At 41.4% G+C, this 144,179-nt stretch overlaps 2 protein-coding genes across 3 annotated transcripts; one reads left to right on the top strand and one right to left on the bottom strand.

Annotated features, from left to right (window-relative positions):
* Positions 1 to 6,162: 6,162 nt before the first annotated feature.
* limk2 (LIM domain kinase 2) lies at positions 6,163 to 41,194 on the bottom strand. 2 transcript variants are annotated; one of them, XM_024001908.2, is made up of 16 exons: positions 40,862 to 41,194; positions 31,776 to 31,872; positions 25,639 to 25,774; positions 19,891 to 20,000; positions 19,248 to 19,436; positions 18,716 to 18,821; positions 18,013 to 18,227; positions 17,684 to 17,870; positions 15,203 to 15,289; positions 14,265 to 14,396; positions 13,435 to 13,491; positions 10,369 to 10,434; positions 9,426 to 9,603; positions 9,252 to 9,307; positions 8,886 to 9,043; positions 6,163 to 8,654 (listed from the first exon to the last, which is right to left on the bottom strand). In XM_024001908.2, the coding sequence occupies exons 1-16, from the start codon at positions 40,875 to 40,877 to the stop codon at positions 8,450 to 8,452; spliced, it is 1,995 nt and encodes a 664-aa protein (XP_023857676.1). In that variant the 5' UTR covers positions 40,878 to 41,194; the 3' UTR covers positions 6,163 to 8,449. The 2 variants fall into 2 exon arrangements, with proteins under 2 accessions (XP_023857676.1, XP_023857677.1); XM_024001909.2 differs by lacking the exon at positions 40,862 to 41,194 and adding an exon at positions 30,561 to 30,641 and having other exon boundaries at positions 31,776 to 31,851.
* Positions 41,195 to 45,971: 4,777 nt separating this feature from the next.
* LOC111973652 (sodium- and chloride-dependent GABA transporter ine-like) lies at positions 45,972 to 104,130 on the top strand. Its single transcript, XM_024001015.3, has 13 exons — positions 45,972 to 46,741; positions 50,748 to 50,882; positions 74,482 to 74,692; positions 80,091 to 80,223; positions 84,153 to 84,287; positions 84,738 to 84,841; positions 86,873 to 86,997; positions 92,212 to 92,324; positions 92,716 to 92,856; positions 96,033 to 96,132; positions 97,432 to 97,532; positions 97,734 to 97,904; positions 103,176 to 104,130. Exons 1-13 carry the CDS (start codon positions 46,501 to 46,503, stop codon positions 103,290 to 103,292), a joined length of 1,827 nt encoding a protein of 608 aa, XP_023856783.1. The 5' UTR covers positions 45,972 to 46,500; the 3' UTR covers positions 103,293 to 104,130.
* Positions 104,131 to 144,179: the final 40,049 nt, after the last annotated feature.

The following is a 144,179-nucleotide window of genomic DNA, read 5'->3' on the forward strand; positions in this document are numbered from 1 at the left end:
GCTTAAGTTGTGTACTGACATAAGTAGGACACGTGGCATCCCGGCAACTTTGAGAAAAAACACTTTATATCAGAGTTGTCTGATGCATATTCATGCATTGAGGCTTGTAGATAGCAGATAGAACAATGAGACAGAACAATGAGACAGATATTTCAATCGGATGTATATATATGAAGCATCCGTTTGGCGTTTCCACCCACTACCAAATATGGTGGTGAGAAGAAGCGCAGTGGCCGGCAGCGGGAGGATATTAATTTTGGCTGACATTCTGCACATTTTCTCATCGATGAAACATTTGATTTTAATACAGTTTTTTGTTTCCAAAACTAGAATCTKTTAAGAACAGAGTGGACAAAATATTATTGTTAAGGAGTGCAATAGCGAATTAAGCTATTGCACACGCGCACATCAGAGGAGTGGCGCAGCGGTCTAAGGCACTGCAGCTCTGTGCTAGAGGTGTCATTACAGACACCCTGGTTCGAATCCAGGCTGTATCACAACCAGCCGTGATTGGGAGTACCATAAGGCGGCACACAATTGGCACAGCGTCGTCCGGGTTTGGCCTGTGTAGGCCGTCATTGTAAATAAGAATTTGTTCTTAACTGACTTGCCTGGTTAAATAAAAAAACGAATGTCTGTTTTGGGTTAGTTATACAAATCTTTGGCATCTCTCTCCATTGAATACAGGCGGTTGACGTCAACAACCTTCATCGAATATTTAAAAAAGGATTACAATAATGAGATGTATCCACTAATGCAAAGAAAAGATAGGCGAGAGCTAAAGCAGCAGGTTAGGTGAATTAACACAGCAGGTTAGGTGAATTAACGCAGCAGGTTAAGAGAATTAGGTTAAAGGTAGTAAAAGGGTTAGCGACAATGTTACAGTTGTCAACAACTGTTGTCCCCGACGCGACCACTAGATGGAGCGGTAGGCCTACTCTATATCGCCACAGCGGTAGAAATATAAACAAACCATCTGTGGAGACAAATCATTAGTATTGTAGCGACCCAGATGGTTGTGTTGTACCTACCAGTACCCAGTGTTCGCGGGGTCCGACATGTCAATCAACCTGCTATCTGCCAATCACGGGAATGCCTGGAATGTTCTGATGCCGGGCATCCTGGCGGTTGGCGGAGTGGCGTGGAGGGGGGTTGGGCAGGGGGATGGAGCATTGGAAGTTAAGACCAGGTTTAGCCTTTGTTCTCTCTCTTTACGTCTGGGCTTCACAAGAGAAGGTCACGATTGGCTTGTGGGTTATCTTTCATTTATTTGGCGTGGGCTACGGCCAAACTGTAGCCTGTGTAAAGTTGGTTTAATAAACCGTCCATTCATAACTCAATCCTCTGGACAGTTGTTCTTTTATGATCTAGTCAGGTCATTACAGTATCATAACACCGGTTTTACACAATGGGTAACTGCATACGTGAAGTGTCTGAAAGTGGGCGTTGCGGAACAAGTGGGGTTATTGAAACATAACAGCTGAGCTAATTGGGCAGATTTTGTTTGGCTGCTTCCTTGTAGCGTTTTAGCTAAACCGGTTAGGATAACTAATGTATCAGGTTAGGAGAATGAACGTGGCAGGTTAGGAGAATGAACGTGGCAGGTTAGGATAATTAACGTGGCAGGTTAGGATAATTAACGTGGCAGGTTAGGATAACTAATGTATCAGGTTAGGAGAACTAAACTAGCAGGTTATGAGGTCGAGGTTAAGGTTAGGAAAAGGGTTAGGCTTAGCTAAAACGCTACATGAAAGCAGCAAGCAGCCACGCAAAATGGTCTTGAGTGGCAACCAATCTGCCCAATTAGCTTTTAGGTTTCCATATACCCACTTATGTTGATCCTCCCACTTATTTTGCAACCGCCACTTTCAGACGCACTCCACATAAGCAATTACCCATGACTCGCTTGACACGTTACAGCATCAGATCAGCAGAGTATACTATGAAGCAGAGGCGATTTCAGCATTTAAATCTTGGTGGGGCAAAAAATACAAAACACATTCATTGCACTATAACGGTGACAAACGGTGCCCACAAACTGTTAGGGCCTACATAAAGCTATCCTAACAGCAGTCCCAACATCTTACCACTGCTACACCTGGCTATCAGCGGAGCCTTGTCTGGCAGCGAAACAGTTTATTCAGCCTCATTTACTGTCTTTAAAAAAAACATAGCTGATATGGCTGACTTGCTTAAACAAATGTGGTTTCTAATGACAATTGAGATGTACAAACTATGGAATAAAGGGACGACAAGCAGATAAGAGGCAATCCGTAATTTCGATTAAGACATTAATGAGCGAGCTAGGACGGACATAGGTCACTATAACTATTTGTTTAGCACTTTTGAAATGTACAACGACAGAATTCAGAACATGGGCCGTTCTTACAGTGTTCTCCCTGTACACCAAGTCAGAACCGTAGGATAAATAAAGTGGGCATATAAGCAGACAATGAAAGCTCTTACAATATTCRATGATTACATTTCTCTAAAACAGGTTAAAGGCTACATGTGCACCACCAAGTCAGAACAGTAGGTGAAATTAAGAGGGGTAAATTGACCAAATTATTAGGGTGAGGCACATGGGCTACTAACATTGTTCTACACAATATACACTTAGTATTACTTTCTTAGCTACAGTATACATATCTCCCTACATAATTTATGCAGCAGCAATAGCATACAATACATTTTTGGACTCACCTTGTTGTGCTGTGCCCACTTGAATAAGAAGGTGGCGCGGCGATCCTTCGTGGGCAAATTTTGTCATCAAAGTCTGGCATTCTCTGGATTTATGGTGCTTCAAAACAACTGGGAACTCTGAAAAAAACAAGGTCGAATCATGATGACGTCATTGATCTTCAGGTCGTAGCTTTAGAAAGAGGCCGGATTTACAATTCCGATTTGGATGACCGTTGAAAACATATTTTCTCAGTTGGAGCTCGTTTATTCCCGACTGCTCAGGTGTCTTGAACTCATTGAAGTCAAGTTTTCGCAATTCCGGGTTAACAGTTGTTTTGAGCGTGGCACAAATCATGCTTCATTGACAGCATGGCCAATGTTGAATGTTTATCATTTTAAACTTGGAAAAGAGCCAAATAATCCCAGATTTGAGACTACACAGCCACTCCACTGAATAGCAGGCTAGTGATTGCTTTGCAATGCTTGCAGTTAGCCACTGTCAGTGATTCCTTCCAAACCACTCATTGTTGAATTTGCGATTTCAAACTTGTTGTGTAATGTTTTAGTCCAATGGCCGATGCGCACCGATACGTTTTATCTATAATTTCTCTTCATTATTTCTCTTCATATGACAAGGATTAAAAATGATTTGCCAGTAGATTGTCGACTTGATTCATGATGATGATGACTGCTAGCTAAGATTTTGAAAGTATGATATTGACATGATCTGTCCAATCAAAGCTACTGTACATATAACGTGATTTGACATCATTTTATCTGTGGTCTTCTTGTATGGGCACTTCTAATGTAACTCTATGGCAGCACCCAAGGGGTTAGAATTTTCTAGCTCTACCCTTAGACTTGGCGGTGACGTAGTGTCCCCATGAGTGACAGAACACTGAGCCAATCATGGTGCAACGCTCTGTATTTTCTGCTGGCTTGCCCCACCACCACAGAAAGCACTGAGCTAGGCTGAAACACCTGCATTTTGGAGCTGCCTTACTCAAGAAAACAAAAAAGAGACCATGTTTGTATGCGGCTTAATTAACTCAATAATATATATTTTTTTTTACATTGTTTGCAAACTGATGTGTGACACGTATTAATGCCAAAATAACATACAAAACAGGCAAGCCCCCCCAATTTTTTCCCCTTTTTTAATATTTTTGGGCGGTTGCAAAAAATGTGATGCTCGTCTGCCCTGAATGACGGGTCAGACATGCAACACATGATACATTTCTGAAATCCTCAAGATGTTTCCTGATCACAAACAAATGATGTCGATATCGTATTCACAGGAGTCATAAAAATACGTCAACCAAGTCAAGGATCAGTAGGATAGTCAGTTTTATGAGGGAATGTTTGGCAGCATGAGTGGAGGAGGCTTTGTTTGCGAAATAGGAAGCCGATTCTAGATTTAATTTTGGATTGGAGATGCTTAATGCGAGTCTGGAAGGAGAGTTTACAGTCTAACCAGATACCTAGGTATTTGTAGTTGTCCACATATTCTAAATCAGAACCGTCCAGAGTAGTGATGCTAGATGGGCGGGCGGGTAGCGATCGTTTGAAGAGCATACATTTAGTTTTACTTGCATTTAAGAGCAGTTGGAGGCCACGGAAGAAGTGTTGTATGGCATTGAAGCTTGTCTAGAGGTTTGTTAACACAGAGTCCAAAGGGCCAGAAGTATACAGAATGGTGTTGTCTGCGTAGAGGTGGATCAGAGAATCACCAGCAGCAAGAGCGACATCATTGATGTTTACAGAGAAAATAGTCGGCCCGAGAATTGAACCTTGTGGCACCCCCATAGAGACTGCCAGAGGTCCGGACAACAGGCCCTCCGATTTGACACGCTGAACTCTGAGAAGTAGTTGGTGAACCAGGAGAGGCAGTCATTTGAGAAACCAAGGCTGTTGAGTCTGCCGGTAAGAATGCTGTGATTGACAGAGTCGAAAGCCTTGGCCAGGTCGATGAAGACGGCTGCACAGTATTGTCTTTTGTCAATGGCGGTTATATTGTTTAGGACTTTGAGCGTGGCTGAGGTGCAACCATGACCAGCTCGGAAACCAGATTGCATAGCAGAGAAGGTACGGTGGGATTTCAAATGGTCGGTGATCTGTTTGTTAACTTGGCTTTCGAAGACTTATGTCTGCCCATAACAAACCCCACCACCACCATTGGGCACTCTGTTCACAACGGTGACATCAGCAAACCACTCGACCACATGATGCCACTGACTGGAATAGTTGAAACCAGGAATCATCCGTGAAGAGCACATTTCTCCACTGTGCCAGTGACYATCGAAGGTGAGTACTTTCCCACTGATGTCGGTTACAACGCCAAACTGCAGTCTGGGCAATACACTGGTGAGGACGACGACAGTTTGGGTTTGCACAACTAAAGAATTTCTGCACAGTTTCATCCGCTGTACGGGTGGCTGGTCTCAGACCATCCTACAAGTGAAGAAGCCRGAGGTCCTGGGCTGGTGTGGTCACATGTGATATGCGGTTGTGAAGCCGGTTGGACGTAATGCCAAATTCTCCTGAAACGTTAATTTCTCTTATAGTAGAGAAATTAACATTCAATTCTCTGGCAACAGTGGACATTTCTGCAGTCAGCATGCCAATTGCACACTCCCTCAACTTGAGACATCTGTGGTATTGTTTTGTGTGACAAAACTGCACATTTTAGAGTGGCCTTTTGTCCCCAGCACAAGGTGCACCTGTGTAATGATCATGCTGTTTCATCAGCTTCTTGATATGCCACACCTGTCAGGTGGATGGATTATCTTGGCAAAGGACATATTTTCACTAACAGGGATGTCAACAAATTTGTGCAAAAACATTTCAAGAAATAAGCTTTTGTGCATATGAAACATTTCTATGATCTTTTATTTCAGCTCATGAAACATGGGATCAACACTTTACATGTTGCTTTTATATTTTTGTTCGGTATATAATGAAAGGCTTATTCAACTTTAAGGAAATGTCATTAAAAGAAATTGCCGTTCCTTCACCTAAAACAAAATTGCACTACACCACCTTGTACCACAGAAAATGTTAAACTTGTAAAAACTGTAGGTACAGATCTTTTGTTTTGTCTCATGGGTTTCATAACTACGTCTTTAAAAACAATTCAATAATGATGAGACGGAAGACAGAAATTCAGTTCAAACATTTATATAGAACGTGATCATCTCAACACATACATCCCCCATGATGCTCTGCTGCACAATCCCAATTCACCACAACTCTCTCAATTTAAAACGTAATTTAGTTGAAACCTGCTATTCCTGTTAAGAGAATGAGTCATGCTCACTGGGAATTAAATTAGACCATCGGAGACGCAAAGTTACACACTACCACCCTCTAGTGGTCATCTACCTCCATTTACAAGGGGAGGGTAGGATTCCAATGTGTGCCACTGAAGTAAATAATGTTGTTTGTAAAGTTAGCACTTTAGGCAAAAAAAGAAGAAACTGCTTTCAAAATAGTATTGTTTAATTCATTCAACACTATGGTGATATAAATGATAGTGGTTACAATTTGTACAAGTCAGTACCATAGAAAGATTATGCTATCAAACAAACCTCCCAAAGTTTTTATTAAATCTTCATATTGTACAAAATGTCTAAACAAAATATATAAACCCTTGATTCTCAGATAGATATATACATTTCTTACAGCAAACATCACAAAAACAAATAAATCCAGTTTTTTTATTTATACAAGTCACTTTTTAGTAAGTTGTACAATGCCTTTGAGAGCAGAGCTCCATTTACTACACATGTTCAGTGTCTAATCAGCAGCTGAGATTCTGAAGCACATACAGAGCTGTGTTGAGTAGTTATTAAAACCAAGTGCAGTCCAAATTCTGTTTTTCCTGTGTTTTAAATAATTGTCCTACAGCTGCTGAAATGAACACAGGAAGTGTGAAAAAATKTGATCAATATTATTTCCTGATAGTTGCTGGTTGAAAATACAATCTACACAGAACCTTCTAATCAGCAGGTTTGCATGGGTGAGAGTTTCAGCTTTCCATGTTGACGTCATGCAGTAAATTGGTTAAATGAGTTCCAAACCTCTGCCAATAACAGCTAGTTTCTCTCCCCACTCAGACCACTCCCAGACAGTTCTAGTAAAATTCTTGCTTGAGAAATAGTTTAGCTAAAAAGCAATCTTTGCCCATTTTAATGGAATTATATTACAGTAAGGTATTTAATTGTTACCCAGAAATGATTTGATATAGAAACGGCTGCATTGGACCCTTAACAACAAGCACCAGGTACCGGTCTGATTCTGAAAGTGTGCTGGCTTAGCTACATGTGAAAACACTATTCATTTCATTCTATAAACGCCAAATCAGTCAATAGCTCTAAAAATCCCCAAATCACAATTCAATTAAAATCTGTCCATGACTGCACATGAACAGATAAACAAAGTCATATGTAGTTAATAAAGTGGAATGAAAACATTTAGTTAATGGTAAGAAAATCTATACACTACCATTACTACCCTCTACAGTAACTTGAAGTCAGTAGATGCCCCATAAACCCTCCACTGACAAAGGCATCAGCATGCTTTAGCTTGGCTGGTGGCTAGTCGAAGTCGGCTAGGCGAACCGAATAAGTGTGCTCGCATACTCCCTTAAAAAGACCTTCGCTTGAAAAACAAGAAAAAAGCGGCAATAGTACCGCTTCTCCATTTTGAGATGCCGTAGCCAGTACGCACTTCATCAAAATAGTTAGAATGAATCTAAGGTAACTCAAGAAATCTGTCATTAATTTTGATGTTTTTGCTTAGGAGATCTTAGTTGCACAATTTTACATCTAACTAAGATGTTTGGAGCTGTATTTCTTAATGACAAAATTTGCATGAAAACGCGTCGTCTCTCATTGAATGACAACAAAGACTTTGACTACATTTGACCAATCACATCCGAACACCTGAAAAAACCCTCACCAAAGTGCAAAACAAAAACGTCACAAAATGTCATAATATATATGCACAAACTCTTCCGAAATGTTTTGGCTGGAAAGCATGCGGACGCCTTAAGACTAAAGGATGAGTGCACATGATTACACTTAACGGTTGTAGAGTGGATCTGAGCCCATCAGTGAAGCTTGAAAGTTCCCTCTAAAATCAAGGACCTCAGAGTCCCACCTCAAGGTGAAGCACTGTTCGACAACTATTTTTCTGGTCGGTGAGCTCATAACATTCATTTGACACAGCTCCACATATTTCTCTGACTGATGTGACTTGGCCTCCTCAGAGAGAGTGTTCGTTTCGTCCTTAGACGTGTCCTCCTGATGGTTAACAAACTTCACTCCAAACGCCCTGCCTTGCGTTAACGCTGAGCCAGTCATCAATCAAGCCAGTCTGTCACACATCTCTGTTTTCTCTGCTGCTGCCTGCCTGCTGAAGGAGTCTTCTCATGGGCTGGGTCTCATCTCTACATTCCACACTCAGCAAACTTCAACTTCAGACCAAACCAAAAAAAACAACCCAGTGAAAAACACAACAGCTTACACGTGGGGATTGATATTAAATGCTGTGGAGAGATTACTCTCAATATGATTCCTCCTTTTACAGAGACAGTGAACCACATAACATGTTCTGGTAGTATGGTAAAAATAGATGTGTACCCTGCATGTTTGGGTTTTTTGTCCAGCTAGCTCAGGGTATCCAGTTCCCAGATGGCACGAGTTAGGTCCGTCTTCCCCACTCCTCATCCAGTGCAGCAGTCCAGACGGTGGTCCTGGAAGGTGGGCTAGGTGCTGTTGTCAGCCAGGCTGGGATTCTCAGCAGGGGCTGGCGTTGGGGGTGTGGACTGGGACGGAGAGGAGCTGTCTTTGGGGGGGTGGAGTCGACACAGTCTCTGGTGCAGCTCTTCCAGTTCGGCTGGCAGAGGGATGCCCATCTCCTGGTTGAGGTACAGGGCTTCGAAACAGTCCTCCAGCTTCTGGGAGGCAGGCCTGGGGAGGGAGTGGGGGGAGACACAGGGGGGGTTAGAGGTTACAACCAGGAATGTAGCTAGGCAGGCAGGTCAGGATGAGGGAGTGTCCCTGGGAAGGCAGCCTGAGCCTTCAATTATAGAATGTTTTGTAAACATGCCTACTATAGCTGTTGTCACTAGCATACAAATAAAATCTAGATAATACAACAGACTCAGCGTCAAAAGCCATAAGATACTGTATAAAACTCACCGGTTTTCGGGGATGAGGTCACAACAAGCCACAGCCAATGCAAAGAAAGCTTGTGGGCAGTCAGCAGGGAGGAACTTCTCCATGAACTTGTCTACATTGAGGCCAAAGTCATAGGTCCTTGGAAGGCACTCTGGGTCGGCATTCACCTGCCCAATAATCTACAACAGAGAGAGTTAAGAATGGATCCACACTCCAGATTACATTATCTGACTAACACTGTGGACAAATCAAACTGATGAAAATGATACTGAAACTATATTAGCTTAACTTTGAAGCACAAAATGTATCCTTCAATTCAACATACAGCTACCTCAAAGCCTAATACTGTCAATATAAAAAGCAAAACTTTAAAAATGGCATTCTTACCTCACAAAGCACAATTCCAAAGGAGAAAATGTCCACCTTTTCATCATAGCGTTTACCTGAGGATGACAAAATGGAAAGTTGATTAACAGACCAGCATAGAGTGAATAAAGACGTGTTGAAGTGACTGATCTGTGTGATCCACAGCTCCAAGCTGGGTCGTCCTGCTCTGCTCACCGTTCAGCATCTCTGGAGCCATCCAGTAGGGGTTCCCCACCACTGTGTAGCGCTTCTTACGGTCAATGCGCCTGAACACTCTCTTCTTATTGGCCAGCTTCTCAGGGGGAGGGTGCTTGACCTTCTCCTCCACCATGAGCCGGGATAGGCCGAAGTCTGCCACCACCACTGTGTTGTCCTAAGGGAGGACAGGGGTTAGAAGTCAGAGGTTAAGAGCATATGAAGTGGCAATGTAACAGTGGTGGGTGTTTTGTTCATACCTCAATCAATATGGGTCAACAACAAAATATAATATTGTTCAATGGATTTTGCTTGTTGTGTGTAAAGTCATTGACAAATCCCCCCCCCAAAAAACACAATGCAATATGACCAGAAATGTGTATCAAATTTAAACAATGAGTTGTCTTCCTGTATATAACGACACTGAACTGAGACAATTATACAGATGCCACCTCATTGGAAATAACAGACAAGACTCATTACACCTCATTGAGTGTTGCCATACAGTGAAAGATCTGTGAAGATCTATATAAGCCTGTACTTTACTACTTACACAACATGTTGTTGTAAATTGTGTTCGGCTGCTACAATAGAACCTAGCTCTACCGGACCCTGGCCTGTATCGACAAGACCGCCCTGGCTCAGTAACAGACTCCTGTCACAACAACAAAACATGCTCCAGAACACCCTGCCCCCAGGCTCATCGGAAAAAGAACCTACAGTACGCCCAAGGTACATCTAGCTTTAACTGTTTAGGAGCCAAACACTTTGGTATAAGAGAGAAACAATGACTTCATGATTCATTTGAGATAATGAGGCTGGATTAGTATCTTTATGGTGTTTCTGTAAATGAAAATCAGGAAAAATTTAAAGGGATCTCTGCTCCTCTATATATCTATCTCTGAGTCTGCATGCAATGTACAATTCAGGACAGGTCACCTACCAGTTTCACCAGGCAGTTGTGAGAGTTAAGATCTCTATGGATGATGCTCATTGAATGCAAGTAGGCCTGAAATAAAGAAGAAATATGAGTCAAACAAACCAATCATCCACAAGGGGAAGCAAACACGCCATATTAGAGACCGAAACATCATCATTTGACAATTCCTTAAGTGGGAAAATATAAACATGTTTTTGTTGCCCCACATAGTTGTGTTTCTGTGGAAAAGGAAAGGGAATTAGGATTACTATCAGCATTGAGCTGGTCTCCAGGGAAACATGCAGGCCAGGCCTGCCACTGTTGGCTAAGACAGTAAGGTCTCTGGAGCATATGGTTGGTCACTGCCCAGCCCCAACCACTCCAGTATGACCCATGAGCAAGGGCAATCCCTGCCTCAAGTAGGCAGATTTAAAAATATTGATGTCACAAATGTATCATTTGCACAGTTCTTTATTAAAATATGTAATTATTTATCACCTTGACTGTGTAAAGGTGGGATATACACTACCGTTCAAAAGTTTGGGGTCACTTAGAAATGTCCTTGTTTTTGAGGGACAAGCTATTTTTTTGTGTCCATTAAAATAACATAAAATTGATCAGAAATACAGTGTAGACATTGTCAATGTTGTAAATGACTATTGTAGCTGGAAACAGCTGGTTTTTAATGGAATATCTACATAGGCGTACAGAGGCCCATTATCAGCAACCATCACTCCTGTGTTCCAATGGCATGTTGTGTAAACTAATCCAGGTTTATAATTTTAAAAGGCTAATTGATCATTAGAAAACCATTTTGCAATTATGTTAGCACAAATGGACAAAATGTTTAGCTTTTCTTTCAAAAACAATGACATTTCTAATTGACCCCAAACCTTTGAACGGATATGTATAGTATTTTACAACAAAACATGATTATTTGTCTCCGAAATTAAAACGTCAAGGGCTAGATTTCAAACAACTACAGTGCCTTCAGAAAGTATTCACACCTCTTGACTTTTTTCACATTTTGTTGTGCTGCAGCCTGAATTTAAAATGTATTAAATTGAAATGTTGCGTCACTGGCCTACACTGGCCTACTGGCCTAAGTCATATGGAATTATGTTAAGACATTCTTTTATAAAAAATAAATAAAAAGCTAAAAGTATTCAACCCATTTGTTATGGCAAGCCTAAATAAGTTCAGGAGTAAACATTTGCTTAACAAGTCACATAATAAGTTGCATGGACTCACTCTGTGCAACAATAGTGTTTAAAATTATTTTCTAATGACTACCTCATCTCTGTACCCCACACAATTATCTGTAAGGTCCCTCAGTCGAGCAGTGAATTTCAAACACAAGATTCAACCACAAAGACCAGGGAGGTTTTCCAATGCCTCACAAAGAAGGGTGCCTATTGGTAGATGGGTAACAATAAAAAGCAAACATTAAATATCCCTTTGAGCATGGTGACGTTATTAATTACACGTTGGGTGGTGTATAAATACACCCAGTCACAACAAATATACAGGCGTCCTTCCTAACTCAGTTGCTTGAGAGGAAGGAAAACGCTCATGGATTCACCATTAGGCCAATGGTGACTTTAAAACAGTTACAGAGTTTAAAGACTGTGATCAGAGAAAACTGAGGCTGGATCAACAACATTGTAGTTATTCCACAATACTAACCTAAATGACAGAGTGAAAAGAAGGAAGCCTGTAGAACAGGGATTATCAACTAGATTCAACCACGGGACAATTTTTGTTCTTGAGCGGATGGTCAGGGGCGTGTGAATAACGTAAACTCACTCACTTTTGTACATCGCCTTGGTCTGTACAATTTACCTTATTTTAGCGCCCCAAAAACGTAATACTTCCAGATCAACTGTAATGTCAATACCATTGTACAGCACAATTTCTCCTCTTTCCAACAGAATCAATTACATGCCCCCACGCTGCCCATTTCTGCATGATTCAAGAAGGCAATGAGCCCCGTCGGGTCTTTTTTTAAAATGGCGGGTGGGGAAGCGAAACTAATGCGTGATAGTGAGAAGGAGAGATGTTGTGTGGGAAAATTGCTTTTTTTCACTCGATCTATCCAACTTATCACCTCTAAAATGTAAATAAAACACCATAAAGAGTTTATATAATGTGTCATTACATTATTATTTGAAGGTTTGTGTCGAATTTGAATCGGGTTTTTAGGGCGGTGCTAAAGTGATCTTAGAAGTAAACAGCGGCTTTGAGAATGATGAGCGCATGCAATGATGACGCAAAAAATGACTAGGTATCCCCCCTTACCCCCGTCACTGTCCATTTCTTGTTTTTAAAGGATGAGAGAAGTGCTACACCTGGTGGAGAGAGATTGTAAGACAGAGATAGTTGCTTTATGCGTGCTGTACGTTACGGCATGACACGTCACGATGTAACGGAGGGTCAGTTTTTTCAACTTTTCTCCAATACTATAGAACCATTACCATGTCAATCAAAGCTTGAATAGAAACGTAGTTCACACCCCCGATTTTGAAGTCAACACAGTCGCTACAGTCCCATTACTTTTCTTTGTAGCCTCGTTTGAATGTTGCGGTTACGCATATTTGTACGGAATGGGGTGAGTTTACGTTACTTATGTAAATGAGATATTTCTGCATTTCATTTACAATAAATTTGCCAAAATTTCTAAAACATGTTTTCACTGTCATTATGGGGTGTTGTGGGTAGATGGGGGAGGAAAGAAAATCAATTTAATACATTTTGAATTTAGGCTCTAACAACAAAATGTGGAATAGGTCAAGGGGTATGAAAACTTTCTGAAGGCACTGTACATGTCTGTTATTTAACAACCTCATTCCATGATTAGATGGGGGGGGGGGGGGRAACTACACTTTCATAACTTCTTTAAACAAACATTTCTGTAAATGGATACATAGCATTTTGGAATGAAACACTTCAGGTACTGTACCTTTAAATGCATTGTGTTAAACTACCACCATACATATTGGAGGCTAGTCCAGCTGAACAAAAAGCAGCCAGTGTCTATATGGACAGTGTTTTACCGCTAATGGTAAATATCCCTGGAAGGCGCCAACTCACCATTCCAGAAGCAATACCTTTAGCGAAGCTGACCCTCTGCTCCCATGGAAACTGGTCCTATAACAACCCAGAGAAGAAAGAACTAAATGAATAGGTCTGCTGGTTGACATGCCAGCCAGCCCACCACTGAGCCAACAGCCTTTATATGAGGTCAAGCGAGTCCCAGTCCCAAACAGCACAGGCCCTTAAAGGATATATATATTTTTTTTAACAACCAAATCTAAATTTTTATGTAAATGGAATTTTAGGGTCCAAACACCTTTTCTTTGCAATATCACTTGTTTTTGAGAAACTTACCCCAAACAGTGACTCACTTCCTCACCCTCGTTGTGCAGTATGGGGGCYCTGAAATACGTCCTACTAGAAACAGCAAAACTCTCGTTATAGTGATGCAGGTCTTAAGATGTTGTATGGAATATATGTTGCGGATAAAGTTAGGAATGACACCATTTCATGTGTATAACATCTAAAAGACCCGCATCAATATACTGAGAGCTTAGCTGTTTCCAAAAGGACRTATTTGGGTGTTTTTGGAGCCCATGTTAATATTTTTACAGGCCCCTATACTGCACAACAAGAATGAGGAAGTGATTCGCTGTTTGGGGTAAGTAAATAAAAATAAAAAATATAAAAAAAAGTGAAATCACCAAAAAGGTGTCTTGACCCTTCTATAACATACCATTTATATAAAATATTTAGATTTGGTTGTAAAAAATAACTTTTCCTTTAAGGAAAACACTAACAGCAGACCCAAGGCCAACATTAATGCTATTTTGGAGCAGTGGGAGAGCATAGAGAGAGTGAAGTGAATTTAACTAGTTGAAACACACCATGTCTCTAATGAAATCCTTCAGTGTGCCTCCCTCGATAAACTCGGTTATTAAATTCAGCCTCTTGTCCTTATATAGCACGCCGATGAACTTCAACACGTGGGGATGTTCCAGACTCCTCATCACTTTGACCTGGAGAGAGAGAGGTATGTTTGCAAAATGCATCATACAGGGAGGATTTCTGTATTTTGAAAGTTACATATCTTGAAAACTTGATTGCTGACAAGCAAAACATTTTGGGACCATGTCAACAATGCACTAATGAAACAAATACCAACATATAGTTTTTGGGTGGAGTTTTCCTTTAAAGCCCCCACCATGCAGTCTTTGTAATTTTATTTTCAAATCATCACTGTATGTCTATTAAAATCACTGTGTGTTTATTTAATGAATATAACTCCGAAATATATTTTTTTCATTTATTTCCCTGAGCCTCCTTTGGCCCTTGAAATGCTCAGTCTGATCGTGTGGGCAACAGGAAAGAAATGTGAAGATATTTACATACACATCCCTGATTGGTTGATAGGATGGTCTAGAGCCCACCCCCTTACCCATATGTACAGGCATTGGTCTATTATAAGCAGATCAAATTGTGACGACATGATGTGGGTCAAAAGTTCCAACCCACCAGAACATAATGAAACTGCAATTTTTTTCTTCTTCCAAACAGCTCTTACACAAGGGCATTATCATAAACACAATGTAATTGTGAAAATGATCACCACAGAAATCAGTTTCCACATTGGAGATATTTTATCTTTGCAAAAAAAATCAGAAGCTTATTTTTTCCCTCTGAGGACTAGAGCAAATGCATACAAAAATAATAAGGTTGGCCTAAAGGAATCCATCTATGAAGCAAATACAGGGACATTTGGCAAGCTCTCATTTGTGGGTATAATAAATCACGGCCCAATGTATAACCAGATTAGTCTACTGACCTCCTTTAGAAAGGTCTTCTGGGTCTCCTCATCACAGCGAATCAGCTCCTTCATCACCATCACCTCACCAGTGGCTTTGTGGGTCACCTGTCAAAATGGAGAAAAACATTCAAATTTAAAATACAAACAATGCAACAAAAAATACAACAAAAAATGTGTGTGTTAGAGTGTGTGTGTAGAATAAGGCTGTAATGYAACAAAATGTGGAAAAAGTCAAGGGATCTGAATACTTTCTGAATGCACTGTATCTGCTGTTAGAGAAGCTTCCGATGGAGAACACTCTCTGGGTTCTATTAGAGAACTCTCCAACCACGGGATGGCAGGTAAAGCCATAGCAAGTGAGTTTCTTCAATAACAATTTATGATCATTTACATCAAAGGCTGCACTGAAATCTAACATAGCTCCAACTATCAATTTCTTTTAACTAGGGCTGACCCCATATAGTCGACTGGTCGATTGTTTGGTCGATAGGCTGTTGATTGAGATTTATTTTGTCGAGCAGTCACAAAAAAACAAAATCATGGCACACCTGTCTCAGTGGAAGAATCCATTGCGGAAGCCACGGGAATGGAATGGTCCATCACTAAGACAGGCATCGGTAACATAAGGCATGCGTGCCGCGAGGCTATTTATTTGCCTTGGCACACCAAGCAAATTTAGAAAATAAGTGAAATTGCATTGGTTTTCCATAATTGGCTACTCCTTTGAACCTGACACCGTTTGTGAGAGTATTCCTTAGGCCTAGAGTATTGTGTCTTGGGTAGGCCTATAATTTAAAATGTTGAGTCAAGAAGGGGAGTGTGGCTTAGATGCACAAGGCGCGTCTCTCTCCAGATTGAACTATCCCACCAATTCATGTACATTCAATGTTTCATAACTTGTTTGTGTCTATCAATTCACCATTACATATAACACCAGTAGTACATTCACCGTTAATTCCCATAATTTCTAATCTACAATGTTTGTTTGGTTACGGTAATTTCTGTTAATGCATTCAATACATTATTATTACAGTCGTTTACCGTTCTCATTGTCGGAGTGGACACCTTGTTTGCAGAGCTCACAACCTATGCTACACTTGCAAGACAGAACTTTTGGTTTATTTCATTCTATTTACGAGTTTTGTCAATTTTATTCATTGTATTTTGTTTGGAGCACTCCTGTCAATGTTGAGTAAGGACACACACCTGATTATGCAGAAGGCCTAGCCTGCGCGTAAAATGTATAAATGTACCCATTTGGGGATCTCTGATTCTCAACTCACTACCATTAATGAGCTGTGTAGCTTCTTAAAGTATGTTTTTCTACACCTCAAACAGCAAGTAAACAAAGTTTATTTTACATCAAATTAGAATGACAATAGTTCGTCAATTTATTTGAAAAATCTTTCCAGCGCTCTCCCTTTCAATCACGACAAGCCTCAGCGTGAAAGGGAGAAATGTCAAGCTCTGACCCAGTGGAAACTTCATAAAATACCTGATTACTTCTTATACGTTGTGCAAATACTGCTCTCTGTCCAGAGGTCACTGGCATGGGAAACTGAGTGCCCAGAATAGTTTATACAATGTTGCAAGTTTGCTAGCGCGAGCTGCCGGGCCATACCCAGGTGATAGTTGATACCAAGTTTCACTTTCATTGCAGACAGGCAGGCAGAGTAGAGAGATTTATGCGATTGAAGAACATGAACAAACCTGCATGCGTAGCCAATTTGATTTAGTGGCTATTTATWTATATCAGGATATTTTCTACCTGCAATATTTGTATTGTTTAAAAAAAATTGTATTGGTGTTACCTAGTTAGCAGAATAACAAAAACACATTATTATAACTGAAATTAAACGGTTCCACGAAAATTAGCATATGAAAATCATAACTGGCACGCAGATCAGAAAAAATTGTGAGGGGGGGCTCTTGATCTCTGGCTCCCTCAAGTCATTTGTGTCTTAATCATTTCATCAAACAGTGTGCTTAAAGCATCAGACAAGCGCAGTGCATAGTTGAATTTATTAAAACACACAGGGTGTGAATGTATGGAAAAATGCACATTTAAAAATGTAGACCAATCGATTGAGTCGAAAGAACAGACGACTCTCAATTGACCAATACTTTTTTTAGGTCGGGACAGCTTTACTTTTAACCAATCAGCTGTTATCAGAGTCAGTGCAGTACACGTTGAGTGCCCTTCTCTATAAGCATGCTGAAATTCAGTAGTTAACTTGTTCTCTGAAAAATAGCATTGTATTTGGTCAAACAATTCTCTCCATCAGTTTACTAAGAACAGGCRGCCAACTGATTGGGCGGTTGTTAGATCCAGCAAAGGGTGCTTTACTATTTTTAGGCAGTGGAATTACTTTAGCTTCCTTCTACGCCTGTGGACACATGCACTCCTTTAGGCTTTGGTTAAAGTTATAGCAAATAGGTATGGAAATACAGATTGAGATGTGTGTGGAAAAGATGTTGATTTTTGAGTGAAAAGCTGACCTTGATAGCCTGGCCAAAGAAGCCCTTGCCCAGCACCTCTCCATGGATGAGGTCACAGGGGCGGAATATGCGATGAGAGCAGCTGCTGGAGGAGCGCAGGGATTCAGAGCGCCCGATGTCCCGGGTCAAGATAGGGTGTTCCTTAGGGGAGGYTGGCCCAGGGGACTTACAGATGCTGTTGCTACGCCTTCCATTAACAGAGAGGAACAAAGGTCAGTAAGACATTGATCAGGTTCTACTGGAACAAATTATAAATAATTTTGTATCTCTCAATTTTTCCCCCAATGCTTAGACTCTCTCTCTCCCAAGGTTGGCTGGTTAAGCTGTACCTTAGAGACCTCCTCTTTAGGGTGGCATCATCCACCAGATCTGTCCTCTCCAGGACACTGTCAGAGGGCGAAGACAGGCGCATGCGGGAGGTGGCGGGGACCCCCAAGCGGTTGTGCGAGGACCCAAGTCTGAGCCTTTCCAACCGCTGCCTGACTGGATCATACTCTATGAGCAGATGCAGCGTCTGACTGGTCCGATGAATGAGGTCCTCCACCTGAAACACAAATCAATCAGAATACATAATCTGCTAGGCCAAAGTCCTCTCTGACATAGTAACATGAGCAAGCAACACTAATGAGAGAGGTATTGGTGTAAGGCCTATACAGAACACGGGATGGAATTAGAACTAGGCAGGGTTCCAATGAGAAAATKATCTTGATTCCTGACAACGCGAAGAGCTATCAAACTGACATGACTTGAATGAAGCCAAATCATTTTAATTGGAATGCACCTTCTTGCAAACAGGAAAGGTGGGAACTAAAATGTAATTAGTGAATGCACCATTGGAATGAACATGGTTGAGTGAGGTGTGTGGTGAGATTGTGTGTTCGAGTCCTTTCAGATGCCATCCTCTCCCAGCTAAAGAATGTTTAAATGAAGGCAGAATGAATGGAATGCAAAGATCACATGTTCCGAAATCTATTTTAGAGTAACAGTAACAAATACTTATGTAATAGGTCACATTTTATACATGCAACTCACCTCTTCCTCCATCAGTGTCCCCACTGGAAGACCATTGATCTCCAGGATCCGGTCACCAACATGGATGGCATTCCGAACCTCCGGGCTGATATGCATTCCTCTGACCCTAAGAGAAATACAGCACATAGACATGTCAGTTTGGAGCACCAGTATCAGAATGAACTATGACTCCATATAGGTCTGTCAAAGGAGAGCTGGTTCTGTTGACCAATCAGCAGTGAGCACCTGGACAATACAGAGGTGGGTGTGTCCGTCTGTCCACGACATCTATCAGCTAATGAGAGACTCCTTTGGCTGACCTGGATCAAGACTATAATAAACTCCATCGTAAAGAGATGTGGGATTTAACTATTCAATCCAAATGACATAATCTTATTGGTAATGTACACATATCTGTACAAGGGACTAATGCCCTGTTATTTCAGCAAACCTATAATCAGTTACAGAACACGACTCACCCTGTCCCACTCAGGCCTAGATAGTCAAGGGTGTACAGATTCACTAGTTGTGAGTCACAGTTAAATCCACTCACTCTTTGACTTGAACGCTAGCGGAGCCGCTGGCAACGTCTCTTAGGACAGAGACAGAGAAGCCCCTCTTGCTGTTGGTGGCAGAGGGCATGGAGATGAGGGTGACCGTGTGGGGCAGAGAGTCCAGGGCCGAGTCGGCCGAACGCTTCTCCAACACGGGCGCCARGACTACCTGCTTATAGCACTTCCCACTACACCGAGAGGAGGAGAGAGGAAACAAGGAATAAGGGGTATTGTTGTGGATAATTACATTTTTTAAAGTATTCAAAAGTGTTCATCAGTGTTTAAACATCAAATTATTCTACTTTCTTCCAACTTCCAACTTCCTTTACCTACATCTGAGTACTTTTCTGCAAAATAATTTCCCTTTGGGGAACAACAACGTTTTATTGGAGAAARATATGAAGAGAAGGAGAGAGCAGGAAGGAGGGGTATGGAGAGAGTCAGACTGTAGAGGGGACTCAGGTGTGACAGACGCACCAGATTCCTAAAAGATCAAGCCGAAAGAGTGATGTTGACTGTTTGCAATAACATCACATTCCCTAGTTGCCTCTATCAACATCTGACTTAACACCATACTTACAAACAGAATCTAAACAAATAAAACCAACAACTCTGAGCAGTAGATAGTAAAACAACCCTCACCAGTACAGCTTGGATCGCTCCACCAAGGCGTAGGTGTCTCTGTCCTCGATGACCACCTTGCAGCTCAGACATACAAAGCATTCTGGGTGATACTTGTATTCTCCAGCCACCTGGAAGAACAGATAAAGGTGAGTTTGTCTCCTGGCTTTGATCTTTCCCATGGTGTTCCAGGTCCAAGCAGAGAATTCTTCAGGGTGATCCTGCTGTGCTGAGCTGTACACTGTGTGGTGTTCTGTGTTGTCCCGTGTTGTGTGCTAGATGGTGTTGTGTGTACTCTCCTCTCTTTGTCACAGTAACAGCTGCTCCACTCTCAGCCTGTCTGGAATCTGCTATGATGTCATCTACCTCCCAGCTCCCAAGCCCTGCCTTTTCCAATCACAGCACACCTCTTGCTGACACTCACCTCACACCCTCACACACTCATTCCCTTTTGATCTACAACTTACACACTCCCAATCTGTTGGTCCTGCGCTCATGCTAAATTAAACAACTTATCCACTATGGCTGTGAATTGCCACGGACTTCACGATACGATATGTATTGTGCTTCTATACGTTTCACAATTTATCATGAATCTATATGTATTGCGATTCGATACAGCGATTGAATTGCGATTCAATGTTCCAAACATAGTGCTCACTATACTGTATGTCTCCTCTGCAGAGGGACAAACGAAAGTCATAATAAAAATGAGTTTTGATAAGTCATGGGGATTTTTATTTTTTTAAGTGCTGAAAACATGTTAGCTCAGCATTTAAGAAGAAGATATAGGAGGAGAAATACTGAAGTTTTAGCGCAGGTACAGCCGACTTGCTAACGTCAACGACCTAGCAAAAACGACCCTTTTTTGAGGGGAGAATCAATATAATATCGTCAAAAATAAAAAAATGTTTTTGCTAAACTCTACTGTATTGATTTTTTACCCGATCCCCAGTATCCACCCCCTAAAGCAAGGGACAAGTACAAACAGGGCCTGTGCCATAGCAGAGGTTCCTGCGGTTATACGGAAAGTATTCAGACTTTACTTTTTCCACATTTTGCTACGTTACAGCCTTATTTCTAAAATTGATTAAATTAATCAAACATCCTCATCAATCTACACACAACACCCCATAATGACAAAGCACAAACAGGTTTTTAGAAATCTTTGCAAATGTATTACAAATAACTTATATACATAAGTATTCAGACCCTTTGCTATGAGACTCGAAATTGAGCTCAGGTGCACCCTGTTTCCATTGATCATCCTTGAGTTGTTTCTACAACTTGTTTGGAGTCCATCTGTAGTAAATTCAATTGATTGGACATGATTTGGAAAGGCACACACCTGTCTATATAAGGTCCCACAGTTGACAGTGCATGTCAGAGCAAAAACCAAACTATGAGGTCAAAGGAATTGTCCATGGTGCTCCGAGACAGGAATGTGTCACGGCACAGATCTGGGAAGGGTACCAAAAAATGTCTGCAGCATTGAAGGTCCAAGAACACAGTGGCCTCCATCATTCTTAAAATGGAAGACGTTTGGAACCACCAAGACTCTTCCTAGATCTGGCTGCCGGCCAAACTGAGCAATCGGGGGAGAAGGGCCTTGGTCAGGGAGGTGACCAAGAACCCGATGGTCACTCTGACAGAGCTCCTCTGTGGAGATGGGAGAACCTTCCAGAAGGACAACCATCTTTGCAGCACTCTACCAATCAGGCCTTTATGGTAGAGTTTCCAGACWGAAGCCACTCCTCAGTAAAAGGCACATGACGGCCCGCTTGGAGTTTKCCAAAAGGCACCTAAGGACTCAGACCATGAGAAAGAAGATGATCTGGTCTGATGAAACCAAGATGGAACTATTTCACCTGAATGGTGGTGGCAGCATCCTGCTGTGGGGATGTTTTTCGGAGGCAGGGACTGGGAGACTAGTCAGGATCGAGGGAAGGATGAACGGTACAAAATACAGAGAGCTCCTTGATGAAAACSTGCTCCGGAGTGCTCAGGACCTCAGACTGGGGCGAAGGTTCACCTTCCAACTGGACAATGACCCAAAACACACAGCCAAAACAATGCASGAGTTGCTTCGGGACAAGTCTCTGAATGCCCATGAGTGGCCAGCCAGAGCGCGGACTTGAACCCCATCGAACATCTCTGGAGAGACCTTAAAATAGCTGTGCAGCGACACTCCCCATCCAACCTGAGCGCTTGAGAGGATCTGCAGAAGAATGGGAGAAATTCCCCAAATACAGGTGTGCCAAGCATGTAGGGTCATACTCAAGAAGACTTGGGGCTGTAAATGCTGCCAAAGGTGCATCAATGGGCCTCCCGGGTGGCACAGTATTCTAGGGCACTGCATCGCAGCGCTAGCTGTGCCACCAGAGACTCTGGGTTCGCGCCCAGGCTCTGTCGAAGCCGGCCACGACCGGGAGGTCCATTGGGCAACGCACAATTGGCCTAGTGTCGCCCGGGTTAGGGAGGGTTTGGCCGGTAGGGATATCCTTGTCTCATCGCGCACCAGCGACTCCTGTGGCGGGGCTGGGCGCAGTGCGCGCTAACCAAGGTCGCCAGGTGCACGGTGTTTCCTCCGACACATTGGTGCGGCTGGCTTCCGGGTTGGATGCGCGCTGTGTTAAGAAGCAGTGCGGCTAGGTTGGGTTGTGTTTCGGAGGACGCATGGCTTTCGACCTTCGTCTCTCCCGAGCCCGTATGGGAGTTGTAGTGATGAGACAAGATAGTAACTACTAACAATTGGATACCACGAAATTGGGGAGAAAAAGGGGGGTAAATWAAAAAATAAAATAAAAAATWAATAAAAGGTGCTTCAATGAAGTACTGAGTAAGGGGTCTGAATACTTATGTAAATGTGATCAGTTTTTTTTATTTTTAATACATTTACAAACATGTCTAAAAACCTGTTTTTGCTTTGTCATTATAGGGTATTTTGTGTAGATTGAGGGGGGGGAAACAATTGAATCCATATAAGCCTGTAACATAACAAAAAACGTGGGAAAAGTCAAGGGGTCTGAATATTTCCCAAATGCACTGTAGCGTTTGGCCAGTAACTGAAAGATCGCTCGTTGGAATACCCAAGTCGACAAGGTGAAAAATCTGTTGATGTGCCCTTATGCAAGGCACTTATCCCTAATTTGCTCCAGGGGCACTGTGCTACTTTGGCTGACCCTGTAAAACAACACATTTCACTGCACTTTTCTGGTGTATGTGACAATAAAACCTCAACCTCTCCCTCAATTCTTTCTTTTTAAGGCTGGGCAGGCAGCTGGAAAACCTAAATATGAGGCCTGGAGAGTGTGGGAAGATAATCTACAGTATTTAAACTAGTCAGTGTTAACAGACTGCAGTTTCATGGGAGTATTAAGAGTTCCAGGGGAGTCTTAAGACTGTTGTGCCAAGACACAAGCTCTTCCCCAGATGAATTCAAACAGGGATAACTTATAAGGAATGTGAAGATATTCATGAAAACCTGTAGTCTTTGAAGTAGGATAACCTTTTCCATTACCCCCCTGCTGTTCATTGTATGCTGCTATGAGTAAGAGTGTTGGGAAAGGATATTGTTGCTGTTGCAGGCTGCAGTGAGATTAGGCTGGGTGACGTAAGCCATGTGTGCATCTGTGGCTGTGCCTCCCACCCTCCAGGCTGGAGCATTACCACACTGACCCCAGTCAGAAACAGCCTGAAGGAGCCACAGCTAGACACACATGGCTGCGTCATAGTCCATAGGTGGCTGTGTGTGTGCAGGCTCTCTCAGAGGGGAGGCTAGGCTAGTGTGCGTTTGTGTGTGTATGACCTACATGACTCCAGAGGAAATGTCTCTTACACAACACACRAGTTCATTTTCCCATCTCATCAAAATAAAAGGGAACAAAAGAAGGATCTTCAAAAGTGATCTAATTTGAGAGGATTTACAACGTGTCAGAACTGTAAAACCGAGAAGRAAAAAAATGGCATGACACAATCTCCTAATTAGGAGAACAAAATGCAGTTGTGTGCCGTAGCCTGCCCATCAAACACACAACGGTCATAAGTAGCTGCCTGCTCCACACTGCTCTCCTCTCCTGAGAGACCCAACATCCATCCGATTTTACGCCGTGTTGGTTCGGCTGCTATCTAAGAGAAGCCTGCCAATTCAACTCTGCCAGAAATACTTGGCATCTCGCTTTCAGAGCCAATATGGCCAAGAACAAATAGAAAGGCCCATTGTGTGTTTTGCTTACTGGCAAACTTCTTGCTCTAAAAAAAGAATCATTTTGGGACCCCCCCTTTAATCCAGTTGAAGAGAAAGCATCCTTTTGTGACCAGCAATTGTTTGTGCCAGCAGCAGTTTAATTTAGACCTGAATTAAATTGGGCCAATAACACTGTTAAAATGAAGTTCCCCAGCACTCCAACCCCATGCATGAGGCATGGGCATTCCATAGCACTGATGAAACAACAAGAAAGCTAACCGATATCCAGCCTTCAGTAACTCTTCCATAGCATAACCATGAGCTCATGGTCTAATCCTGGAAGATAAACATAGATTTGACAAACGCAGTCGAGCTTAMCCATTCGAACCTTCCCTTAATAACAGATAGTCGATCTTTCARAAACCATCCCCAGTAAACAGTGTGGTGGTCTGGTGGTGCAGTGTGCATAGTATCCATTGCCTTTCCACCGCAGTGGACCGAATCAGGTGATGGACTAGCTCCAAAATCACTCCATGTTCTCTGCTTTCACCCCAAAAGTTGTGCTGGGGGAAGTGAACTGTGGAGACTGTACAAAGAACAGAGCAGGGCCATGATGGGGGACCTAACTAATACACACAATGTGATGGGGAACCTAACTTCCACAGATACAGAGAGAAGGTTCAGGTCCAGTCGGCTATCTTCCAAAGCAACCAGGATGCAAAGTATGGCTGCTCTGTGTGGGTGATTACTTGTTGAGCCATAGCCCAGCCCCCATGACCTCTTCTGTACATAAGTATTGACCTCAATCACCAAGGAGATGTTTGTTACAACACAGATGAGGGGCAGGGGACAGGGGTAAAGCTGACAGTTCCCTAAATTTGTGTACATTAGAGGAAAAACAGATCCTATTAGTCCACAACCCCCTGAACTCACATCAGAAGAACAGTGATTCACTGTGAACTGGTGTTATTTGAGTATGGCACTACACATCTAACCTCTGAATACAATGGTAACCCTGACAGTGAATTATTATTCAAATATTATATAATGTACAGCTTTGTCATTGCCTGGACACAACCCTTAGCCGTGGTATATTGGCCATATACCACAAACCCCCGAGGTGCCTTATTGCTATTATAAACTGGTTASCAATGTAATTAGAGCAGTAAAAATAAATGTTGTCATRCCGGTGGTATACGGTCTGATATACCACGGCTGCCAGCCAATCAGCATTCAGGGCTGGAACCACACAGTTAAACACTGTCCTCTTCATGTTCCATGAGATTTAAGTGACCCAAGCTAGAAGCCTACTGCATCATAATACCTGATACTCTGGATCCTGGGCAAACCAGGGTTCATCTTGATTTCACACAGAGATAGCGCGGATCAGCACTCACTAGACTACACATCTACTGCATCATAATACCTGATACTCTGGATCCTGGGCAAACCAGGGTTCATCTTGATTTCACACAGAGATAGCGCGGATCAGACTGAGATTATATGTGTGTGAGGAAATGACAAACCTTAGTCTCAGCGTTTACTGACAAGTGAGGTGAGGAGGATGGAGCGGGGCAACTTACCATGGCAGGTCCAATCATGAGCAGAGAACAGCCGTGACACAGCTCCCCAAACTTCTCCCAGTAGTGTTTACGGCAGTACAGTTTGCCGTTCTTCTCATAGTACCAGTTGGTCAGGTGGTCACAGCACTCCGAGCACCTGTGGATGGGAAAACACTTCATGACCTCTGCAGGAAATGAAGGGAGTAGAGTGGACAAACAAATCCTTTCAGCGGAGACCATATCAAGCGCAAAGCAATCTGTTTCAAGGCGAATCAAAGGAGACTCACTACAAAGCCTGGGTGCATCATTTCAAAGACAAGTTGACAATCTCAAAGGCTTGTGTTAGATTCCTGAAAGATTCCAATTGAGCAGAGAGTCCACTCTCAAACAATGGAGGAGTCTGTGAGCGTTCACGTATTGACTGAGCTGAGAGATTTGACATACACCTATAGAAACAAATAAACAAGACACAAAGCTAGAGCAGAAATACCTAGCAAAAGACCCTGAAAGAAAACAGCATCTGACAAAGACAAATATGCTTAGTGTGCGATCGAAGTCAGGTAACATTGGAAATAGTTTAACCAACGCCCAAACAGTTAACCAGACTTGTCTGTACACTTTCCCTCAACCAAACCTCAACCAACAAAGTGAGTGTGGAGGTGAAAGTATCCTTTAATGAGAGGAACTGGCACATTAGACACAGTGCAGCAGAAGCCATTCATCGTGTGAGAAATTACACTGGTGAACATAATACTTTCCACTCCCATGTTGCACTGGAGTGCAGCGGTTGCTTCAGGCCTTTCTTTAGAATGACGGTATGTACTCGTCTCTGATCGTCAGGTACGATGAAGAAGTAGGCTACCTTGTTCCTGAGACATGTCACGTCTCATTGGTGTGCTCCAGCACAAGGTGGGCAACAGAGAACAGTGTCTACCTGAAGGATGTGGTTTCAGAGAAGAATGAAGCAATAAGCAGGAGACGTTGGGAAACAATGGTCATTAACCTGGTACTAAATACCAGCAACCAACACCAAACACTGCCCTCAGCCCTCCCCCTCCACAACCACATTCCAGCATCTTAATGTGTTCCAGATGTTTCTTGAGAGGCTGGAGCACCTTTCTGACAGAAACCCTGACAACCATCTACAGCCCGGTGAAGGGGTATCAACTTCAATTGTGGTTAATACAATGATTAGACCAATTATCCTGCCATGCCACTACTCAAGAGCGGATTGATCCACATCCTTGACTGGAGTGAAACTTGGCAAAATCAGGCAGAAAAGTATGGCTCGGACTTAGTCGCGATACGTTCAGAGTTAGGAATGCTGAAGTTGCAGAGAGAGCACCTTCAGGCTATGAGCGCACCTTCCGAAAGTTTCACAGGTTATGCAAAATGGTGGCACCAGGTTAAGCTGTGTCAGGCACACAATCAATTCTACACCTCTGTCAAAGAGATGAAGCCACTAAACTGGCAACCCACTTACACAGACAGCTCCCTGTGAAGAAGAGGTTGCCAGTTCTGCATACTGACTGATATTTATATGGAGAACAGGCGGTACACTGGCAACAGACAAACACTGAGGTAACAGTCTTAACAAATATGCTAACCACCTGCCGGTCTGGGGATTTGCTGTAGTTTTGCCCACTGCTGGCCTGGGTCTGTGGATCACAGTGATCTCTGAACCCTGCAATAGCGCTAATCCCAATTGATCAGCTTTTGGAGAGACAATCCACTCCTGGAGATTAGGAAAGTCAATTCCCTTTTACAATGGTTCATTCTTTAACACAATGTTTATTACTGGGTAAACCTTACAGAGGCGGTTAATAGCTTCTGGTACATTGTGTGAGGAAATGCAGCCGACACACATAAAGGAAAGCAAGAATAGGTAAGCAGGAAAAGAGTGAAAAAGAGGTTTCCGGRCCTTCCTGTGCACAGAGGGATGATGTGGAAAAGAGGTTTCCGGGCCTTCCTGTGCACAGAGGGATGATGTGGAAAAGCAGAGGTGGTCTGAAAGGCTGTCCAGATAAAGATCAACATTCTGACAGAATGTTGACGAGACCATACACCCCGGTTACAAAACCAGACTAAACAAGTGACAAAAAAGGAACTGCATTTTAAAAACACTAGTCTTTTTCCTCCTCTGTACGCTCCTCTGTGAGCAACAGTTTAGTCTGCTAGCCAATCTGTGGTCAGTAGTAGTGTCCTACTGTATGTGATAGTAAACCTGAATATTGCCTGTGTACGCATGGCTGTCTGTTTGCTAGGCGTGCACTGTATGTGAGTATTTGTGAACAGCCCCTCTGCAATCATTGTGAGTGTTTTTATAACAGTCACGGAAACAAACAGAAACAGGAGGCAATGCCAAACTACACTGACAAACACACACGCGACAAGTGTGAAGAATGTCTTGCCTCAGACAGACGAGTCTCACAGGGGCTCCAGGTATGCTGCAGGGAAACCAACTTTCACTGTAAAACTGAACAAAGTAACCTTGGCTGGTCCCTGTTGAGTCACTGCGTCCTCCCTCCCTGTCATTCCAAAACAACCCAATACCTCATGAGAAACATTGGTTTGTCAATCCCAGTGTAGGGGATGACAGATGACTGTGTAATCTTCAGTTATGTCCCTGAAGAAATAATCTTTGTTTTGGTCTTTAGACTATCTGACCTTACAAACATCTCAATCGGCAGAGTAAACAACACTGGTGCCATTTCTTATCCAAGAAGGGGAAAAAAAGAGAGAAAAATCTGTCTCAGGTGAGAGGAAGGACTGGTCCTCCAACAATGCTATGAACAAACACCAATTGGCAAACATTACTTATTCCATTTCCTCAATTCCACTATACCTGTGGAAGGCCAACTTTAATACCTTTTGTTGGAGTGTACTAGAATCCATACTTTAGTTTCTATGATGAAAACTGACACTAAGCACTAGGACTATGGGGAAGCAGTGTCGTAGTAATGCAAACAAGAAACACTAGTTCAAGATGCCATAACACGGAACTTAACCTGAAACCTCTCAAACTTGATCATATCTATTAATGGACTGCATGTACAACTTCAATGTTAGCCAACTAAGATCCGATTTAATAAGAGCATATCAAGAACACAATAGCACACATTGCACTCATGGTTGGTATTGGTCAATGCAGGTCTGGCTGTTATCAAGGGACTCATGAGTAACCAAACCAAAGCAAACCAGCCAGAGCAGTGGCCACCAGATCATTGGCTAAGTGAAAGCACATTTTCATTTCAGAAGGCAACCAATGTGAACAGAGTGTAACAGTTCAAGTCAAACACATCAACGTTACATTATTGGACCCCACAGACAATTAACAAGGAGAAAGTACTATCATTATGACTTGAGCCAGAAGGCTTCACCTCTTTTAGAGGACTAACATCGACTCATAAAGGACAGTCCTTTGGGACAACCCAAAATCCAGTTTTCCCTGGGAAAAACAAAGGACTTTGTGCAGTGTCGGGAGCAGCGGGCCCACGACTCTGAATCGCTGTCTAGGAATGCGGCAGCGGGGCACATACTGTCTAGTCTTTACCTATACATTTGTCTGAATGTCAGCTTTACTGGAACAGGGATAACGTCAGCCTTTCACAATGCTGCACAACTTGGGGGAGGTGCAGGACTGTGTGTGCACAATAGAACGGAGCAGGGGGTAACATGGAAAAGGAAACTACTGTAGTTGCTTTAAAGTTTCACAATGTCCCACACGGAGAGTGAAAGGAATTCTGTACTCCATGGACAAAATCTGAGTACAACATTTTACAAAAACAGGAAATTTTTTGTCTCAAATTACCAGAAAACGGGCAGATTTGGGGCCAGGGGGTCTGACTGCTGAGGGCTAAACTCCAGCACACTTGGCTGAGCGTCAGTACAGTAGTCTGGCTCGATGGAGGTTTATCCCAAAGCAGATGCTCCATCTAAAGAGTTAATTTCACAGAAAATGACTGAGGTGGTCTTGGGCAGAAACAGAGAAGGAGGAGAGAGAGAGACAAAGGGGCAATTCCACGGTAACAGAATGACTCAGACTGATTTTTCTATTTAAAAGGTTTGGACATCACAGTACAGCAGAGCACAGTACAGCAGAGTACATAACAGTAGAGTAAAGTATCGTTCAGTACAGTAAAATATACTGTACTCGTGTGCTCTACTGTACTAAACTCTACAGTATTGTACTGACCGATACTCTACTCTTCACTGTAATCTACTTTTCTTTACTGTACTGTCCAAACTTGTGAAACAGACGTCTATGACTGGTTAAAATTTGGACTGACCAAATTGCAACTTTTCAACGTCCATGGACGTCCGGTGTCGGTCAGTGCTCAGCGGGTGAGAGGGCTGGTTACAGTAAATGGAAAGAGAGGGGGCTCATGGGTAGGTGTCAGTGATATTAATGAGAGAGAGGAGATGAGAGGGAGAGAGAGTTACCGATTTAGTAACAGAATGACTAATTTTAAATCATAAACCAAATTTTATCAGTAAAATCAATAACAAATTAGTAGGTCTACCTTGTTACTTCTGTGAACTTCCATTATCCTCCCTTTTCATGAGGGAGAGAAATGTGAAATTTGACTTTGTGCTAGATGTTCTCTCAGACCCCTTTTCCATATGTTAGACCAGAAATCAAAGCCTTTACATAATCAAGATTTTTAGGATGGAAAATGGTATGGATGTTCTCCTATGAACTTCGCATGTTAAGTTCATGGGGCTTTTTACATGGAAATTCCCAGACACAGACTGACAGCCAGAGAGCGAGAATTGCACAGCTGTATCAAGGACTTGGCTTTTGAACTGACACAAGGTTCCGTGGTTCTATAAAAGAGCCATTATAGAAACATAGAAAGAGACCCAAATCCTGGGTTATATAAGGACACTGTTGCTGAAAAGCTTTGTTTGAAATTTGAGTGCTTGGGCTAAGGAACACTCACAGATTTCAAGCCCCTTCTACCCAAGGGAGACGTACTCGGAAATGATATGACGTGAATTTGGCGTTCTCTTAGGATTTATTCCTTAAAAAAAAAGAAAAAAAGAAGACTAAATGAATTTATTATATTCAGGGGGAATTCAGCTCTAGAAAAACAGCTCTACTTTATTCAGTTCCATTCATCAGTTCTATTCTTTAATTTGTGTTACGTCACATTGTGTGCTGGATGGGCACAGTGAGTGTCAGAAATACACTCCCTCTCCTCATTATATGAACAGAGCTGCTGTGACTCTGCCCTCAATCCCAACTTCCCATTCCACAAAAACGCTGTGGGGCGCATCATCATCTAGACCATGACTCTTGGACTGCTTATCTAACTGAAGCTCCATCATATCTATACATTCTCTTCTGGGAAAAGAAAACCTGAGTGATCGTATTTCACAAAGAGAGCTTTGGGAGCTAAATGTTTTTGTTTGTTTGAGCGTCTGTACATAGGTCCTATCGTATTGACCTCTGTTCAGCCCAAGTCTAGAGGGTTATCACTGGAGGCCAGGGACTGGAGAATGCCAGACACTCTCAATCCTGACAATGACTAAGCCACAGGACGAAGAGAAACTGCCAGGGCCAAGGTCCACAAGGCCGGAGAGAGAGGTGGTGGGATCCTCTGTGTCCCTGTGACCCATGCAAATTAATGTGCGAGTAATGCCTCATGTCTATTATTTTCCACCTTTAAAAAGGCAAAAGGATAACAAATATCTACCACCTCAAAGTTGTTAACTTGTTGTACTAACTTCTAACTACAATGGTTTGAAGAAAAAAAAGTAGAATGGTGGTATCAGCAAATGGGATTTGAGTGACTAGATTTTCAATAAGTACTGTAATGGAGTTCTGCGTTACTGTAGAATAGTTTGAACACTGAACAGAGACATTCCTGCCGAAAATGATGATAAAACATTCCACAGGACAGGTAGAATTCTGTAGGGCTACCCACAAGTCCATTTCTAAACATGTGCATACAGTTTTTCACCCCAAAGAGTCCCTGAAATTGTCAAAAGCTGTATGTTGACCAGCAAAACAGTCCATTGTTGACTTCAATGCTGCTTATTTAATGTCAAAACAGTTCTAATGCGTAGTGCAGACAGCATGTGATTTCTACAATAAATTGTCAATTAAATAAAAGTGAATATAACTGAAATCCACATTTAAAAGTATGACTTACTGAAAACAGGTATTGTGCCAAGTTCCTTGCAGAACCTTCACATTGAATGCATCTTGAATTGCTCCTCCGCAACCCGCACAGTGGCATCCATGTGTACCTGTAGGGTTCAAGGATTTCATTAAAGGAAAAGCATACTCCATCCATCCATAAAACTAAAATCACAGTAGCAACGAATTTCTGAATATGTTTTGTTGACTGAACAAAGGTGTGACTCATACATGTGAGTCATGATGTTGATGTGAGCCATTTCCCCTCAGGAGGCTGAAAATAATTGTCATGGGCCCTCAGATCCTCAAAAAGTTCTACAGCTGCACCATTGAGAGCATCTTGACTGGCTGCATCACCGCTTGGTATGGCAACTGCTTGATATTTGACTGCAAGGCACTACAGAGGGTAGTGCATACGGCACAGTACATCACTGGGGCAGCGCTCCCTGCCATCCAGGACCTCTATACCAGGTGGTTTCAGAGGAAGGCCCTTAAAAATGGTCAAACACTCTAGCCAACCAAGTCATAGACTGTTTTGCTACTACACAGCAAGCAGTACTGATGAAGTCTGGAACCAAAAGGACTCCTGAACCCCCAAGCAATTAAACTTAAATAGTTAGCCAAATAGTCCGTGTAGCTATCTGCATTGACCATTTTTACACTATTCTGACTCATCACATACGCTGCTGCTACTGTTTATTATCTATCCTGTTGCCTAGTCACTTTACCCCTACCTACGCTACATGGCCAAAAGTATGTGGACACATGCTCGTCGAACATCTCATTTCGAAATCATGGACATTAATATGGAGTTGGTCTCCCATTTGCTGCTATAACAACTTCCACTCTTCTGGGAAGGCTTGACACTAGATGTTGGAACATTGCTGCGGGTACTTGTTTCAATTCAGCCAAAAGACCATTAATGAGGTCGGGCACTGATGTCAGGCTATTAGGCCTGGCTCGCAGTCGGCATTCTAATTCATCCCAAAGGTGTTCGATGGGGTTGAGGTCAGGGCTTTGTGCAGGCCAGTCAAGGCCAGAAATTGGACAAACTGACTAGTTGCAAAAGTGGCATTCTATGACGGTGCCACGTTTAAAGTTACTGAGCTCTTCATTTATGGCCATTCTACTGCCAGTGTTTGTCTATTGAGATTGCATGGGTGTGTGCTCGATTTCATACACCTGTCAGCAACGGGTGTGGCTGAAATAGCAACATTCACTAATTTGAAGGTTGGTCCACATACATTGATCATATAGTGTTTATGTACAGTTGAAGTCAGAAGTTTATATACACTTAGGTTGGAGTCATTAAAACTCGTTTTTCAACCACTCCACAAATTTCTTGTTCACAAACTATAGTTTTGGCAAGTCGGTTAGAACATCTACTTTGTGCATGACACAAGTCATTTTTCCAACAATTGTTTACAGACAGATTATTTCACTGTATCACAATTCCAGTGGGTCAGAAGTTTACATGCACTAAGTTCACTGTGCCTTTAAACAACTTGGAAAATTCCAGAAATTTGTGTCATGGCTTTAGAAGCCTCTAATAGGCTAATTGACATAATTTGAGTCAGTTGGAGGTGTACCTGTGGATGTATTTCAAGGCCTACCTTCAAACTCAGTGCCTCTTTGCTTGACATCATGGGAAAATCAAAAAGAAAAATCAGCCAAGACCTCAGAAAAATAATTGTAGACCTCAACAAGTCTGGTTCATCCTTGGGAGCAATTTCCAAATACCTGAAGGTACCACATTAATCTGTACAAACAATAGTATGCAAGTATAAACACCATGTAACCACCCAGCAGTCATACCGCTCAGGAAGGAGACACGTCATCTAGAGATGAACGTACTTTGGTGCGAAAAGTGCAAATCAATCCCAGAACAACAGCAAAGGACCTTGTGAAGATGCTGGAGGAAACAGGTACAAAAGTATCTATATCCACAGTAAAACGAGTCCTATATCGACATAACCTGAAAGGTCGCTCAGCAAGGAAGAAGCCACTGCTCCAAAATCGGCATAAAAAAAGCCAGACTACGGTTTGCAACTGCACATGGGGACAAAGATCGTACTTTTTGGAGAAATGTCCTCTGGTCTGATGAAACAAAAATGGAACTGTTTGGCCATAATGACTATCATTATGTTTGGAGGAAAAAGGGGGAGGCTTGCAAGCCGAAGAACACCATTCCAACCGGAAAGCACGGGGGTGGCAGCATCATGTTGTGGGGGTGCATTGCTGCAGCAGGGACTGGTGCACTTCACAAAATAGATGGCATCATGAGGAAAGAAAATGATGTGGATATATTGAAGCAACATCTCAAGACATCAGTCAGGAAGTTAAAGCTTGGTCGCAAATGGGTCTTCCAAATGGACAAAGACCCCAAGCATACTTCCAAAGTTGTGGCAAAATGGCTTAAGGACAACAAAGTCAAGGTATTGGAGTGGCCATCACAAAAAGCCCTGACCTCAATCCCATAGAAAATTTGTGGGTAGAACTGAAAAAGCGTGTGCGAGCAAGGAGGCCTACGAACAAACCTGACTCAGTTACATCAGCTCTGTCAGGAGGAATGGGCCAAAATTCACCCAACTTATTGTGGGAAGCTTGTGGAAGGCTATCCGAAACATTTGACCCAAGTTAAACAATTTAAAGGCAATGCTACCAAATACTAATTGAGTTTGTAAACTTCTGACCCACTGGGAATGTGATGAAAGAAATAAAAGCTGAAATAAAAATCACTATTATTCTGACATTTCACATTCTTAAAATAAAGTGGTGATCCTAACTGACCTAAGACAGGGAATTTTTACTAGGATTAAAATGTCAGGAATTGTGAAAAACTGAGTTTAAATGTAATTGGCTAAGGTGTATGTAAACTTCTGACTTCAACTGTACATACATACCACCCTCAATTACCTTGTACATCGACTCGTACTGGTACCCCGTGTTTATAGCCAAGCTATCGGTACTCATTGTGTATTTATTTATCATGCTATTATTTTTCTTTGCATTGTTGGGAAGGGCCTGTAAGTAAGCATCTCACTTAGTCCACACCTGTTGTTTACGAAGCATGTGACAAATAACATTTTATCTACTCTTTTTGCATAGTCACATTTTTCTTAAGAAGATAGGGAAATACCTGCGATTCGAAGTAATTGCAAATACCATGGTTATAGGGGTACAGTTTTTTTTTGTCGCTGTGTTTTTCTAATCCACAATGTACAGAAAGTATTCACACCACTTGACTCTTTCCACATTTTGTTGTGTTAGACTGAATTTAAAATTGATCAAATGTTGATTTTGTGTCACTGGCCTGCCTACACACACACATGCTTTTAGAAATGATGCTTTTAGAAATTATTTACAAAGCTGAAATGTCAAGTCAATAAGTATTCAACCCCTTTGCTATGGCAAGCCTAAATAAGTTCAGGAGTAAACATTTGCTTAACAAGTCATAAAAAGTTGCCTGGACTCACTCTKTGTGCAATAGTGTTTAACATGATTTTTGTATGACTACCTCATCTCTGTACCCCACACATACAACTAATCTGTATGGTCCCTCAGTCAAGCAGTGAAAAGAAGGGCCCCTATTGGTAGATGGGTAAAAATAAAAACGCATATATTGAATATCCCTTTGAGCATGGTGAACTTATTAATTACACTTTGGATGGTGTATCAATACACCCAGTCACTACGAAGATACAGATGTCCTTCCCAACTCAGTTGCCGGAGAGGAAGGAAACAGCTCGGGGATTTCACCAGGAGGCCAATAGTGACTTTAAAACATTTAAAATAGTTTAATGGCTGTGATAGGAGAAAACTGATAATGGATCAACAACATTGTAGTTACTCCACAATACTATCCTAAATGACAGAGTGAAAAGAAGGAAGCCTGTAGAACAGGGATCATCAACTAGATTCAACCGTGGGCCTATTTTTTTCTTGAGTGGATGGTCAGGAACATAATTACAAATCATTTGTAGACTGGAAATTGACTGCAAGAAGTCCAAACATTTATAATATTTGACATTTTATTTGAAAATGTCTTACATTTGTTTACGATCACATCTCTCTCTTATGCGTGGGAATACTTGGGAACAGAATCCTTAAATTAAAATAACTTGGAGCTGATTTCCTGGTGTTTTTACAGTCTTATGTCCCCCCTCCCCCCCAAAAATAAAATAAATAATAATAATTAAAACTTGGGGTGCCAAATACTAGCACAAAATTGGGGAACCCTGCTGCAGAGAATAAAAATATTACAAAACATGCATCCTGATTTTAATAAAGCATTGAAGTAAAACTGCAAAAAAATGTGGCAAAGAAATTTACTTTATGTCCTTTAGACAAAGTATTATGTTTGGGACAAATCCAACACAACACATCACTGAGTACCACTCTTCATATTTTCAACCATGGTGGTGGTTGCATCATGTTATGGGTATACTTGTCATCGGCAAGAACTAGAGAGTTATTTAGGATAAAAAGTAATGGAATAGAGCTAAGCACATGCAAAATCCTAGAGGAAAACCTGCTTTCCGTCTGCTTTCCAACAGACACTGGGAGACAAATTCACCTTCCAGCAGGACAATAACCTAAAACTCAATGACAAATGTACACTGGAGTTGCTGTTCCTGAGTGGCCCAATTACAGTTGACTTAAATCTGCTTCAATGTCTACAGCAAGACTTGAAAACGTCTGTCTAGCAAGGATCAACAACCAACTTGACAGAACTTTAATATTTTTTGTTTTTATAATGTGCAAAAGGCTCACAGCTATAATTGCTGCCAAAGGTGATTCTAACTTGTATTCTCAAGGGCGTGAAATCTTATGCAAATTAGATATTTCTTAAAATAAGTTTTCACTTTCTCATTATGGGGTATTGTCTGTAGATGTGAGAATAATAATATATATATATTTTTTAAATGTAGGTAGTAACAACAAAATGCGGACTGTACCTCCGACTACATCGTGTCGCAGTCAGTCGATACTTGCAAAAATGTGAATTCTTAAAACGCTTACCGTGTACCTATGTCTGTCCTGTGTAAAGACGTGCTTTTCTTTGTTTGCTGAAATCCGTAGTTTGGGATTTCTTTTATGTGATCTGTCAAACTATGCCCCATAATCCACTGTTTTCCAATGGAGTAGGAAGTTACGACTTCAAGCGGGCACTACCTCTTGTAGTCTTTACTGAAGACTAATCTCTTCAGTAGGTCCTACGATTGAGTGTAGTCTGGCCCAGGGTAGCGTAGGTGAACGGCAAGGCACTGGAGCGACGAACTGCCCTTGCTGTCTCTGCCTGGCCGGCTCCCCTCTCTCCACTGGGATTCTCTGCCTCTGACCCTATTACGGGTCACTGGCTTACTAGTGCTCTAGTCACTTGAGTGGGTTGAGTCACAGACGGTTTTGCGCCCCCTTGAGCTTGTGCGGTGGAGGAGATATTTTTGGGCTATACTCAGCCTCGTCTCAGGGCAGTAAACTGGTGGTCTGTTGATATTCCTCTAGTGGTGTGGGGCTGTGCTTTGGCAAAGTGGGTGGAGTTATATCCTGCCCGGTTGGCCCTGTCCGGGGGTATCGTCGGACGGGGCCAGTGTCCCCTGAACCACCCGTCTCAGTCTCCAGTATCTATGCTGCAATAATCTATGTGCCGGGGGGCAAGGGTTAGTCTGTTACATCTGGTGTAATTCTCCTGTCTTCTCTGGTGTCCTGTATGAATTGAAGTATGCTTCCTAGGATTATGCCTCAGGAATACCTGGCCTGATGACTCCTGGCTGTCCCCAGTCCACTTGGTCGTGCAGCTGCTCCAGTTTCAACTGTTCTGCCTGCGGCTAGGGAACCCTGACCTGTTCACCGGACATGCTACCTTGTCCCAAACCTGCTGTTTTCGACTCTCTGCCGCACCTGCTGTCTCGAACTCTGAATGCTCGGCTATAAAAAGCCAACTGATATTTACTCGTGAGGTACTGACCTGTTGCACCCTCTACAACCACAGTGATTATTTGACCCTGCTGGTCATCTATGAATGTTTGAACATCTTGATAACAATCTGGCCTTAATGGCCATGTACTCTAATAATCTCCACCCGGCACAGCCGGAAGAGGACTGGCCACCCCTCAGAGCCTGGTTCCTCTCTAGGTTTCTTCCTAGGTTCCTGCCGTTCTAGGGAGTTTTTACTAGCCACCGTGCTTCTACATCTGCATTGCTTGCTGTTTGGGGTTTTAGGCTGGGTTTCTGTATAGCACTTTGTGACATCTGCGGATGTAAAAAGGGCATTATAAATACATTTGAATGATTGATTGATACTTGTACCCGTGCTTGCCCTGATTGTTAGAGTTGTCAGTTGGAATTGGCAGAGATCCTGAAAATGGAACCTTGGCAGAGGTTCAGAAAATTATACTTTTATCAAAAACTACAAATTTCAGTAAACAAAGAAAGGTGCCCTTTACACTGGACAAACATTCGACAGCGACTCGATGTAGTTGGGGGGTACAGTTCGCCCAGACTCGTCGCACCTCACCTCCATTGATGTGATGTTCATCGTGGAGTTGAGAAACTCTGCTACTGTTTTTGTAGAACATAGGGTGACACAGGCTGTTTACATTATAAAGTTATAAAAGTTAGGGCTATAAGTGATTCTCAAGTAACAAGGAAAACTTTCAGACAAGCCTGCGCATCATTCTTAAACAAGATCTTTCATTGAGCTATTCCCAAAGTTTTGTTCTCACAAAAGCCTGCACCCACGACGCTTCCATTCCAATAGAGAGCAATAGTAATGTCGTCTTTTTGTAGGCACTAACTCCGCCATGGCTCGCTGGCCAAAGCTTATGGTGAAATTAATCCTTTTTGGGGGGATAAACGCCAAAAATAAGGTTTGTGGTAAACACAGGCTTAGGAGATCTTATATGTTTTGTTCTAGGAGATAATCTTCATCAGCTGAAGTAAAATGTTCATAATTTTGAAGCATTTATGTAAACAAAACAAGCACATAAAGGCTTCATAATTCATAAAGGTAAAGTTAACTTACTGAAGAGATCTCCTAAGCCTGTGTTAACCTCAGACCCCATTAATTTCCCCCATAGGAATGGCTGAACAAACCAGGGGTAACTCGTTTCCGTTTTTTAGGACTACAAACTGGGATGAAAACATTACAACCGTTTACTCATTTAAAAAAAAAAAAATCTAATTTAGCAGATGCTCTTATCCAGAGCGACTTACAGTGGCGCTTGCAACGCCAGGGTTGTGAGTGCATACATTGTCACACTTTTTCATACTGGTCCCCCATGGGAATCATACCCACAACCCTGGCGTTGCAAGTGCCATGCTCTACCAACCGAGCCACACGGGACCTACTTCAAATGTAAAACACAAACAAGAGTTTCTATTGAACAAATTCAGGTAGGTCCCTCCCTGTTTCCTCTGTTTGCTTCTTAAAAAAATTTCTGTAATGAATACACCCCTAGCAAGCTCTATGCAATGAATATGGTGGGAAAACTGGGGGATTTAGAATTGAGTGGGCGCGTTCGAGCAGCTCACTTTTGTCAAGTCGGTGACCTTTCAAAGTGTGTTGCATTATGGGGATGAAAATTGTCTGACTTGCGCCTAAATGTCGACTGCATGAACTTTACAACAACCATGTGATCAATGGTCATGAAGTCGACTGCAATTTTCTGCAGTTGCCCCTCACCAGCTGCAACTTGCAGCCATCACCTGCATTGTGGGAGGCAATAACTGTCAACCAATCATTAAAGTGTTTTTGTCTGACCCACGCGATCAGGACGTGACTGAAACAGGAAGCAACTTTGCCGCAATGTATACAGTGTACAAATGATTGACATTTGAGTCCCTCTCTCCCTAATTGATAGTACAATGTACACACATATTTATAGTGTGTGATATGGAGACATGTTTATTTCAACATTACAAAGAAAAGCTTATCAACAATGGCAACACTGCCATGTTGCACTGAACCTTGCTGTTGGAAAACCAATCAGTGTCTGACTTTCAGCTGTCACAGATGTACCTCCCTCAACTTCCCTCCTCGACTTTCATCTGAAGTAGGTTGCTTCCAATTAGGTATATAAAACCTGGATTGCTGATGCTATGTATTGGCCATTGAGATACTTTGAAGCCACCGGTTGGCAATAATGGCACTCCCCAGTAGAAGCAGTACTCCATAGGAATTAAAGGAATTATACAGTATTTCAAAGAAATGCTTCAAGGACAAATTACATGAATTAAAAAAAAAAATAATTGTAGTGAGGACAGTGACATTAGCAATCTCAAAAAAATATACTTTAAGGAAAATGTTTACATATTTTGTATTTTTAGCTCACATAATATAATTTAAAAGTATGCATTAAGGTGTCTAATAGAATAAATGTGGCAAAAACAAATGTAGATATTAATAAATGCATTTCTATAGCTTCCAAAATATTTTTTACAACGGTGGGGGAGTGCCAAGATGGAGGCAAGGTGGCTTCAACACAGCGCCCCCATCAGTAATTCTAGTGTATATATAAATTATTGGTTGCTTCAGCTTTACCACTCAAACAAGCCCAATGAATCCAAGAAGCTAAATTTAAGTTTGAGTAAAATCTTATTTCAACAGTTTACAGCAGGTATAAAACGTGCAGCAAAATTCTAGCTCCCTCAACAATGCAGTAACCTACATTAATCAATAACAGTAAAGTCCAAAATAACAAGTAATAGGGGTAGTATTCATAGTAATAATTGACTATATTTACAAATATAAAGTGGGTAGTGAATTGGACTCGCAGTAGAATACATAGTATAATTCATCACAATCAGCTTTACTTTGATGGCAGAATCATTGCCGTAGTTAGAAAGTAACTATGTATGTCATGATGATCAGATACATTGTAGCAAATTCTCATTTGACGTAAACACTACCAGGTCGAAAATTGACCAAGTCCAGCAAATAGTGCGTCCCCCCTACTGGATGTAACTATGGCTTCCCTTTACACACCAAGTATTTTTTTTTATATACCAACAATATATTTTTTTAAATCCACATTGTTATCCACATGTAGGCTAAGCTAATTGACAATTTAATGGGGAAAAAAAGTTTAGACCGCTCACCTTCCAGTTCCTCCATATAGCTAATTTCTGTGTGTCGTCGATTTTTTTTCTTCTCAGAAAGTTCTCATCGTGATCCAGCATGAGTTACAATGGGGTGTTTTCATTCTACGCATCCAAAAATCTTAAAATCCAGTTCTAGGGAAATTGTCCGCTAAATCCCGTCACATTTTCCAAGGAAGGTTAATATCACAGCTCTGTTTTGCAGTAGCCTAACTTTGTTAGCAGGATAAATGACGTCATGCAGTTGAAATTCCTGTACGGAGACCGGAAGGAATCAAACAGCAACACCTGGAACAGGAGAAAATAATTGGAGAGCCCACAGGCCAATATCCCCTACTACACTGAAACGGGAGCACCATCTACTGTCAAAAAGTAGGGATCTCAATTTATTTCTCCACACAGGATAGCTACTATTCTACGGTTTGGTGGAGTGGATACATATACACTACCTTTCAAAAGTTTTAGAACACCTACTCATTCAAGGTGTTTTCTTTATTTGTACTATTTTCTACATTGTAGAAATGATAGTGAAGACATCAAAACTATGAAATAACACATATGGAATTATGTAGTAACCAAAAAAGTGTTAAACAATCAAAATATATTTTATATTTGAGATTCTTCAAATAGCCACCCTTTGCTTTGATGACAGCTTTGCACACTCTTGGCATTCTCTCAACCCAAGCAAGTCTCTACATGATTCCATATGTGTTATTTCATACAATGTCGAAAATAGTACAAACATAGAAAACCCCTTGAATGAGTAGGTGTTCTAAAACTTTTGACCTGCGCCCAGTTTTTCACAAGTTATCTTAAGTTAGGCCCTAATCTATGGATTTCATGACTGGGCATGGGCGCAGCCATAGGTGGGCCTAGTCCCACACACTTGGGAACCAGGCCCAGGCCCAGCCAATCAGATTTATTTATTTTCCCCACAAAGGGGCTTTATTACAGACAGAAATATGCCTCAGCTCCCCCTCAGACGATCCCGGAGGTGAAGAAGCTGGATGTGGAGGTCCTGGGGCTGGCGTGGTTACACGTGTTCTGCGGTTGTGAGGCCTGTTGGATGTACTGCCAAATTCTCTAAATCGACGTAGAGAAACGAACGTTCAATTCTTTGGCAACAGCTCTGGTGGACATTCCTGCAGTCAGCATGCCAATTGCACACTCCCTCAAAACTTGAGACATCTGTGGTATTGTGTTGTGTGACAAAACTGCACATTTTAAAGTGGCCTTTTATTATCCCCGGCATAAGGTGCAACTGTGTAATGATCATGCTGTTTAAATCAGCTTCTTGATATGCCACACCTGTCCGGTGGATGGATTATCTTGGCAAAGGAAATGCTCACTAACAGGGATGTAAACATTTGAAAAAAATAAGCTTTTTATACATAAAGAACATTTCTGGGATATTTTATTTCAGTTCATGAAACATGGGACCATCACTTTACATGTTGCGTTCATATTTTTGTTCAGTATATCTGGATTTCACCTATCAGATAGGATTAAAGGCATAGAAATAGAATGAATAGAACAGGAGTCCCCATTCAAGTAAATTATTTGTCCGTTCTGTTCATAATTTTTTTAATGCATTTATTCCTCTAGATAGACATAACTTTTGAAAAACTGGGCCAAAACACAACTGACACTAGCCAACCAAAATGGTTAACAATCACACTGAATACCTTGTAACTCCAAACCAAGCCGCTAGAAGAAGCCATTGTGAGTCTGTGGCACTTTTTGGTAGATCGCTATATAACAATAAAAATCAATCTACCCCTACCCAAGTGATGTTTGTTTCAATTAATTAAGGTCTTATCAACATTTTTATAATGAAACTAGTTAATTTATTATTCAAATCAAAGTTTTGGTCACATACAGTACACAGATTTGCAGATGCTATTTCAGGTGCAGCTAATTGCTTGTGTTTCTAATTGTGTTGTATTACTGAATGAAACTGAGGAGATGCACTCAAACCAGCCTTTGTGATTTAACTTACGTTATGTTAACTACATTACTTTAGTTGACTGCTTTGAGCAAAACTTGAATATAATCTAACATATTCTAGAAGCCTATTGTTTGTGTATGACTTTTATTTATTGTTCACTTGTTTTTCAACAATGTCAGGTACAGGCAGGGACGAATGGGGTAAGACACAGGGGGTAAGAAATAATTTGAACATCACAGGTATAAATTCCCACTGTGACCATGATAAAATGCAATGTGAATTGTGATGTACTACTGAATGAAACTGAGGAGATGCACTCACACCAGCCTTTGTGATTTAACTTATGTTAACTACATTACTTTAGTTGGCTGCTTTGAGCAAAACCTGTATGTAATATAATCTATTCTGGGAGCCTAGTGTGTGTGGAATATTTTTGGACCATTGGCTTCCCTGAAAACAGGTACTGACAAGAGGAGCAATACGAGTCTGTCAGAGGTCGTCATGCTGATGGGGATGGTGATGTTGGCTTTGGTGGTCCACACAACGAAGAAGCAGGTGTCCCTTCCAGTGATGTGGAACTGACCTTCGACCAGTAAGAATCGTCTTCACGGAGGCTGTAAGACCCTTTCTCCTTGAAATAGAAATTCTTCGACTTGACTGCCTCTTCAAATGGTAAGGTCCCTTGCGCCATAGGGACACATGACCTCCACCACGGCTGTGGTGCCCACCAGACCATCCAGTGAGGCACCCAGGATCCCAGATCTCGTGACCCAAAGCCCTAACTCCTGCACACCCATCCCTGTAGCCATTTGCCTTGATGCCTCACTGGATGGTCTGGTGCCCTCCTCATCATTATCTGTGCCCCACTATACAGACACCCCATCCAACGACTGATCTGAGGACCCTTTTTAGCAACGAAGGAGTAACACGCTTGGCCCTAACCACTGCTCCATAATTGCTGGCCGTCAACCTCCCTCTTCTCATGGTTGGGGGTTGGTGCGCGGTCCAACTGTTGCCTGCCGTATAGCCTTCTGTGCTCCACCAACAGCGCCATCCCAGCCAGGATGCCTGCATACTCCAGGTGCCCTTGTTTTTTAACAATGTCTGGTACAGACAGGGATGACAGAGAGGGTAGCGGTTTTTCCTGGTTCAGGTTCAAGGATAATTTGAAGTGTTTGTAAAATGAACTATGTGAAAAATGAATGGTGGAAAGACAATTGGAACCATTTCCGTGTTTGACTACTATGTTTTCAAATCAAAACCCAATTTGTAAGTCRCTCTGGATAAGAGCGTCTGCTAAATGACTTAAATGTTAAATGTAAATGTAAATCAAATTTTATTTGTCACGTACACATGGTTAGCAGACATTAATGCGAGTGTAGTGAAATGCTTGTGCTTTTAGTTCCGACCATGCAGTAATATCTAACAAGTAATCTAACAATTTCACAACAACTACCTTATACACAAGTGTAAAGGAATTAATAAGAATATGTACATAAAAATATATGGATGAGCGAAGGCCGAACGGCATAGGCAAAATGCAGTAGATGGTATAGAGTACAGTATATACATATGAGATGAGTAATGTAGGGTATGTAAACATTATAAAGTGGCATTGTTTAAAGTGGCTAGTGATACATTTATTACATCCAATTTTTAATTATTAAAGTGGCTAGAGATTTGACTCAGTATGTTGGCAGCAGCCACTCAATGTTAGTGATGGCTGTTTAACAGTCTGATGGCCTTGAGATATAAGCTGTTTTTCAGTCTCTCGGTCCCAGCTTTGACGCACTTGTACTGACCTCGCCTTCTGGATGATAGCGGAGTGAACAGGCAGTGGCTCTGGTGGTTGTTGATTAATAAACAATGCCATGCTGGTGGGTGGTACCAATCAAATAAAACCCAGCCTTCAATTAAACATAAGCAGAAAATTATTTATACGTAATTTCATAAGACACGCCATTGGCACAAATTTGCATGAAGCAGGCAGTTCGGTTAAAACTCTGACTTATTGACTTGCATCATTGTGCAACATCATGGGTAAACTCTGGCCATCTTTCAACTCGAAAAAGTGGATTTCTAATGGTGTGGGCGTGTAACCTGTCCCAGTTAATATATCCCACTCTTTCTGAATTCACCCTATATTGAAATCTAAAACCATAAGATCTCTTTGTTTCTGGGTATTACTGATAATTGATTTCCTTAGATAGTGAGGCTTGTTCCTCCAAATAAAATTATTAAGAATCGCATCTAAATCCTTTACAAATCAAGCGATAATGAAAGATAATCCACTGAAAAGGTTTGATTTGAGTGTTTACACAGGCAGCCCAATTCTGATATTTTTTTTCACTAATTGGTCTTTTGACCAAACACATGCAATCTTTTCAAGTATGTGCTTTTCAGAGCTGATCTGATTTATTAAAAGACCAATTAGTGAAAAAAATGGGTCTGTCTGTGTGAACGCAGCCTTTAAAACAGTGACGTCAGACATCGCACCAATGATTTATATATACACTTGATGATTTATAAGGGGCACTGTTTTGAAGCCCCCGTGCCTCCATCTTGGCACTCCCTCACTATCGTAAAACACATTTTGGAGCTATAGAAATGCATTTATTAATGTCTCAATTCGTTTCTGCCACGTTTATTATATAAAAGACCCCTTAATGCAACTTTTAAATTATATAATGTGAGCTAAACATACAAACAAAACCTGAAAAAATATATTAAAAAAACATTTTCCCTAAAGTATAATTATTAGAGACTACTAATGTTACGGTCGTCTCCACTACAACAAAATAAAAATAGAATGTAATTTTGTAAATACATGTGACACTTAATTGAAATACTGTAGAATGTCATTCATTCTTAAGGAGGACTGTGCCTACAGGGTAGAGCCAATATGGCCGACCCGTGGCTCCAGAGCCTGTCAATGGCCAATACATAGCATCAGCAATCCAGGGATTATATACATAATTGCATCACACTCGACTCAGACCAAATCTTAACTTTAACCACACTGCTAAATTTATGCCTAAGCCTAACCTTAAATTAAGACAATTTTTGTGTTCATTAATTTTGACTGCCAATTTGTAGTTTGTGGCTGTGGTAACTAGTGGAAACCCACAACAAGGGCTTCGCTAGGAAACTACGGCACGTAGGGGCGGGTTCCCGATTTTTTTTTATGACGGTACATAAGCAGGTAGAATGACATTTTTTAGGTCAATGTTTCGGTGGGTTCATTGAGATATAATAAGAACGGGTAGGTTACCGGGAGTTTAGTGCATATTATCCTGCATGTGAATTGATGGTAAATCGGGGCATTAGTTGTGATATGTCAGGCAGTCGTCGAATGAGGTGTCATCTGATGCCTACAGTAAGACAGCGCACGTTGTAGGCTAAAGCTAGTATACCAATATAATTGTGTTTCATAAGGGAATTGAGTTGTCCAGATTGTCTGTAGCCTATTTGGTTTAGACATTTTAGTCGTGCGGCTATTATATATTTCCTGCTATAGGCTTTGTTCATAATATTCAGTATTATCCTACTGATTTATTCTGTTATAAAGATTCTCGTCACACTTAGCCTATTGATTAAGCTGAACATTCGACTGTTATCTGTTAGTAAGTGGCATAATAGCCCATAACTTAATTGAAATTGTTGGTGAGAGTTAAGACTATTACACTTTACAATGGGAGTGGGGTCCGAAAAGACATCATCCACCACCAAGGCGGTCTACAAAGAGGAGACTGATATTGCTTTGAAAGCACCCTTAAACGTAGATGCTATGTTATCAAAGAAAGTGGGGCACGCGACAGCAGAAAGAGCCACCTGGGGTTGCCGCATTGAGTTCGTCCTCGCGTCAGTGGGGTACGCGGTGGGACTTGGGAACGTGTGGCGCTTTCCATACCTCTGCTACAGGAGCGGTGGAGGTAAGCATGTATATGTGGAAGTATAAATCCAGAAAGATTTTTCGGTTTGTTTAATTTAGAAATGAGTTTAATTACTGAGCACAGTCACATGAAGTTTGCAATCCTGTTTGTTGCAATTTTTTTATTGCAACATACACATGATCAGTGCAGTGAAATGTGTTGTTTTACGGTGTCAGCCATAGTAGTATAGAACCCCTGGAGCAAATTACGGTTAAGTGCCTTGCTCAAGGGCACATCAACAGACTTTTCACTTTGTAGGCTCGGGTATTCAAACTGGCGACCTTCGGTTACTGGACCAACATTCTAACTGCTAGTCTACCTGCCAACAGGTATGAGCAATCTGTGATGTAGCCTACATAAACTTTACTTGTGGTGTATTTGCCTTTTGGTTGAACAATAGCCTTACTAATTTAAAAAAGGAGAAGCCTTTTCACTCTGCAATAACAAGGTTGCTTTCAGAATAAAGATAATGTGTTAATTTATGTTGGATGTTTGTTTCTTGAAGATGTATGACATTTTGCTTACTTGCTGATTTTAATCTTACTTGCATGCCTTTTATAGAATATAGGATTGAGCCAAATGCTGCCATATGGATTCTGTTTTTAATAAAATGTTGAAACTTGGATCTCAGGGATTCTATCTGCCCCATCCTCTGAAATGCACCGCAAAGGAAGACTTTCAGGTTGAGATTAAGGTCAAGATGATATTAATATAAACTGGACTTCTTGAAGGAGCCAGGAGACACACGACTAATTTTGCTGGGACTGTCTTGGAGTGGTCTAAGTGGGGAGGGGAAAACTGAAAACGAGCTGTTATTGGCAGAGGTTTGGAACTCTTGTTTGTATTGTTCTATTAACGAATTATCACCAGGCAGGCAAAAACTCTATCCCAAACTCTATCTTTTCGAACAGATCTTACACTAAAATTATATGATAATTTTCACAGTATTATTCAAACCACATAGGTGGAAATATATATATATATTTTTTTGTATTTATTTTATTTAACCTTTTTTTAACTAGGCAAGTCTAACGAGGAAATACAACAGAACACAATCATCACAATCATCAGTGTCTGTTGTTTGGGAAGGTCTGATGTTTTGCCGTGTCACACATGCCTAGATCTCAGCTGTGCCAGATGTAAGCCAAGGCAATGCAAAGTCATGATGATGATGCAACAGTAAAGGACCAGTGCAGTCAAAAACGTGACTTTTCTATGATATATATATATATCATAGAAAAATCACGTTTTTGGTTCAATTCAATTGAAATTGTTTTTGATTCAATTGAAATTGAAATCCTTTACTGTAAAGGACCAGTGCAGTCAAAAACGTGATGGTCCTTTACTGTTGCATCATCATCATGACTTTGCATTGCCTTGGCTTACATCTGGCACAGCTGAGATCTAGGCATGTGTGACTTGGCAAAACATCAGACCTTCCCAAACAACAGACACTGATGATTGTGATGATTGTGTGACTTGGCAAAACATCAGACCTTCCCAAACAACAGACACTGATGATTGTGATGATTGTGTTCTGTTGTATTTCCTCGTTAGACTTGCCTAGTTAAAAAAAGGTTAAATAAAATAAATACAAATAGTTTACTTCTTCTCCTGCTTTGCCAGGGACCTCACTGTATAACAAAAATGTGCTACCTTGACAGATACCATCACACTGGTTTGCTCAGGCACTTAGAAGGCACTAAATTAATCTGGCATTCATTCACATCCCTGGTTTATGTAGCAGACATAAATTGGATTTATAATCTCGTGGGGGAATTGCCTCTTGGTCTAATGGTCAAGATGTATGTTTCTCCTGTGAGGAACCAGGGTTCAGATCCTGTCTGTGACAACTACAATAAGGGGTCTGTATCTCATTCCCTCACCCGAGAGCTTAAAACAAGTATAAGGACATTTCTAGTTGTAGTATAGGGAATTAAGACTGTCTGTCTTGGTTTTATTACAGTAAGACATACCATGTGTTGCCTATTCATCCTCCTTGGTGTTAAGCTATCTGTCATGGTAATTACCATATATGACCGTTTCCTGGGCTAGCAGTCCAGACCTCTATCCAGTTACTGAGATAGGGTGGATCTGCTCTGTAAACGGAGATGCTGTATTAGTGGTAGTAGTAGACAATAGTTGATGGTGCACTGCCTGGGTCGAGTTTCAATTGAATTGAACCAACATTGAGAGTTCATTGTTTCTTGTATTTGAGTGCTAGCAAAGCAACTTCTCTAAACCCATGATCACTACTGGGTAGGGCTGGGAATTGCCAGGGACCTCACGATACGATATTATCACAGTATTTAGGTGCAGGTATGATTTATGTATTGCGATTTTCACGATTCTATATGTATTGAGAATTGATGTTCCAAACATATTGCTCACTATGTGTCTGCTGCAGAAAAGACAAGAGAGCATGAGATCTGTCATGGAAATAAGTGCTGAAAACATGTTGGCTTACTATTTTAAAAGAAAATGGAGAACAAGCTATAGGATGAAAAATACCAGAGTTTTGGCACAAGTATAGCAGACTAGCGCCAGCTAACGCTACCTACAGTAGCAAAAACAAAAATCGATAATTGGAGTCAAATATCAATGTAATATCATCCCAAAATTATATTGCGATATGTAACTATATCGATTTCCCCCCCTCCCCACACCAGTGCCATGGATCTGGGTGTGTGTGGGGGCTGGGGGGGGGGGCTTGGGCCTCAGGCCTTGAAAAATACAAAATTCAACTGATTGAAAGTATAAGGGGATATCAGTGAGAAATGCCGTGGTCAAGGCTACGACGGCGCCAGTGCAATGAGTGGAGCTTACTCAGGTGTTCAAAAGCGCATATCACGGGCCTCCTTTGCTCTGACATGCACTGCCAACTGTGGCACCTTATATAAACCGATGCCTTTCCAAATCATGTCCAATCAATTGAATTTACCACAGGTAGATTCCAAGTTGTAGAAATATCTCAAGGATGATCAATGGAAACAGGATGTACCTGAGCTCAATTTCGAGACTCATAGCAAAATACTTAAATAAGGTAAATAAGGTATTTGTTTTTATTTTTGTATACATTTGCAAAAATGTCTAAACCTGTTTTCACTTTGTCATTATGGGGTACTGTGTGTAGATTGAGGGGGGAAAAATTATTGAATCCATTTTAGAATAAGGCTGTAAGGTAACAAAATGTGGAAAAAGAGAATGGGTCTTAATATTTTCCAAAGCCGCTGTATCTTGGCACGCATCATTCAAGACTAAGTTTAAGTTGTGTGCAGCGCAATGGACCTACAGGCCGTAGTGAAAACATTTGCACACAAAAAAGGAGGACTTCAGGAGACCGGGGAGTCTCTCTTGTTGGATTTGATTTGATTTAATTTACCTTGAATATTGCAGCCCATTTGTGTAGGCTATAAGCCAGACAAAATCCGCTGAGTTCAACAATAAATAATGGCTGAATTTATCCTCAAGCCGACTACTTTTTTTCTCTCATTGTTTGGCTGTGTTTCATGTGTCATTTAAAAAAAGTGTATAAATAGCAGCCAAATACAGTATATAGCTATAGATTGTACACTGCAGAATGAAACAATCCCCACTAAGCTAGTGATTTGAGGGTGGACTGACTGTATTATTTGGCATTAATAGACTGGTTTCACAACAACTTTCTATCCAAGCTGGGAGGTAGCGTGAGGACGGCTCATGTCATGCAGGTTCAAGTAGCCTATACAGGACAGTTGTATATTAAAATAAAAATATATATTGGTAGTTGATTAGTATGTTGCATCAAACATTTATTTTACAATCAGCAATGTTTGAATTTCCAACATACGTTATTGCCACCAGCCAGCAATTTGTGACACTGTATAGCTTTGTGAAATGTTAGGCTTAACAAACTCCGACCTTGCGGGGGTCCAGAGAAACTGCAAATAAAACAAGACATTTATTGTTTATCTTGAACACTTCTTGTGTTACTAATCTATTTGGCTCCATATCTCCCTTCGTTTAGGTGCCTTTCTCATTCCTTACTTTCTGATGCTGTTTCTGTGTGGCATCCCCCTTCTCTTCATGGAGTTTGCTATTGGGCAGTACACCCGTCTGGGACCGGTGCATGCTCTAGCCACAATCTGCCCCTTGTTCAAAGGTGAGTGATATCCACAGGCCTATGGTTCCCAAGACCTCACACATGTTTAACCTTTATCCACCATTTTCTGTTGGTTTTAGTCAACCTGGAAGAGTCCAGCAAAGAGACAATGATATTTGAATGAGCGCATATGTACAGTAGGCCTACTTGGCACAGGTAAAGGGATTAACATGTGGAGGTTCAGGTTGCTCCTTTGTTCAAAAGGRGAAGGGTTTAATAAACTGTTATCAGGTTCCGGTGTTACTCGACAATGTCATATGACTCAAAATTGGCTTTAAACAATAGTCTACATCTTTGTTGWCATGTTATCAATTATTTAGACATTACACATGAATAGCCTATTKGGTTTATACTAGGTGTTCACAGAATAAAATAATAATAGAAAGATTTATGCAATTAACTGCCACTCATAAGTATTTACACTATACCACCCATGCAATAATTTTGCACCATTACTTTCACCCTTAAGTGTTCTTCACTAATTAACWTTTTTTTCGAAAACAAGGTGCACCCTGTTGTTTAGCTCTAATTTAAGCTCTCCTTCCCACGTTMGAGATTCCTGCCCATGTGCTACAAGTTATAAAAGGAATGGCCTTTGTACAAACAGTCCTTTATAAATAAGATGTTTCTTTAAAGCTGTGCTTGTTCACAGCTTGTTTTTTTTCTTCATCTGTCACATGTTCAGTTTCATACCTACTGTTCATGGGTAACACTTCATGTGTTATACATAAGCTTTCCAGTACACATAGTGTCTGATGGATTATTTTTAAATGAACTATTTCCAAATATCATTATTAGTATGGATAAAGCCTAAATCATTGTTGTAACTTGTTATGGAYGTTTATCACACATCATAATGTTTTACGTTTTCTTTTGTGTTAACGTTGATCTGAAAGGCTTATTGATGCCACTAGAAATTAAACGTTACCAATAATGTACATAGTATTATGTAACAGACCCATCCTTATAGACCAACTAAGGAGAAATGTGATGAATTGTATCAAGTAATTCTTTAAAGTTTCAGTTTATTTTGGTTAGATGGGTTTGCACCTGTTATTTTCTGAAGTGAATAAAATCATATTCCTTCTTAACCTCATGTTCAATGTTTTATGTTTCAGGCCCCTCTGAAAAGAACAGGTGCCAATGTGAAGTAATACAGAGTAAAATCCACATTTGTGAGATTTTTTTTTATCCGTGACAATTAACTGTTGGCCAGTCTTCTTTCCATCTAGTTAAATAGTACACTGACATGATGTTTGCCCATTTTGGCTTCACTTCACAGTGAAAGGAGTGATCCTACAATGTGGGCCTAATTAGTTCAAGAGGAAACCTGTCGTGTGAGTGTACTTATGCCCAGTTTGGTTTGGTATTATAAGGTGATGTGCTGATAAACAGGAATCCAAGTGCACAGGTTAAAAAACATAGACTTAACCTTCCCACTGGGCACAAACTGCCCAAACTATACGTTGACAAACTTAATTTGTCAACGTATAGTGATGTGGAAAATACATTGGATTTGAAAAAAGTAATCAACTGTTTTGAGGGTGACATTTTAACCACTGGATTATGTCATCATGGTAATCAAGTTTCTACAAAGACAAACCTTGTATAAAATATGTTGAATCTGTACCTTAAAACAATGTACTGGAGAATTGATTTGTCTACAGCTACCCTCTGGTCTTCTATCAAGGGTTTTAACCAAGCCCAGCCCTGCTTAGCTAGGATATTTTTCACTGACTATTACCAATGTGCTATTTTGACAATGACTGTTGTGAAATCTCCACATAAAAACTAAATAGATTCACAGTCATTCCAAGGAGTAGGTCTAACAGAGCAAATTAATCATCAATGATGCCATTTAGGCCTATATAACCTTTGCAAAGTCATCAAMAGCTATTGTTTGAATTCAACCCAGTATTCAACAAACAAAAGGCCTAGCGAAATGTAATGATATTTAGGGCTCAATTCAATCTAAATATCAGGTATCACTGAAGCGTTACAGATTTCCCAATTTGATATTTCCAATGGAGCCTACTTACAGTGCCTTCAGAAAGTAACATTCACTGTCTTCTTGGTTAGCAACTCCAGTGTAGATTTGGCCTTGTATTTTGGGTCTCCAGTGTCTGGTGGAAAGCAGACGGAACCAGATATTTGGTTTCTTTTTTTATCCTGAAAAATTATTACAAGCATGCCCATAACGTGATGCAGCCACCACTATGCTTGAAAATATGGAGAGTGGTCCTCAGTAATGTGTTGTATTGGATTTGCCCCCAAACATAACACTTTGTATTCAGGACAAAAAGTAAATTGCCTTGCCACATTTTTTGCAGTATTACATTATTGCCTTGTTGCAAACAGGATGCTTGTTTTKGAATATTTTTATTCTGTACAGGAGTACCTACAATGTTGATCCATCCTCAATTTTCTCCCTCATGGTGAAATCCCTGAGCGGTTTCCTTCCTCTCCGGCAATTGAGTTAGGAAGGATGCCTGTATCTTTTGTAGTGACTGGGTGTATTGATACGCCATCCAAAGTGTAATGAATAACTTCACCATCCTCAAAGGGATATTCAATGTCTGCTTTTTTAAAATATATTTTTTTACCCATCTACCAATAGGTGCCCTTCTCTGCAAGGCATTGGATAACCTCTGTGGTCTTTGTGATTGAATCAGTTTTTGACATTCACTGCTTGACTGAGGGATCTTACAATTATCTGTATGTATGAGGTACAGAGATGAGGTAGTCATTAAAAAATCATGTTAAACACTATTGCACACAGAGTGAGTCCATACAACTTATTACGTGACTTGTTAAGCACATTTTTACTCCTGAACTTTAGGCTTGCCATAATAAAGGGATTGCAAATGTATTGACTCAGGACATTTCAGCTTTTAATTTTTAATTAATTTGTATACATTTTGAAAAACATTTCCACTTTGACATTATGAGGTATTGTATGTAGGCCAGTGACCCAAAAAATCAAAATGTAATCAATTTTAAATTCAGGCTGTAACTGTAACTTTTTCCACTCAAAATGTGGAAAAAGAAAAGTGGTGTGAATACTTCCTGAAGGCTCTGAATGCAGCATTTACTGTGAATGTGGTCTCCGCTAACAAGGGAACATAGCCTTTAAATTCCGATCAACTGAAGTTCAGCATTACAGCGTGATGTTGCRTTGATGTCAACACAACCAAATATCAACATTTGAAGGAGATCCCACCCAGGGATGTACTGTAACTACGCCTTGGATAGTTCCATCTGTGCCACTGACAGTCTGCCATAATCCAATTTATAAATTATTAATTTGCAGAAAAAATTKAATTAATGTCTCCATCTCAACCAAACATCTATGTTAAAGAATGTAAAGTGCATTTAAAATTTGATTTGATTTAGTCCTATTCTTTAACTTAGATTTTTGGTTGAGATGGAGACGTGAATCCAACATATCAGTTATTAATTTGTAGACTAACTGGAATTAAAGCCAAACTAAGTCAGTGGAACTATCCAAGCAGAAAATAAATCTCCTTCAAATGTTGATATTTGGTTGCGTTGACGACCAAACCYAGTTCAATATCACTTTTAAAATACAATAAATAGCCCATATCAAGTTAACAAATTATATGTTAGATTCACGTCTCCAACTCAACCAAAAATACAAGTTAAAGAATGGGATTAAGCCAGTGACTCCGTTAATATTTGGTTGCGTTGTCAMCCAAACACAGTTCAATATTACATTTGTAATACAGTAAATACCCTAAAGTTAATCTTAATGTAACATTCAACCTTTTAAAATTAGTAACACATCCATGGCCACATTTTGAGTTTACTGTAACTGTATAYATTTCTTCTTATGTAATCATATAAAGCATGCATGTTCAAGATAGCATGCGTAAGTCTGGGGAGATGGTTGCACCATATACTATTAATGTAGACCAGTGATAACAYAATCTGTTATATAAATAAACAAAATATCTTACGTTGTATTCTCATTTTAACCTTATGCTTTTAAGTGGTTGAAAGCGCATTGATAGGCAGTTGGATGACAACTAAACCAAACATCTGACATTGTCAGAGTTGAAAAGAAAAAGCCACATCTCAGACTRGCCAATAAAAATAAAATATTAAAATGGGCAAAAGAACACAGACACTGGACAGAGGAACTCTGTGGACAAAAAATTGGCTTTTCTTTCAAAAACAAGGACATTTCTGTGACCCCAACTTTTGAACGGTAGTGTAGGTTGCAATCTCATTGATCAACGTCTCAACCAAATATTACCCAATTATCCACTTTGAAATGACATATTGTGCCCAGTGGATTGTCCTTAAATTCAGGTTAAGAAGTTGGGATGTAAGTTAATGTTTGCTATATCAACAGTACATTTTATGGCATTGGCATCAGTATCATCAATTATTAGAACAATGTCAATAGAAGTAACACCAATGCAGTGGTTTTCTTCGAGGGGTAAGTTGTTTAAACATGTTGCACAAAGCACCACACAAGCAGTTTGCTGTTTAGGGTGACAATGTACAAACAAATAAGACCAACCTCAAATTGTTTCAGATTAATAAACACAAAGTTTATTAATAGTGAATAATAATTTAGCACAACATTTTCAGGTTATACTGTAGTTCCACTTCACTTTGAACTATTTGTCATGATATCAATTTCATGGTGCAATTCAATAGAATTGTTCATGCAAGTTTGTGGCAAATGACATTTTTCTGTTACCTTGACACATCCACACTATGTTATCCAACCTAATCGCTGAATGTGTATTAACATTATTTTATTATATTATTATTTTATGAGCTGACAAACTGTTATTAATGGTAATTACAGGTGCCATGTTTTCCATATTTCTTACACTTGCTTCATGGCAGATAATTGAAGTGAAGTGTTTGTATATGTTCATAGTAGTTATAGTAGGTTGGCTTCTGTCAAACTATCTTTCACATCTCGTTGATTGATTGATTGAATAGGGGGATGGGACTTCCGCCATGATTTGAGGGGGCCGTGTCCAGATGTAATTAAATGAGAAGCAAGTGGTTTCACCCATGATTTGGGAGGTTGGTAATTAGGTTTTGTTATGTTTAATTAAGACTCTATAATTAGGTTTGTGTGGGTGTTGTCTGTGATTTAATGTCTGTTTATATCATCTGACGTAATGCTAGGTAGAACTTGACCCGGGAGTCGTGATTTATGACTCCAGATGTCAAATCTGGGATTAGGGACTGATTTCTATAGAAGGATGTTTGTACTCACAAAAAGATAGTTACACATGTTAACATATGTAAMATTTAAAATATTATTACATTTGTAAGATAATTGAAGATCTCTTGCCCATATGAATATAATTCTATCCACTGACGCTGCAGACAACAGTTTTCAAGAAGTTACATTGGTGATGGAAAATGTCTGATGTTCAAAGATCTACATCATCACACGGGATAAACACTTCTGCGAGCAGGCCTTTCTAATCGACCTGGCCCGGGTACCCTGGAAGGATATTGACCTCATCCCGTCAGTTGAGGATGCCTGGTCATTCTTTAAAAGTTACTTCCTCACCATATTAGACAAGCATGCTCCGTTCAAAAAATGCAGAACCAAGAACAGATATAGCCCTTGGTTCACTCCAGACCTGACTGCCCTCGACCAGCACAAAAACATCCTGTGGCGAACTGCAATATCATCGAAGAGCCCCCGCGATATGCAACTGTTCAGGGAAGTCAGGAACCAATACACGCAGTCAGTCAGGAAAGCAAAGGCCAGCTTTTTCAAGCAGAAATTTGCATCCTGTAGCTCTAACTCCAAAAAGTTCTGGGATACTGTAAAGTCCATGGARAACAAGAGCACCTCCTCCCAGCTGCCCACTGCACTGAGGCTAGGTAACACGGTCACCACTGATAAGCCGTGATATCGAAAACTTCAACAAACATTTCTCAATGGCTGGCCATGCCTTCCTGCGGACTCCAACTTGGCCAACAGCCCGCCCCCCCCGCTGCTACTCGCCCCAGCCTCCCCAGCTTCTCCTTTACCATATCCAGATAGCAGATGTTCTGAAAGAGCTGGAAAACCTGGACCCATACAAATCAGCTGGCTTGACAATCTGGACCCCATTTCTGAAACTGTCCGCCGCCATTGTCGCACCCTATTACCAGCCTGTTCACCTCTCCTTCGTATCATCTGGGATCCCAAGGATTGGAAAGCTGCCGCGGTCATCCCCCTCTTCAAAGGGGAGACACCCTGGACCCAATGTTACAGACCTATATCCATCCTCCTGCCTATCTAAGGTCTTCGAAAGCCAGTCAACAAACAGATCACTGACCATCTCGAATCCCACCGTACCTTCTCCACTGTGCAATCCGGTTTCGAGCCGGTCACGGGTGCACCTCAGCCAGCTCAAGGTACTAAACGATCATATAACCGCATCGATAAAGACTTACTGTGCAGCTCTTCATCGACCTGGCCAAGGCTTTCGACTCTGTCATCACCATATTCTTATCGGCGACTCAGATAGCCTCGGTTTTTCTAATGACTGCTTGCTGGTTCACCAACTACTTTGCAGACAGAGTTCAGTGTGTCAAATCGGAGGGCATGTTGTCCGGTCCTCTGGCAGTCTCTATGGGTACCACAGGGTTCAATTCTCGGGCCGACTCTTTCTCTGTATACATCAATGATGTTGCTCTTGCTGCGGGCGATTCCCTGATCCACCTCCGCAGAGAACCATTCTATATACTTCCGGCCCTTCCTTGGACACTGTGCTATCTAACCTCCAACGAGCTTCAATGCCATACAACACTCCTTCCGTGGCCTCCAACTGCTCTTAAACGCTAGTAAAACCAAATGCATGCTTTTCAACCGTTCCTGCCACTGCACCCGCACGCCCGACTTGCTCACCCCTGGACGGTTCCGACCTAGAATATGTGGACATCTATAAGTACCTAGGTGTCTGGCTGACTGCAAACTCTCCTTCCAGACTCATATCAACATCTCCACCAAAATCAATCAAGAATCGGCTTCTATTCCGCAACAAGCCTCCTTCACTCACGCCGCCAAACTTACCCTAGTAAAACTGACTACTACGATCCTCGACTTCGGCGATGTCCTCTACAAATAGCTTCAATACTTACTCAGCAAACTGGATGCAGTTTATCAGTGCATTCGTTTTGTTACTAAAGCACCTTATACGACCCATCACTGCGACCTGTATGCCCTAGTCGGCTGGCTCGCTACATGTTTGTCGTCAAGACCACTTCTCCAGGTCATCTACAAGGCTATGCTAGGTAAAGTGCCGCCTTATCTCAGTTCACTGGTCAGCAGTGGCTACACCCACCCGCAGCACGCGCTCCAGCAGGTGTATCTCACTGATCATCCCTAAAGCCAAAACCTCATTTGGCGCCTTTCCTTCCAGTTCTCTGCTGCCTGCGACTGGAAGATTGCAAAACTCTGAAGTTGGAGACTTTATCTCCCTCAACAACTTTAAAATCTGCTATCCGAGCAGCTAACCGATCGCTGCAGCTGTACATAGTCCATCTGTAAACTACCCACCAATTCTCTACCTCACCCCCATACTGCTTTTATTTATTTACTTTTCTGCTCTTTTGCCACCAGTATCTCTTCTTGCACATGATCATCTGATGATTTATCACTCCAGTGTTATCTGCTAAATTGTAATATATCGATTTATTGCCTACCTCATGCCTTTTGCACACATTGTATATAGATTCTCTTTTTTTTCTACATGTTATTGACTTGTTTATTGTTTACTCCATGTGTAACTCTGTGTTGTCTGTTCACACTGCTATGCTTTATCTTGGCCAGGTGCAGTTGCAATGAGAACTTGTTCTCAACTAGCACTACCTGGTTAAATAAAGGTGAAAAAAAATAATACATTAGATCACCCGCATAAGCCTTTGCGAGGGTTAAATCTGCATAAACATTGTTGATTCGCTGTTACCTTAGACAAGACAGGCCTCTCCCCCTCTGTAAATAAGGGGTGGTGTGTCTTGACTTGTAGCTGTAGCCCGGTGTGTAGATGTTGGGTGGTAGATGTAAATAGGGAAGGGGTGACAGGTGAAAGTAGATATTGTCTGTAGTCCAATTTGATAACCTTAAAGTCTTGGTTTTCACAGAATTGATTGATGTACATAAAACATATACATTTAAAATATTCGATCAGATTTTTAAGATGACAAAGGATCTCTCACACACAATTATATCCATCGATGTAGCATACATCCATTTTCTAGAATTTGGTTTACATTTTTACATCCATACACTAATACTAGTAGATCGGGGGGGGGGGGGGTAGATCAGCTTTAATATTGCAGATGTGGCTTCTATCCATTCAATTGTCTGCATAATTCACAAGTGCAAATCAATAACACTTAGGTTGGCGTCATTAACTCGTTTTCAACCACTGCCACAAATTTTTTCACAAACTAAGTTTGGTCGGTTAGGACTTTGGTTAGAAAACTATAGTTTTGGTCGTTTATCTACTTTGTGCATGACACGTAATTTTTCCAACAATTGTTTGCAGACAATTATTTCACTTATAACTCACTGTATCACATTCCAGTGGGTCAGACTTTACATACACTAACTTGATGTGCCTTGGAAATTCTGTAAAATGATGTCATGGCTTAGAAGCTTCTGATGGCTAATTGACATAATTTGAGTCAATTGGAGTGTCCTGTGGATGTATTCACGGCCTACCTTTCAAACTCAGTGTCTTTGCATGACATCATGGGAAAATCAAAGAAATAGCCAAGACCTCAGAAAAAAATTTGTAGACCTCACATGTCTGGTTATCCTGTGCGAGCAATTTCAAATAGCCATGAAAGACCACGTATCTTACACATTAGGACGCAAGTATAAACACCATGGGACCACGCAGCCATCATACCGCTCAAGAAAAAGACGCATTCTGTCTCCTAGAGATGAACGTACTTTGGTGCGAAAAGTGCAAATCAATCCCAGAACAACAGCAAAGGACATTGTGAAGATGCTGGAGGAAACGGGTACAAAAGTATCTATATCCACAGTAAAACGAGTCCTATATCGACATAACCTGAAAGGCCCCTCGGCAAGGAAGAAGCCACTGCTCCAAAACCGCCATAAAAAAAAGCCAGATTACAATTTGCAACTGCACATGGAGACAAAGATCATACTATTTGGAGAAATGTCCTCCGGTCTGATGAAACAAAAATAGAACTGTTTGGCCATAATGACCATCGTTATGTTTGGAAGAAGAGGAGAGGCTTGCAAGCCGAAGAACACCATTCCAACCGTGAAGCATGGGGGTGGCAGCATCATGTTGTGGGGGTGCTTTGCTGCAGTAGGGACTGGTGCACTTCACAAAATAGATGGCATCAAGAGGCAGGAAAATTATGTGTGTATATTGAAGCAAGATCTCAAGACATCAGTCAGGAAGTTAAAGCTTGGTCGCAAATGGGTCTTCCAAATGGACAATGACCCCAAGCATACTTCCAAAGTTGTGGCAAAATGGCTTAAGGACAACAAAATCAAGGTATTGGAGTGGCCATCACAAAAAGCCCTGACCTCAATCCCATTGAAAATGTGTGGGCAAAACTGAAAAAAGCGTGTGCAAGCAAGAAGGCCTACAAACCTGACTCAGTTACACCAGCGCTGTCAGGAGGAATGGGCCAAAATTCACCCAACTTATTGTGGGAAGCTTGTGGAAGGCTACCCAAAATGYTTGACCCAAGTTAAACAATTTAAAGGCAGTACTCTCAATTAGTATTTGGTAGCATGTAAACTTCTGACCCACTGGGAATGTGATGAAAGAAATAAAAGCTGAAATAAATAATTCTCTCTCCTATTATTCTGACATTTCACATTCTTAAAATAAAGTGGTGAACCTAACTGACCTAAGACAGGGAATTTTTACTAGGATTAAATATCAGGAATTGTGAAACACTTTAGCCAAATACATTTAAACTCAGTTTATGTAAACTTCCGACTTCAACTATATAAATTATATATATATCATTTTTTAAATAGCTAACATTTCGATAGCCATAATAAATAGGTTTGCTGACAGTGGACAACCTTGTTTTACTCCACTAGACAGTTGTTAATACTTTCTGAGAAGCAGCCATTATTTACTATTTTACAACTAGGGTTACYWTACATAACTTTAACCCATTGTATAAGAGATTGTCCAGGCCCTTTATATATAAATTCCAGTCGTACTTTATCAAAGGCCTTTTCAAGGTCGGCTATGAATACCAGACCTGGTTCCTCAAATGTGTTCTATTGTTTCTAGTACTTGTCTTATATTATCTCCAATGTATCGTCCATGTTAAAAGCTGTATGACTAGGATAAATCATATCCGACAATACCTTTTTTAATTCTATGCACTATGCATTTTGCTCGAATTTTGGCATCACAACAAGTGTAAGGGGTCTCCAGTTTTTTACCATTTTTATTGGAGTAGTAATAACATCTTAATAATGGTAGTTTGAGTACAATGAAAAAATGTGTTATGCCTCAACTGGTATACCATCAAGCCCTGCAGTTTTCCCGGACTATAAGTCTTTAATTGCATCTAGAAGTTCATCCTCTGTAATTAGGCCTTCACATGAGTCTGTACCTTAGTTAAGTGCAATATATGTTCTAATACCGTATCCAAACCGTCCACGCACCATTGTGCCCAAATAGATTTTTGTCCCCCCACACCAAACACGATCACGACACGCAGGTAGAAATATCAAAACAAACTCTGAACCAATTGTTATTTTGGGGAAGGGTCGAAAAGCATTAAACATTTATGTCAATTTAGTTAGCTAGCTTGCAGTTGCTAGCTAATTTGTCCTATTTAGCTAGCATGCTGTTTCTAGATAATTTGTTCTGGGATATAAACGTTGAGTTGTTATTTTACCTTAAATGCACAAGGTCCTCTACTCTGACAATTAATCCACACATAAAACGGTCAACCGAATCGTTTCAAGTCATCTCCTCCTTCCAGTCTTTTTCTTCTTTGGACTTTATATGGCGATTGGCATCTAACTTTCCTAGTTACCACGACGACCGACCGAACTCAGTTCATCTTTCAATCACCCACGTGGTATAACCAATGAGGAGATGGCACGTGGGTATCTGCTTCTATAAACCAATGAGGAGATGGGAGAGGCAGGACTTGCACCGCTTTCAGTGTCACAAATAGAACTGACTTCTACTTAAGCGCTTGGCAACGCAGACGCTCGTTGGCGCGTGCGAGCAGTGTTGGTGCAATAATTTAATAACATGTAACACGCGATGTGAGCGGTGTGGTCAGCATGTTAAGGTAAGCTTTAGTGTAGCTTAACTTCTTCCAGCGTGAAGTACAGTACCAGTCAAAAGTTTGGACACACCTACTCATTCAAGGGTTTTTCTTTATTTTTACTATTTTCTTCATTGTAGACTAATAGTGAAGACATCAAAACTATGAAATAATACACATGGAATCATGTAGTAACCAAAAAAAGTGTTAAGGATCTCAAATATAAAATATATTTTGATTTGCTTCAAAGTAGCCACCCTTTGCCTTGATGACAGCTTTGCACACTCTTGGAATTCTCATTGACGGTCCTCATGAGAGCCAGTTTCATCAGAGCGCTTGATGGTTTTTGCAACTGCACTTGAAAAACTTTAAAAGTTCTTGAAATTTTCCATATTGACTGACCTTCATGTCTTAAAGTTAAGATGGATTGTTGTTTCTCTTTGCTTATTTGAGCTGTTCTTGCCATAATATGGACTTGGCCTTTTACCAAATAGGGCTATCTTCTGTATTCCACCCCTGCCTTGTTACAACACAAATGATTGGCTTTAACGCATTAAGGAGGAAAGAAATTCCACAAATTAACTTAAGGCACACCTGTTCATTGAAATGCATTCCAGTTGACTACCTCATGAAGCTAGTTGAGAGAATGCCAAGAGTGTACCAAGAGTGTACAAAGCTGTCATCAAGATTCTACTTTGAAGAATCTCAAATATAAAATATATTTTGATTTGTTTAACACATTTTTGGGTACTACTTGATTCCATATGTGTTATTTCAAAGTTTTGATGTCCTCACTATTATTTTACAATGTAGAAAATAGTAAAAATAGAGAGAAAAACCTTGAATGAGTACGTGTGTCCAAACTTTTGACTGGTACTGTAATTGGTAGCTTGGTAAAATATATGTTCAGAGTACTTTTCTCCTAACACTGTGTCACGATCGTCGTAACTTTGTAGAGAGGACCAAGGCGCAGCGTGAGRGAAATACATCTTCTTTAATGAAGACAAACAAAACACTTACAAACGAACATGAAGCTAAACAAACTACGTGCACACATGCAACATAGACATAGACAATTACCCACAATAGCCTAATGCCTATGGCTGCCTTAAATATGGCTCCCAATCAGAGACAATGAATGACAGCTGTCTCTGATTGAGAACCATTCAGGCAACCATAGACATACCTAGACACCTACACTCAACACAAACCCATGCACTCTACCCATAACCCCCTATACCATACAACCACCCAAGACGAGACAAATACACAAACATCCCCCCTGTCACACCCTGACCTAACCAAAATATTACAGAAAATAAAGATAACTAAGGCCAGGGCGTGACACACTGACTATATACAGTATATAACATGACTATCTTACAGACCTTCTCAAAGGCTCTCAACTTAGCATACATACCTAATTGTCTGTTGATGGGCCCCCAAATTGTATTCAAACTGGTTGGGTATATTTAAGCCCTAGAGCACTTGTTTTTGATTTATCATTATGAGGTATTGTAATTGACTTAACTAACTAACGTTAGATTGAAAAGTTGTTCACTACATCCAAACTACTTTGACAAATTATCACATCTAAGTCTGAAATGTCGTAGACTACAAATAGCAAGAACAGATCACTCTGGAGTCCAGTGTAAATTTAGCAGCTCTGATGCCGAAAGATAAAGGACATTCTTTCCCACTTCACACATTTTATTTTAGCGACAAATAAAATAGTGTATAGCTTCAGTAGTTATCTACACCGCTACGTGGGGGAAAAAGTCATTAACTACTGAAAACACTACCAAAATTTGAATTTAGTTCAACTACCACCAAGCTACTGCAAACTGTATTTAAATGACTAATATTAGTGTATGGGATGTAAAATAATCCTTAATTCATGAAAACAGATGTATGCAGCATCGGTGGATATAGTTGTGTGAGAGAGATCCTTTGTGATCTCAAATCTGATCTAATAATATTTTAAATGTAATATGTTAAATGTGTGTACACATACCCTTATATGCATTTGACCTTTTGAGGTTACGTCATTAATCAATTCTATGTGAACCCAGACTTTGAGGTTATCAAATTGGTACCATCCGACAATATCCACTTTAACAAGTCACCCCCTTTCTCCCCATTTACATCTACCACCCAGACTCACAACCAGGCTACAAGTCCAGACACACCACCCCTTAATTACAAAGGGGTCTAGAGAGGGCCTGTCTTATCGTAAGGTAACAGCGAATCAACAATGTTTATGCAGATTTAACCCTTGCAAAGGTTTCTCGGGGTGAGCTACTGTATCCCGTGAATGAAAAGATCATTCAAAAAAGTACCCCAACCTCCCTTATACCAATTTCTCTCCAACTTTTCACCCTACCTCTGTTGGGATAAGTGGTCTATTCACTTGATGGTTAACAGGGAGCCCTGTAGGATTAAGACCTGTCAATTAATCACTGGCAGGACTGAGTTCCTAACATAAGCTTCACTGACGGCAATGTGAAAGATGTGATGGTCTTTGAATATCTGACATTTTCCATCACCAATGTAACTTCTTGAAAACTGTTGTCTGCAGCATCCGTGGATATAATTATATTCATATGTGCAAGAGATCTTCAATGATCTTACACATTTATTATAATAATATTTTACATGTTACATATGATAATATGTGTAACATAATCTTCTTGTGCAAATACCCTTCTATAAAAATCTGTCCCTAATCCCAGATTTGACATCTGTGGTCATAAATCACGACTTCCGGGTCAGGTTCGACCTGACATTATGCCATATGATATGAAAATACGTCAATCACAGACAACACCCAGACAAACCTAATTCACTCTAACTTATAGTYTTAATTAACATAACTAAACCTAATTACCAACCCCTTCCAAATCCGTCCCCCACAAACCGGATGTTTACAATGGTTGTAAATCTCATCTCATTTCATTTACCTAATTTGATTACCTCTGGACATGCCCGCCTCATAAATAAAGGCGGAAGTCCTGCCTCCTCAGTCAACAAGGTTTGAAAGATAGTTTGTCAGAAGCCACCCTACAATAACTACTGTTCATCATGGTACATTTCTTTGAATTACAGAGATTCCCTAGGTTCTGATTCTGTGAAAGCACTCATTTGGCATTTTGCTGGACTGTGGTAGTAGGAACACACGTTATCCTGAGAAACGCCTGTACTGCATGCTTGTTTAATCAATTATGTGTATTGTATTGAATAAAACATCTGTCACAAAACCAAATGATTTCAGATGCTGTGTTGATGGCTGAGACCTTGTACAATTTACATTGTAGTGCCTGAATTAGTTTCTCAAATTCTTTGGCCCATGCTTTCTGGAAGAGTTGTTTTGATCAAAATCTACTACGAAACAGTTGGGGCTACGTTTTTGAGTTGACACATGTTAAAATTACTAAAGGAGTGAAATGGTGYACATTCTGAACATATAAAAGTAGCAAATTCTAATCTTAATTTGGAATCAAATATGGGTGATTCAACATGTGTTCTTGATATTCACAGATTCACAACATATTGTTTTTATCAGAAAAAAACCTGGCACATTTACTTTTGAAACATGAAATAAGCTTATAGGATCAGAGTCAGTGGCTCCCAACAAATCCCTTCAAAGTCCTCAGTGTTTTGAGAGAAGAGAGCACAATATGTTCTATTTCTAGTGTCAACTGCAGGGTACTACTCTCCATCTAAGTTAAAGACTTCAAACTTTCTGCCTGGATCTCGTTTTGCAGTCCAGTAGGGACACTGTTAGATAATACAACTTTCACTATTTAGAGAGTTGAATATRTTTCAAATCATACTGAAGAATTCTGATTGGTTAAATCCAAATRCCTTTGAACACCAAATGGCCTCTGACTCTGGTAGTCTGGAAGATTGCACTATTTTTGACCATGGAATGTGTGGATCTACAGAACACTAGCGGTCACCTAATKCTCCCTCAACGTACAAGGCCCAGCCATCAACAGCCATTGCTTATCTTGGGTTTGAATCAATAAGGTATTCTGTCACCTGTTCTAACTTAAGACTTTTCTCCATAGTTTTTATCTCCTCAAAGACAGAGATAGTCTACCCGGTCAAAACTTTTGGGTCCGTCCCTTGATTTATCGCTCATTTCAGCCTGGTAATGGCTCTGTGCTAAGCGAAGGCCAAAAGCAGGTAGTTCTTTCTGTATATATCTTTTTAATTTATATTACTATGCCACACATAGTAACTGTGATATTTCTGTCATCAGTTCTCCCAATCAATTCCCCACAAACTTCTCTGCTCAACCAACACAATTTTCACTCTGGACTAATGCCTACAGTATACTTACTCAGTAGTATATGAATGTATCATTGTAAAATCCTCTACCCCATTCCTCTCCTGACCCACCATTGTACYTTTATCTGTGGGTTGTATTTGTAATGTAATTTTGTAATTCCATAGAGTAATATACAATTTGTCACTTTTGTGGTTGAGCTTGGATACAGAATGCAGCATATTCCTGTTGACCCCTAATGTGATTCTTTTCCACATTCTATTCCACATGGCCTTGTGGATTTTATCATACACCAAACTCATATTCTCATATTCTCACATTCTATACAACTACGTCTTTCCAGTTTCACAGAGGCTCAAACTGAGCTAACAGTTCTTCCTTTGCTAAATGCTTTCCTATGTCTAAAAACCCTCTGGTTTGGGCACACATGTTGTATTTTATTTGTTAGACCAAGATTTGCTTTGTTTTATTTATACTTTGAGTGGCCTCACGTGTACTGTATGTTTTGACTGATTGTCTCCTTGGTATCCTGGTGTCCCTGAGATGTGTCTTGTAATTCCTCAGAGAGTTTGTCTAAGAAGGCCTACCCAAAATTTGATTGATAGTAATACATAGATGAATCTGAAGGTATAAATTCTTTGAGAATAAATTTGAGTTCTTTCCCAGAATAACGAGACAAAAACAAGTTCTTTATACATTCAAGATACTTTTGTGTATATAGTGTATGTGGACACCCCTTCAAATTAGTTCAAATCATTGTACTCTGGCGCAGTAGAAACACGTTCTCTGGAGTGATGAATCACACTTCACCATCTGGCAGTCCGATGGAGGAATCTGGGTTTGGCGGATGCCAGGAGAACGCTACCTGCACCAATGCATAGTGCCAACTGGGAAGTTTGGTGGAGGAGGAATAATGGTCTGGGGCTGTTTTTAGTTCCAGTGAAGGGAAATCTTAACGTTACAGCATACAATGACATTCTAGATAATTCTGTGCTTCCAACTTTGTGGCAACAGTTTGGGGAATGCCCTTTCCTGTTTCAGCATGACAATGAGGTCCATACAGAAATGGGTTGTTGAGATCGATGTGGAAGAACTTGACTGGCCTGCATYGAGCCCTGACCTCAACCCCATCGAACACCTTTGGGATGAATTGGAACACCGACTGTGAGCCAGGCCTAATCGCCCAACATCAGTGCCCCGACCTCACTAATGCTCTTGTGGCTGAATGGAAGCAAGTCCCCGCAGACTTGCTTCCAGTGGAAAGCCTTCCCAGAAGAGTGGAGGCTGTTATAGTACCAAAGGGGGGACCAACTCCATATTAATGCCCATGATTTTAGAATGGGTTGTTCGATGAGCAGCTATCCACATACTTATGGTCATGTAGTGTATAATAACTATAATCAAGATATTTACAATCATAATGAGAGGGATCATGAAAAGGTAGGAAATAGAATGAAAGACAAGAGACCTCAATATATCTGAATATTTAAAGATGTGATAGTCTGTTGTCCTTGGCTCTGGTTAGGCCGCATGGAGGTGAACAAAGGAAAGATGGCAGTGTGTCCTCATTTGTCTTGAGTTGAGGGGTTCCTTGGTGGTGGTTTCTTGCTCCTTTCCTCTGAGTTTGGATGGTTCCTCGTGGACTGCTACTTTGGGKTTTGTCCCTGCTTGTTCTACCTGATGGCTCTTCCTTTGAGTTGCAGAGGCTGTGCTCTAAATGGTCTTCTCCTTCTTTCTTTGAAGAAGGTTAGCTTAAATGAAAACTCCATCAGAGACTGTTTAGTGCATGGGCTCTTCCGTCCCAATTTCTATGAATGTACTTTTCCTAACTTATCAGTTTACCAGTTCTTGCCATTTAAGGCGAAGGTCCTTCCTTATGGTCAGCCTACTGAAGATGGAGGTTCTTCTCCCTCATCGAGGAAGGTCCAGCAGGATAAGAGGCTAAAAGGGGGAGACAGCAGGGTCCTTTTGAWAGTCCTGTGAGGTCACATGGTATCTACCTGGGTGTGAAGGGCCACTTTTCTGACCCTTTGTCTTAGAGAGAGAGTAGAGTGCGCTTGGAGGAAGGAGCTCGGTAGTTCATAACAGTTCAACATTCTAGACAGACAGTAAAAGTATGTTTAGGGCTCCCGAGTGGTGCAGCGGTCTAAGGCACTGCATCTCAGGGCTAGAGGCGTCACTACAGACACCCTGGTTCGTATCCAGGCTGTATCACAACCAGCCGTGATTGGGAGTTCCATAGGGCAGCGCACAATTGGCCCAGCGTCGTCTGGATTTGACCGGTGTATGCCGTCATTGTAAATAAGAATTTGTTCTTAACTGACTTTCCTAGTTAAATAAAATGTTCATCATTGTTCAACATACGACATTAAAATGACATGTCGCTACAATGGCATGTAAAACGCATGTAAAAAATGCACTGTTAATTCAATCTGGTGGAACCTGTTCTTCTTCACTACAATCAGATGCCCAACAACAAAATAGGCACATAGGTCATGTCAGGTGAAATCACCATGACTTAGCAGCTTTGCAGGTGCAGTAGCAGAATCTACACAGGGAGACTTGGGTCATGAAAAGGTTAACATTAACACAAAGGGTTAACATTTGAATAATAGGTGTACAAGTAGCATTGCATCAGAAGAGCCTTTGTGTTTCTCAAATTGTAAACCCAGCCAATTGGGTTTTCCTTGCTGGCAATATCATGCCAAAATATATTGTAATGTTGCTGTAGTGAAAGATAGAGATCGGCTACTGGACTAAAGAATGTGTTGGCTTCTGAGGTTCCCTAGCTTTAGATGAGTAAAYTGAGAATGTATTTTACCTGCTTTTACTTAGTTATTTCTTGACAAAATAATGATAACAGTAACTGTACATTTGGAGATCAACCCCTGATCCCTTACAATTCACATTATTATTGTATTGCAGTACATACAATTAAGCAATTCTTCCAATGCTTTGGACCACTCCCACGGCATTCTTCCTCGTCTGCAGTATAGCGGCGCTGGGTTGTTATTGAACACTGTAGATTAAACTCATTTTGACAGGGAGAACGCAAACACCATTACGCCACTCTGGGTGTGTTAGGATGAGCCAATAAATTAGCGTGAAGGGAAAGAGCAAACTCGGGGATGGATGACAAAAGAAGAGGCTTATGGTGTACCACGTGTAGTAGTTCCAACTGATCCGGGAGATCAGTGGGGTTAGATTGGGCTCCATCATTGTGTTGACATAGGTGTTTTCCAGCCCACCCCTCCATATTGTCAGCAGCATTCCATAATTCTTTCTCTGCTAACAATGCCAAAATATTTTGTTTTCTTTTGTGAGGCACCAAACATGACCTGATCTTAATCAAGATGGCGCCGTATTGGATGTCCGCCTTTTTGCAAGCTCCGACCCAACTTTTACTTTATTTTCACTAAATGTATCCACTATCATTTCTTGCAATTACTTTGAACATCAAATCGGCAGTTACATACCTCAATTCCGGCTTCGACTTCGACTCATCTGCCCTGGGCTCTTTCTGTAATTCCAACACAATGTTCGGGCTACCCAAGAGGAAATGCTGGCATTACAGAGGCAAGAGACATCCTGGAGAGATTAAGGCGAAGGGAAAACCGGCCACCTCTTCCCTGCATTTTTTTACTGGCCTAAAATGGATGACCTCAGATCGCGGATTAGCTACCAATGGGACTCTAGAAACTGCAATATTCTCTGCTTARCATCCATCAACACGTCTCCTTCACCACTAGGGGCGATAAAGGCTTAGACCACTGTTATTCTACCCACAAGGAAGCATACAAGGCCCTCYCTCGTCCGCAATTTGTAAAATCAGATCATGTATGTTTCCTGTTTACAAGCAGAATCTCAAACAGGAAGTACCCGTGACTCGTTCCATTGAGAAATTGTCACCCAGAATCAGAGGTTATGCTACAGTACTGATTTGTTAGTGCTGATTGGAATATGTTTTGAGACTCCACAGATAACATCAACAAGCTAACCACCTCCGTCACCAGCTTCATTAGGAAATGCATCGACCACGTTGCTAACCCCAATCAAAAGCCCTGGATTAACACTGAGGATGACACTAAACTGGGGCGGCAGGTAGCCTAGTGGTTAGAGCGTTGGACTTGTAACCGAAAGGTTGCAAGATCGGATCTCCGARCTGACAAGGTAAAAATCTGTYGTTCTGCCCCTGAACAAGGTAGTTAACCCACTGTTCCTAGGCCGTCATTGAAAATAAGARTTTGTTCTTAACTGACTTGCCTATGTCACACATCAACTCCATCTCAGACACCCTAGATCCTCTCCGATGTTCATACCGCCCCAACAGCTCCATAGATGATGTAATCTCAACTGCACTTCACATGGCCCTCACCCACCTAGATAATATGAATACTGTACCTATGTGAGAATGCTGTTCATTGACTACAGCTCAGCGTTCCAACACCATTGTCCCCTCCAAGCTCGTCACCAAGTTTAGGACCCTGGGACTGAACACCTCCCTCTGCAACATGGATCCTGGACTTCCTGATGGTCCTACCTCAGGTAGTGAGGGTAGGCAACATCACCTTCGCCACACTGACCCTCTACACGGGGGCCCCACAGAGGTGTTTGCTTAGTCCCTTATTGTACTCCCTGTTCACCCATGACTGCGAGGCCATGCACGACTCCAACACCATCATCAAGTTTGCTGACGACACGACGGTGGTACTGTAGGCCTGATCACCAGCGACGATGAGACAGCCTACAGGGAGGAGGTCAGTGACCTGGCAGTGCTGTGCCGGAACAACAACCTTTCCCTCAACGTTTGTAAGACCATGGAGCTGATCAGCGTCTACAGGAAACGCTGGGGTGAGCACGTCCCCATCCATATCGATGGGGCTGCAGTGGAGCAGGTCAAGTTCCTCTGTGTCCAAWTCACTTTTGTGTGGCGAAGGTGATGTTGCCTACCCTCACTACCTGAGGTTGGTGTGTGTGGACTTAATGGTCCACACACACCCGCACAGTCATGAAGATTGCGTGACAGCGCCTCTTCCCCCTCAGGAGGTTGAAGAAGTTTGACATGGGCCCTAAAATCGTCAAAAAGTTCTACAGCTATACTATTGAGAGCATCTTGGCTGGCTACATCGTTGCTTGGTATGGCAATAGCAGCGCCCTCGATTGCATGGCACTACAGAGGGTGGTGCGGACAACCCACTACATCCAGGACCTCTATATCAGTAGATGTGAACGGATGGCCCGGGAAATCGTTAAATACACCAGCCACCCAAGCCATAGACTGTTCTCTCTGCTTCCTATCCCCAAAAGACTGCTAAAAAGTTAGCCAAATGTCTACATGGACTAYCAGAGTTGACCCTTGTGTTTTTTATTTGATTTATGTTTTTGCACTGTCTACGCACACTCACAGGGCCCTACATACTCACGCACACTGACACTCCAACACACACACTCACTTCATAATTTGCTCACACACAAACACACACACATAATATGCACATACATTTATACTGACTCTACTCCAGGGGTTCCCAAACTTTTTGGGCCCACGACCCCATGTTGATATTTGACAATTCTCGGAACCCCAACAATGTGAAAAAAAKTATGTAATTAACAGCCAATGTTTACTTTTTTATTTGGTGCTATGGCAGTCAATWAAAAAAAACATTCCAACAGTATTTCTGATTGTCTTCTCAACTCACATACTTTTAATGTAAGTAGTTGACCGTCATTTGCAAATTAGTCTGACATAATGTATATCTCACCACCACTAATGAGATGGGTGTGCTTGATGCATGTCACGTCGAAGCTTCTCAAAGTCAGGGGGCTTGGTCGACAGTGCGCGCCTCATCTCTGCTGTCACATCCAACCTGGATCGATATTTGGTTTAAATGCAGACGAGAGCTCTGAATCCAGCTTCACACAGATATGAGCTGACAAAGGCTACCATGAGTTTTATGGTGCTTTCAAGAAACTGGGAAAAATACGAGGTCAAATCATGACGTCAATGATCTTCAGGTCGGAAAGTCTGAGCATAAAAAGAGTCCCGAGTTGGAATTCCGAGTTGGATGACCTTTCAAAAAGTTTTTTCCCACTCAGAGCTTGCATTTTTTTGAGTTCGGCAGGGTATTATTCCCTTTGAGTCAGGAACCAAAACTCMTTTTTAGTGACCTGTGAATGCATTCGGTCACATGACAGCTCGATCAGCTGTTCGATTTGCCAATGTGCTCCTCTAAGCGATGGAGGTGAGCAGTCATCACTCGTATGGGACAGTTACTGATGCTGTTTTCTGTTAGAAATATGCTCAGCCGAGGGAAGGGGGCATGATTCGCTTTTGAAAGACTCTCTCCAATAAGAATTATTTCCTCTGAATCCACTGATTCAGTCATTCATCTGTAGAATGTCTTTGTATTTCCCCTGCAAACTTCCGTTCAGTTTGTTCAGTTTTCCAAATATGTCTGTTACATTTTCGTTGGCTACACAGAAAATGTATTCATTACACACAGTCAACCAAGTATTTAATTTTWATTTTATTTTTTTAAACCATTGTGAATGACAACAGTTCCCCTCTCAATGTGAAAAATCTTTCCAACACTCTCCCCTTGATAACCACCAAGCCTCAGTATTAAATAGAACATTGTCATGCTCTAGATCCCCGTCTGTGCCACCATTCCATCCCATGAAATCTGTTTTTCGTCAATACAGCCACAGCACACTGAACATCCTCTGTGCCCTTTCATTCTCGTGAGACGGAACAGGATGTCTTCAGGAATAGCATCGCCGACATGTATAGCGAACAAAAGCAATAGATGGGCATCTTAGCCATCAAAGCTAACATCCATTTGGAGAGCATAAGCTGGGCGAGTTGTATATATACATATTGTGTTTTAAATATGTATATATATAAGTTGTGCTGTTGTTGAAGGACTGTGTCGCAAAATAAATCCCAACTCAATATATCCACAGATGCCAGAAGGCCTGGAACAGGATGTCGATATATGACTCTTCTTTAGTTCCCACAAAATAGTGAAATTATTCTAAGTTAGGAACTGCTGGCCTACAGTATTTAGTTGTGATCCGGTTATGGCCAATGTTGCATTCCCTTCCCACCTCTGTTTTTTATGGTTTGCATGGTTTTGAATGGGTCCTGTTACTGAACCTTTTTGAAAKAAATATTAGAGAAAGCTGGGCTGAGCTGTCAAATTCATTCCATGTAGGGCCTAGTGTCTGCTGTTTTTTTAGTTTTTTCCTTTCAATTAAGACATAGACCTCCAAGTGAGTGGAGTTCTTTACTAATTAGTGACCTCAATCAATCAAGTACAAGGGAGGAGCAAATACCCACAGACACTCGGCCCGCCGTGGAATGAGTTTGGAACGTGCTCTAAGGACTTATTTTTCTTAAGCTTGGGCTTTCCTGGAAAGTGTTTGTTGGATTGCACACTCAGCGGGTCGGTAACAACCGGATGCATCTAGTTTTCAGGGGAAATGGAAAGAGAGCCTGTGACGCGACATCTGCTTTTCGACGCGACTTCCGCTTTTGAGCGACATTCCATCTGAACCCCTCCTCGRCATTTAATGGATTGGTTGAACAGTGCAGAAGAGAACCTTCCCCGACCAGAAAGATAGAAACGCTGCTCAGGCATTTATTTTACGCCTGCTATGCTAGTTTAGTTGGATTGTAGCAACATGCATGTCTAAAACCCTACCATAGCAGCTATTCATCTTTCTTGGAACCTCACATTCTTGCTGGATGAATTTATCCAAGTACCACACTAACTGGAAGTGTACTTATTTTGTACAGAATCTTAAAAAAAAAACTTTGTCCACAGCTAATTGTTAATGGAAGCACTACCATTGTTGTTTACCCAGGCCTACCTTTACAGATCCACATACAGTCCAGTACACTGCCAAAGGAGGTCCATACACAAGAGACACCAGAGGAGAAAGTAGCTACTGCTGCTTGGCCATCACCACTGTAGGAAAGGTATCTTACTTTGTCCTCTGTGCCTCCCTGTTGCTCTACAGGTGTGGGCATTGCCACAGTTGTGATCTCCTTTGTGCTCTGCACCTACTACAACGTTCTTATGAGCTGGGCGCTCTACTACTTCTTCAACTCATTCCGAGCCATCCTCCCCTGGCAGACCTGCAACAACACCTGGAATGCCGTGGGTAACTGCTCCAGCGGTTTCCCTGGAAATGCCACCCACCTGCAATCAGCCAGTCAGCAGTACTTTGAGTAAGCACTGACCAACTGGGCACAAACTGGTTGACTTGACGTTGTTTCATTGTAATTTGTCAACGTATTGTGCCATGGAGTCTGTTTTAAAATACATTGGATTTGCAAAAAGTAATCAACGTTAACTGTTGTTTTGGGTAAAACTTCAACCACAGGATTATGTCCTAGCAGCAGTTACCCATTTTCAACATTGACAAACCTATTGTATTAAATATGTTGAAATTGTCCCTTTGAAACAACGTCAGAATTTCAAATGTTATATCCACTATCAAAAACATGAACATTAGGCTGGGCAGCACCTCCTAGGGAAGAGTTGATCTACAGCTATTAATTTGGTCTCCCATCCAGGGTTTTAACCAAGCCCAGCCATGCTTATATTTTATATCTGTCACTGACTACTACCAATGTGCTATTGTGAGAATGATTATTGAGTGACCTCTTAGCAACAGTGAATATATTTAGTTATTATCAGTCATTCCAGAAGGGTAGGTTTAACAGAGCAAATGAAATGGAACCATAGTTTATAAGTCATATCACCAATGATACCATTTAGGCCTATATAGCATTTGCAAAATCATCAGCAGCTATTGTTAAACTAAAAATAAACAAATATAGTCCTATGGTTTCAAGCTTTTCTTGACTTCAAATGTAATCTTCAAGTGAATCATTGATATGATGGATTCACATCTCTATCTCAACCAACAACCTAAGTTAAAGAATAGGACTAAATCAAATCAAACTTTATTTAAAGTGCATTTAAAGTTTGATTAGATTTAGTCCTGTTCTTAAACTTCAATTTTTTTTGTTGTGATTGAGATGGAGACGTGAATCCAACAAATAAATTATTAATTTGTAGACAAACTGGATACTGAATTGTGTTTGGTTGTCAACACAACTAAATATCAACCTTAGAAGGAGATGTATCTTCTGCTTGGATAGTTCCATCTGTGCCACTGACTTGGTCTCTCTCTTTTTTGTTGTTGTCTATAAATGAATAATTGATATGTTGGATTCATGTCTCAATCTCAACCCCAAAAATCTAAATTAAAGAATAGGACTAAATATAACTTTAAATGCACTTTAAATAAAGTTTGATGTAATTTAGTTCTATTTTTTAACTTTGATTATTGGTTGAGATGAAGATGTGAATCCAACATATAAATTATTAATTTATAGTCAAACTGGAATTTGATGACTTTTGCAATACAGTTAATTGCCTATTATCTTTACGTCTCCAACTAAACCAAAATTAAAAGTTAAAGAATAAGATTTAAACCAGTGGCTGAGATCAAACTTTTCAAGCATTAGATGTTCTTTAAATGTTAACATTTGGATTCATTGTCAACCAAACACAATTCAATAATATTTTTGTAATGCAGTAAATAGTGTAAAGTTAGGGCTATCTTACAAACTAATGTAACAGTAGTTATTCAACCGGAGTAACACATCCATGGCCACATTTTGAGGTTAGTGTCACGTTCCTGACCTGTTTTCTCTTGTTTTTGTATGTGTTTAGTTGGTCAGGGCGTGAGTTGGGGTGGGCATTCTATGTTTTGTGTTTCTATGTTGGGTGCAATGTGTTGCCTGATATGGTTCTCAATTAGGGGGCAGGTGTTTTACGTTTCCTCTGATTGAGAACCATATTAAGGTAGGCTGTTCACACTGTTTGTGTGTGGGTGGTTGTCTTCCGTGTCTGTATGTCTACCACACGGGACTGTTTCGTTTGTCGTTCGTGTATGTAGTCTGTTCCTGTTCGTGCGTTCTTCGTATATTGTAAGTTCTCAAGTCCAGGTCTGTCTACATCGTTTATTTGTTTTGTAGTTTGTTAAAGTGTTTTCGTGTTTCGTCTTTACTTTAATAAACATCATTATGTCCACATTCAACGCTGCGTTTTGGTCTGACCCTTACTCCTCCTCCTCATCCGAGGAGGAGGAATTAGACAGCCGTTACAGAACCACCCACCAAACAAGGATCAAGCAGCGTGAGAGGAACCAGCAGCAGCGGTCAAAAAACCAGGACTCGTGGACTTGGAAGGAGATTCTGGACGGAAAGGGACCCTGGGCTCAGACAGGGGAATATCGCCGCTCTTTTGAAGAGAGGGAGGCAGCTAAAGCCCAGGAGCGGTGGTATGAGGAGGCAGCAAGGAGACGTGCCTGGAAACCCGAAAAAAAAGAAGAAAAAAACCCCCCCAAAATTGGGGGGGGGGGCGGCTAAAAGGGAGTGTGGCGAAGTCAGGTAGGAGACCTGCGCCTACTCCCTGTACTTACCGTGGAGAGCGAGAGTACGGGCAAACACCGTGTTACGCAGTAGAGCGCATGGTGTCTCCTGTACGTGTTCAGAGCCCGGTGCGGTACATACCAGCTCCTCGTATCGGCCGGGCCAGATTGAGGATTGAGCCGGATGTCATGAAGCCGGTCCAACGCATCTGGCCACCAGTGCGTCTCCTCGGGCCGGCTTACATGGCACCAGCCTTACGCATGGTGTCCCCGGTTCGCCTACATAGCCCGGTGCGGGTTATTCCACCTCCCCGCACTGGTCGGGCGACGGGGAGCATACAACCAGGTAAGGTTGGGTAGGCTCAATGCTCAAGGGAGCCAGTACGCCTGCACGGTCCGGTATTTCCGGCGCCACCTCCCCGCCCCAGCCCAGTACCACCAGTGCCTACACCACGCACCAGGCTTCCAGTGTGTCTCCAGAGCCCTGTTCCTCCTCCACGCACTAGCCCTGTGGTGCGTGTCTCCAGCCCATTACGCCAGTGCCTACAACCACGCACCAAGCCTCCTGTGCGTCTCCAGAGTCCTGTACGCACTGTTCCTTCTCCCCGTACTCGCCCTGATGTGTGTGCCCTCAGCCCGGTACCACCAGTGTCGGTACCACGCACCAGGCCTATAGTACGCCTTGAGAGTCCAGTGTGCCCTGTTGCTGTTCCCCGCACTAGCCTGATGGTGCGCTGTCCTTAGCCCGGTACCTCCAGTTCCGGTCACACGCACCAGGCCTACAGTGCGCCTCAGCCGCCAGAGTCTGCCGTCTGTCCAGCGCTATCTGAGCCATCCGTCTGCCCAGCGCCATCTGAGCATCCGTCTGCCCAGCGCCATCTGAGCCATCCGTCTGCCCAGCGCGTCGAGCCTCCGTCTGCCAGCGCCGTCTGAGCCATCCGTCTGCCCAGCGCGTCTGAGCACGTCTGCCAGCCTGACCTGCCGCCGTCTGAGCCATCCGTCTGCCCAGCGCCGTCTGAGCCATCCGTCTGCCCAGCGCCGTCTGAGCCATCCGCTGCCCCGAGCCGCTGAGCCTTCCGTCTGCCCCGAGCCGTCTGAGCCTTCCGTCTGCCCCGAGCCGTCTGAGCCTTCCGTCTGCCCGAGCCGTCTGAGCCTCGTCTGCCCGAGCCGTCTGAGCCTTCCGTCTGCCCGAGCCGTCTGAGCTTCCGTCTGCCCCGAGCCGTCTGAGCCGCTCGTCAGTCAGGAGCCGCCAGTCAGCCAGGATCCGCCAAGCGCCAGTCAGCCAGGATCCAGAAGCCGCCAGTCACCAGGATCCGCAGAGCCGCCATCCACCAGGATCCGCCAGAGCGCACATCAGCCAGGATCCGCAGAGCCGCAATCAGCAGGATCCGCCAGACGCCGCAGCCGACCAGGATCGCCAGAGCCGCCAGCGAGCCATGAGAGCCAGAGCCGCAGCGAGCCATGGCAGCCAGAGCCGTCAGCGAGCAATGAGCAGCCAGAGCCGTCATAGTCAGGAGCTGCCACATCATGAGCTGCCCTCCACAGAGTGCCATATGAGCTGCCCTCCAGTCATGAGCTGCCCTATACAGTCATGAGCTGCCTACCAGTCATGAGCTGCCCTACAGTCATGAGCTGCCCTACAGTCATGAGCTGCCTACATCATGAGCTGCCCTACAGTCATAGCTGCTACAGTCATGAGCTGCCCTACAGTCCTGAGCTGCCTCTCTTCCTGACTACCTCCTGCATCGCAGCCTCCTCTCTGTCCTGAGCTACCTCTCTGTCCTGAGTTGTCTATATTTAGGAGGGGCTTGGTGAAGGTTTCCTGGACCATGGTCGGGGCAAGGGTCGCCACTCACGGGACGCTAAGAGGGGGACAAAGACAATGGTGGAGTGGTGTCCTCGTCTGCGCCGGAGCCGCCACCGGGCGAGAGATGCCCCACAGACCTCCCTTGAGTTTTAAGGGTGCGCCCGGAGTTCGCACCTTGAGGGGGGGGGGGGGTTATGTCACGTTCCTGACTGTTTTCTCTTGTTTTTGTATGTGTTTAGTTGGTCAGGGCGTGAGTTGGGGTGGGCATTCTATGTTTTGTGTTTCTATGTTGGGTGCAATGTGTTGCCTGATATGGTTCTCAATTAGGGGGCAGGTGTTTTACGTTTCCTCTGATTGAGAACCATATTAAGGTAGGCTGTTCACACTGTTTGTGTGTGGGTGGTTGTCTTCCGTGTCTGTATGTCTACCACACGGGACTGTTTCGTTTGTCGTTCGTGTATGTAGTCTGTTCCTGTTCGTGCGTTCTTCGTATATTGTAAGTTCTCAAGTCCAGGTCTGTCTACATCGTTTATTTGTTTTGTAGTTTGTTAAAGTGTTTTCGTGTTTCGTCTTTACTTTAATAAATATCATTATGTCCACATTCAACGCTGCGTTTTGGTCTGACCCTTACTCCTCCTCCTCATCCTCCTCATCTGTAACAGCCGTTACAGTTAGCCTAATGTAACTATACATTTATTTTTATGTGATCATAGAACGCGTGCATGTTCAAGATAGCATGCAAAGATAGCAGATTCTTGAACATTATTGATCACTTGCACTATGTACTTTGTCATGTGGTTGTGATATTAGATGAAGCACAGTGATAATCCATTAAGTAATTGTGTTAATACAAAATATCTGACATTTTATTCCCATTTGATCTTTGTTGTGCATTTTAATGGTTGAAAGCGCAGCAATAACACATTTAGATGATCACTAAACCAAAAATCCGACATTGTTTTACCATTGGAATTTGGTTGTATTTTTAGATGGTTGAAAGCAGTAATAACACATTGGGAATTCAACAAACTTCTGGCTATCTTTTTGAGTTGGTTAATAAAGGTTGAAATCTCATTGGGAATCTTCATTTAATATTTTTTTTATTGACGTAGTGGTAGGGCCTGAAAGTCGCAGACATGGGTAGGAGTCAGGACTCTTGTGGTTATTGTTATAGCTTGTTTTTATCGCAGAGGGTTTGTACTCTCTTTGGGTAATCATATGGTGAGAAAAGTAATGAAACCCCCAAGTTGGATGTGAATTGGAGCAGGACAGATTACTGTAAAGTCAGGGATTTTGTGTTATTGAATGATAACAGTATGATAAGCTATGAAGGTTTCTTTAGCTTTGTTTCCCATCCTGACCCTTCCTTCCTCAGTCACAGGCTTCTGGAGATAACCAACGGTATTGAGGATGCAGGAGGACTACGCTGGGAGCTGTTTGGCATCCTCATCCTGGCCTGGGTCATTGTCTACTTGTGCATCTTTAAAGGCGTCAAATCCACTGGCAAGGTCAGAGTGCATTCTATTCCCTCACAACAGAAGCTACTTATTGTTAGTCCTCCTCAGAGCAGTACACTCTTTGAAAACAGTTGCTATCTAGAACCTGAAAGGGTTATTTGTTTGTTCCCATAGGATAACCCTTGTTGGTTCCATGTAGAACCCTTTTGGTTCCATGTAGAACCCTTTTGGGTTCCATATAGAACCCTTTCCACAGAGGGTTCTACATGAAATCCAAAATGGTTCTACCCGGAACCAAGAAGGGTTCTCCTATGGGGACAGCCGAATAACCTTTTTGTAACTAAGAGTGTAGATTATTTAGTGGTTGTAATTTGTGGTATAGTTTAACTGAAGTGTATAGCTGCTGTTTCATTTGAAATGGTTGCACTCACCAGTGATACTCTTAGTCCTTAAATGTATACGTTTAGAACTTTTGTATACTCTCAGGCTGTCTCGTTAGTGGCTGTCTCGTTAGTGATACACGTTTAAGGGTTTTCCATTGCCTTGTGTGGCCTACATTGTTGGTAGGAGTGGGAGGAGCACTGATGGTTGTCAAATATCATGTTTCTCCTCCTGGAGTTCAGAGGAGACAGAATCTGTTCCACCTCTGTTGTTTCATACATTTTCTTTTACGTTTTGATCAAAAATATTAATGTGTTAACTCCAAACTGTCTATTCGATCAACTAACATATAAACTACATGACCAAMAGTATGTGGAACTTCTTATTCCAAAATCATGGGCATTACTATGGAGTTGGTCCCCCCTTTGCTGCTATAACTGCCTACACTCTTCTGGGAAGGCTTTCCATGAGACATTGTAACATTGCTGCGGGGACTTGCGGCATTCCAGAGTCGGCATTCCAATTCATCCCAACGGTGTTCGATGGGGTTTAGGTCAGGGCTCTGTGCAGGCCAGTCAAGTTCTTCCACACCGCTCTCGACAAGCCATTTCTGGACCTTGCTTGTCATTGCTGAAACAGGAAAGGGCCTTCCCCAAACTGTTGCCACAAAGTTGGAAGCACAGAATCGACTAGAATGTCATTGAATGCTGTAGCATTAAGCTTTCCCTTCACTGGAACTAAGGGGCCTAGCATGAACCATGAAAAACAGCCCCAGACCACTATTCCTCCTCCACCAAACTTTGCAGTTGGGTCTATGCATTGGGGCATGTAGCGTTCACCTGGCGTCCGCCAAACCCAGATTCGTCAGTCGGACTGCTAGATGGTGAAGCGTGGTTCATCACTCCAGAGAACGCGTATCCACTGCTCCAGAGTCCAATGGTGGCGAGCTTTACACCACTCCAGCCGACGCTTGCCATTGCGCACGGTGATCTTAGGCTTGTGTGCGGCTGCTCGGCCATGGAAACCCATTTCGTGAAGCTCCCGACTAACAGTTTTTGTGCTGACGTTGCTTCCAGAGGCAGTTTGCAACTGGGTAATGAGGGTGGCAACCGAGGACAGACGAATTTTGCGCACCTAAGCACTCGCCGGTCCCGTTCTGTGAGCTTGTGTGGCCTACCACTTTGTGGCTGAGTCGTTGTTGCTCCTAGACGTTTCCACTTCACTATAACAGCACTTAAAGTTGACCGGGTCAGCTCTAGCAGGGCAGAAATGTGAGGAACTGAATTGTTGGAAAGGTAACACCGTCATAGGATGCCACGTTGAAAGTCACTGAGCTCTTCAGTAAGGCCATTCTACTGCCAATGTTTGTCTAAAATGTTATGCAACTGGTGTGCCCGAAATAGCCGAATCCACACATTTGAAGGGGTGTCCACATACTTATGTGTATATATAGTGTAGCTCTGACAGACATTCATATTCCACAAGGCATGCAACTAAAGGTCTCTTCATAGTCCCTAAAGCCAAAATGAATTCAAGGCAAAGCATGGCACTCCTTGCCATCTCAAATCTGAGTAAGCAAGCTGCAAAAGTAGCTTTAAAAAACAAATAAAACAGCACATCACAGCACAACACCTCTGAATTAAATAGCTGTAGCATCTCCCTCCCGAGCACAGCTGGTGTTTGGGTTAAAGATAAGATATGCCCTTGGCATCAGGATATCAGGGCCTACTCAGAGAAAGCAATTGTAAGCAAAGCCTCAGAGTAAGGGCATCCTGCTCCATATTATCAGATTACTGATGTTAGTCAGTAGAGCAAAGTTTTATTGAAGTGTATTCTTATTTTGTGTGTGACTGGTGGGTGCTGCTGGGTGTGAGTGTGGTGCGGGGGTTGAATATGGAAATGCAAAACCGGAGGAAACTCCATAAGATAACCAGAGGAAACTCCATATCGAGGAGACTTTATTCATTTTATGAATAAATCCAAAGGCTAAGCACTATACCTTAGCTACCTCTTTACGGGCAGTAGACTGAAAACCATTACACTTTACCACAATTATCCCTTTATGGGTGGTAGACTGTAGCACAGCAAATGTTTAGTTCATTTCTATGCACAAGACAGGGCGAAGGACGTAAGTGAACCCCATCTGATGATACGATGACTCTGTTAAATTTATTGAACAGAGTGGAGTTATGGATCTCTAAAAAGTGAACTTATGTAGCTAAAGAGAAGGATTCAATTGAAAGTTAAGCTGCAGAAAACTCCAACGCGGTTGCTGAGGTGAAGGATTAAATTGAAGCCTTAGGGGGGAGGAAACTCCATCTGTTGCTCATTTATGAACTGAATGGCACGGTTGCTAGGGTGAAAACTGTGGTTAAAGCCTTAGTTGGAGGAATTAGTATATTTTACATTGTTGTTTTATTACTCCTGTATGAGAAGACCTAAATAATCGTCAGTGTCACGCCCTGACCTTAGAGCCTTTTTATTTCTCTATTTGGTTAGGTCGTGGTGTGATTTGGGTGGGCATTCTAGTTTTTCTATTTCTTTGTTGGCCGATTATGGTTCCCAATCAGAGGCAGCTGTCTATCGTTGTCTCTGATTGGGGATCATACTTAGGCAGCCTTTTTTCCCACCTTTAGTTTGTGGGATCTTGTTTGTGTGTAGTTGCTTTCTGCACTGCATGTAGCTTCACGTTCGGGTTGTAAGTTTATTATTTTTTCCTGTTCCTCAAAATAAATGATGTACGCTTACCACGCTGCACCTTGGTCTGATTCTTCCGTCAACGAACGTGACAGTCAGTGACATTCATAGCCGCGGGAAGTAGGGGTGCTGAGGGTGCTGCAGCACCCCCTGATAAATCAGAATTTATATATTTAGTATTTATTCTTTCCACAAATTGAGTGCACTGGGGCTTTATTATTCCTGTATGATAAGGCAATAATAGTCGTAAGTAGCACAGGGAGAAGAAATTATCTATTACCCGTATATTAATGTAATGTATTGTCATTTTATGTAGTTCTGTCCTTCAGCTGTTGTCACGCCCTGACCTTAGTTATCTATGTTTTCTTTATTATTTTGGTTAGGTCAGGGTGTGATTAGGTTGGGTATGCTAGTTTTGTCTTGTCGAGGGTTTTTGTATATCTAGGGATTTTGTAGGTCTAGGTATATATATGTCTATGGTGGCCTGATATGGTTCCCAATCAGAGGCAGCTGTTTATCGTTGTCTCTGATTGGGGACCATATTTAGGTTGCCATTTTCCCTTGGGTATTTGTGGGTTCTTGTCTATGTGTAGTTGCCTGTTCAGCACTCATTTGTATAGCTTCACGGTTCGTTTTGTTATTTTGTTAGTTTTGTTCAGTGTTCATTCTTATTAATAAAAGAAGAATGTACGCATAACACGCTGGTCCTTGGTCTCCACCTTTTGACGGCCGTGACCGCTGTAATTATCTTAATGTTATGTGTTTTGTGTGGAGCCCAGGAAGAGTAGCTGCAGCTTGGTTGTAGCTAATGTGGATCCTAATAAAATAAGAAATAAATACAATACATTTAATCTAATATTATGCTTACTGAATATTTTTTCTTCTCACTCTCTGTGCTTTAGGTTGTTTATTTCACAGCCACGTTCCCATACTTCATTCTGTTCGCCTTGCTCATCAACAATGTCCAGCTTCCCGGGGCCAAGAATGGGATGCTCTACTTCCTGAAGCCAAAGTGGAGCAAGCTGCTTGAAGTTCAGGTCTGACATATTGTAGGAGAGGATCAATGAGGATTAAGGGGTGGTTTCCTGGACACACATTAAGCCTACTACACTCTTAGAAAAAATGATTCTTTGGCTGTCCACATAGGAGCACCCTTTTATGTTCCAGGTAGAACCCTTTTGGGTTCCATGTCAAACCCTCTGTGGAAAGTGTTCTACATGGAATTCAAAAGAGTTCTACCTGGAAACAATAAGGGTTCTTCAAAGGGTTCTCCTATGGGGACAGCCGAAGAACCCTTTTAGGTTCTAGATAGCACCTTTTTTTCTAAGTGTAGTCTTGGACAACATTGAAAAAGCATTTTAGTCCAGGATTAGGCTTAATCTGTTACTGGGAAACGACCTAGAAGTGTATTTGTGTTGTTTTACAGTATGAGTAAAGAAGTTGTGTCCCTCTCTCACCTTTATCCGCTCACCTCTGACATTCTGCAGGTGTGGGTTAACGCTGCAGCCCAGGTATTCAACTCCATTGGAATTGGATTTGGCTCCATGATCTCCATGGCCAGTTACAACAAGTTCAACAATAACATCCTTAGGTTAGACATGCAGTCTCCTATTCCAGCCATATTACAACCTATGTGTTTTGATAATTTCGTTGTTTGCTCTATAACATGTTAGTTCATATGCCTTGACAATGTGATATATAGGCCTAGGCCGAAACAATAAGAAGACACATTGGCAGAATAAATTTAACCACACCTTTGTTTCATCACAAAATCAGAGAGCAACATCTGTCCGGTGGAGTCCACAAAACATATTGCACGTGACAAACAGTTACATAACCTACAGCATGGTCAATCAACTTAATGTTTCGGACATTTTTGGACTACTAAACAACTATTGATTTAGAACACTGGAGAGTTACTGCAAGTCACAAAGAAAAGAGGAGTGGCCTCCATTATTCCAGCACCTTTGCCCAATCATTAAATCACCTATGCTTAGTCTAATAAATACAGTGGCAACTAAAAGATTCCAAAAACAATTTAGTCCATTCAACGTAAGCTAAATATCATGTGGCTGTCCATGGGACTGATTTGTGTGTGTGTGTGTGCGTAAGTAGAAAAAACATGTTGACTCAACCTACTTGTAAAGAAACGCCAATGCCATCCTCATCTCTCATGTTGCTGAAACGGTCTTTGACGCTGTCATACAGTACACATTTTTAGTTTTTGTTGTCCTAAGGTACCTGGCTAAAATACTTGCTCGCTAGCCTAGCTTCCTTTCATGGACAATGATTATCCACCTAGTTAACATTAGCCTACTACGTCTAGCTACATATTGAACTTCCATCCTCTCAAGCCAGAGGCACAATGTATTTATGGTTGGATCAGAATCGTTGTTATAATCATTGGCCAGTAAGGAGAATTACGTAAGTAAAACCACAAGTCCAAATCTCCGTTCGTGGCTAATTTAGTAAAGGGACAATTTTACCTAGCTAGCTAGCCGCCGGAAGACAACAACACAACGTAATGCATCAAATTTTCTTTCTGTCAAATTACATTTGGCTTGATTTGATGTGAAGCCAAATCCAAACAGGCTTCCCATGATACTTTTATTTTTTTTGTGCCCCAGGACCATTCACAGTTGATCTCACTCAGTTTGGCTCAACGCTGATTGGCTATTGTATAAAGAAAAATATCAACTGAGGCCAAATGCTCACTGGCTTCCCTTGCATTCAATGCTACGGGTGGCATCAATATCATACTAATTTTGACCAGATGGCATCAGAAAAATGGGCTACACATACAGAGACAGAGGGAAGCTGTTTCGCTTGCTCGGATGCTTTCTCCGGTGAGATACATTCAGCCTCTTGTGAATTGAGAGAAAATTATGGAACACAGAGACGAAAGATACATTATTTTATTTTGTATTTTTTTTGTTGTCAATTTTTTGGGGAAGCATGATTTTCCCTTGGCAACCATGAAGATGTCCCACTGCTGCCTCTCATGGTGACTAAGAGTAGTTAACTGTGTCTTCTCAATAAGTCCCACCATATTTTGTACATCCACAGATCCGTTAATACATTCCCGATTTGTGACCTTAAAAATGTGCCATTGTACACTGTAGTGCTGTTGCCCATGAATGGTATCAATAAAAATGTAAACACAAAAGATCCCTGTGTTTGCATGTAATGTTATCAATGACTAAAACCCCTCCATACATTCTAAGGGAGGCACTGCTGCTCCTCCTTTTTAAAGTCATATCTAGTTCAAATCAGTGTTATTCTTTCTTAGTTCTGTGAGAATAGCTAAATAGACGTAGCATGTGCGATGAGGATGTTGTTTTGCGGACTAAAATGGTATTTCAGAATTGAGAACACTTAGCTTTGACGAAGGCGTAAAGCCTCAGTGGAACTGGTTGATACACAAGTGCTTGGTTACTCCTCAGAAGCAACCAACCATGTTGCTTGTCCCTAGCCAGTTACTGTAGTTACTCACCACAGACTGTCCTTCAAACCAAATGGCTAGTTTTAGCCCTCAGAGCTAAGTGTTCTCCTTAGAGATCCACTTGACTATGATACATCCCATCAGTCTGACTGTTGTGTTTGTTTTCTTGTCCTCCCCTAGGGACACATTGATTGTCTCTTTAGCTAACTCGGCCACCAGTATCCTGGCTGGCTTTGTGATATTCTCAGCAATCGGCTACATGGCTCATATCCACAACCTCCCAGTGGACAACATCGCCACAGATGGTAAGTACTTCCTGTTTAAGTGGGACTTCTTTGATTGCTGTTCATCCATCTACTTCAGTGGAGGCTCCTCAGAGGAGGAAGGGGAGGACCGTACTCCACAGTGAATTTCATAAAAATATATATTTTTAAACATTTAAAAAATTATCATTTTTAGATAAAACTATACTAAATATAATCACGTCACCAAATAATTGACTAAAACACACTATTTTGCAAATAAGGTCTACAGTAGCCTCCACAACACTCTGTAGGGTAGCACCATGGTGTAGCCAGAGGACAGCTAGCTTCCATCCTCTGGGTACATTGACTTCAATACAGAACCTAGGAGACTCATGGTTCTCACCCCCTTCCGTAGACTTACACAGTAATTATGACAACTTCCGGAGGACATTCTCCAAACAATCGGAGCTAGTGCAGCATGAACTGATATGTTGTCCACCCAATCAAAGGATCAGATAATGAATCTAGTACTGAAAGCAAGTTACAGCTAGCTAGCACTGCAGTGCATAAAATGTGGTGAGTATTTGACTCAAAGGGAGAGCAAGACAATAGTTGAACATTCATAGGCTAGGTTGTAGCAACCTCATGATGGGTATAGGGAAAATGTTAGTATCATGTGGTAGCCTAAACCTATTGCTGTTACATTGAACTGGGTTAATGGAATATGAATGACAATCATCCGAATGCTGTAATAGAAATAAAGACATTCTCATAAAAAAAATATGTCCTCCCTCATGTTAAACTGCACTGACCGCCACTGATCAACTTATATGACTCTTTTATTTCCAGAGTAGCTATTTAATGTCTAATTGATGGGTTATCTCCTAAAACTTCCTCATGGTCCAGGGCATCATGATTCATCACATTTATTTCAGCACTAAGTTTGTAAATACCTTGAATAGTGTTAATTTGTCATAGTCAATAGGTATTGATTGACCAAACAACTCCTCCCATCATTGACAGATGTTTAGTGGGTATGTAGGGAAGGAGGTCAAACATGACCCATGTCACTTTGAAGTATACACATATTGTGAACTCCTGGGAATGACACCCATAGAAGTCGAATTGAGTTCAGAACCAACACCTTCCTCCGTTTATTAGTCCCTGGAAATCTTTGGAGTTGAGTGTTGCCTCCATCCCATGGGGGAAAACAAGAACACAGAGTAGAATACAAAGGGATTCATTCACAAGGATGCACTTCTCTCTGGGATGCCAGAGTGGAAAACTACAGCGTTTGCAGTGGGTGTTTTTGTAGAGTCCTCCCTCCCTACCCAGCAGGCATACGGACAGACGGATGGACAGACAGACGGACAGAGCTCAGAGGCCTGGGCCAGGATGCATCAGACTGGTTGCATCCCACTAATCTTGTTCACTTCCCTTTGTGGATTTGAAAGAAATGACTGGTACATGGAAACTCCCTCCCTCCCTCCAGCCAATGCCAACACCAATCTAATAGTTTTACAATTTTGGGGAGAAAGTAGATTATACACTCACTGAGTGTACCTGGGTGACCAGTTAGCATGCCAGTGAGACCCCACTGGGCACACACTGGTTGAATCAACGTTGTTTCCATGTCATTTCAATGAAATTGACCTTGAACCAACGTGGAATAGCCATTGAATTGACCTCTATGACCAGTGGGACCACTGGGTTTCCAAAGTAATTGATATCATGATGACCCATCTAAAGATGTTTAAATCAACAGAACAGTTATTCTATTCTCAGTCTTATCCTAAGCTGTGACTCAAGGAATTTCCCCAAAAGTCGCTACCTGGGATTGGGTGAAGCTCCAAAAGTAAACACAAAGTTTTAAAACTATAAAAAAATCTGCAAACCACAGACACATTAGTGTCACTTCTGTCTTGTGGAGTGGGTTGTTTTTTCCCTAGTAAATTGAGAACATGACGCAGTCCGGAAATGAGCCTTATTGAAGTCCTGCTTTGCCCCTTTTTAGTTTTCTCTTTCATTCTCTCTTTTTCTCACTGCAAGTGATTATTACTGGCTCAGTTGAATTTTGGTTAAGTAAGTAGTTATTTCATGAATGAGTGTCAGTCTTGATGGATAACCAGGACAGAACGTAGTCACTTTAAGTAAATAAGAAATAAAATATTAACAACTCTGTGTGATGATCTATTTACAAGTGTTTGTATGTGTATACAGTAGAACAGAACGGTTCTCTGAATAGTTTTGCTGATTCACTTGGATGTCTACAACTAGGATTTATTTCAACAACAAAAAAATAATAATAAAGAGATAATAATTCATTCATAATTAAGATATACAGTACCAGTCAAAAGTTTGGATACACCTACTCATTCAAGGGTTTTTCTTTATTTTTACTATTTTCTACATTGTAGAATAATAGTGAAGACATCAAAACAATGAAAGAGTTAAACAAACCAAAAAGAGTTAAACAAATGAAAATATATTTGAGATTCTTCAAAGTAGCCACTCTTTGCCTTGATGACAGCTTTGCACACTCTTGGCATTCTCTCAACCAGATTCACCTGAAATGCTTTTCCAACAGTCTTGAAGGAATTCCCACATATGCTGAGTACTTGTTGGCTACCTTTCCTTCACTCTGCAGTCCAACTCATCCCAAAGGGTTGAGATCGGGTGATTGTGGAGGCCAGGTCATCTGATGCAGAACCATCACTCTCCTTCTTGGTCAAATAGCTCTTACAAAGCCTGGAGGTGGGTTGGGTCCTTGTCCTGTTGATAAACAAATGATAGTCCCACTAAGCCCAAACCAGATGGGATGGCGTATTGCTGCAGAATGCTGTGGTAGCCATGCTGGTTAAGTGTGCCTTGAATTCTAAATAAATCACTGATAGTGTCACCAGCAGGGCACCATCACACCTCCTCCTCCATGCTTCACGGTGGGAACCACACATGCAGAGATCATCCGTTCACCTACTCTGCATCTTACAAAGACACATCGGTTGGAAACAAAAATTTCACATTTGGACTGATCAGACCAAAGGACAGAATTCCACCGGTCTGAAGTACATTGTTTCTTGGCCCAAGAAAGTCTCTTCTTCTTATTGGTGTTCTTTAGTAGTGGTTTCTTTGCAGCAATTCAACCATGGCCTGATTCAAGTCTCCTCTGAATAGTTGATGTTGAGATGTCTGCTACTTGAACTCTGAAGCATTTATTTGGGCTGCAATTTCTGAGGCTGGTAACTCTAATGAACTTATCCTCTGGAGCAGAGGTAACTCTGTGTCTTCCTTTCCTGTGGCGGTCCTCATGAGTCAGTTTCATCATAGCGCTTGATGATTTTTGCGACTGCACTTGAAGAAACTTTCAAAGTTCTTCAAATTTTCCAAATTGACTGTCCTTCATGTCTTAAAGTAATGATGGACTGTCATTTCTCTTTGCTTATTTGAGCTGTTCTTGCCATAATGTGGACTTGGTCTTTTACCAAATAGGGCTATCTTCTGTATACCCACCCCTACCTTGTCACAACACAACTGATTGGCTCAAACGCATTAAGAAGGAAAGCAATTCCACAAATGAACTTTTAACAAGGCACTTCTGTTAATTGAAATGCATTCCAGGTGACTAACTCATGAAGCTAATTGAGAGAATGCCAAGAGTGTACAAAGCTGTCATCAAAGCAAAGGGTGGCTCTTTGAAGACTCTCAAATATAAAATATAATTTGATTTAACACTTTTATGGTTGCTACATGATATATTGACTACAATATGTGCTATTTCATAGTTTTGATGTCTTCACTATTATTCTACAATGTAGAAAATAGCAAAAATAAAGAAAAACCCTTGAATGAGTAGGTGTTCTAAAACCTTTGACCGGTAGAGAGAGAGAGTGTGTGTGTGTGTGTGTGTGTATGTTTTACACACACAATACTCCATAAAGACAAAGCCAAATCAAATTGACGGTGCCATGTTGAAAGTATCTGTTTATTAAAAATAAAACATTTACATAAGCATTCAGACCCTTTACTCATGACTTTGTTGTGAGCGATTACTACCTTGAGTCTTCTTAGGTATGACGCCAAAAGCTTGGCACACCTGTACTTGGAGTTTGTCCCATTCTTCTCTGCAGATCCTCTCAAGCTCTGTCAGGTTGGATGGGGAGTGTAGCTGCACAGCCATTTTCAGGTCTCTCCAGAGATGTTCGATCAGGTTCAAGTCTGGGCTCTGGCTCAAACACTCAAGGACATTCAGAGACTTGTCCTGAAGCCACTCCTGCGTTGTCTTGGCTGTGTGCTTAGGGTCGTTGTCCTGTTGGAAGGTGAACCTCCCTGACCAAGGCCCTTCTCCCCCGATTGCTCAGTTTTGAGCAATCGGAATATCTGAGCAGTCTGAATATTTTCCGAATTCACTGTAGGTAGATCTATCTAATTGAAATGAATGGTGAATTAAACTTGGATTAGCTTAAGGTGAACTTCAGGTGAAACAGCAAAACATCTAATTGTTCACACAGTGTATTAGGACCTTTTGGAGAAAGTAAAGTAGGGATTAACCAGTGTGCCTGCCAGGCTCTGCTTATGAGCACCTGCTCAGGCTCGGCTCAGTCCCACATATGGTCTCAGATACCGGCTTTGAAACACACAATTGTCTCACTGCTGACTGACTATTCTACACCGACTGACATCTGGTGTATGGAAATTCAAGAGATTTGGACTCTAAATTTCTATTGGCAAAAAGAGGATTTTGAGATAATTGGCTTTAAAGTTCCAAACCCTCACTGGTTTGAATGATGTCAGCAATTTTTGATCTTGTATTCTTTTGAACGTAACAACATAAATTGGGCTATTTAGAGTACTAAATATGTAAAGAATATTGAATAGAACAACTCAATTTTGACAAAAATGCAGAGAACCTTAGTCCCTAGCTCTCACATTATTGACTAGATAGTTTGTTCTGTGAGTGTGAAGTAATGGTGGTATACAGTCAGGTGATTGTGATGTGTTCAGGACATTCTATATGATCTGGCTCGGTTTCATTCCCTTCATGATTGTATAAAGAGCACGTCTGTGCTCTAAAGTTTTTTGTTAGGTCAAATTACTGATGTGGTCAACTGCATGAATTATTTAAGTATTTTGAGGGTGGAAAAGGTGACCCATTTACATTGTTTTGTTATTGAATGCTTTGACTTCCTTGTTTAGGTTGAGAATAACCACTGGTGTCATTTATCTGTAAAATGTTCTCAACAAAGTACCATTCTATGGTATGTTTGTGTGCCACAGGTCCTGGCTTGGTGTTTGTGGTGTATCCAGAGGTCTTCTCCACTATGCCTCTGCCACAGTTGTGGGCTCCTCTGTTCTTCTTCATGCTTCTCTGCCTGGGACTGGACAGCCAGGTTAGACACATACAACATTTTAGCTCATGAACAATTACAATACCTTTTTAATTTTGATTCATGGTTCGGAGAGATCAAGACAGAGGAGGGAAGAAAGGAAGTGTAGAAATGCCTGACCAGGGAATTGAACCCTGACTGCACATGTACTCTGGAGTCGGCAGTGTTACCACTCAACCAAATTCTGGTACAGGCGGTGCTTGTGCATTTTCTTTTTTTTTTCTTTTTGTTTATAGCAAATACAGAACAGAATCCACAGGAACCAATTCTACCTCTAAGCTGAGAGAGAGCAATCAACATTTGCTGTATTTACATCACACTACCCAAAAACAGTCCCTAGTCTCAAACCCAGATCTCAGTGTAAATGTCCACTGTGCTGTGCTGTGCCCTGCAGTTTGCCATGGTGGAGGTGGCGGTGACGTCCATAATAGACGGCTTCGGCCCTAAGGTGCTGCGTGTCCTTAAGAGACAGGAGGTCATCGTTCTGGCCGTCTGTGTTATGGGCTTCCTTCTAGGCATTCCTCACATCACTAAGGTAAGGTAATCCTGTCAGATATATTTACTATTTATGGGGTAATATCTCTCTCTCTCATTCTAAAATGGATTAAATTATTCCCCCCCCCCCCCATCAATCTACACACAAGACCCCATAATGACTAAGCAAAAATTGGTTTTTAGACATGTTTGCAAATGTATTACAAATAAAAAACTGAAATATCACATTTACATAACTATTCAGACCCTTTACTCAGTACTTTGTTGATGCATCTTTGGCAGCGATTACATCCTCGAGTCTTCTTCGGTATGATGCTACAAGCTTGGTACACCTGTATTTGGGTAGTTTCTTCCTATTCTTCTTTGCAGATCCTCTCAAGCTCTCCTGTTAGATGGGAAGCATCACTGCACAGCTATTTTCAGGTCTCTCCAGAGATGTTCGATTGGGTTCAAGTCCGGGCTCTGGCTGGGCCATTCAAGGACATTCAGAGACTTGTCCCGAAGCCACTCCTGCGTTGGCTGTGTGCTTAGGGTCGTTGTCCTGCTGGAAGGTGAACCTTCGCCCCAGTCTGAGGTCCTGAGCACTCTGGAGCAGGTTTTCATCAAAGATCTCTCTGTACTTTGCTCTGGTCATCTTTCCCTCGATCCTGACTAGTCTCCCAGTCTTTGCCGCTGAAAAACATCCCCACAGCATGAGGCTGCCACCACCATGCTTCACCGTAGGGATGGTGCCAGGTTTCCTCCAAACGTGACGCTTTGCATTCAGCCCAAAGAGTTCAATCTTGGTTTCATCAGACCAGAGAATCTTGTTTCTCATGGTCTGAGAGTCTTTAGGTGGCTTTTGGCAAACTCCAAGTGGGCCGGCATGTGCCTTTTACTGAGGAGTGGCTTCCGCCTGGCCACTCGACCATAAAGACCTGATTGGTGGGGTGCTGCAGAGATGGTTGTCCTTCTGGAAGTTTCTCCCATCTCCACAGAGGAACTCTAGAGCTCTGTCAGAGTGACCATCGGATACTTGGGCACCTCCCTGACCAAGGCCCTTCTCCCCCAATTGCTCAGTTTGGCCAGGCGGCCAGCGCTAGGAAGAGTCTTGGTGGTTCCAAACTTCTTCCATTTAAGAATGATAAGAGGCCACTGTGTTCTTGGGGACCTTCAATGCTGCAGAAGTTTTTTGGTACCCTTCCCCAGATCTGTGCCTCGCCACAATCCTGTCTCTGAGCTCTACAGACAATTCTTTCGACCTCATGGCTTGGTTTTTGCTCTGACATGTACTGTCAACTGTAGGACCTTATATAGACAGGTGTGTGCATTTTTAAATCATGCCCAATCAATTGAATGTACCACAGGTGGACTCCAATCAAGTTGTAGAAACATCTCAAGGATGATCAATGGAAACAGGATGCAACCCTTAGTAAACATTTAGAAAAAATTGTGTTTGACCAGATACAATGCTATTTCACAGTAAACAAATTGACAACAGAATTCCAGCATGCTATAGGGAAGGACACTCAACAAGCACAGTAATTACACAAATGACTGATGATAAAATGATTGTGGGGGCTGTCTTGTTAGACTTCAGTGCAGCTTTTGACATTATCGATCATAGTCTGCTGCTGGAAAAACGTATGTGTTATGGCTTTACACCCCCTGCTATAATGTGGATAAAGAGTTACTTGTCTAACAGAACACAGAGGGTGTTCTTTAATGGAAGCCTCTCATATATATATAAGTTAGAATCAGGAATTCCCCAGGGTAGCTGTTTAGGCCCCTTGCTTTTTTCAATTTTTACTAATGACATGCCACTGACTTTGAGTAAAGCCAGAGTGTTTATGTATGCGGATGACTCAACACTATACACGTCAGCTACTACAGCTACTACTGAAATAACTGCAAAGACTCAACAAAGAGCTGCAGTTTGTTTCAGAGTGGGTGGCAAGGAATAAGTTAGCCCTAAATATTTCTAAAACTAAAAGCATTGTATTTGGAACAAAACACTCACTAAACCCTAAACCTCAACTAAATCTTGTAATAAATAATGTGGAAATTGAGCAAGTTGAGATGACTAAACTGCTTGGAGTAACCCTATTGTAAACTGTCATGGTCAAAACATATTGATACAGTAGTAGCTAAGATGGGGAGAAGTCTGTCTATAATAAAGTGATGCTCTGCCTTCTTAACACTATCAACAAGGCAGGTCCTACAGGCCCTAGTTTTGTCACACCTTGACTATTATTCAGTCGTGTGGTCAGGTCCCACAAAAAAGGACTTAGGAAAATTGCAATTGGCTCAGAACAGGGCAGCACATCTGGCCCTTGGATGTACACAAAGAGCTAATATTAATAATATGCAGGTCAATCTCTCTTGGCTGAAAGTGGAGGAGAGATTGACTTCATAACTACTTTTATTTATGAGAGGTATTGACATGTTGAATGCACTGAGGGTTCTGTCTAAACTACTGGCACACAGATTGGACACCCATGCATACCCCACAAGACATGTCACAAGAGGTCTCTTCACAGTCCCCAAGTCCAGAACAGACTATGGGAGGCACTCAGTACTACATAGAGCCATGAATACATGGAACTCTATTCCACATCCAAGTAACTGACGCAAGCAGTAAAAGGAGATTTAAAAAAAAAAAAGATTAAAAAACACCTTATGGAACAGCGGGGACTGTGAAATAACACTGGCACAGACACATGCATACACACACAAACACACGATAACATACGCACTATACATACACATGGATTTAGTACTGTAGATATGTGGTAGTGGTGGAGTAGGGGCCTGAGGGCACACAGTGTGTTGTGAAATCTGTGAATGTGTTTTAATGTTTTTAAAATGGTATAAATTGCCTTAATTTTGCTGGAACCCAGGAAGAGTAGCTGCAGCAGCTAATGGGCATCCATAATAAATACGAATACCTGAGCTCAATTTCGAGTCTCATAGAAAAGGGTCTGAATACTTAAGTAAATAAGGTATTTCTGTTTATTATGTTTAATACATTTGCAAAAATTTCTAAAAACTTGTTTTCGCATTGTCATTATGGGGTATTGTGTGTAGATTGCTGAGGAAATGTTTTTATTTAATCCAATTTAGAATAAGGCTGTAATGTAACAAAATGTGTAAAAAGTCAAGGGGTCTGAATACTTTCCGAAGGCACTGTATTTCGTTTTTTATCTGTACACGACTAAAACGACTCTGTCTCCACAGGGGGGCATGTATGTGTTCCAGCTGATGGACCACTACACTGCTGTGGTGTCGCTCATGTTCCTGTCCTTCTTTGAAGTCATCGCTGTCTGCTGGGTTTTCGGTAATACCCAGCCCCTTCTTACCCTTATGATGACATTCAACAGCCTGGAAATAAATTTGGTCTTACAGTATTTGATTACATGTAACATCCTGATTAAGAGTTAGATCTTACAGGACTTTATTTATACAAGAAAAATACACTATATATACAAAGGTATGTGGACACCCCTTCAAATGTGTAGATTCTGCTATTTCAGCCACACCTGTTGCCAACCGGTGTATAAAATCGAGCACATAGCCATACAATCGTCAGAGACAAACATTGGTAGTAGAATGGCCTTACTGAAGAGATCAGTGACTTTCAATGTGGTACCATCATAGGATGGCAACTTTCCAACAAGTCAGTTCGTCAACGGCTCAGCCGCGAAATGGGAAAACACACATGCTCACAGAACGGGACCGCCGAGTGCTGAAGCGCGTAAAAAAYGCCTGTCCTCGGTTGCGACACTCACTACCGAGTTCCAAACTGCCTCTGTAAGCAACGTTAGCACAAGAACTGTTCGTTGGGAGCTTCATTAAATGGATTTCCATACCCGAACAGCTGCACACAAGCCTAAGATTACCATACGCAATGCCAAGTTTTGGAGCAGTGGATACGCATTCTCTGGAGAGATTAATCACGCTTCACCATCTGGCAGGCCGATGGATGAATCTGGGTTTGGCGGATGCCAGGAGAATGCTACCTGCCCCAATGCATAGTGCCAACTGTAAAGTTTGGTGGAGGAGGAATAATGGTCTGGGGCTGTTTTTCATGGTTCGGGCATGGCCTCTTAGTTCCAGTGAAGGAAAATCTTAAGACTACAGCATACAATGACATTCTAGACAATTCCGTGCTTCCAATTTTGTGGTAACAGTTTGGGGAAGGCCCTTTCCTGTTTCAGCATGACAATACCCCCGTGCAAAAAGTGAGGTCCATAAAAAAATGGTTTGTCGAGATCGGTGTAGAAGAACTTGACCTGCCTGCACAGGGCCCTGACCTCAACCGCATCGAACACCTTTGGGATGAATTGGAATGCCGACTGCAAGCAAGGCCGAATCGCCCAACATCAGTGCCCGACCTCACTAATGGTCTTGTGGCTGAATGGAAGCAAGCAGCAATGTTCCAACAACTAGTGGAAAGCCTTCCCATAAGAGTGGAGGCTGTTATAGCAGAAAAGGGGTTACCAACTCCATATTAATGCCCATGATTTTGGAATGAGATGTTCGACGAGCATGTGTCCACATACACTTTGCTCTTTAAACAGTATGTACTGTATTTCTCTGAGTTAATTTAAGTATTTAATGCAATGCGTTTTTGCAGGACTGCGGCGGATTACCATCATGATCAAGAGAATGTTGGGAAAGGCTCCCAACATCTATTTCCGCTCCTGCTGGATGGTCTTCTCCCCTGTGCTGGTCCTGGTGAGTGCTATGGCTGACTGATGCTGAGGAGGAGTACAATTAGCATAATTATGATGGTGATGAGGATTGAATGTGTTTTCTATTTGTGTTGTTTTACTTTTTGTAGTCTTTATAGTAGTGATTGTCATAAGGCTTAGAGGTTTCATCCAAGTATAACCTGCTCCATGTGAGATTGTTTGCCTCTCCTATCCTCTCCTGCAGTGCATTCTGATCTCCAGCATCATCCAGTACAAGCCAGCTCGCTATGGGAAGTCATACACATACCCTGTCTGGGCAGAGGTGGTGGGCTGGGGAATCTCCCTGGTCTCCATCGTGTGGATCCCTCTGGGAGCCCTGCAAGAGATCTGCAGAAATAAGGGCTCACTGCTGCAGGTGAGAGTTCTTTCAGTAAACCAAAACAAACACACATACTGATACTTACAGTGGGCTCCAAAATTACAGGCACCCTTGACTGGCAATGCACAAACAATACTTAAAAAAATATAAACAATTTAATTATAGAGATAAACTCAAAATGCCAATGTGAGAAATACTGTACTTTTGTAATGTTTCAATGGAACCCACCAAAATCATACAATTATTTAATACAAAATACATTTCACCAAATCAAGGTTTCATAATTATTGGCACTCCTCATTTAGTACTTAGTGCCACCACCTCTGGCAAGGACAACAGCATGGTCTTTTCCTGTAATGTTTGACAAGGTTAAGGAACACATTTGGAGGGATTTTGGACCATTCCTCTATGCAGATCCTTTCAAGATCCTTCACATTCTTGGGTTTGYKCTTATCAACTGCCCTCTTCAACTYAGCCCACMGGTTTTCGATTGRATTGAGGTCCGGCGACTGAGATGGCCATGGYAGAACAWTGATTTTGTTGTCACAGAACCATWTCTGTRTGGATCTTGAGGTATGTTTTGGGTCATTGTCTTGTTGGAAAGTCCACATACGGCCAAGTTCCAGCCTTCTGGCAGAGGCAACCAGATTGTCAGCCAAAATTGCCTGGTACTTGGTGGAATTCATTATGCCATCAGTCTTAACCAGCACCCCTGGACCTCTGGAATTAAAACAGCCCCAAAACATCACTGACCCACCACCATATTTCACCGCGAGTATAAGGTGCCTCTCCTTGTATGTATCTCTGTTTCGACACCAAACATGCCGATGCTGTATCTGACCAAAGCGTTCAATTTTGGTCTCATCTGACCAGAGCACCTTCTTCCAATCATAATTGAAATGACGTTTGGCAAACTCCAAGCGCTTGCGTCTGTGTCTTGGGGTCATTAGGGGCTTTCTTCTAGCAACCCTTTCAAAGAGCCTTTGGTTGTGGAGGTCGTGTCTGATGGTGCTTTTTTTAAACCTGGTGACCCCAAGACGCCACCAAGGCCTGCAATTCTTTCACAGTGATTCGTGGGGATTTTGTTGCTTCTCTCACGATCCTCCTCCCTATCCTGGGGGGCAAAATGCATTTGCGTCTTCTACCCGTGAGGTTTTCAACTGTTCCATATCTATTTATTTTTTAAATAATTGCCCTGACAGTGCTCAGTGGTATATTCAATCGTTTGTGGATCTTCTTGTAGCCATTACCAGATTTATGAAGGTCTACGACCATCTGTCCCTTCTGAACTGCCAGTTCTTTTATTTTCTTCATGTTGTTGGATGACAAAGGGATATTGCATGCATTCCCTCATTTTTATACCATAGCGAAAAAGGAAGTGATGTAATGGCTCAATATAGTTCCTTAACACTTAGATACACTTAAATAAGTTAAATTGAATTCCTGGTTTAATTTTGGTAGATGTTATTTACAATAATYTTTAAGGGTGCCATTAATTTTGAAACCTTGATTTGGAAGACATTGATTTTTAATTAAATCAATAAATTATTTTGTTGGGTTCCATTGAAACATTAATAAAGTACAGTATTTTTCACATGTTGGTATTTTGAGTTTATCTCTATAATTATATTGTTTATATTTTTTTAAGTATTGTTTGTGCATTGCCAGTCAGGGGTGCCAGTAATTTTGGAGCCCACTGTACATAAATATAGCTCACAGATACTATTGTAGCATCATGCATACATACTCTACTTAAATACTAGTACTCACTCGTATGTATGTATGTATGTATGTATAATACAAATTGTATTCGTATTAGAATTGTATTATACATACATACATTGTAATCGTATCATACATACATACAATTTACATTTACATTTTAGTCATTTAGCAGACGCTCTTATCCAGAGCGACTTACAGTAGAGTGCATACATTTTATTACATTTTTTACATACTGAGACAAGGATATCCCTACCGGCCAAACCCTCCCTACCGGCCAAACCCTCCCTAACGACGCTATGCCAATTGTGCGTCGCCCCACGGATCTCCCGGTTGCGGCCGGCTGCGACAGAGCCTGGGCGCGAACCCAGCCCAGCCTGGGCGCGAACCCAGAGACTCTGGTGGCGCAGCTAGCACTGCGATGCAGTGCCCTAGACCACTGCGCCACCCGGGAGTTACATACATACATACATACATACATACAGTCGAGGCCAAAAGTTTTGAGAATGACAAAAAAAAAAATTATCACAAAATCTGCTGCCTCAGTTTCTATGATGGCAATTTGCATATACTCCAGAATGTTAGGAAGAGTGATCAGATGAATTGCAATTAATTGCAAAGTCCCTCTTTGCCATGCAAATGAACTGAATCCCCAAAAAACATTTCCACTGCATTTCAACCCTTCCACAAAAGGACCACATCATGTCAGTGATTCTCTCGTTAACACAGGTGTGAGTGTTGATGAGGACAAGGCTGGAGATCACTCTGTCATGCCGATTGAGTTCGAATAACAGACTGGAAGCTTCAAAAAGAGGGTGGTGCTTGGAATCATTGTTCTTCCTCTGTCAACCATGGTTACCTGCAAGGAAAGACGTGCCGTCATCATTGCTTTGCACAAAAAGGGCTTCACAGGCAAGGATATTTCTGCCAGTAAGATTGCACCTAAATCAACCATTTATCGGATCATCAAGAACTTCAAGGAGAACGGTTCAATTGTTGTGAAGAAGGCTTCTGGGCGCCCAAGAAAGTCCAGCAAGTGCCAGGACCGTCTCCTAAAGTTGATTCAGCTGCGGGATCGGGGCACCACCAGTACAGAGCTTGCTCAGGATAGGCAGCAGGCAGGTGTGAGTGCATCTGCACGCACAGTGAGGCAAAGACTTTTGGAGGATGGCCTGGTGTCAAGAAGGGCAGCAAAGAAGGCATTTCTCTCCAGGAAAAACATCAGGGACAGACTGATATTCTGCAAAAGGTACAGGGATTGGACTGCTGAGGACTGAGGTAAAGTCATTTTCTCTGATGAATCCCCTTTCTGATTGTTTGGGGCATCCCGGAAAAAAGCTTGTCCTGAGAAGACAAGGTGAGCGCTACCATCAGTCCTGTGTCATGCCAACAGTAAAGCATCCTGAGACCATTCATGTGTGGGGTTGCTTCTCAGCCAAGGAGTGGGCTCACTCACAATTTTGCCTAAGAACAAGCCATGAATAAAGAATGGTACCAACACATCCTCCGAGAGCAACTTCTCCCAACCATCCAGGAACAGTTTGGTGATGATCAATGCCATTTCCAGCATGATGGAGCACTTTGCCATAAGGCAAAAGTGTTCACTAAGTGGCTCCGGGAACAAAACATCGATATTTTGTGTCCATGGCCAGGAAACTCCCCAGACCTTAATCCCATTGAGAACTTGTGGTCAATCCTCAAGAGGCGGGTGGACAAACAAAAACCTACAAATTCTGACAAACTCCAAGCATTGATTATGCAAGAATGTGCTGCCATCAGTCGGGATGTGGCCCAGAAGTTAATTGACAGCATGCCAGGGCGGATTGCAGAGGTCTGAAAAAGAAGGGTGAACACTGCAAATATTGACTCTTTGCATCAACTTCATGTAATTGTCAATAAAAGCCTTTGACACTTATGAAATGCTTGTAATTATACTTCAGTATTCCATAGTAACGTCTGACAAAAATATCTAAAGACACTGAAGCAGCAAACTTTGAAAATTAATATTTGTGTCATTCTCAAAACTTTTGGCCACGACTGTACATACATACATACATACATACATACATACATACATACACCCCCCCAACCTGGTCTCAGAGCATTTCTTATTATTCTGTACGAAAATCCGAGACACTCCATTTACATTTACATTTACATTTAAGTCATTTAGCAGACGCTCTTATCCAGAGCGACTTACAAGTTTAGTATGATATGTTACGTTTCGTATGGTATGTATTTGTGGATGTCCAAAGCTCATTTCGTATATGTTACGAATTACAATTCGTATTATATTTTACAAATTTGCAAAACGTACAATATGTTACAAACCAAGACAGTTGTGTAGAGGGCACGACAAAACCTTTCCCCCTCAGGAGACTGAAAACATTTGGCATGGGTCCCCAGATCCTCAAAAGGTTCTACAGCTGCACCATCGAGAGCATCCTGACCGGTTGCATCACCGCTTGGTATGGCAACTGCTCTGCATCTGACTGAAAGGCACTACAGAGGGTAGTGCGAACGGCCAAGTACATCACTGGGGCCAAGCTTCCTGCCATCCAGGACCTGTATAATAGGCAGTGTCAGAGGAAAGCCCATAAAATTGTCAGAGACTCCAGTCACCCAAGTTATAGACTGTGTTCTCTGCTACCGCATGGCAAGCGGTACCGGAGCGCCAAGTCAAGTACCAAAAGGCTCCTCTACAGCTTCTACCCCCAAGCCATAAGACTGCTGAACAATTAATAAAATCTCCACCGGACAATTTACATTGACACCCTCCTCCCTTTTGTACACTGCTGCTACTCGCTGTTTATTATCTATGCATAGTCACTTCACCCCCAACTACATGTACAAATTACATCAACTAACCTGTACCACCGCACACTGACTCGGTACCGGTGCCCCCTGTATATAGCCTTGTTATTGTGTTACTTTTTATTATTACTTTTTATTTTAGTCTACTTGGTAAATATTTTCTTAACTCTTCTTGAACTGCACTGTTGGTTAAGGGCTTGTAAAGTAAGTATTTCACGGTAAAGTCTACACTTGTTCTATTCGGCGCATGTGACAAATAAAGTTTGATTTGAAATTCTAGCTAGCTGGCTAAAGTTAGCTAGGCTAGGGGTAGGTTTAAGTTTAGGAGTTAGGATAAAAGGTAGGGGTTTGGGTTAGCTAACATGCTAATCAGTTGAAAAGTTGCAAATTATCCAAAATGCTAAAGTTGTCCATGAGGAAACTCGAACTCGTAACCTTTGGGTTGCTAGACGTTTGCGTTATATGCCAACCTGTCCTCCCAACCAACCACACTACTTTAGTTTTTGCCTTAAGTAACCATCTGTCTAATGTAACCATGCCAAGCGTAACGTATCATACTAATTTGAATGTCCTGGATTTACTATTTCTATGTTACGTTTAGTATACGAGACCAGGCTGCGCACACACACTGTACTGATACTGTAAGTTTTATCCCACATGGCAGTCATATAAATAACAAAAGTGCAGTCCGGGCATCAGCAGACACCATAAGAAATTAAATTATTTATGTGATTCTTAACTTGTTCTTCTGTATATTCTATGTGCCCCCAGAGAATAAAAACAGCTGTGACTCCTACAATAGAGTTGGATCCTGTCAACCATCTGCCAGAGGAGCAGAGCGAAGACACACCGGAGTCTGTTTCCTTGTTTATCATCACTCCTCTGTAAACACAGCCAGTATGTCTAAGTGTTTGCGTGCGTGAGTCAGTGTGACTGTGAGTGTTCTATTGGGATGGGGAGGTGTGGGTTGTTAGGTAGTTTAGAGTTTATGTAAATAGCTTTTTTATGTATTTTACCCTTGTCCCTCTGGTAATCTCTTCAACCAACTCCTCTCCCCCTGGACATAACATATTTTGTCTCCGAATTTGATTTTGAATTCCATGACCTCAATGGTCCAGATAGATCTTTGGCTGAGTAACTCTTTGAACCAACATCGCCATCTTGTGGCTGTTTCAAAGTTTTTATTCACACCGTGAGGTTCATTTGAGGCTCATGTGAATAGTGAACTCAGCGATTGACTGAACAACCACCAGGCTGGTCTAATATAGGAACATGCATATGATATTTATTCCTCTCCTAGAAAGATAATATGCAATTAGATGTATGGCGGTTATATGTTGTGCCTTTTACTGATAACTGTAAGGAGAGGAAGCACTGCAGTGTTGCCATGACCAGTGGTGTAAAGTATTTCAGTAAAAATACTTATGTTTTGTTTTTTTGGGTATATGTGCTTTACTTTACTTTGACAACTTTTACTTTTACTTCACTACATTCCTAAAGAAAATGATGTACTTTTTACTCCATACATTTTCCCTGACACCCAAAAGTTCTCATTACATTTTGAATACAGTACATAGCAGGACAGGAAAATGGTCTTGTTCACACACTTATCAAGAGAACATCCCTGGTCATCCTTACTGCCTCTGATCTGGCGGACTCACTAAACACATGCTTCATTTGCAAATTATGTGTTGATGCGTGCCCCTGGCTATCCGTAAATTAAATTTTTTTAAATTAATTGGTGCCATCTGGTTTGCTTAATATAAGGAATTTTTAATTATTTATACCTTTACTTTAAATTTTGATACTTAAGTATATTTTAACAATTACATTTACTTTTGATACTTAAGTATATTTAAAACCAAATACTTTTAGATGTTTACTCAAGTAGGATTTTACTAGGTGACTTTTACTTGAGTCATTTTCTATTAAGGTATCTACTTTTACTCAAGTATGACAATTGCGTACTTTCTACACCAGTGGCCATGACATCTGTTAGTGGGGAAAGTCCAGGGTTCTGTCACTATTCATCTGCTTTATTACACTTGAATGGACATGGTATCATTGAAGTCTTAAGGGTTCTGGTTGGAGTTTTCTATTTGAATTGCCCTGCCACAGTCTGGGCCTTTGTCGTATGTCATGTTTGTTTGCAACAATGACAATTGGAGCTCAGCATTACCAGGAGTGCCTTTAGTCATTAAAAGATCCAATGACATTGGAAGTGGCATTGGACTATACGACTGAATTTACAGTGGGGTCTCTTTGGAGGGGTCACAGAAATATATAGACGGTGGGTTGTTTAGCAACAAAACCAATGCATGCGCAACTGTGGAGCAAAACAGTCAGGTTGACTTAGAATCAAAGGATTGTTGACAACATGTAAACTATATTTCCTCTCCAAATCTTTATTGAAAACATAAATACATTTGCACAATGAGCACTTGTTGTCTCTCAAATGCATTGTTACATTTGTAATTTTAGCCATATTAGCATAGACGTGACAAGAGTAAAACACCTCAAAACAAGACATGGTGTCAATACACAATGATCTAAAACGAGCTTCTTGTCATTGTTGCTAGCTATCTGACCGTCCAAAATCATAACAACACACAGACTTCTGCCCCATCGACACGCGTGTGTAATTTGTGACGTTGTCAGCTAACCCATTTATAAGATCAATTTGGTATAGTGACTACGTGTAGATAACTTTGCCACTGGCCTTGTGCCCTGTATCAACATTTTTCTTTTTTTTGCATGATCAATATTTGATGAAGATACCCCCCAAAAAATATCAGAGTATATCACCAACCCAGGTTGAGTATAATTTACAAATGCACAAAATATATATTTTAGAGGCGTGTTTAATCTCTTTTGATATAAAACAAGATCCTATTCAGTTTAGTGAGCTGTTAAGAGTGCATTTTGTTTTCACAAATTACAATGAGTAAATGTGGGAAGGTGTTTCACCTGTGCTGGCCCAGGTGCTATATAAGAGTGGGTGGCCCAGTGCGCCAGTGGTCTTGAAAGACGTAAAGGTTTAACACCTCTAATTTGGGCTCCTTAGTTGAGTTCGAGACGAACAATACTTTATCTGATCTTACCTGTTTTTTTGTTTTGCTCCACCTTTTTGGTTTGCGTCCTGTCTCTAAGTTTGGTGGGTTTTTCTTTTTGCTTGCCTCTTCTTGGGCAAATTTAGTGGGCACTTATGGTGGATGTCTTTTAGGTTCCAGTTGTTGCTAGTCAACTTTCAGTGGACACCCCCATGAGTGTCTTTCAGAAACGACTCCTAAAATCCCACCTGTTTTGGTTGTTGTCAATGACTCTTTGTAAGTTCCCGCTTCTGTTTGAGCGACATTATTTGGTTTTCTTTCTGGGGAATGTAAAAGTATACTTTCTCTCTGGATGGTTTTCTTTTATAGATAAGAATTTCACCTGGATTCCATGTTCCTTATACTCTAGCAATGGTGTCGGATCAGAGATTAGTAGACATAATGTTGAAAACATGTTGAGTCTTTGTTATATTGGCATTTAAAATATTTTAGTTTTAGGTTTCTGCTGCTTATTCTTTTTAATTGTTCTCATGTACCTTACATTTAGACCAAATATTTACATGTATTTTAAAATGTAGTTGTTTTTGTATCAAGCAAAAGGGTTTATGGAATAACAAACACTATTTCTGCATTAACTCTGTGATGCCTTTTAATCTAATGGTATAAATGTTTATGCTCATTATGCTTTTGAGATAGCAACTGTCTCCTTTTGAAATTTTACACAAGTTTGATTTGTTTCTTTCTTACTCTCTTAAAAAAAAATCTGAAACGTGTTTATTGTACAGTGGTATGTGTCAATAAAGAACATTATTGCCAAATAGGCTTGGTTTTCATGAGCCCTGTCAATTCATCAATAATGCATCCGTTATGAAGAACATAACACTAGATGGCAGCATAGTGCACACAGTAACATGCAGCTCAGGTCAGTGGTTTGTTGCCACCAAGGCCAGTACAAATGTCTATGATTCGTCATTACAAGCTAGTTAAAACTTATGTTATTGAAATTTGGAAAATGTATCAATTTGACGTTTTTTTAGCTGTGGTGTTCTGCAAAACTCACTCAACCACTTTGTCACTTGTATACAGGTGATAACTACCAGCTAGTGTTTATACTCATAACAAATGTCTAGCTGTAATTCTATAGTATAGCGTACCTCGGAAGCTAGTGGAAAATTCTTCCACACTTTAGACCAATACTGTATACTATAGTTATGATTGGGCATGCAGAACAATGTATCTGGCTAACTGCTTACAGTTATGCATCCACAAAATGTTAATTTCTCTGATTGGTCATAATTAATATTTTTTGGGGACAATGAAGCACAAATCACTTTTCATTCTTCTTTTGATACATTTTTATTGCACTCTGCAGGAATTCCGCAGGGACAGATCTGTGCATGCATGGGAGAGCAGAGAAGAGTGGAAGTCAGAGGCTAGTTGAATGCAGTGCCTTTGGAGGGTGTTAAGTTAATTAGCCTCACAATGGAGCAGTGCAGTTCTCTGAGCATTCAGCAGGGTCTGTGCCATAGGCCTGTACTGTGATCAATATCCCCTTCCTCTCCCTTTCATAACAGAAATGTATCGCGGTCACTACTGCTGGCGGGGATGCTAGATCAATAGCTGGAACACCAGTTGTGTGCAATGAATTATCAGGTAGAATAGAAAACAGCAGTAGTCTGGACCTTGCACACGCGTCAAACTCATTCCATGGAGGGCCGAGTGTCTACGGGTTTTCGGTCCACCCTTGTACTTGATTGATGAATTAAGGTCACTGATTAGTAAGGAACTCCCCTCCCCTGGTTGTCTAGGTCTTAATTGAAAGGAAGAAACAAAAACCCACAGACACTCGGCCCTCCATGGATTGAGTTTGACACCCCTGTCGTAGGGTAAGATTTGAATACCTCTGCTGCAGTATTTACTATAGATGTAGGATCTTAATTTGATCCTACATCTTGTAGTGTACTTGAGGTTTAATAAGGCTTCTAAAGTTTGTAATTAAGAAAAAAGAGAAACACTTCTCTGCCAATAACAGCTAGTTCTCAGTTTTCCCTTCCCCATTCAGACCACTTTAAAACAGTTCTAGCTAAATTCTTGCTTGAGAAATTTCTCTTCGCTAAGGACCTATTTTTGTTTCTTTTTGATCATTTTAATTGAAAACAATTACAGTAAGGTACTTGATTTTTACACAGAAATGATATGATATTTGAAGCTCAACGCTTCACTAGGGCTTCCTTCCTTTTACAAGTAATACATGGTCTTCAGATTATTTTGTACTCTGAATTTCAATGACTCCCTGCTGAGGATGCTGTTGTGTGTATGCCCAGGTAAATTGGGAGAACAGTGGACTGTATGTGAGAGATACAAAAAGTAAGTTAGCTACTGTAAACTCTCATTTCAGTGTATGGCTAAGCCCAACTTACATATGCATATATCAATATTTTACATGGGATTTTACAGACTGAAGTTCTACTTATCTGAAAATCAATGTTGCATTTAACATTTCAAGCTTGTTCACCCCGAGTACCCATATTTTCCTATTTGCTATGTGGTGATGGGAGGTGTCCTCTCCAGTTCTCTCCATGCATCCTTGAGATGGCAAATTGTCTGTTTGCTGCTAACAGTCCTGAGTGACTGAGTGCTCTTAGGGCCACTAGATGAATGTGTTTTTCATGTTCCCCCTGATTGAGTGGGAAGCAGGGGTTCTATCTGAAGCCTGGAGGCAGGCGGTAGCAGCTGAATATGCCTGAACTCTGGAGGAGCCTGATTGATTGATCTCCAAGTAATGAGAACATTGGTGAAGTGGGGGCGTGAATCTACCAGCCATCCTCAAAGGAGCACTAAAAGAAGGTTGGTTTGTTCACAAGAAAAATGAGAAAATGATGTGGGGGTGTAGGATGATGGAATAACATAATGCTGACATAGTTGTGAGGTGTTTGGTAGGTGTGAGTAGACATAGCTGTTATGTGTTTGGCTGGTGTGGGTAGACATAGCTGTGTGATGTGTTTGGTTGGTGTGGGTAGACATAGCTGTGTGATGTTTTTGGTTGGTGTGGGTAGACATAGCTGTGGTGATGTGTTTGGTTGGTGTGGGTAGACATAGCTGTTATGTGTTTGGTTGGTGTGGGTAGGTCGATTACTCCTACCCTTTCTACTTTATTACACTTTCTACTTTGTTTCATCCAGGCTTCCTTGTGATTGTGTAGTCTGGTCAGGTGAACTCCAGTGGCCTTTTGCCTTCTTCTTCACAGGGTGACAGATATGAATGTAGCAGGAGGAGACGGAAGGTGACATGAGCCAGCTCACCCCCTGTTTCATAGGGCTCTGGTCAAAGGTAGTGCACTATGTAGAGAATAGAGTGCCATTTGGGACACATCCTAGACAGGACAAGAGTGGCCAATCAGAGAACTGTCTTCCCACATGAAAAAATACTATAGTGTATACTTTGGTAGGAATACTATTGTATTCCCTTTGGTTTTTTTTGCAGACTTTTCTGTAGTATTAATTGTAGTATACAGTCAAAAACTGTAGTATTTACAGTTTACTATAGTATAAATACTGAGGTAAAAATCAAGTAGTGTATATACTATAGTAATTACTGTAGTGTTTTTGAGGATTGTAGTATTTACAGTACTGTAGTGTTTTTGAGGATTGTAGTATTTACTGTAGTGTTTTTGCTGACTGTAGTATACACTGTAGTATTTACTGTTGTGGTTTTGGGGACATTACTGTAGTATTTACTAATGTGTTTTTGTTTTATTATCTTTGACATAGAAGTTGTGGGAAAGAATCAGAATTCTGTGAATTTGACTGATACTGCATCTGAAAATGTTTTCCACTCAGCTGGTACTATTGCAGAGCTATGAGGGAAGTGTAACTTCTAACGTGGCCAGGTCAGTCGGAAGCAATTCCGTGTTAATCCGCAGTGCTTCTGAGCCAGAAGGAAGAGATGTGTGGTTGTTTACATTACACAGCAGCATTGGGAGGTGCCTCTTGAGTTTCCACAGAATTCTTAGCATCAAATAAATTCACCAGTGTCCCAGACAATGCTAAACAAACTGACACAGTGCAATTTCCCGTAGGGAAACAAACCCCAATTAGCAGGATGGGTTTCAGTTACACTGCAGGAGCCAAACAAAGACACATGTGTCATGTGTTTCAGTAGGTCAAGACACAAGTGTCATGTGTTTAGGTCATGATGCTTCTGTAGGACATACATGTAGAGCCATAAAGAATTCCCACAGTGTTATCCAGTCAGTTAACATTTCCTAAAGGTGACACTGGACGTTAAGATAGAGAGTGAATATTGCATCAGTTAAGATTGATTGTCTAAAATGACAGGAGTCAGATCTTTTTTTTTTACTATATCTTACTACACTAATTACAAAGCTGAGCAAGGTAAACCTTGAAACCTCGAGAAGAACCAGGCTCAGGAGGGGAAGCCACCCTTTCTGATTTTTGGGGGAAGTTTGTGTAACGCTCGTCTTCCTCCTCGTCTGAAGAGGAGCAAGGATCGGACCAAAACGCAGCGTGGGTTGAATACATACTTATTTATTATTATAAACGAAGACGGAAAAAACACTTAAACAAACTACAAAATAATAAACAACGTTAACAGACCTGAACTTGAGAACACAAAACATGAACGCACGAACAGGAACAAATGAACGAAACGAAACGAAACAGTACCGTGTGGTGAAACAGACACAGACACAGCAACAATCACCCACAAACAAACAGTGAGAACAGCCTACCTTAATATGGTTCTCAATCAGAGGAAACGTAAAACACCTGCCCCTGATTGAGAACCATATCAGGCTAGATTGACAATGAACCCAACATAGAAACACATAACATAGAATGCCCACCCAGCTCACGTCCTGACAAAGGAAATAAGGTCAGGAACGTGACAGTTTGACATATACTGACCCTGATCTAAATCATTGTGGTGTATTTATTTTGATCGAAAAAAAAAGTTGTTTATATCAAGGCTATGTTTTATATTCATGTTATTGTTGTTGTTTTTAAAGTCTTGATTTTCAGAAAGTTTCCTTAGATCAAGGTTTTGGTTCCTTAGTGTAAATTCCTTTAATTTCATGTAGATTTGTTTAGTCTTAATAATTTTCTATGACAGCTAGATTCTGTATAGATTTCTTTGAGAAAGGAAATGCAGATAGCTTGGGAATATGAACAAAATATTTTGAGAAAGTAAGACGCTTCTAAATTCAAAGAACAAAACAGACAGAGAACAGAAGCTGAATGTTGCCTCATTTAGACATATTTGGCACCTTCCCTGTTTCTGACGGAGTGAGTCATGGACATAAAAATGTATATGCAGGAACGGAAACAAACCAATGGACACCCAAACGGCAGGTAGCATACAGGGTTGGGGAGTAACGGATTACATGTAGCCTAATCCATCACATATAACTGATTTACAAAAAAGTATTACGGTAATCTGTTACATTAACAGCAAAAATATTGTAATCAGATTAGATACTTCTGGAAAACCTTGATGATTACTTGTAGGATTCCTTTTAATTTCGGAAAAAAATGTTAGTGAAACAAATATTTGACACCTTTCTGTTTTCTCAGTGACATTCAAATCATCATTGAAAAAAGTCGCAAGTTTATGTTTATTCCGCCTGAGCGAGTCTGACCACAAGTCAGAGACCACTATGATGATGCACCAACCGCATTTGATGGATTGCGGGAAAAGAGGAGGAATAGGCTTTTGTAGGCTACAGTTCAAGCTATGTCTTCCAATGGTGCAACTGCTGTCGGCATCCAAAAACTATCCAATTTGAATGAACGCTTGGCGGTAAGGATTACAGCAGTGGTGTAGCCTCCCACTGGGAACAAACAGGTTGAATCAACATTGTTTCAACGTAATTTGTCAACATATTGTGACGTGGAATCTATGTGGAAAATACTTTGGATTTGAAAGAAGTAACCAAGTGTTGTTTTGAGGGTGAAATTTCAACCACAGGATTATGTCATCATGGTAACCATTTTCCAACATAGGCAAACCTTGAAACAATGTCAGATCTTCAATATTATATCTACAGTCAGAAAAAAAACTCCTACTGGAGAGTTAGTCTATCTACAGCTTTCCATTTGGTCTCCCATCCAGGGTTTAAACGAAACCCAGCACTACTTGGCTTTGATATTTGTCACTGACAAATACCAATGTACTATCGTGAGAATGGTTACTGAGAGGTCTCTTAATAACTAAATAGATTCGCTGTTGCTATCGAAGTCATTACACAGTGTAGGTTTAACAGAGTAAATGAAATGTAACCATACTTTATCATCAATAGTACTATTTATAACTATATAGCAGTTGCGAAGTCATCAAGAGCTATTGTTTTAAATTCAACCCAGGTTTCAACGAAAAATAGACAATATATGCAGTATACATATCCTCAATGAGTGATCATTTGAGACAATGCTCAATTTGGTGAGTCGAAAAAAAATAATTAAGGGTTACAGAACAAAATCGGTCGTCTTTATGATATACGGCAGGTAGCGTAGTTCGTTAGAGCATTGGACTAGTAACCGAAAGGTTGCAAGATCAAATCCCCGAGCTGACAAGGTAAAAATCAGTTGCTCTGCCCCTGAACAAGGCAGTTAACCCACTGTCCCTAGGCTGTCATTGAAAATAAGAATTTGTCGTTAACTGACTTGCCTAGTTAAATGAATAGAGGTGTTGAATTTAGTTTATTCTGCCTGTTCTTTGTAATTTTCTAAATGGATGAACAATTCCACATTGAACACTGCATGGTAATGAATTGGTTTGGGAAACATCCGTTTGGTGAGTAGGCTTAGTCTCTATCAAACGTTTATTGCATATTTTCAGTGTGGAACCTGTCAATGTTTAGGAGGGTTATAGCCTAGGCTAACAAGTTCTAAATGGCACTAGCAGTTTGCAAAGTAGCCTCAGCGTGAAAATAGACGGGACGCAATTATTCCAAACCTGCAGCTCGTTGTTGGAACACATATTTCCCTACTTCATTTGTGATAAATTTGTGATAAAACTGAAGTCATTTGGCAAGGAATGTAGCTACTGTACATTTTTATATGCATTTATTTCTGTAGGTCTAATGGGAGCGTGTGTGCGCACTCAGCACCTGTGTGTAGAGGGAGCGGTCAGAACGCAATTGAGTGAGTGAAACATGGAGGGGAAAGTGAATTTAGGGAGAAGAACTGTGCGATGCTTGGCTTGGTTTATTTTTTGTGGTGCCCCCACTCAGGGGCGAAAATCTGAGATCAACCTTGGAGGGGACAATTACATTACATTTTCTCAAGAGCAATTCCTGAGGGGGACACCAAAAGTAGTGCTGTAACACATAGCATACGTTGTTAAATGTATATTGAGGAACCATAATTCCTACAACTGGATAATTGATAGGTACAGTAGTTAACTGAAGGGTTTTCCCAACTTGTTCAAATGTTTAAATCATTATAATTCTACTACTAATAATAGTTATAGCAGTGCTCCTTACCAGTCCAGTATGTATGCAGGTATTCGTACTTACAACCAGCAATATCAAGAAAGGTCAGTAGGTGACAATGGTAACTTCGTAAACACTGATCGGGCTGTATTTCATAAAACAATGAACATGGTGTGATCACATCTAAAGAATCTCCATTGAGAACCATCACAAAGTTGGTCTCCGTATTGAATTGACCTTTTAATTGACTTTTTCTGATACATTTATATAGATTAAATATGTGCACCTGGCCTGAGTTTACAATATCTTTGCAACAAAAGCTTAAAATAAGTACAGTTCTAAAAGCAAAATAACTACTTAAAATGAAAAACCCAAATAAATCAAACAAAATATCCTTCAGTCGTCTCAACTCTTCAAACAGCAGCTATGGACAAGTATGTCGCACAAAGTATGCAATTTTAAATAAAATAACATGAAATAAATCATTTGTAAGTGTACTGAAAACTACTAAACAAAAGAAACTACATATCACAACCATGGGTTCTCAAACAGCCATGGACTAATTGCAAGGGTCCGTGAAATAAAAAAGTGTAATGAATGTAGTCAGTACCAACGAATGTCAGTAATTTACATATAATATAGAGGGGTGGAGGTCCCTGAGGACCGCTCAAACTTGCCTGCCTTCCCCTCAAAATATGCAGGGGTCCAGTACCCCAAAAAGGTTGAGAACCACTGCTATCACACTACTGAAACAAAGAACCGAGCATAGTTTTGCGGTTTCCTCAACAACACATCAGTTTGGCACTTTCGCAATGCCTCTGCCTGTTGTCTCCGACACCCTGTATAGCCCAATAAACTCCTTGTGAGGGACATGGTCATGGTCAACATAACGCAGACAGACATCCCCTGTTCAGCACCAGAGACATCTTGAGTACATCAACAATTAATGAAAATTGTACAACGGAAGAGACCTAATCTCAGCTGCAATGCCTCGAATGACTATTGCCATGATGTTTCAGAATTTCATCTGTGCTTTGGGCCTGTGTACATTGTGTACGCTCTGTTAACCACTTCAGTAAAATGGGATCATCTCTCTGCCTCTATGTGTTCAACTGGTATAATTCCCACTGTCATCCGTGTGGCCTCTAAAGGCTTGTCCCTGTCTTACTACATGCCGCACCGAACTAACAATTTTCATCAAGCAATGCCTTGCGTCATCCTGCTGTTTACCCCACGCGCTGGACATAACTGGACACGATTGGATTTAGCTGGTGTGCTGTTACAATTACAAAGTGGCGGTGGTTTGCAATTTTGATGTGCTGTGAATTTTTCAATGGCTTTTCTCCAGTTCCTAAATCCTGCACTAATGAAGGCAGCATCAGCTCTTTGGCCAAAAGATGGCTGGCTGAAAACCCTTGGCTACAGTGAAAACACAACACTCCTTTTATTGATGGATATAATGTAGCAGGGGAAATCGCGAAACCATCTCTCTTTAAACGTCAACACTCTGTTGGCAAGAGTTGCGGTTTAAAATTGTGGGTGGCTGATATGGTTTGTTGCCATCACTGTGGTAACTGGACTTGCTGTGCCACTGTCCCCTATCCTGGTGCTGCTGGCAACAAGGGACACTTGGTCCCGTGCCTGTACACACTGTCCCTGAAGTCTCTCTCCTGGCTCTTTCCCTTTCACTACCCTAATACTCAGTCTGTCTCCTAAAAAAAAATAAGGTTTGCCGTACCCACGTACCATACGCTCCACATATCACCGAATAACGACACAAAAAATCACAAATACCATGCCGTAAACAAATCTTAGTTAGTCACACATTTTAAATGAGTGGGGTATCCATGGCATTTCCAATTATGTCCCTATTACAAGTCAAAAAAAATTGAGAACCTTTCATAATGTTGCCAAACAAAGACTCAACAAACTTACCTGAGACTCCCTGCTCCAGTCTGTCCCTGCATATCTGTCCCCAGCTCTGCTGTCTGTGTGCCATCTGTTGCCTGCTCTGCCTAATGACATCATTGTGAAACATTACCATTAGCATTTCACTTCTTTCTTATAACATTTATCACCTGGTCTTGAGATATTAGGCTACTAGAGTTCTTACTATGCGTTTTGGTGTACTGACAAATACTCTTGATGTCCGTCTTCTTCTAAATGTCGCCATTATTCTACCTGGCTAGCTGCGCGGCTACTGCACACACACATTTACACACACACACGCTGCAACCTTTTGTAATAAAATAGTTTGTTTCATATTGGCTGGCTTCCAACAATAGCTGAATTGAAACTAGCGAGCACCAATTCCTCTTTCGTGTGTTTGCTATAATCGTGCTACCGGTGTTAAATAAAGGTTAAATAAAATAAAATAAAAAAAGTTCACTAGCGACAATTAATCTTTTGAACAACGAGACATTATATAAATGTAAGACAATGGGTAAAAGAAGTGTAGTTCTGTTCTGTTCAGTGGACGCCAGTTTATCGCTAACCTTATCACAGGGACGTCGAACACTACAGCTCCATCTGATCTTGGAATAAACTGATGATAGCAAAGATTCCATCTTTTGACAGCACGCCAACATAAATGAATAGTACTAGGCTAGCTGAATAGTTAATGTTTGCTGATATTTGGCCGCTAGCTCTGCAAAATTCACTAGTGTGCTGAACCCTGCCAACATAAAAATAATAAATACATTGAGTCTGGACCTCTCATGATTCGACTGGAATTACCTCCTCAACCAGTTACGTACAGTCCTATTGACAGTAGTTACGAACCCTCTATTACCTTGCCAGCTAAAGAACTGGCAGTGGATCAAACCATTGTGAGGCAAAGGGCGGGGGGGGGTCGCAATCTTTTGAAACTTAAACGCGCTATTAAGTGTCTATAATCAGCACAAGTGCTTTCATTGCGTATTATTAATATTATTGAAATTACATAGTTATGTTTACAGTGATATATTGGGGGGGACAAATCATATTTTTCCCARGATGGGGGGGTCGTGTCCCCCCCGTCCCCCCTGGGATTTCCGCCTATGCCCCCACTGGGGAAACAGGGTCCATATTAGGGGATATCTTTAGATTACATGTTTTTGTATATTCTAGAGAGTACAGTGCATATTTCCAATGCATATTTTGAGTTTTGTGGATATGCACAATATCTTGAGAAATTCTGAATCCAGATATGTCTTTTAGAAATATACAGTGCCTTTAGAAGGTATTCACACCCCTTGACCTTGACTTTATCCACCTTTTGTTGTTACAGCTTGAATATAAAATGGATTCAATTGAGATTTGTTTGTCACTGGCCTACACACAATACCCCATAATGTCAAAGTGGAATGATGTTTTTATTTTTTTATTTGTACAAATTTGAAAAAAATGAAAAGTTGAAATGTCTTGAGTCAATAAGTATATTGTATTTGTCACATGCGCTGAATACAACAGGTGAATACCGTGAAATGCTTACTTAAAAGCCCTTAACCAACAATGCAGTTTAAAGAAAATAAGAATTAAGAAAATATTGACTAAATAAATAAACTAAAGTAAATAAAAGTAACACACTAATATAACATTGACGAGGCTACAGTGCATTCAGAAAGTTTTCAGACCCCTTGACTTCTTCCACATTTTGTTGCAAAAACAGGTTTTAAAAATTTTTATAACTGAAAAATTACATTTACATAAGTATTCAGAGCCTTTACTCAATACTTTGTTAAAGCACTGTTGTGGAAATTACCACCAGGAACACCTGAAGTCAATCTTAAATGAATCACTCTTTATTGACAGCAAGCTGGAGAGGTCACAGTCAAATTTAGATGCATAAAGCACCGGTCTGATGTGAGGTCTGCCAGGACAGTCCCGTTAGTTCTCTTATATACTTCTTACATAGACAAGCTACATAGGCCTGGTTCATAGGGTTGGTTCCTATATGTGTCTGGCCCCATCTCCTATATTCTGGGTGTTCTGCCAAAAGGTCTGAGGAGGGGGTCATGACCGTCTCCCCCTCATATCTCTACCCAGCACCTACAGGAACCAATGACTGTATGAGACAAGATGTACAATTCAAGGCTGTCTCCAGACTACACATTTTTCCTCCACATTCCCTACTTTTATCACTTCTATGATAATAATCGTTACATATTTTATGAGATTAACACTTTCAAACCCTTCATTCTGGGTTATACAATCTAATTAGTATAGTAATACTATCATCATAATAAAGGCTTTACTTATATTAACGGGAGTAAATTTATTTAAAAAATCACATACATACACAGCATGTTAATAACATAATTAGAGAAACTAAGCAAAAAACACACGCTGCAGCCCATTTGGCAATTTGGGATCCCCAACTTCTAAACAGGGATTCCAACCAAGTTGCAAGTGCCCACTTTGGTTGTGGGGAATTATTCTTAGCAACAGTGGCAATGTATTTGGCGAGATCAGTCATATTAGAAGAGTGATCTGGGACAAAAGTATAACGTTCATTGCCAATGATTGCACAAGTGTCCCCTTGATCTGCCAAAAGATAGTCTGTTTTGCAGAGCCAAAATTATTTTAGTTCCTCATTCAATTATTCCAGGGCATTTTGAGTAGCATTGCCATTTTTCTCTATGTGTCTAGAGTTTGGTCTAGGACACATTCAACTCCATACCAAGGGGAAAACACACCAAAGAACCTGGAGACAAGTGCGTGTGTGAGTGATGTCAGCCAGAGACCTCTTATCTCCTCATTCCAGGAGGAATGTAGTCTTTTAAACAGAGCCTTCAAATCCTTCTTATTGTTTGGAACGGTTCTCATAGCTGTCACCACAAACCCAATAGTGCAAGCATTTGATCCATAAGATTCATAGTACATTGTTGGTCATAGTCTTAATAAAATACATTTTTCCTGCCAATGCAATAGTAAAGTTCACCACCCTAACTTCTGGGCCACTCCAGGCCTGCAATGGTCCCTTTGGCTCATGACTCTTTCTACGATTACCATCTTCTGGGCCACTACTCCGGGCCTGTGTTGGTCCCTTTGGCTCATGACTCTTTCTACGATTACCATCTTCTGGGCCACTACTCCGGGCCTGTGTTGGTCCCTTTGGCTCGGCACTTACCTCACCCTTATAGAAACATTCTGTCTCAGAATCAGGCCCCCTTTGTACATTGTCTCCTGCCACAAATACATTTGCACATAAATCATTCCATGTAACCAATAACACCTTAATTGCTCCACTTATATAGTTATAAACATACTAAAAACTTGCTCAAGTCAATTAGTCAGTTACAAAAAATGTGTCTGTTTCCAACAGTCACTCACCTGGAACAATGATCCCTCACATGTTCCACACCACCTAGGAACCATATTGACTTTCACAGGGAAGAGAGTGAACACGTTATACCAGTTTCACACCAACCTTGATAAGAATGAGTTTGGGGTTAACCCAAGCTACAATCTAGTAGCTCTCCTCACATTTTAGTGGCATCGCTCTGTCTCTAGAAGCCTCGCCTTTCCAAATCATAATTAGAACTATTGATAAATTATCCAACCTAAATTTAGAATGACAGTCCTTAGTGCTTCACGTTGGTTCTATCACTCGAATTTAAGACTCTCAATTTAGCACACACCGACACTGGAAGAATGTACATTTACATTGACATACAGTATATTCATCTTATATTTCGAGCATTAACTTTTCTCATCATGGGCCCCATTTGTGGTAATGACAGATTGGTATCTCAATGCATTCTTAGTCTAAATTACTATAAATTCTGCTGTGTGCAGACCTCTTGGACAAGCCTAAATCAAATATGGCCATGGTTGACCACCCCCCTCCTTTACGACATTCATTCTTCTGGCGTTTCTTCAGTTTCTTCTTCAGATAGCTTTACAGTTCGTCCTCTCAATTGCACACATGTTCAAAGTGGATGGCCCTTGATAATGTCCCGATTCCAATATCTGGGGAATAATCAGATTTTCCCAAGCAGACGAATCTCTCACCTGAGCCACCACCACCATCCTTTACAGTCCATTATGTCATGTTAATTTTCCTACCAGTACACCAGCAGCATGAGAGAAGTTTGGATGGGATCTCTCTCCATGGTCACTCCACATGGACCCATGTCACACTCCTGAGATAAAAGATGTGAGAGAAAAGGCAGTTGATAGCTTCGACTGGATGCTGTGTACAGGTTGGCTCGGGCTCAGATTTTAGGTAGAAGTGGTGAAAGACCATAGGGAACGCCATTGTCACCATTACTTCAGCCAGTTAGAGGAGGTGAGGCTCACACTTTCCTTGGTCAAATGATCCCTTCCATGCGTCTAGATACCATATGTGGTCACCTTCACCATAACCTCAAGAGAGGACAGACCAGAATAGTTTAGTTTAGCATTTCTGATTCAGTAAATCCAGACAAATTATTCGTTGTATTACAAATGAATTCTACTAAAAATACTCTTAATACAGATTTCTAAGACAAATGTCAAAGAGAATAACAAAACACAGTTGAAACCATTTTTTTTCGGGTTTATACTCCCTTATCATCTTGCCGATCTCACCACAGAGTTACAGGGTCAGGGAGTTATAGGGCTAATCCTTAGTGAGAAATCCCGACCATCCAGCAGACCCAATCTGGTGAGATTTGTATTGAAGCAAGACAAAAAGAAAACAAACACACTACACTTTTTCATATGAAACTCCTTATCTCATTTGGACAGATGACTCACATTGTGATTCATTCGTCCCAAAAACAGCAACAAATTTTAAAAAATGAATTAGAATAACAAATCAAATTAGAATGACAACTCCATAAGGAAATTATTGTATCCCATAAGGCAATAGTAAAAGACTAGACTAGAGACAGGTGTCCCTTTATTCAGGGGCAGCGCTCTCTCTCTCCTTCTCGTAGTCCGAATCACACATAGGACTATTGCTAAATTATAAACTTCTTCCTAAATATCAGTGTTTACATATTACATTTAAATCTCACCCAATGTCTCTAGCCTTTCTAGTGAGGGTGATCAGGTCTCACCAGAAAGTCAGAACAGAGGTCAGAGGTCATTCCATCCCATTAAGTGAGTGTTTCTTTCCCTGTACCTCATACTCATTATTTAACGATATTTCAAACATTTTGAGTATTAGGTTTATATTGGATTTTTCAGGACATTTCGTATCAAGATCATTTACATGTGTGCAACCAAAACTCGGACAATAGATACTTCAGAAAATGTAATTTGTGTGCCCTTTAAGGTGCATCCTTTCCAAGGCATGGAAAAACCCACTAAAACACTCAAAAAAGACTCCACACAATAAATCAAACACTGTATTAACACCACTAACAAATATTCTTAAAGGGTGGGTTGTGTGTGGGTGCTGGCGTGTGTGGTAAAACGTAGGGTAAAAACAAACAAAATGGCCAGACCTTACTTAATTTGAGAGCTACCTTAACAGCCAGATTTGGGTACCTTTATACTGTATAGTACACAGTCTTAATAACTGCTCTTCCCAATCACCTGCCTCTGGAAGCCTTTCAAAGGGAGAGCTACAGAATCATTGGTAAACATGTTAAAAAAAACTTGGTAGCGGACATTCCATCAGTCCTGGAAGAAAGAAAATAAACATGTACTTAGTTATCACTATGCTACATTTTAATCAGTCCTAAAAATTCTTAATCCTAATCGAGTTTGTAACAATTGCGCAGGAGAAGAAGGCTGACGTTTTACATGTCCCCAAGCGATTGTGTTTTTTTGTTCGTTAATTTGCATTGTTTGTAACTTAGTTTTTTACTTATTTTGTATATAATGTTGCCGCTACCGTCTCTTATGACCGAAAATAACTTCTGGACATCAGAACTGTGATTACTCACCACGGACTGGCAGAATCCTTTTTATCCTTTAATGAGTCTGACGAGCCCGACGCGAATGATATACTGCTTTCTCAGGAACAGGCCCAGATCCCCGTGATTTGCGTGAAGAGGAGGTGGAGAAAAAGGGGCCAGAGAGCGGGCTGCCTTCTGGGAATTCGGAGACGATCGAATAAACCTCCACTTCCTTCCATTCTGCTTGCAAACATGCAATCTACCAACAGGACCTTCAAAACTATAATATCCTTTTTGGGCTAGGGGGCAGTATTCGGAATTTCGGATGACTGACGTGCCCAAAGTAAACTGCCTGTTACTCAGACCCAGATGCTAGGATATGCATATAATTGGAAGTATTGGATAGAAAACACTCTGAAGTTTCTAAAACTGTTAAAATAATGTCTGTGATTATAACAGAACTGATATGGCAGGCGAAAACCAGGATATGGGATTTTTTTGATGTGAGTGGTTTTCCATTGAAAGCCTATTGACTATATAAAGGTTTAGGGCCCAGAATGCAGTTCCTATGGCTTCCACTAGATGCCAACAGTCTTTAGACATGGTTTCAGGCTTGTTTTCTGAAAAACGATGAAGAATAAGACCTTTTGGTAAGTGGTCTATGGAATCATGCAGTACTGGTTTGCGCGCGTGACTGTGTGCGCACTCTTCGTTCTTTTTCCTTTCTATTGAAAGCCATTGGCTATTGTCCGGTTGAAATATGATCAACTATTTAGATAATTGACAACCTGAAGATTAATTATAAACATCGTTTGACATGTTTCGATGAACTTTACCGGTAATATTAGGATGTATTCGTCTGCAGGTTTTGACCGCCTTTGAGCCAGTGGATTACTGAACAAAACGCGCCAACAAAACAGAGTTTTTCGGATATAAAGAGGGACTTTATCAAACAAAACGACAATTTATTGTGTAGCTGGGACACTTTGGATTGCCAACAGAGGAAGATCTTCAAAGGTAAGTGATATATTTTATCGCTATTTCTGACTTTCGTGACGCCTCTGCTTGGTTGGAAAATGTTTGTATGCTTTTGTATGCGGGGCGATGTCCTCAGATAATCGCATGGTGTGATTTCGCCGTAAAGCCTTTTTGTAATCTGACAAAGCGGCTGGATTAACAAGAAGTTAATCTTTTAACAGATGTATAACACTTGTATTTTCATTAATGTTTATTATTACTATTTTTGTCATTTGAATTTGGCGCTCTGCAATTTCACCGGATGTTGTCGAGGTGGGACGCTAGCGTCCCAATGAGCCCAAAGAAGATATTTTACGCCTCACGGAGTCGTGGCTGAACGATGACACTATCAACATACAGCTGGCTGCTTATACGCTGTACCGGCAGGATGGAACAGCGACGTCTGGTAAGACCAGTGGCGGTGGACTATGTGTTTTTGTAAATAACAGCTGGTGAACGATATCTAAGGAAGTCTCGAGCTATTGCTCGCCTGAGATAGTGTGGTCTACAGCTTGTCATGAGATACTCTATCTACCTAGAGAGTTTTCATCTGTATTTTTCGTAGCTGTTTACATACCACCACAGACTGAGGCTGGCACTAAGACAGCATTGAATGAGCTGTATTCTGCCATAAGCAAACAAGAAAATGCTCACCCAAAGGCGGCACTCCTAGTAGCCAGGGACTTTAATGCAGGGAAACTTAAATCCGTTTTACCAAATTTCTATCAGCATGTTAAATGTGCAATCAAAGGGGAAAAAATCTGGACCACCTTTACTCCACACACAGTGAGCATACAAACCTCACCCTTCATTTGGCAAATCTGACCATAATTCTATCCTCCTGATTCCTGCTTACAAGCAAATATTAAAGCATGAAGCACCAGTGACTAGATCAATAAAAAAGTGGTCAAATGAAGCAGATGCTAAGCTACAGGACTGTTTTGCTTGCACAGACTGGAATATGGATTCCTCCGATGGCATTGAGGAGTACACCACATCAGTCATTGGCTGCATCAATAAGTGCATCGATGATGTCGTCCCCACAGTGACCGTACGTACATACCCCAACCAGAAGCCATGGATTACAGGCAACATCCGCACTGAGCTAAAGGCTAGAGCTGCCGCTTTCAAGGAGTGGGACTCTAACACGGACGCTTATAAGAAATCCCGCTATGCCCTCCAACGAACCATCAAACAGGCAGAGCGTCAATTCAGGACTAAGATCGAATTGTACTACACCGGCTCTGATGCTTGTCAGATGTGGCAGGACTTGCAAACCATTACAGATTACAAAGGGAAGCACAGCCGAGAGCTGCCCAGTGACATGAGCCTACCAGACGAGCTAAACTACTTCTATGTTCGCTTCGAGGCAAATAACACTGAAACATGCATGAGATCACCAGCTGTTCCGGAAGACCTTTAAGCAGGTCAACATTCACAAGGCCGCGGGGCCAGACGGATTACCAGGACGTGTACTGCGAGCATGCGCTGACCAACTGGCAAGTGTCTTCACTGACATTTTCAACCTCTCCCTGTCCGAGTCTGTAATACCAACATGTTGTTTGTGTCCAAGAACATGAAGGTAACCTGCCTAAATGACTACCTACCTGTAGCACTCACGTCTGTAATCATGAAGTGCTTTGAAAGGCTGGTCATGGCTCACATCAACACCATTATCCCAGAAACCCTAGACCCACTCCAATTTGCATACCGCCCCAACAGATCCACAGATGATGCAATCTCTATTGCACTCCACACTGCCCTTTCCCACAATCTCTATATGAGAATGCTATTAATTGACTACAGCTCAGCGTAGTCAGTACATCACTGAGACCAAGCTTCCTGCCATCCAGGACCTCAATACCAGGCGGTGTCAGAGGAAGGCCCCAAAAGTTGTCAAAGACTCCAGCCACCCAAGTCATAGACTGTTCTCTCTGCTACCGCACGACAAGCGGTACCGGAGCTCCAAGTCTAGTTCCAAGAGGCTTCTAAACAGCTTCTACCCCCAAGCCTTAAGACTCCTGAACATCTAATCAAATGGCTACCCAGACTATTTGCATTSCCCCCCCCCCCCCCCCCCCYCTTCCATACCGCTGCTACTCTCTGTTGTTACCATCTATACATAGTCACTTTAATAACTCTACCTACATGTACATATTACCTCAACTAACCGGTGACCCCGCACATTGACACAGTACCAGTACCCTGTATATAGTCTCGCTATTGTTATTTTACTGCTGCTCTTTAATTACTTGTTACTTTTATTTCTTATTCTTATCCATACTTTTTTAAACTGCATTGTTGGTCAGGTGCACGTAAGTAAGCATTTTACTGTAAGGTTTAGACCTGTTGTATTCAGCGCATGTGAAATTGGATTTGATTTGAGTTTACTGCATCTTGGGCAGGAAGTTTTGATAAAACCATGCGTATACAGAATTAGACTTTAGACACATCAGATGATAGTGTCCCGTCAAGCGGAATAGGCACCTTCTAAAGTAAACAATTCCAGAGCCCCTTTCTTGTAATCTTATCATTTTGACCTGTTGCATTGACATATGTCCCTGTGACATCAACTAGTCAAAATATGAAACCTGTTGTTTAACAAATCTGCTAGGTCCTTCAAAAAGTTGGTGCTGGCTTATCAGCTCAATATTTGGTACTAAAAACATTTACTTGGATCTACTTCAGTTCTGGACACAGTTCCACGTAATGGAACCAGATCATTGTTTTAGATGAAATTACCTTCTTACTTACTTAAATCACTGGTATATTCAAACTACTAAATTGAGAAATAATAATTGTAAATGGTCAAAAAAATATCTTATTCAATTATTCATAACACATTTTCCTACTGTATCCCTTACAGCCTGTTTGAGTTCAGTGAGTAAAGGGAGCTTATTTCTAACCCAAACAGATGCTTCTAATTTAATATCAGTCCCAATTCTCAATCCCTCTGTTCGTCATATGACCTTGTATTGAAACATTTACATCTTCAAGTTACTAAGACATTGCATTATTAGAGTGCTATCTGAATGCTACTGATATTACCATTCATTGTGCTACTTTCACTAGTCTCGATATCTGTTTCCTTCAACTAGGACTCTCAAGACCCTCCCAATCACTACTCCTAATACAAACGGATCACTCTCAAATGTTCTGCTTTTACCCCTATTGTAAGGTTTAAAAACAAAACAAGCATTATAACTTTCTCCTTTTTGGAAGGCATTGTTCTAATTTTAGTCTACCCTAACAATGTTACTCTATATATTTTTTACCAATTTCTGTTGGATATTCACTTTCTGCTTCACACTTATTAAATGTCTATTATTTTAAGATTGACATGTATTGTGATGAATTTATAAAATACATCAGCCAATTCAAATGGAAGAGAAACTTTGGAGGTAGCTTCCTTTTTTAAGGTAGCTCTCGAGACTAGAGTCTCTTTCTGGGATCAACTTTAACTATAACAGGTCTGGCACTGTCTATCAGTCCCCTATAGATGGCGTGCTATGTCCATAATAAGTCTATACCTAGCAAGTTAAACAGTTGAGTAGGTGAATACAGAAAATCATGTTCAACATTCATTGTTTGCTTTCAACAGGGCATGGGTTTTATTTGAAAATGTATTACAGGGGTGGAGGAAATCCCATAAGCGTTTATAGTTTTATTGGTTAGGGATAAGTCAGGTCCCGTACCTTTACCAAAAGTGGATATGCGCCAATCTTTGTCTGAGACGTTATTTCCCAAACCCTTTAGACTCTAGCTGGGCTCTGGCTGGGCCACTCAAGGACATTTAGAGACTTGTCCCAAAGCCACTCCTGCGTTGTCTTGGCTGGGGGCTTAGGGTCGTTGTCCTGTTGGAAGGTGAACCTTCGCTCCAGTCTGAGGTCCTGAGCGCTCTGGAGCAGGTTTCCATCAATGATCTCTCTGTACTTTACTCCGTTCATCTTTCCCTCAATCCTGACTGGTCTCCCAGTCCCTGCTGCTGAAAAACATCTCCACAGCATGATGCTGCCACCACCATGCTTCACCGTCGGGATGGTGACAGTTTTCCTCCAGACGTGATGCTTGGCATTCAGGCCAAAGAGTTCAATCTTGGTTTCATCAGACCAGAGAATCTAGTTTCTCGTGGTCTGAGAGTTTTTTAGGTGCCTTTTGGCAAACTCCAAGCGGGCTGTCATGGGCCTTTTACTGAGGAGTGACTTCCGGCAGGCCACTCTACCATAGAGGCCTGATTGGTGGAGTGCTGCAGAGATGGTGGTCTTTCTGGAAGATTTTCCCATCTCCACAGAGGAACTCTGGAGCTCTGTCAGAGTGACCATCGGGTTCTTGGTCACCTCCCTGACCAAGGCCCTCCCCTGATTGCTCAGTTTGGCCAGGCGGCCAGCTCTAGGAAGAGTCTCGGCTCATCCAAACTTCTTCCTTTAAAAAAGAAATGTAGATATTTTTTTTAACCTTAATTTAACTAGGCAAGTCAGTTAAAGAACAAATTCTTATTTTCAATGACAGCCTAGGAACAGTGGATTAACTGCCTTGTTCAGAGGCAGAACAACAGATGTTTACCTTGTCAGCTCAGGGATTTGATCTTGCAACCTTGCAGTTACTAGTCCACCGCTCTAACCACTAGGCTACCTGCGCCTCACCTGCTGCCCCATTTATAGAATGATGTAGGCCACTGCATTCTTGGGGACCTTCAATGCTGCAGAAATGTTTTGGTACCATTCCTCAGATCTGTGCCTCGACACAATCCTGTCTCGGAGCTCTACGGACAATTCCTTCGACCTCATGGCTTGTTTTTTGCTCTGACGTGCACTTTCAACTGTGGGACCTTATATAGACAGGTGTGTGCCTTTCCAAATCATGTTCAATCAATTTAATTTACCACAGGTTGACCCCAATCAAGAAAAATCCCAAGGATGATCAATGGAAACAGGATGCACCTGAGCTCAATTACGGGTCTCATAGCAAAGGGACTGAATACTTATGTGTCACGCCCTGATCTGTTTCACCTGTTCCTGTGATTGTCTCCACCCATTCCAGGTGTCACTTATTTTCACAGTGTATTTATCCCTGTGTTTCCTATCTCTTTGTGCCAGGTCGTCCTGTATGTTAATCAAGTCAGCCAGAGTGTTTATCCCGTTCTCCTTTTGCTATTCTCTTTTTGCTAGTCTTCCCGGTTTTGACCCCTGCCTGACTCTGGACTACTTTCCCGCCTGCCTGATCATCCTGCCTGCCCTGAACTTGATTCTGCCTGCCCTTCGGTACCTTTTGGACTCTGAACTGGTTTTGACCCTTTTTCCTGTCCACGGCCATTCTCTTGCCTTACCCTATTGGATTAATAAATATTTTAAGACTCCAACCATCTGCCTCCTGTGTCTGCATCTGGGTCTCACCTTGTGCCTTGATACTTATCTAAAAATAATGTATTTCTGTTCTTGTATTTTTCATACATTTGCCCCACAAAATCTAAAAACCAGTTTTCGCTTTGTCATTACTGGGTATTGTGTGTTGATGAGGGGAAAAAATTATTTAATCAATTTTAGAACAAGACTGTAACATAACAAAATGTGGAAAAAGTCAAGGGGTCTGAATACTTTCCGAATGCACTGTATCTGTAAGGTCCCTCAGTCAAGCAGTGCATTTCAAATTAAGTTTCAACCACATAGACCAGGGAGGTTTCAAAATGCCTTTCAAAGAAGGGAACCTATTGGTATATGGGWAAAAATACAAAAGGCAGACCTTGAAGTTATTAATTACACTTTGGATGGTGTGTCAATACACAGAGTAACTACAAAGAAACAGGTGTGCTTCCTAACTCAGTTGCAGTGAGGAAGGAAACCGCACAGGGATTTCACCATGAGGCCAATGGTGACTTTAAAACAGTTGCAAAGTTTAATGGCTGTGATAGGAGAAAACTGAGGATGGATCAGCAACATTTTAGTCACCCCACAATACTAACCTAATTGACAGAGTGAAAAGAAGGAAGCCTGTACAGAATAAAAATATTCCAAAACATGCATCCTGTTTGAAACAAGGCACTAAAGTAATACTACAAAAAATTAGGCAAAGCAATTCACTTTTTTCCCTGAATACAAAGCATTACGTTTGGGGCAAATCCAGTACAACACAATACTGAGTATCACTCTCCATATTTTTAAGCATAGTGGGGGCTGCATCATGTTATGGGTATGCTTTTAATCGTTAAGGACTGGGGAGTTTTCCAGATAAAAAAGGCTTTATCCTAAAGAAACACCTGGTTCAGTCTGCTTTCATTGATTCAGGGGTGTGAATACTTCATTTTCAATAAATATGCCCCAAAAATCAAAAAATATGTTGAATTTCTTTGGGGGACTACCTACAGTAACCATCTCTTTATCACAAATACATTAAACAATTTTCCTCAATAACATACTTCAAAATTTGATATAGCTCTCAGCTATTCATGTAATTACTGATGACATTACACTAAAATATGGTGGTGTACAAAACCACTGAAATAACACCCTTTTATGAAAGATTTTTGTATTACATTAAATTTTCCCTTTATAGAGGCTAACAGTCAAATTAAATCTAGAAGAGGCCATTGACAGCTAATAACAGAATCTAAAATAGCTTGAGTGAAATAGAACACTAGGTAGTTGGCGTTTAGCTTAACTAACAAATTACATACATTATAATGGGTTGAAGTATAATTGGCGTCTCATATGTACACATAAAAATATAAGTAATTTGAGACTTCGTTTGTTCAAACAAAACCATTAGGAGCTTAAAACATTCATAGACTAAATAAAAATCATTGTGGCTGCCATTTTGTCTCACAGAATTGCATACAAAACTATCCAGCTATACTCGCTTCATTATCTTTGAATGCGAAAATCCTTTCAATATTCAATCAGTCATAACAATTGAACAATACTAAATGACCAAATTGATGACCAATTGAACAAAACTAAGTCTAAATGACACCCAAACTCATCACCGTTATGTTGAATATGTTATCTGAAGATTTCAAAGATGAAAATATTCTTCTATATATTACATATCTTTAAAACAGGATAAATTAATGACACGGGACAGTTAGCTTGCTTCTTTTGGAAATTACGTTGCTGCGTTGTGTTGAGGAGGTGAGGAAGATGACCAAATGCAGTTGTTAAGATATTACCTTCAGATTACGTTGCCACCAGTGGCGGTCGGTGACGTTTAACCTGGATTAGCCCCTTTTTTTCAATTTTCACCTAAAATGACATACCCAAATCTAACTGCCTGTAGCTCAGGCCCTAGCTCAGGTACCATTTGAAAGGAAACACTTTGAAGTTTGTGGAAATGCGAAAGGAATGTAAGAGAATATAACATATTAGATCTCGTAAAAGATAATACAAAGAATAAAACAACCGTTGTTTTGTATTTGTTTTGTACCATTATCTTTGAAATGCACGAGAAAGGCCATAATGTATTGTTCCAGCCCAGGTGCAATTTAGATTTTGGCCACTAGATGGCAGCAGTCTATGTGCAACGTTTTAGACTGAGCCAATGAACCATTGCATTTCTGTTCAAAATGTGGTATCAAGACTGCCCAAATGTGCTAATTTGTTAATTAATAACTTTTCATGTTCAAAACTGTGCACTCTCCTCAAACAATAGCATAGTATTATTTCACTGTAATAGCTACTGTAAATTGGACAATGCAGTTAGTTTAACAAGAATTTAAGCTTTTTGCCAATTTGAAATGTTTATTTCATTCAGTCTTGACATAACCTGCGGGGAGCAGACGAGCATTAAATGCTATTTGTGTGAATACCAGTTCTCCCTCACTCTTTGCTCCTTACATTTTTCATCATATATTGTGATAGGCTAACCTAAATGGTTATTACAGTGGCAATGGCGGATCAATATTTAGAGTCAGGGTTATGAGGGGAGGGCAGATGAGAAGGGTTGAAACAGGGAGATCTAAATGCAGTTATCATGTCCTTCTCCTTAAATTCCTCCATCTTCTTAACGGGCTTGGTCTTTAAAGAACACATCCCTGCAGGAAAATGTTGAAACCATGGTACTGTAGATAGAAACAGATCTGAGAAATTATGGCTTCCTCCAAGGCTGATGCTTATGGCTGATACAATCTTCCTAGGGTGCTCTCTGCTCAAGTGTTGTTGTCTTACTGTGGGACATTAGCATTCACCATGTGAGCTGAACCTCTGAGTCCTGGATTGAGTCCCGAATGGCACTCTACTCCCTATACTGAAGTGCACTATTTCTGACCAGGTCCCAGCACTATGTGCACTGTGAAGGGAATAGGGTGCATTTGGGACAAGGCCCCTGAAGAATCTCCCTGCACTCCCATCCTGAGCACCCTGAACAGCAAGACCCATCTGGACTTCAGTAGACAGCCAGTCCTTCTCAGGTTCATACATCAGACACAAGATCTAGCAGCACTCATAGAACAATGATGATGAAACTAGACAACATCATACTGTACACTTCCTGTGCCAGCCCCCCCCCCCCTCCCCCCATGAGAGGGAACCCACTGAGTGTACATTTAGCAGCGAGGGCTACAGGACAATGTCTACAATGCCTAGGAAATGGGGCTGCTGACCGTAACATCACACTCAATGTTAGACAATGTGGACGAGATACCAAAGAAAAGGAGATGAAAAAGCTAATATTAATTTAACACAAATAATTATAATTTCTCAGTAATCTTCACACGACCTCGATGTACAGTATTGTTAGCTCAGGGTGCATTCCCGAGAGACACTCCCTGAATGAGAATTCCAAGCTTGGATTCACAAACAGCCCTACTTTACTCTTCATACTGCATCAACCCTTTTTCACCAAGTAAAATCAATGCCTGATCTTTGGTCTGTTGATTTCCCGAGTGTTATAGCTACCGATTATAGTTGAGCACTTAGGATAATGTCATTATTCATTCATAACCCTGCTAATTAAATCTGCATGTCCCTTTAATAATGCAGGGTGTATTCTTCATGGTTTTCAGAGAGAGCCTTGGGAATTATTGATGTTAACAGCCTTCACCAGGTCTAATAAATGTAGATTGCTATTTCAGTTTAGCCCAGGCCTTCTCCTCCTGCGCCAGTCATGACATACTCACTGTCAACTGCCTAGCTTCAAATCAAAATAAATCAAATTTATTTGTCACATACACATGGTTAGCAGATGTTAATGCGAGTGTAGCAAAATGCTTGTGCTTCTAGTTCCGACCATGCAGTAATATCTAACAAGTAATCTAACCTAACAATTTCACAACAACTACCTTAAACACACAAGTGTAAAGGAATGAATAAGAATATGTACATAAAAATATATGAATGAGTGATGGCCGAATGGCATAGGCAAGATGCAGTAGATGGTATAGAGTACAGTATATACATATGAGATGAGTAATGTAGGGTATGTAAACATTATATAAAGTGGCATTGTTTAAAGTGGCTAATGATACATTTATTACATCAATGTTTCCATTATTAAAGTGGCTAGAGTTGAGTCAGTATGTTGGCAGCAGCCACTCAATGTTAGTGATGGCTGTTTAACAGTCTGATGGCCTTGAGATAGAAGCTGTTTTTCAGTCTCTCGGTCCCCACTTTGATGCACCTGTACTGACCTCGCCTTCTGGATGATAGCGGGGTGAACTGGCAGTGGCCCCCCTGTGTGGGTGGACCATTTCAGTTTGTTCGTGATGTGTACGCCGAGGAACTTAAAACTTTCCACCCTCTCCACATCTGTCCTGTCGATGTGGATAAGGGACTGCTCCCTCTGCTGTTTCCTGAAGTCCTCGATCATCTCCTTTGTTTGGTTGACATTGAGTGTGAGGTTATTTTGCTGACACCACTCTCCGAGGGCCCTCACCTCCTCCCTGTAGGCCGTCTCGTCGTTGTTGGTAATCAAGCCTACCACTGTAGTGTCGTCTGCAAACTTGATGATTGAGTTGGAGGCGTGCATGGCCACGCAGTCGTGGCTGAACAGGGAGTACAGGAGAGGGCTGAGAACGCACCCTTGTGGGGCCCCAGTGTTGAGGATCAGCGGGGTGGAGATGTTGTTACCTACCCTCACCACGGGGCGGCCCGTCAGGAAGTCCAGGACCCAGTTGCACAGGGCGGGGTCGAGACCCAGGGTCTCGAGCTTAATGCGAGTTTGGAGGGTACTATGGTGTTAAATGCTGAGCTGTAGTCGATGAACAGCATTCTTACATAGGTATTCCTCTTGTCCAGATGGGTAGGCAGTGTGCAGTGTGATTGCGATTGCGTCGTCTGTGGACCTATTGGGGCGGTAAGCAAATTGGAGTGGGTCTAGGGTGTCAGGTAGGGTGGAGGTGATATGGTCCTTGACTAGTCTCTCAAAGCACTTCATGATGACGGAAGTGAGTGCTACGGGGCGGTAGTCATTTAGCTCAGTTACCTTAGCTTTCTTGGGAACAGGAACAATGGTGGCCCTCTTGAAGCATATGGGAACAGCAGACTGGGATAAGGGTTGATTGAATATGTCCACATGCTCTGTGGACGCGGCTGGGGATGCCGTCTGGGCCTACAGCCTTGCGAGGGTTAACACGTTTAAATGTTTTACTCACATTGGCTGCAGTGAAGGAGAGCCCGCAGGTTTTGGTAGCGAGCCGTGTCAGTGGAACTGTATTGTCCTCAAAGCGAGTAAAGAAGTTGTTTAGTCTGTCTGGGAGCAAGACACCCTGGTCCGCGACGGGGCTGTTTTTTCTTTTGTAGTCCGTGATTGACTGTAGACCCTGCCGAATACCTCTAGTGTCTGAGCCGTTGAATTGCGACTCTACTTTGTCTCTATACTGACGCTTAGCTTGTTTGATTGCCTTGCGGAGGGAATAGCTACACTGTTTGTATTCGGTCATGTTTCCGGTCACCTTGCCCTGATTAAAAGCAGTGGTTCGCGCTTTCAGTTTTGCGCGAATGCCGCCATCAATCCACGGTTTCTGGTTGGGGAATGTTTTAAAAGACGCTGTGGGCACAACATCACCGATGCACTTGCTAATAAACTCGCTCACCAAATCAGCGTATTCATCAATGTTGTTTTTCGACGCTATGCGGAACATATCCCAGTCCACGTGGTCGAAGCAATCTTGAAGCGACCAATCGAAATCCGATTGGTCGGACCAGCGTTGAACAGACCTGAGAGCGGGTGCTTCCTGTTTTAGTGTCTGTCTATAGGCTGGGAGCAACTAAATGGAGTCGCGGTCAGCTTTTCCGAAAGGAGGGTGGGGGAGGGCCTTATATGCGTGCCGGAAGTTAGAATAACAATGATCCAGGGTTTTGCCAGCCCGGGTGGCGCAATCGATATGCTGATAGAATTAAGGAGTCTTGTTTTCAGATTAGCCTTGTTAAAATCCCCAGCTACAATAAATGCAGCCTCAGGATATGTGGTTTCCAGTTTACATAGAGTCGAATGAAGTTCTTTCAGGGCCGTCGATGTGTCTGCTTGGGGGGGAATATACACGACTGTGATTATGATCGAAGAGAATTCTCTTGGTAGATAATGCGGTCGGCATTTGATTGTGAGGAATTCTAAGTCAGGTGAACAAAAGGACTTGAGTTCCTGTAAGTTATGATCACACCACGTCTCGTTATTCATGATGCAAACACCCCCGCCCTTCTTCTTACCAGAGAGATGCTTGTTTCTGTCGGCGCGATGCGTGAAGAAACCAGCTGGCTGTACCGACTCCGATAGCGTGTCTCGAGTGAGCCATGTTTCCGTGAAACAAAGAACGTTACAGTCTCTGATGTCTCTCTGGATGGCAACCCTTGCTTGGATTTCGTCTACCTTGTTGTCAAGAGACTGGACATTGGCGAGTAGTATGCTCGGGAGCGGTGCGCGATGTGCCCGTCTACGGAGCCTGACCAGAAGACCGCTCCATCTGCCCCTTCTGCGGCACCGTTGTTTTGGGTCGCCGGCTGGGATCCGATCCATTGTCCTGGGTGGTGGGCCAAACAGAGGATCCGCTTCGGGAAAGTCGTATTCCTGGTCGTAATGTTGGTGAGTTGATGGTGCTCTTATATCCAATAGTTCCTCCCGACTATATGTAATAAAAACTAAGACATTATATAAACATTATATAAAGTGGCGTTGTTTAAAGTGGCTAGTGATACATTTATTACATCCATTTTTCATTATTAAAGTGGCTAGAGATGAGTCAGTATGTTGGCAGCAGCCACTCAATGTTAGTGATGGCTGTTTAACAGTCTGATGGCCTTGAGATAGAAGCTGTTTTCAGTCTCTCGGTCCCCGCTTTGATGCACGGTGATGCGCTGTGCAGACCTCACTACCCTCTGGAGAGCCTTACGGTTGTGGGTGGAGCAGTTGCTGTACCAGGCGGTGATACAGCCCGACAGGATGCTCTCGATTGTGCATCTGTAAAAGTTTGTGAGTGTTTTTGGTGACAAGCCGAATTTCTTCAGCCTCCTGAGGTTGAAGAGGCGCTGCTGCGCCTTCTTCACCACGCTGTCTGTGTGACTATCATTTCATTAACGCTGTTATGTTGCTGTCATCTGCCATTAAGGACTGTGTTAACAAATCAATTTTGATATTGCTTCCACCTTGCAGAGACTGGCCATTTATTCCAGAACCAAAGAACTACAGCTGCGTTGTTAGGAGTGTGTACTGGAGGCAAAGTCAGGTGCAGGAGAGCAGAGTGTAGTGAACAGGCGCACTTTTTATTCCGGTCAAAATGACAGCACAAAATACATAAAATGTGCTCAAAACACGGAACATAGACAAAAAGTAATGCGCGTAACAATATCCACAATATCAAAATACACGTAACACAAACAATCCTACACAAAGAGATGATGGGGAACAGAGGAATAAATACATATGAATTGATTGGGGAATGAAAACCAGGTGTGCAGGGAACAAGACAAAACAAATGGATACATGAAAAATGGAGCGGCGATGGCTAGAAAGCCTGTGACGTCGACCGCCGAACGCCGCCAGAACAAGGAGAGGAGCCGACTTCGGCGGAAGTCGTGACATGCGTGCATGGCCTCTAACAGTTGATGTCGATTAAGATAAATAATTGAATGCAACTAAATACATGAGCTTTTGTTTGTGCTTCAGGAGACAAGAGCAGCTTAGCGGAGTTTACATGCACTGTACAGTGGGCTCCAATATTATTGGCACCCCTGACTGGCAATGCACAAACAATACTTTATAAAAATATAAACAATATAATTATAGAGATGAACTCAAAATACCAACATGTGAGAAATACTGTACTTTATTAATGTTTCAATGGAACCCACCAAAATCATTTATTGATTTAATTAAAAATCAATGTCCTCTAAATCAAGGTTTCACAATTAATGGCACCCTTAAAGATTATTGTAAATAACATCTACCAAAATTAAACCAGGAATTAAATTCCACTTATTTAAGTTTATCTAAGTCTTAAGGAACTATATTGAGCCATTGCATCACTTCCGTTTTCACTAGGATATACAAATGAGGTAACACACATTCGATATCCCTTTGTCATCCAACACCATGAAGAAAACAAAAGAACTGGCAGTTCAAAAGAGACAGATGGTCATAGACCTTCATAAATCTGGTAATGGCTACAAGAAAATCCACAAACGATTGAATATACCACTGAGCACTGTCAGGGCAATTGTAAAAAAAATCAAAAGATATGGAAAGGTTGAAAACCTCACGGGTAGAGGACGCAAATGCATTTTGCCCCCCAGGATAGGGAGGAGGATTGTGAGAGAAGCAACAAAATCCCCAAGAATCACTGTGAAAGAATTGCAGGCCTTGGGGACATCTTGGGGTCACCAGGTTTCAAAAAGCACCATCAGATGCCACCTCCACAACCACAGGCTCTTTGGAAGGGTTGCTAGAAGAAAGCCCTTTCTGACCCCAAGACACAGACGCAAGCACATCGAGTTTGCAAAGCGTCATTTAAATTATGACTGGAAGAAGGTGCTCTGGTCAGATGAGACCAAAATTTTATGTTTTTGTCAGATACAGCATCGGCATGTTTGGCGGCGAAACAGAGATGCATACAAGGAGAGGCATCTCATACCCACAGTGAAATATGGTGGTGGGTCAGTATTGTTTTGGGGCTGTTTTAATTCCAGAGGTCCAGGGCCACTGGCTAAGATTGATGGCATAATGAATTCCACCAAGTATCAATCAATTTTGGCTGACAATCTGGTTGCCTCTGCCAGAAGGCTGGGACTTGGCCGTAGGTGGACTTTCCAACAAGACAATGACCCAAAACATACCTCAAGATCCATACAGAAATGGTTCTGTGATAACAAAATCATTGTTCTACCATGGCCATCTCAGTCGCCGGACCTCAATCCAATCGAAAACCTGTGGGCTGAGTTGAAGAGAGCAGTTGATAAGCGTAAACCCAAGAATGTGAAGGATTTTGAAAGGATCTGCATAAAGGAATGGTCCAAATGTGTTCCTTAACCTTGTCAAACACTACAGGAAAAGACTCCATGCTGTTATCCTTGCCATAGTTGGCTGCACTAAGTACTAAATGAGGAGTGCCAATACTTATGCAACCTTGATTTTGGTGAAATGTATTTTGTATTAAATAATTGTATGATTTTGGTTGGTTCCATTGAAACATTAATATACAGTATTTCTCACATGTTGGAATTTTGAGTTTCTCTATAATTATATTGTTTATATTTTTTTAAGTATTGTTTGTGCATCGTCAGTCAGGGGTGCCAGTAATATTGGAGCCCACTGTATATACTACATCCCTGCAGTCCCTGTTTACATGTATATCCCACTACCAGTCACTTTTTATGTATAAAGCTCAAGCACTCCAGTACTCCTGCACATTGAAAAAGATACTGGCACTGACGTGTACACTACCGTTCAAAAGTTTGGGGTCACTTAGAAATGTCCTTGTTTTTGAAAGAAAAGCAACGATTTTTGTCCATTAAAATATCAAATTGATCATAAATACAGTGTAGACATTGTTAATGTTGTAAATGACTATTGTAGCTGGAAACGGCTGATTTATTTACATAGGCGCACGGAGGCCCATTATCACCAACCATCACTCCCGTGTTCCAATGGCACGTTGTGTTAGCTAATCCAAGTTTATCATTTTAAAAGGCTAATTGATCATTAGAAAACCCTTTTTAGATCCTCTGCAATTATTTTGGTGGCACAATTACTACCAGCCTATATTAATGACTTCAAAATGTAAAAAGTAAATCTTTTCCTCAGAAAAACAGTTTCATGAGAGTGTGCACAGAGTGGTCATGTGAATAATTTTGGTGACATAATGCCACCACCATATTCCCAGTTTAAACCCTTTCTTCCATCCTCCAGCTCTTGGGTGTGAGAGGTCAGTAGTCCATGCATAACAACAGGCTCCTTCAAAAGTAGTGAACTATCATGGGATTTTTTATTTTTTATTTAACCAAGCAAGTCAGCTAAGAACAAATTCTTATTTACAATGACGGCCTAGGAACAGTCTCTCTTGACAGCCTTCTGAGATTACTGTATGCCTAACCAAGAACACCTCATATGCTGCCGTATGAATGGAATAAATGAAATATTATTATTTATAAATGAATTATTATTATTTATTATTATTTATTCTGTCCTGTTCAGGGGCAGAATGACAGATTTTTACCTTGTCAGCTCAGGGATTCAATCTAGCAACCTTTCGGTTACTGGCCCAATGCTCTAACCCCTAGGCTACCTGCCGCCCCAATAGGGAATAGGGTGCCATTTGGAACGCACACACTGTTGAATATTAAGCATCATTTAGTCGACCGGGCATCTGAATCCTAACAAGGCAAGGTGCAAAATATACAAGCCAATTTACCCCTGGTGGCTGCATATTAAAGCTTCTCATCACTTTCACCTTGACACTGCCCCCTGCAGGGGTACAGAGAGGGGCGGACTGAGAGAACACAATGAACCAACATAGACATGTATCACCGTCACAATGTTGTCTGAGGAGCACTGAGTCAGTCCTCAGATTACTGTCAAACAGAACTATCCCACCCTACACACCAGTAATGGCTGATGTAAACAAAGAAGAAGAACTATGGGGAGAAAGAGAGGCACACTGCTGCTGCTAGTCTTGTGACATCAGCTAAGAGGTTTAAAGTGAACTGAACTGAAGTAACCTGGAGAGAAGCTGTTTTTAATGAGGACAATGCCAAATCCTGCGTGTCATGATGAAATTGTCTTTATAGTGCATCAAAGCTTAGAGTCAAGGGGTAGTTGATTTACAAAGTCTCCTCGGGCATTTATGAACACAACACATAGCTGAGTGGTCTACAACTGTTTCCTGATGTATGCCATCCCAGTCAGCCATGCTTGTAAGACACATTTAAGGGTTTTCACTTTCCATTTGTGTTGTTCTCTTTCCTCATACCTGTAGGTTGATAATAATCTCAAATTCTTTGCATGAACAAGCCGACTGAGTGATATGCACTGCGTAACAGTGACAGATTATCCCAGATAATATTTTATAGCATATTTTATAGCATTCCAATAAGGAAGGCTGTGGAGGCTGCAGAGTAGAATGCCCTGAGCACAGCTCTCTTGTAATTGTGCCACCAAAATAATTGCAGAGGATCTAAAGCATTTCGTAGAGGTAAACTATTATGGTCCTGGCGGTTGCACAATGGTGTTGTCAGTGCAATGCCATTCCCCAAAGGTCAAATCACACTGAAGCTGACAACCAGATGATTGAGTTTTTTCCACAACTGCTAATCTGCTTGTTTTGAATCAATGCATGCTAGTCTGGAAGAGGAAGGAACTAGGGGGAAATAAGATATCTGCTGAACGGATGCAACCAATCTCAGTATTCTATATAAGGTTACCACATCCTCTCTAGGCAATGGTGAAGGAAAAACATGGTGAAACAGTTTCCCCCTCTAGAGACTTTTCTCTTCTTTCCTCTGACTCATTAAAACTCATAGTGTCTGTGCCAAATGGCACCTTGTTCCATATATAGGAAATAGGATGCCATTTGGGACAAAACCATAAACATCACTATCCATCCACATCCTGTTAGACCTTACTGGACGTTAGCTAGTACACAGCAAGTCCCAGTGAGGGACACTGATTGGCCCCGAGGGAAACAGGCCAACAGACACATGGCGATACAGATAATCAATAAACATGACACATGATTACATAAATCACTTTGTGACAAATGCTGATGTAAACAAAATCAATTTTTATTGATTGAATTTGATTGATTATCAGCTGGAATTGACAAGACCAATGATCAGTTTCAACAACATCATCATGGAGAATGAAAAAAGGTTAATTCATTCAGGACATCAGTTTATGTACAGTGCATTTGGAACATATTCAGACCCCTTGACTTTTCCACATTTTGTTACGTTACAGCCTTATTCTAAAATTGAATAAATGTTTTTTTTCCTCATCAATCTACACACAATACCCCATAATGACAAAGCAGAAACAAGTTTTTAGAAATTGTTGCAAATTTATAAAAAACAAAAAACTGAAATATCACATTTACTTAAGTATTCAGACCCTTTACTCAGTACTTTGTTGAAGCACCTTTGGCAGCAATTACAGCCTCGAGTCTTCTTGGGTATGACGCTACAAGCTTGGCACACCTGTATTTGGGGAGTTTCTCCCCCTCTTCTCTGCAGATCCTTGCAAGCTCTGTCAGGTTGGATGGGAAGCATAGCTGCACAGCTATTTTCAGGTCTCTCCAGAGATGTTCAATTGGGTTTAAGTCCAGGCTCTGGCTGGGCCAGTCAAGGACATTCAGAGACTTGTCCCGAAGCCACTCCTGCGTTGTCTTGGCTTTGGGCTTAGGGTTCTTAGGGTCCTGTCCAACATTGTCCTATTGGAAGGTGAACCTTCACCCCCAGTTTGAGGTCCTGAGAGCTCTGGAGCAGGTTTTCATCAAGGATCTCTGTACTTTGCTCCGTTCATCATTCCCTCGATCCTGACTAGTCTCCCAATCCCTGCCACTGAAAATCCTCCCCACAGCATGATGCTGCCACCACCATGCTTCACCATAGGGATGGTGCCAGGTTTCTTCCAGACGTGACGCTTGGCATTCAGGCAAGTTTATTGTATTGTATGAAATGTATTGTGACAAGTAACTTAATTTGGCTGATGTCTGCATCTGTTTATTTGTGCTGGATGAGTGTACGTGGGAAGAGAAGAGGGGTTATGGATAGGAAATTACAGTCTTACAGCCATGGGCTCCAGGAATCCATTAGAAGATTGCACCTCTTGGATCCCTATTTTAAATCATTCCTGTCAGTTTGACGACACGGATAGCTGGGAGACCCACACCCAAACAGCACATTTTCAATTAAATCATCTCTGTAGACCTTCCAGCATTTTCACTGTCACCACATTCCACTCGGTATACTATATGTCTCTCTCTCTCTCTCTCTCTCTCTCTCTCTCTCTCTCTCTCTCTTCCTTCCTTTCTCTCTCTCTCTCTCTCTCTCTCTCTCTCCTCTCCTCTCTCTCTCTCTCTCTCTCTCTCTCTCTCTCTCTCTCTCTCTCTCTCTCTCTCTCTCTCTCTCTCTCTCTCTCTTCTCTCTCTCTCTCTCTCTCTCTCTTCGCTCTCTCTCTCTCTCTCTCTCTCTCTCTCTCTCTCTCTCTCTCTCTCTCTCTCTCTCTCTGCTATCCTTTAATATAGGGGAATAGTGTGACGTGAAAAGAGGCATCAATACTGACTGTTATTCTCCTCTCCCCCTCTCAAACAGAATACCATAACTACTGTACTGGTTATAGGAATGGACAATGGAGTAAGAGTTGAACGTGATATATAAATAAGTGTTTTATAGAATATGAAGCTAGGAATGGATTCCAGAACAAAACTTAGTGATGTTAAAGGGCAGAGGATATGGTGTTTGGATGACAATGGCAAGGTGTTGTTTTGGCAAAGCATTACAAGGACACGTTGCTGTCTCTGTTCCAACCACTGTCAGTAAAAACGTTCTTGTGTGTGGAAGGCCAAACTTGTTTAATTAACAGGACCCTCTTTGTTAAGTAGAGACTCCTGGGAGTAATATTTATGTGATGTTGTAAGTAACTTGTCCAAGGAGAGATATAGCTTTGAAGTTTTTATGCAAATCATATACACGTTTCATAAGAGGAGGTAGAGTTATTTAGATGCCATTGTTACTACATCGCTGGAGGCTACAGTGGAGTTCCCATCCAGGACCATAGTACATTTACCGTAACAGGATCTCACGTGACGATTTATACAGGTGTAACTCTTCATAAACATGCATCAAGAACAGACACAATGGCTCCTTGACAATGGTGCTTCTGAACGGTACAATTACAAATGCTTTTACATTACAATTTCCCTGCTTACAATGAGAATAGGGTAAATGAGTTGGTTTTCATTTTCATTCTGTTAGAGCTACCATTTAGAGGACAGCTACCATTAATAGGATGGTTGTTCACATCAATATCAGGTCTCTCGCACCTTGCATGCAATGTTGACATCTAAGCCATAGGACTGTTTCTCATGATGAGAAATGACCAACAGCAGCCCAGTGTTCTGGTGTAATATGGTCGTGTGAAATGTCATACTGGGCACAAACTGGTTGAATACACGTTGTTTCATCGTAATATGTCAACGTATTGTGATATGGAATCTACATGGAAAAAACATTGGATTTGAAAAAGTAAACTGTTGTTTTGAGGGTCAAATTTCAACAACAAGATTACAGTGCATTCAGAAAGTATTTAGAACCCTTGACTTTTTCCACATTTTGTTACGTTACAGCCTTATTCTAAAATGTATTTTTAAAAGAATTTCCTCATCAATCTACACACAATAATCCATAATGACAAAGCAAGAACAAGTTAATAAAAAATAAAAAAAATACAATAGTATTCAGACCCTTTAATCAGTACTTTGCTGAAGCACCTTTGGCAGCGATTACAGCCTCGAGTCTTCTTGGGTATGACGCTACAAGCTTGGCACATCTGTATTTGGGGGGTTTCTCCCATTCTTCTTTGCAGATCTTCTCAAGCTCTGTCAAGTTGGATGGGTAGCGTTGCTGCACAGCTATTTTTAGGTCTCTCCAGAGATGTTCGATCAGGTTCAAGTCCGGGCTCTGGCTGGTCTTCTCAAGGACATTCAGAGACTTGTCACGAAGCCACTTCTGCGTTGTCTTGGCTGTGTGCTTAGGGTTGTTGTCCTGTTGGAAGGTGAAGCTTCACCCCAGTCTGAGGTCCTGAGCGCTCTGGAGCAGGTTTTAATCAAGGATCTCTCTGTACTTTGCTCCATTCATCTTTGCCTCGATCCTGACTAGTCTCCCAGTCCTTGCCGCTGAAAAACATCCCCACAGCATGATGCTACCACCACCATGCTTCACTGTATGGATGGTGCCAGGTTTCCTCCAGACGTGACGCTTGACATTCAGGCCAAATAGTTCAATCTTGGCGTCATCAGACCAGAGAATCTAGTTTCTCATGGTCTGAGAGTCCTTTAGGTGCCTTTTGGCAAACTCCAAGCAGACTGTCATGTTCCTTTTACTGAGGAGGGGCTTCCGTCTGGCCACTCTACCATAAAAGCCTGATTGGTGGAGGGCTGCAGAGATGGTTGTCCTTCTGGAAGGTTCTCCCATCTCCACAGATGGGAGAGCTCTGTCAGAGTGACCATCAGGTTCTTGGGCACCTCCCTGACCAAGGACCTTCTCCCCCGAAATCCTCAGTTTTGGGCCGGGCAGCCAGCTCTAGGTTGAGTTCTTCTATTTAAGAATGATGGAGGCCACTGTGTTCTTGGGGACCTTCAATGCTGCAGACATTTTTTGGTACCCTTACCCAGATCTGTGCCTCAACGCAATCCTGTCTCGGAGCTCTACGGGCAATTCCTTTGACCTCGTGGTTTTTGCTCTGACATGCACTGTCAACTGTGGGACCTTATATAGACAGGTGTGTGCCTTTCCAAACCATGTCCAATCAGTTTAATATACCACAGGTGGACTCCAATTAAGTTGGAGAAACTTTTCAAGGATGATCAATGGAAACAGGACGCACCTGAGTCTCATAGCAATACGTATGTATACTGAATACTTATGTAAATAAGGTATTTTTATTTTATTTTTAATAAATAAAAACCTGTTTTTGCTTTTTTGTTATGAGGTATTGTGTCTAGATTGCTGAGGAAATGTTTTTAGTTAATCCATTTTAGAATAAGGCTGTAACATAACAAAATATGGAATAAGTCAAGGGGTCTGAATACTTTCTGAAGGCACTGTATATCATCGTGGTATCCACATTTTAACACAGACAAACCTTGTATAAAATATGTTGAATTTGTACCTTTAAAACAATAAAGAAAATAGGCTGGGCAGCACCTACTGGAAGTTGATCTATCTACTGCTACCGCACCTTTTGGTTTCCTATTCCTATTTTCAGTGATTATTACCAAGGTGCTATCGCAAGAATGATTGTTGAGAGATCTCCATTTAAAAACGAAATAGATTCATTGTTGCTATCGAAGTCATTCCAACGGATAGATTTAACAGAGCAAATTAAATGTGACCATACTTTATAGCACCTTTCATCAATGATGCTATTTAGGCCTACAGTATATAACATTTGCAAAGTCATCAACAGCTATTGGATGGGAGACCAAGAGTTAGCTGTAGATAGATCAATTCTCCAGTAGGAGGTGCTCCCCAGTGTATATATTTTTGTTCTTCTGATAGGGGATATAACGTTGAAATTCTGACATTGTTTTAAAGGTACAAATTCCACATTTTATACAAGGTTTGTATAAAATATGTTGGTTACCATGATGACATATTCCTGTGGTTGATACTTCACCCTTAAAACAACAATTTACGTTGATGACTTCCACGTAATTTCCACATAGATTTCATGTCACAATACGTTGACAAATTACGTTGAAACAATGTTAATTCAACCAGTTTTTGCCCAGTTTTTGCCCATTTGTCTACAAGTTAACATATAAAATAAAAGGTATAGAATGGGATTAAGCCTGTAGCTCAGATGGAACTATCCAAGCAGTAGATAGGCCTGCATCTTCTTCAAATGCTTATATTTGGTTGCGTTGTCAACCAAACACAATTCAATATTAATTTTGTAATACAGTAAATAGCCTAAAGTTAACGCTACTTTACAAACTAATGTAACATTCAAACTTAAAATAAGTAACACATCCATGGCCATATTTTGACTGTAACTATAAATGTCTTCTTATGTCATCATTTAAAGTGTGCATGTTCAAGATAGCATGCATAGGTCGCCGCAGGTCTGTGGAGATCTTCACAATTTCTGTGCAGAATCTCGAACGGCATTGATCACTTGCACCATGTACTTGTAATCTCAACTGCAATCCAGGCAATTTGGTTCCACTATTAGAGTAAGCACAGTGATAACACATTCATCTGTTGGATAAATAAATAAATCTGACATTGTATTCCCATTTCAAATTTGGTTGTGG

Source organism: Salvelinus sp. IW2-2015, linkage group LG15, assembly GCF_002910315.2.
Source record: "Salvelinus sp. IW2-2015 linkage group LG15, ASM291031v2, whole genome shotgun sequence".
Classification (NCBI taxonomy): domain Eukaryota; kingdom Metazoa; phylum Chordata; class Actinopteri; order Salmoniformes; family Salmonidae; genus Salvelinus; species Salvelinus sp. IW2-2015.

Bases quoted from the DNA above. Each gene is read 5' to 3' on its own strand.
- LOC111973652 (XM_024001015.3), top strand. From the start codon at position 46,501: ATGGGAGTGGGGTCCGAAAAGACATCATCCACCACCAAGGCGGTCTAC. The intron at 84,842-86,872 runs GTTAGACATGCA...GTCCTCCCCTAG, and splicing joins TTCAACAATAACATCCTTAG to GGACACATTGATTGTCTCTT. The intron at 92,857-96,032 runs GTAAGGTAATCC...CTGTCTCCACAG, and splicing joins GCATTCCTCACATCACTAAG to GGGGGCATGTATGTGTTCCA.